The sequence below is a fragment of the Pseudoliparis swirei genome, chromosome 2, assembly GCF_029220125.1.
Source record: "Pseudoliparis swirei isolate HS2019 ecotype Mariana Trench chromosome 2, NWPU_hadal_v1, whole genome shotgun sequence".
Taxonomy (NCBI): Eukaryota; Metazoa; Chordata; class Actinopteri; order Perciformes; family Liparidae; genus Pseudoliparis; species Pseudoliparis swirei.
In genome coordinates, this window is record NC_079389.1 from 18,586,728 (window position 1) to 18,698,871 (window position 112,144).

The window sequence follows — 112,144 nt, forward strand, 5'->3', positions numbered from 1 at the left end:
ATTTCTCGCCGTTTTTTGGCGTTTTGGCGGTTAAGCGCCGGTCCGATCTCTTAGTGGAGACATTTTTGACCGATTCCAATCAGGCCGCACGTTTTGATGTATTTGGACGCGTTACGCTCTCGGACTAGATAGCATTAGAATTTTTTTTCCCATAGGCGTTTGCGAATTTTTCGAGACTCAAATGCACACGATTCCCTATGAGCCTGCTGCTTCGCAAGCCACACCGAATAACCAAAATGCAATTTTTTATGAACTGGTTTAGAGCGATTAAACTTGGCTTCAGCGTATATTTGGTCAGAAGTTGTCATTTTTGGGGCTGTAATCTGCTCGGTAACAGAGGAGAAGGCCCATCGCACGCAATTATACATAATTCTGTCATCCATTGAGCACGTAAATATCAATCAAGTGTAAAAATTTACTTTTTAAATTGCGGATGTTAAATACAGATTGTAAGGCCTAGAACAGCTTCTGTTTTAAGACCCCTTTGAAGGAATAGTTTGACATTTTGGGGAATTTGCTTTCTTGCCCAGAGAAAGATCAACACTTAAAATCACATCCGTCTGTTATTATTATCCATTCTCCAAACTGCTTATCCTTCTTTAGGGTCGCGGGGCGTTGGAGCCGATCCTAATTATCTTTATTTAAAGGGGACCATGTACAGTTAAAACATAAAGGTCACCATGTGATGCTCTGTACCAGAGTGTGTAGCTTCAGCTCACTTGCATCTGTAGTCCCCTGACAGACCTTACAGCATAAAACAAAAAACAATAACTAACAGTACAGGATAAATACACACAATGCACAGCTACAATACAGCACGTTAAATATGAAACCGTGAAATAAACAAACATGCCAGGCAAGCCGTCCGGTTACAGCTTATGACCCCTTAGATTTATTGTGCGACCCTTTAGGGGTCCTGGAGCCCCAGATTGGGACCCGCTGATCTGGGGCACTGTCGAACACGCGTCAGGCATTTTCCTTCTTAATACATCACAACAGCCCAGATTTAAAGCAATACATCAAATTAAAAACACAAACACGCGCGCACACACACACACACGCACACACACACACACACACCCGCAGCGCTGGCCGTCTGGCGGTGTGTATTATTCATCAGGAGCGTGTCGGTGCGCAGCGTTTGCGGCCTGGTGTGTAAACAGCTGTGTTGCTTGACTTGCTTTTGCACTCTGGGCTCAGCCGGGTCTGTTGGTACCGATCAGACCGGAGACGACAGGACCGCCTGCCAAACAACAACAACAACAACAACAACAACACAGCAGCCGCTGCCACGGGCCTGGCCCCGCCCCCAGCCATGTCCACTCTCACCCTCACACACTCATTCACCGTCGTCTTCTTCTTCTTCTTCTTCTTCATATTCTCCGTCTACATATTCTTCATTTTCTTCTTCTTCTTCTTCTTCTTCTTCATATTCTCCGTCTACATATTCTTCATATTCTTCTTCTCCTTCTTCTTCTTCTTCTTCTCCTTCTTCTCCTTCTTCTTCTTCATATTCTATACATATTCTTCATATTCTTCTTCTCCTTCTTCTCCATATTCTTCTTCTCCTTCTTCTTCTTCTTCTTCTTCTTCTTCTTCATATTCTCCGTCTACATATTCTTCATATTCTTCTTCTCCTTCTTCTCCTTCTCCTTCTTCTTCATATTCTTCTTCTCCTTCTTCTCCTTCTCCTTCTTCTTCATATTCTTCTTCTCCTTCTTCTCCTTCATATTCTCCGTCTACAAATTCTTCATATTCTTCTTCTCCTCCTTCTTTGCCTTCTCTTTCATCTTCTCCATCTTTGCCTTCTTCATCTTCTCCATCTCCTTCTTTATCTTCTTCTTCATCTTTGCCTTCTTCATCTTCTCCATCTCCTTCTTTATCTTCTTCTTCATCTTTGCCTTCTTCTTCATTTTCTCCATCTTTGACTTCATCCTCATCTTCTCCATCTTCTTCATCTTCTCCATCTTCTCTTTGTCTTGTATATTAATCTTTTCCATCTTCTTCTTCTTCTTCTTCTTCTTCTTCTTCTTCTTCTTCTTCTTCTTCTTCTCCTCCACCAGAGTGTCACCAGGCCTGTAGATGCCGTCATCCTTTCTGCCGAATAGAAACGTGCGGGTGGCAAACTTTCAGTCCATTTGCGCTACGTCTACCAAAGATTACCGCAATTAGGCCGAGCAGGCGATCAGCATGGACACCATCAAACAGCTAGGACCCCCAGGTGGGAGCGGCAGTAACCGGACCCGCCACATGGTTTGTTACACAGAGCCATCGGAGAAGCAGTCATTGGAAACGGGCGATTGGATGAACCGTCCGTCACTCAAACTCTGGAGAAGAGCGAAAACACATTTCCCATCGAGAAAAAGCCTTCAGTGCCGATCTCTGCTCTCCTCTCCACGAAGAAACTCAGAGCCGATACGACCGACGCTACCGCGGCTAGCTGCTGAAAAAAAAAAAGAGGAAGAAAAAGGGAAGTTAAATAGAGAAACATAGAGTTGAGGAGGAAACGGAGTGGAGAGGCAGTGTTTGGAAGGAACGGTTCAAATCGATGCGGCGGCTAATGTCTTCAATGCCTCCTCTGTTTACAGAGCAAGCAGCAGGCCTGATGATATCCAGACTTTTGGCCGCGATCGAATGAAAGCCTTCCACCGACTGCTTCCAATACTCGCGTCTGAGCCGTTTCGGGCTCTGCAGTCGTTTCAGGGCTGAAGCGGGAAACACTTTCGATGACCAGGTAGAAGCACGTTCGTAGATCGATGGAGGAGAATGCATGGCAGCCTCGACGTTGACTCATGTGATGCGTGTATCTAAATGATCAAACTGCAGTGAAAAGGGATGTTTGGCTAAAGAGCTTTGAGGTTGTTTGTGGAACCCCAAAAAAAGCTTTAGGAGGCTCAACGCTTTGGACCGAGGAGGAAAACAAAGACCTTTTAAAGTAACATTATGCAACAATTGTACCTTAAAATAACAGCTTGAAAAAAATGGTGCCGCTACAATGACTTTTAAGATGGCGATTTGCGGCTCCGCCATTTCCATCGGGGGTCTGTGGGGAAATAACTCCGCTATGTAGGATTCTGGAGCCGCCCGATCCGGGGCGGATGTACTTCGACCTGCTTTCTGGCAGTGATTACGCAATGTCATATAGTGCCAGTCCACGCTCACAGCTACAGTATAAGGGCGAAGCAAGCGAAGTCTCTTGTAATGAATTACACGTTCCAATGTAAATTATGAATATGTAGCTTTTTGGTGTCAACAATATTGTATCCGATCACACGTACTCCACATTCAAACATTTAGAAAACAACGTATAGAGGCTGAAAACGCGATCGGTATTTCATCTAAACTAAATGTTGTCATTCTTTTGGTTATGTTAGCATTCATCTCCGATATCACAATGAATAAAACTATGCAGTCATATTTATGTAAAATCTTTGAATATTCTTACCTTATCGGTTGACATCATTTCTTGGTTTCTGACTTTGTCTGGTCATCAATACAAGTGTATGCGAGGCTGCATCTATCGGAACTGGGTATTTACGACACTGAAGTCAACGTTAAATACATCCAAAACTGAAGGGGGCGCTAAAAGGGAAAAACTCCATTATGGGGCTTTAAAGTTAGCTACGTTTAGCTGCTGGTAGCAGAGCTTCTTAATCGTGGCGTCGCATCGAGAGACTCGGAGGAATAAAAAAGGAGAAAAGAGAGTCCGACAACTTCACTTTGCGAGAGTGACTCGAGGCAGAAGAGTTCCCTTTGCTTTCCGTTTGAACGGAAACGCAAACCTAAATGGAAGATTCTTTGAACCTCGTCTGTTGTGAAACACTCTTTCCTGTCACAGTAATACTTCACCCGTCCAAGAGCCCGTTTCAATATCAATAACTCACCCCGTGTTACTTTAAATGCTCTTTCATAAAACGTTGTTTTTCTCAGAGAACTGAATCCAAATGCGGTCCTGATTATTAACAGCAGAACTATATCGAAACATCTGTTCACGAACTCCCACGCAACTCACACTCACTCCTTCACTGCTACCAACGTAATTGATCATTATATGTCATGTGACTTCAAAAGGATGCTGCATTTTTTTTTAAGAAGTGCACTATTTCCTAAACAGGAAGTGATTCTTTGACACAGCTCTACATCTCCTCCATTGCTGTGTTCTGTCGGGAGTCTGCGGCGCGTTATCGATTATAAACGGGTAGAATAAGAACAATATCATTTAAAAAGGGAAAACTGAAGAAGAAGATATTAAAAGGAAAACAAAATCAAGTAAAGCAACATCCATTCAAAGGTGCGTCCACCATCTGAAGCCCAGTAATCCGAATGGATCCAGGAAGTACCTTTCAGCATCATTAGCTAATTGAATCAAGTATTGATTCCATATCAGTAATAAGTGATATATGGGGCTCATATTAGTTATATTACATTAAATAGGTAGCCATAAGGTCATGTGCATGAGACATTTTGGATTCAGCCATAAATTAATCCGCCATGTTTTATGAGAGTGGTGTGTAGCGGCGGCTGTGGGAACGTATTGAAAGCTCAGTGTGGTTGATGCAGTGCAGCAGGTAGTGAAGGCATTTTCATTTTTTTATTACTATAAATGGAGATATATTTTCAGTTGGTCTTTCTGATTTATGTTATAAATCCTTTTTTAAAAGAATATTTTTAAAGGCGGGAAACACACTTCTTTTGTTGTCTCACAGAACAACTAAAACTGTGCAAACAGGAAAAACCTAAAAAAAATATTAAAAAATGTCAATGTTTGGTCCAAATACAAAAATTGGAGGCATCACCTTGGACATTTTTCAACAGTTTATAGATTAATCAATTGATTGGCGAAATAATCAGATCGTTCTGTCTATTTATTATATATGTCGTGTGATTCGAGTTGTTTTGAAGAATCTGCCGAGGTCACGTTGTCCAATTTTTTTGAAGGAAATCTCATAAAGAATTAACGGGGCTGATACTCTTCTTGTAATTTCATCATTAAATTTTATTTTTTATAGCACGCCGAAGGTTTAGAGTCCGTAATAAGCTGCGCGGCGTTGTGTTTTCCACGGGTTTATGGCGGGCGAGTGTGATGTATTGGCAGACGACGTTGTAGTTCATGACAACGGCGTTTTACGAGAGGTGTCACTTTGACCCCTGGTGGTGCGACACATAAACCCCGGTGACATTGTGTGTGTGTGTGTGTGTGTGTGTGTACATGTGTGTGTATGCAAGTGAGAGCATGCACCAACCTACGACCGCGTGCTCTGCGGTGCCCGTAATGTTGGACGCCGCGCCTTAATCAACATTGCTCAATGTAATTTGACCATTTTGTAAGCATTACCGGATTAGTGTGCCCAATTATCTGCCATCCTCAACGCTGATATGAACAAATGCTGCATCCATAACCTGGACTTAATAGACCTACGTTAGGCCTGATGCATCACGCGGCTAATTCTCCTGATTACATTGTCAGTGACCAGACCTTTTCCTGTCCTGCTAATTGCAGCGGGTTAAGCAGCAAGCAAGGCAACGCGCATCTAGTGGGTCAAGTCCCGAACACGGAGGCCTGTTCTCTGTGTGTGTGTGTGTGTGTGCCGGTTCCCCATCAATCAATCCTCAGTGATGCACCTGTGTGTGTGTGTTTGCACATCCATCCCCTGTGAACTCTCGCCTCGTCCTATTGATGTCTCTCACATGACGGCCCTCTATAAAGCAGCATCTCCATTAAAATGAAATACAAATGTTCAGCAGGTTTTTTTTGGTTTTTTACAACTCCAGTAAAATAAAAGTGTTTTACAGCATTATTGTTTTCAGGCAGCGGGTAATGATAGAGATGAGCAGGTATTTTATGGGTATTTTATGGGGAGTCGTCTTTATGGAGAATCTGCTGGTTAGAGATATCATTTTTAAAAAGGGACTGATTCTCACGCTATCTCCTGACCTGATGCGACCCCGGGGTTAAAATGTGTTTATTAGACACATTTCATTGAATCTTGAGGACAAACTTAACTCAACCTGCGTCTCTAAACTGTTGATCAATCACATGAGAGAATATAAACCAGTTCGCTTAACCTTTTGTAACCATTCGTGTTCAGAAACAGGTAATAAGTTGAACTTTTCATGCTTCACTTCCCATTTCACAGGCGTCTATTAGAGAGAAATGAGCTCTATTTTCCCAATAACGTGTCAATAACTCAAGCGGCGGAGTGAGCCGTTTCAAAAGGAATGAAGGAACCTCTAATGCCTCCATTAATGCCCGTATGTTTACAAATAGCATACAGTATTTAAATAACCGTGGTACATGAGTGGCTCAGAATCTGCATGAATTAATGACAAGCAGCAACGATCAAAAGTCAAATTCAAAGGGAATTGCATTAATCGCTATAATTCATAGTCATTTAAAAAACCGATAGATGATTTAAGTGTCCATCATTAGCCGGGTGGGGTTTTTTCTGAGTGTGTCAGAGGACAAAATAAGATCTCCACATGGACAGTAACTGACCCGGCTCGCCTTTAAAACTGAAGACAACGGGACTTTATCGATATACTTTCTGCAACAGTCCATTCATCGATCAATACATCAGTCGTTGAGGCAGACAGCTGTTTCCCATTAGAGAGTCTGTTACACACACACACACACGCACACACACACACACACACACACACCTGTATCTTTGTTATCTCAACCGTCTCAATATGCACTTCCACCAATACATTCCTGGGACTTGTTCAAGGAGCAAAACGAATCCTCTCTCCGCTGCTTTGAGAAGTAGTGCCTCTCTGGGGGTGAAACATGTTCCAAAAAATGCAATGATTTCCTCAAAAGCTTCAAAAAATAGTTATTCTTTAAAGACATTATTCGAGGGAGGTGAGATTGTGTGGCTAACAGTTTCAGATTTCTTTGGATGCATTTAAATAAAAAAAAGAGTAAACATTTCAACCTATTTAAATCCCAGCGAATAATGCAGAAGCAGATCAGAGCTGTGCTTTGCCAAGACACACGAACATGTAATAATAGTTACTGTTCTTTTTCTCAATATGAGCACATGTTGCATCAGTTTGAGCCGTTTGACAAATGCAATATGACAAGTGATTAAATTATAGCAATAATTACTGTGTGTGTTTGAGCATATCAATGCTTTCCACTGAACAGAGTCAGCATCCAAACTAAATATAAAGCGGTTCTCAGTGCGGCCACCGTGTTGTTTTAGAGTTTTTCCAACCGGATCTGAGAGCGGTTGGGAATTTTCTCTTTTCTTTCGTCACGACGCTGAAGCTGAGGTTAAAATGTGAACACGATCAAGGTTGAAGATGTGAGGTTTTCACGGCACATTGGTAACCGTCGTGTTCTCGTGTAGCGGGGGACGTCTCACAGCTCGTTTCTGTGTGGGTGTGAGCACATGCCAAGCGGCCCTGTGGTTATACAGCCCCCCCCCCTTCCCTTCCCTTCCCCCCTCCCTTCTCACTTTCTGTTGTTGTCCGGTGTGTTTAAGGGCTGCAGCCGGCAAGAAAAGGGCCCTTTTGCCTGTGCCGGCCTGAAGGCGCCTATGTGGGTCCGCCACCACCACCACCCCCCTTCATCATCTTGACCACAGCCTCGAGCTCGGCCCAGACACAGACTGGCCTCGGGCTCAGGAGTCACCAGAGCCTGTTGAGGGCTAAAAGCCTGGGAAACAAACTGCATGGAAAGACAGCCGACGGTGGGACGGCCAGCAGGAGAGGAGGCTGCAGAGGTGGCAGAAGTGCAGGTGAAAGGAGAGGCCAGTTAAGTGGCCCACATATATATGTATATATATATATATATATATAAAGTTAGTCATTATTATTGTAGTGCCTTATAAGCCAAATGTTTACGTGTTGTACCACTGTCTCCCCAATATACATTCTGCCACTCTTCATCTGTCCAAATATGGCAACAAACAAAAAAAAACTTTTTAAAAAGTCGATAAAAACTCCAAAATCTAGATTTTTTGTTGATGATGATGGAAAACGGATAGAAGCAGAATATTTGAGAAGCCGGATCCGGATGATGTGTGGCCATTTCTGGTGATATACCAACTTAAAGTGTGGGGCGACCTCCAGCTCACCTGTTGAGAGTGCGCGCCCCATTTCCTGTCATTCTCCAGTTGCTCGAATAAAGACGATAAAAGCTCCAGAAACAAACAAAAACAAATAAATCAATAATTAAAGTCGATGTCAATGTTCTGTTTTATTTTCAGAACTAATGACATTATCGCAATGCAATCACAGAGAAAGTCAACAAAGAAGGCCGCGCCCCAATACATATTGCAGACTCTGTCAATTCATCATTCATAAAGATATTCCACTGCACCACCACCATGTGATGAAGACCCAAAGGAACCACCCGGCCACCGTGACATCCACTCACTCACACTCCTCAGCAGATAGCATCCCCCAGGACACATGTTCCAACACACACACACACACACACACACACACAAACACAGACACACACACACACACACTGGTTATCATGGAACATTTGGCGGAGCGGCGATCCTATACTTAGCAGAGTAAATGACTGGTGCCGTTTCCCTCGGACATGTATTGTGATTTAATGTCATCTGGAGGGATGTCTGCGGCTGCACATGGAAAACAACAGGAAAACAACACGCATGTACCCGGCACCACCACCCCACACACACCACCCCGCCACACCTCGAGGGTACTGGAGTGGTCAGGGGGAGAGAGAGTCTGGGCCACAAGCAGAGACCAGAGGGGAGGAGAGGATCACGTTTACCAGGCCTCTACTGCTCCCTGTTGGCCGCAGAGGAAACCTCCCGCCTCACGGCACCCCCACTCATATTTCGGAGTTTTTTTCTTCTTTTTTTTAATGCTCCACATTCATATTCACGCGCTCTCAAAAATGACTTCCAACTACAACCCTGCGGCGCGTTCTCTTCACAAAGCCTCCCTTCTCCCCTTCTCGTCCCTCCTTCCAGAGACAGAGACAGAGTTTATCTGATTGTCGGTCCAAATACGCGGTGTCACACTCCGGGATGACAGAGCCTGAAGAGCATCCCATGCTCCTGCATCGCAGAGCACGACCCGCCATGTGCATCCACACAAGCGGCTCCAGTTGCAGCCGCAACCTGTTATTCAAGCTGCTCTCCTGTAAACACACTTTCATCTCATCCTTCTTATTTCAGAGAGAGAGAGAGAGAGAGAGAGAGAGATGTTCGTCACTTCTAAAACACACACACACACACAGTCAGACTCTCTGTGGGGAGCTGTACAGACAGCATTAGCGAGCATATGTACACAAGATGGATGAACTATTTCTAGAAATCAGTGGGAACAAATAACATGCATTAACATTTTGTAGTTTGATTTTCCGAGAAAAGTTTCTATCTCTACATGAATATTAGTTTCTCCTGATCCGATGTGAGGTCCTGGGACCGGGATGTGTACAGATTGTAAAGCCCTCTGAGGCAAATTTGTATTTTGTGATAATGGGCTATACAAAATAAACTGAATTAAAAAATGTATGTGAACATTACACTTGAATCTGATGTTTCTCTGAAGAAAGACTCAAAGAGTTTATTTTAGATGTAACAATAATCCTCTTATGATTATATATAATTATAATAATAATAATACTAATGCAGATAATAATACTACTACATTTAGCTGATAATATACTGTTGTATTGAATGCAGGACTAACTGGAGTATTTTCTACATTGTGGGATTGACATATTTAATGAAAGCATCTGAATTCCACCACAATTTCTTACATTATACTTCTACAACATTTCAGGGCAAATTTGCTTGTTTTTTTACTCCTTTAATCTGGTCTCTTTACTTTTACTTGAATCTTATGATCCGTTATAAAATATAACGCATGTTATTTTATAAACTACCAAACAGTATCTAAAGTTAAACCTCATGCAACTTATAAATCACAATTTAATGTCCCCATCAAGTTAAAAGGGTGTTTGCAACTTTACTGTGTAAAGGTTCTGCGTTAAACATTTTAATTAAATGAAAGTATAATGAGTAAAATATCCAAAAGTATACTCACGACGCAGAATGGCCCGTCTCAGAATCCTATATATTAAATTATTGGATTATGATTGCTTATGCAATAATGTGTTTCCTCATTTTAAGGATGCAGCTGGTAAAGAAGAAGACGTTTTAAATCAGTTTATGTATATTCCCCAATTCACCCTTGATAATACATCATAATGTATCTGTTGATAACAAAAAAAAGTAATTAAAAGTAATTGAAGTACTTGAACGTTGTACTTGATATATATATATATATATATATATATATATATACGTACTGAATAATTCTTCATCGCTGCTTTTTAAATGATTTTCAATGATTTAAGATTATGTCTGGAGGATGGAGGGGTGGGGGGGATGACACACTGCCTGGCCCGCACGCAACAATATGGCGATTCCTAAAAATGTGTTGAATCCGATACATTGATTGATGTGCGCCGCTTGTTTGTGCGTCACGTGCTTTTTGTGTTCTCTCCGTTTACAAAATGGCTCAGACAGTGGTCAGAAAGAACATTAACAGGAGGATATCTTTTCAGAGAAAAACTTCAAAAAGGGAAAGAAAGAAGTTCAAAAGCATTGATGGTTTAAAGTTGTTGTTTTTAGATGGAGGGGAGAACAAGAGAGCACTGGAGGTGGAGAAGGAGAGAAAAAGACAGAGCTGGAGGAGAGAAGATGCCGAGTCAGAGCGAGGCGGCGACATGTGTTATTTATTTCCCCCCGTGTAAACACAGAGAAGGCAGACATAATCAATAGGAAACTCCAGATTGTAAATAGACGGCTCTAATAGCCTAAACACTGGCCGCTATAGTTACACTCACACACTCACACACACACACACACACACACACACAACCACGTATCAGCGGCACTTAGACTCCACACACAGCGACAAGGAGGGGGAGGAGGGACGGGTAGATGGAGGAACAGAAAGATGCAAGGGCATAAGGAGTGACAGAAAAAAGGGAGAGAGGGAGAAAAAGAGAGAGAGAGAGCGAGAGAGAGAGAGAGAAAAGGGGCCAGACTGGGCGGACCACCCTTATTTACCAATAAAGAGCCCTGATGAGAAGATAAACACACAGGAGACAGTCTGGGCAGGAGGCAGGAGGAGGGAGGAGGGAGGAGAGAGGAGAGAGAGGGAGGTGGGAGGGACAGAGGGGATTTGAGTTTTTATCCTCCACTTTGTTCCAGCAATAAATAAGCAGGAGTGAGAAGCCGAGGGTGAAAAGGTGTGAAGCTCTAAGGCCGGACATGTGGTCCATTCAGTTATTATGACTGTTCAACGTTCTCTTGTTGTTCTTTGTCTGCCCTCACGGAGGATTCACTCTCACCGCTCTTATCTGACATGTTTCACGACGCAGAAGCCGCTTGTTCCAGCGAGAGAAGAACAAAAAAAACTTTTAGTCAAACTACAGCTGAAAGGAAGAATGAATGTTGGGCTTCATTCGGCCGGTTGCCATTCACATTTTTTGGAAACGGTACATTTCTGCAGAACCATGTTACATTTTTACGTTTTTGCATTTGCTGCAGAGACTTAGTGACTTTGTAGGAGCTTATATCGAGAGTTATTGAAAGTTAATTGCAAGAAACGGGGTGTGGTGGTGGAGGGGTGAGACAAACACGGGACCTTCACCCAGGAGGCCGCTGTTCACGGGAAAGTAAAAGGCTTGACAACCGGCCGTGACGTCCTTATGCTCGTTGCGTTACATCAGAAGGTCCGCTGAGGGCGGTTGTTTTAATCCCTTTAACACAAACCATGCACATTTTGTTTTCTTTAACCTTAACCAAACCTCACCAATCGGTTCACAAAGTCGACCGTGCACGCGTCATGATGTACACGTCGTGGTTTGTGGAAACGTACTTTGCCAAAAGCTGTACAATGCGGTCATCATACGTCGATGCTGTGCTTACAGCCGGCTCGGCCAACGATATAAATGAATGCTGCTTTAAAATAATATGTATTCAGCCAGTCGCCGTTTATGCAACTAATTTGAAGGAAATGTTAAGCTGCAGAGATCCCATTGTCTATTCACGTATCTGGTAAGTCACACAATGTTAACAGATAATACAATAACAATACTAGAGCATTATTAAAGAGGTCAACGGTTATGTTTTTTTTGTTACTCTTTAGAAATGAGTTGGGGTAAAAATCTCAAGTTCCAACACAATAATATATCGATGTCATTTGTCCATTTAACACAATCAGTTTCATTTACATCAACTCACACAAAGCATCTTATATACACGACCGTTCAAAAGTTTGGGGTCACTTAGAAATGTCTTTATTTTTCAAAGAAAAGCACTGTTTTTTCAATAAAGGTAACATTAATCAAAAATACACTCTATACATTGTTAATGTGGTAAATGACTATTCTAGGTGGAAACGTCTGGTTTCTAATGAAATATCTCCAGAGGTGTATAGAGGCCCATTTCCATCAACTATCACTCCAGTGTTCTAATGGTACATTGTGTTTGCTAATCGCCTTAGAAGACTAATGTCTGATTAGAAAACCCTTGTGCAATTATGTTAGCACAGCTGAAAACAGTTATGCTGGTGATATAAGCTATACAACTGGCCTTCCTTTGAGCTTGAAGTTTGAAGAACAAAATTAATATTTCAAATATTAATCATTATTTCTAACCTTGTCAATGTCTTGACTATATTTTCTATTCAATTTTCAATTCATTTGATAAATAAAAGTGAGTTTTCATGGAAGACACGAAATTGTCTGGATGACCCCAAACTTTTGAACGGTAGTGTAAGTTTCGACTCTTCCCGACATTTAAATGAAAAGAATTAAAATAGTTTCTCTCTACAAAGAGCCACATTTCTCATCTTTAAGTACGGCTTGATTGTTCAGGAATGTTGGTGAACTTAGCAGGAAATGGACATCGACGTGCCATTTAGGAATTTCTAAATAAAGCTGCCTCCTAAGTTTCTTTTGCACTGATGATATTGGAGTGTTCCATAATTTAATCAATACATCGATCCTTATCGTTACTCCTCTAGTCTTTAGCTGAGTTGAGCAACTTTTCCCAAATCTTTCCATACTTCCTGAAGTTGGAAAGCAACTGTAACTGTTCATTTTGTCTGCCTCTCCGCTCTGTCACCAAGTATCAGACGTTTAGAAACGTCTGGAGCGCTGTTAAAAACATGCATTTCCCGTGATTACATTTCATTTTTAATTACAACTTGTCTGACACTGGTATCCCGAGACATAAACTACTGAGTAAAAGGAGACCCGTCTCTTTCAGAAGCCCAAATTACTGCTAATTTGGTGATATGATTAGAGAGCAAACTTCCCGTAAACATCAACCAGAGCCCTGAATCTCACCCAGAAATGGTTTGCAACAGACACTCAAAAATAGCTTCTTATCAATTCATATTTTGTGGAAACTTTCACAGGGTTTCGTTTCCCAATGTGACAATAATGGAGCTGCAATTTTACTTTAAATTGATACTTGTGCAAAAGCAGTTGCACTTGAGTTAATTGTATCAGCTCCGACCGTTGATGTGGATTGTGTGTGTGTGTGTGTGGGTGTGTGTGTGTGTGTGGTTTGGGTTGTTCATGCGGTGTCAGAAGTCATCAGGGTGAGGCTGAGCGGCGACCCCATGACCCCCATCAGAGATCAGAAGTGAAGCACTTAGCAGCCCCCCCCCCCCTTCCTTCCTCCATGATCCGCGCAGACAGCCTTCTCTGATTCCACCGCTGCTGCTAATAAAGGCAGCAGGAGACTAATTCAAGTCAACAGTTGAAGGGGAGTCCTTGAGAGGAGAGGAGAAGTTAAAGGCCGTGCTGTCACTCAGCGAAGCAGCTCTGCCTTCTTTAAACAACTGATATTATACTGAAAAGTGAAACAGGAAATCCATTCCAGCAGGACAAATGTGTAAAGAGAAGCCGTTGGATACCGAGGAGAGGGAGCAGGAGGGACTACTTGCATTTTTGAATTCTTCAAGAAGTCACATGGCATACAAAGAGAGCGGGAGGTCAAGTGCTCTGCAGTCTAATCAATTACCAGAACGTAACACATAACCCGACCCGCCAGACGGCATCTGAGAAGACGTCGTTTGGGAAAAAGAGCTGGCACTTACACAAAATAAAAATAAGATATGTGACAGGTGATTGGATGTCAAACTGATATTTTTGATTCTTCTTTCAATGACGAATTAATCTGTGAATTTGATGTCAGTGATGTCATTGCACACGCTGACCTCTTCAGGAGCCGCCGCCGTCGCCTCTCTGCGTCGACCCAAACGCACCTGAGCCCCCGAGCTCCTCCCAGCAGTGAAGCCTGATGAGTGCAAGGTGAACACCGACAGGTAACCGCTCTCCACACAGGAAGGTCTCACAACCGCCGTTCGCTCTGTGAGAACATCTGCAGTCGTGTTGTATTCATTTTGACAAATATTATGGGCCAAAAGAGGCTTTTCACTGATACGTATTTGCATTTATCTCTGCACTCAATTGTGTTATGTGCTATTTTAGACACTTTTAGTATAAAAAAAATATATTTAAGCTAATTAATGTTTTCTTTTTTTGTTGTATTTATAGCCATAATAGAAAAATTAAACTTTGTTGTTCATTTATTGTGTATGTTTATTGTTAATCTGGACAAATATTCACTCTTCAATAACTAGATTTGAGGGTTGATAGCTAGAATTGCTGTGCAAAAAAAAAACCAAACATATATAACAATATCTGTATCGGCCTTAAAAAAAAGTTTGATCTCTATTAATTTTTTTCCCCTGGTGCCTGTGATTGTTGTTGGTGAGCAAACAAAATATGGAGGATGAAGTTCAATTACAGTCACTTGGAGCCGACAGCATCACACATATGACAAATGAAACCTTTCTGCTTCCTTCAACTCCGCCGCATTGGAGCTGCTCCCTGAAAGACTTGCAAAGGGCCGACACTCGGCAGAAAGACGAGTGACCATAACATCGTGAGGATAAACCTGCAGGAAGTACATCCGCGTCTCCTTCCCCGAGGTGGTTGTCTGGAACCATTCATTGCTGTTGCTGCTGCTGCTGCTGTTGCTTCATTTCCCTTCCGTCACAATGCCCGCTTCATTAAAATCGTCCGAGGCCGGACGGTCTCTGAGTAGAAAAAGACGAGACGTTTCTCGGGGTAATAACAGGCCTCGGGGAGAAGCTATGTTTAAGAGGTTGCCGCAATGGCTCGCATGACCCCGGCTGCTGGGGACGGCACTGGCCAATTAGTGGTGCGTGTCCGTGTGTGTGTGTGTCTGCGTGTGTGTGTGGGTGGGTGGATGCTCGCATGCTTGGACGGATGGGGCACTGTGACTATGTGTGTGTGTGTGTGTAAAACCCACATTCCATCATCAGCGTTGCTGGGCGTGTACGGTCTGTCTCCGTGTCCATCATCTACCGTCAACGCGTCCCTGACTATGACGCTCGACCACAACGCCATCGATTGGCGTGACGCGTCGGATATAAAAAAAAAGATAAACGAGATGCATTTTGGGTGATTATATAACTGAGGAACATGAATATCAAAAACCCAGCACGTCCTCCACTTTTCAAGGACTTTTAGGTCTGGATGAAGAAGAAAAAGAAGAAACATTTCATGAATACTCATCATTGTGCATCATTGCCTCTAAATACATCCCCCCCCCCCCCCCCCCAGTCAGCCCCTCCGGCTCTTCTGTCGTTCTTTTCTTTCGGGTAACAGTTTGTAGGAAAAAGAACGAGAGCAGACATGGAGCCAAGTGTCTGCAACGGGGGTCTCATCTGGACAATTTGGCCCTGCAGGAGACTGAACAGCAGCCAGTGTGTGTGTGTGTGTGTGTGTGTGTGTGCACATTTTTTCTTTGCAATTTAACCAGAGATTAAGAAAAGGAATGTTAAAATAAAAGAGCTTTCTGTCTAGTCTGTGTATAATATTTCCAAAGGGCAATATAAAAGTATTTTTTAATAATCAGCTTTATCTACTGCTGTGATCTAATACTTTTATTTATTCTTGACTTGTTCCCTTTGCTTCCCATATCTATAAAACCTGAACTCGGCGTGGTGTATCTGCTTGCATCAATCATTATTTTTCCTTGACCAGTAAGATCTTTAAAATTAAATATTCTGTACACTGTACTTGCTAAAACATAGCGAGGTTAAGATAGATTGCAAAGAGATGTAAAGAGCTCCTGTTTCTCTGAGTTATGTTGTCTAGTGAGAATGAGAATGACAATAAGTTATTCTCATGTAATCTATTTCCCTCCCCGTTTATACTCTATTCTAGGGTTGCAAAATTCTAGGAGTATTCAGAAACTTTCTCTATAAAATGACGGAAATTAAAAAGGGAATAAAATGAAAAATAGAGGCTGTCTGCTCAGTGTGTATTTATCATGTCATGTGCAGATATAATATAACTGTTTACCATATTATTTGCAGACATGATCTATTAAATGTCAAATAGACCTTTTCATTTGTCTAAAACAATATGTTGAGTCGCTACCTATCAAGTTGAAGACTGAATAATGGAATAATGGACATTTGAGTCACAACTAATTTACTAACAATATTAATAATTTCTGAATAATTTTTCTGGTAATTAACTGCAGCACTTAACATCCCACCCATTGTTATGTGATTAGTTACAAAATTCAGCAATTATGAAAAATGACGAGAATGCAATAAAAGTGTTTTTTTAAAGTGCCCACGTGGCTCAGATGTGACTTTTCTTATATTCCTAATGCTTAACTTCTCTTGGAAAACTTTTCACCTTTGCAACCCTGATTCTACCTGTCCGGCCGTCTGTGGTCGTGGACGGTATTTATCCTTCCGTGTGCCGGCTCTCACCAACTCAACATCCCTCAGTCGTGAAATATGTACGGATCGCGTTATTCGCCAGCAGTTTGCATTCATGCGGAATTTCTAAAAAATAAGGCCTTCGCATTTCAGTTGCTCCGTGAACCGTGTCGAAGGCCTCTGGTTAGCCTCACTGGACCTGCTCGGGACCAACAGGCTCTCTGACACACACACACACACACACACACACACACACACACACACACACACACACACACACACACACACACACACACACACACACACACACACACACACACACACACACACACACACACACACACACACACACACACACACACACACACACATATTGGGGCTCTTCACATTGTCCAGACGGCCCAGTGTCAGGCAGCGAAATGAATGGCTGTTTATATTAGAAGGCTGGTTTAATGAATTAGACCCACAGCTCCTCTGTGTCAGCACCAGGCACATACAGACCAGACCCTCTCCTCCTCTCGCCCCTCCTTACACAAGGTAGGGGGAGAGACACCCTGATTGCGTCCTTCGGGACGGGCGAGTCAGGACGCCCGATGGCGCCCCTCGAAGGACTCCCTGCTTATTTACAAAGGGCATCTGGCCCTCACCATCCCCCCTCCCCACTGGCCTCACCCATGGCATCTCCCCCCGTGGTAGCCGAGGTGGGCAGAGGCCTGCCTGTTTATATACACGTGTGGGAGGGGAAACAGAGTCGGGAGGATTACTGCGCATGTTTGAACAAATATGTATACAACATGAGGTTTGCCACCCAGCCGTACGTATATACAGGCCTCCAGCGAGACCCACCTCTGGTTCGGCTCACTCTGTGTGAGAGAAGGAGGGAGAAAAGATGTCTGTCACCTCGCATCTTCATCAGCGAGCCGAGGAGACGAGCTTCTGACTTTGGTGCCTCGGGATAGACATGGACTAACAGATGGAGGAGAGGAGACGAGAGGAGGAAACAAGAGGGGAGAGAAGAGGAGAGAACGAGATGGGAGAGGAAGAACTAAGAGGGACGAGGAGAGGAGAGAACAGGAGGAAACAAGAAGGGAGAGGAGATAACAAGTGGGAGAGGAGAGGAGAAGAGAAGAGGAAACTAAATGGGAGAGTAGTGAACAAGTCAGGAGAGTAGAGTACATGAGAGAAAAAGATGGGAGTGGAAGAAACAAGAGGAACAAGGAGAGAAGAGGAAGAAACAAGAGGGACAAGGAGAGGAGATGAAGAAATAAGAGGGACAAGGAGAGGAGAGGAAGAAACAAGAGGGACAAGGAGAGAAGAGGAAGAAACAAGAGGGACAAGGAGAGGAGATGAAGAAATAAGAGGGACAAGGAGAGGAGAGGAAGAAACAAGAGGTACAAGGAGAGGAGATGAAGAAACAAGAGGGACGAGGAGAGGAGAGGAAGAAACAAGAGGGACAAGGAGAGGAGATGAAGAAACAAGAGGAACAAGGAGAGGAGAGGAAGAAACAAGAGGGACAAGGAGAGGAGATGAAGAAACAAGAGGGACAAGGAGAGGAGATGAAGAAACAAGAGGGACAAGGAGAGGAGATGAAGAAACAAGAGGGACAAGGAGAGGAGAGGAAGAAACAAGAGGGACAAGGAGAGGAGAGGAAGAAACAAGAGGGACAAGGAGAGGAGATGAAGAAACAAGAAGGACAAGGAGAGGAGAGGAAGAACCAAGAGGGACAAGGAGAGGAGATGAAGAAACAAGAGGGATGAGGAGAGGAGATGAAGAAACAAGAGGGACAAGGAGAGGAGATGAAGAAACAAGAGGGAAAAGGAGAGGAGATGAAGAAACAAGAGGGACAAGGAGAGGAGAGGAAGAAATAAGAGGGACAAGGAGAGGAGATGAAGAAACAAGAGGGACAAGGAGAGGAGATGAAGAAACAAGAAGGACAAGGAGAGGAGAGGAAGAAACAAGAGGGACAAGGAGAGAAGAGGAAGAAACAAGAGGGACAAGGAGAGGAGATGAAGAAACAAGAAGGACAAGGAGAGGAGAGGAAGAAACAAGAGGGACAAGGAGAGGAGATGAAGAAACAAGAGGGACAAGGAGAGGAGATGAAGAAACAAGAGGGACAAGGAGAGGAGATGAAGAAACAAGAGGGACAAGGAGAGGAGAGGAAGAAACAAGAGGGACAAGGAGAGGAGATGAAGAAACTAGAGGGCCGACAAGAGGCAATAAAAGGGTAGAGGAGGAAACTAAGGGGTGAGGAGAGGAAACAGGAGGGGAGGAATCTAGAAGGATGAGGAGCAACAACAAGAGAATGGGGGCGAGGAGGAAACTGGAGAGGAGAAAGGAGAGAGGAGAAAGGAGAGAGGAGAAAGGAGAGGGACAAGGAGAGGAGATGAAGAAACAAGAGGGACAAGGAGAGGAGAGGAAGAAACAAGAGGGGCAAGGAGAGGAGATGAAGAAACAAGAAGGACAAGGAGAGGAGAGGAAGAAACAAGAGGGACAAGGAGAGAAGAGGAAGAAACAAGAGGGACAAGGAGAGGAGATGAAGAAACAAGAAGGACAAGGAGAGGAGAGGAAGAAACAAGAGGGACAAGGAGAGGAGATGAAGAAACAAGAGGGACAAGGAGAGGAGATGAAGAAACAAGAGGGACAAGGAGAGGAGATGAAGAAACAAGAGGGACAAGGAGAGGAGAGGAAGAAACAAGAGGGGCAAGGAGAGGAGATGAAGAAACAAGAGGGACAAGGAGAGGAGATGAAGAAACAAGAGGGACGAGGAGAGGAGATGAAGAAACAAGAGGGACAAGGAGAGGAGATGAAGAAACAAGAGGGACAAGGAGAGGAGATGAAGAAACAAGAGGGACAAGGAGGAGGGGGGAAGGAGACAGAAGAGGAAACGAGAGGAGGCAACCAAAGATGAGAGGAGAGGAAACAAGAGAGAAGGAGGAAACTAAAGGGGGTGGAAGAGGAAACAAGAAGGCAGGGGAAGAAACTAGAGGGCCGACAAGAGGCAATAAAAGGGTAGGAAATAAAGGGGTGAGGAGAGGAAACAGGAGGGGAGGAATCTAGAAGGATGAGGAGCAACAACAAGAGAATGGGGGCGAGGAGGAAACTGGAGAGGAGAGAGGAGAAAGGAGAGAGGAGAAAGGAGGAGAAAGGACCATTGGAATGGAGGACGAGTGGAGCTTGTATAGTTTGATGAGGGAAAGTGAAAATATAGACTTAAAAAAGAACAAAACGCGACGAAGAACTTTTGAACGCTCTCTTGATGTCAAGACAAACATTTTATAATCATGATAAAGCTTCTTCTCCGCTTGAGCGTACACACACACACTCACACACACACACACACACACACACACACACACACACACACACACACACACACACACTTCAGGTGCAAATCACCCACTGTTCACAGACGGCCATGTGAGATGAAATGATTCCTTCTTCCCTTCATAAACTGGTAATCATTTTTTGCACTCATCCTCCGTCATTTTCTTTTGTTGTCTCCCTCGCCCAGTCTCTCTCTCCCTGGGCTCTAATTTACCCAGCATCCCGCGGTGCACAGGAGCCTCGCAAATTGCCTTTGTCCATTTGCGTGCAAGGCTGGGGACAGCGTGTGTGTGTGTGTGTGTGTGTGTGTGTGTGTGTGTGTGTGTGTGTGTGTGTGTGTGTGTGTGTGTGTGTGTGTGTGAGTCTTTAGCAGGGGGGTGGTGGGTTGAAATTGCTGTAATCACAGAGTGCTACCTGTTCATTAAACACACAGTGGGAACGCTGCTTACAGCGTTTAGGAACCAATTAAAGCAGCACAAGCTATTAACATTAGCAACATTAGCTAGAGGAGTGAGTGTGTGCATGTGTGTGTGTGTGAAGACAATTCAATATACACGTGTTTCAGTCATTTGCTAAAGTGACTTTGTGACTAACTGGCAAACTGCCGATTGAGGAGTGTCCATCGAGTGAGCAGAATAAATGAAAAGGAGAAGCGTGTCCGAGGACAATACCAGGAGGTGAAATTCAAACTTCGGGAAGTTTGTGAATGCCTGATTATAATACAATGTCTGGGAAAAGGCGGCGCGTGATTGCTCAGGTAGGAAGCGTGGGACTCCTCGGAGAGGCGCGACACCGATCGAGCGTAATTACGCACGCACACTCTCACAATAGGAGTGTGATTTTCATCGAGAGCGACGCGACCCCGAGCCGCCGCCGCGTCCCCGGGTTCAAGGAACTGATTGTCGAATCAGCCGATACGGTTCGCTGCCGGCCGTCTGTTGAGGGACAGAGAGCGGATTTGACTTGTGACAATCAATTGTCACTTGTCTCAGTTTTAAGATACAATTTTTTTTAAAAAGTTTGATTTCCGGGGTTTGACTTTCAGAAATAATGACCCGTATTTTCCAACATCCAGACACGTTTCCTTTGACCCCGCCTCCCGGCCCCTCGCTACGCCCTCATCCTCAGCTCCTTCACACGCAACGGAGACGGGAATCAATCAATTCTGTTGATCGGCTATTACTTTTAAGACCTCTTGGGGCTATTTGAGTGTTTGTACTGGGATATTATAATCCAGATTACAGATGTCTCTTTCCCAATGCACGTCAATGGGAATACAGATACCATTGCGCCACATTGCATCAATTCAATTCAATTCAATTCAGTTTATTTGTATAGCCCATTTTCACAAATTACACATTTGTCTCGGAGTGCTTTACAATCTGTACACATAGACATCCCTGCCCCAAAACCTCACATCGGACCAGGAAAAACTCCCAAATAACCCTTCAGGGGGAAAAAAAGGGAAGAAACCTGGAGGAGAGCAACAGAGGAGGATCCCTCTCCAGGATGGACAGATGCAATAGATGTAATGTGTACACACGCCAGACCCAGAGGATGTACATCTACCGATTGGCCACTTGAATGGCACTTACTGGTATTACTCATGGTATTACTTATTTTATTACTCATGGTATTACTTATGGTATTACTCATGGTATTACTAATGGTATTAATTATTGTATTACTCATGGTATTAATTAAGGTATTACTTATGGTATTACTCATGGTATTACTCATGGTATTCTACTAATAGTATTACTTAAGGTATTACTCATGGTATTACTTATTGTATTACTCATGGTATTACTCATGGTATTCTACTAATGGTATTACTTAAGGTATTACTTATGGTATTACTTATATTACTTATTGTATTCTACTAATGGTATTACTTATTGTATTACTTATATTACTTATTGTATTCTACTAATGGTATTACTTATGGTATTACTTATTGTATTCTACTAATGGTATTACTTATGGTATTACTCATGATATTACTTATGGTATTACTCATGGTATTACTTATTGTATTCTACTAATGGTATTACTAATGGTATTACTAATGGCATTACTAATGGTATTACTCATGGTATTACTTATGGTATTACTCATGGTAATTTTGTAGTTTGGCTTTCTTGAAGAAAAGTTACTTTCTTGATTCTTGTTGTTCTGAGTTTGTACTCTAAGTTGAATGCACTTATTGTAAGTCGCTTTGGATAAACGTGTCAGCTAAAAGACATGTGATGTTATGTAATGTAATGTTATGTAATATTATGAAGGGAGAGATGACATTTTGCGCTAACTCATTTGTTTGTTTCTTGGAGACATTCTACTCTAACACATAAAGGTTCCCTTTGTGGTGGCACTTGAGTCAGAGAATCAGCAAACACAATAAAAGGGGCCAGTTGGGTGTTTTGAAAAGTTGTATGAGAGATGTATCTATCCACAGTCTATGTATAAACTGCAGATGGCTGTTGGCCTTTCTTTTAGGCGGTTAAAATAAGTTTGCACCCGGCTGGTACCACCGGAAAAATATTATTTTAGTAATGTGCAGATACTTTGACCTTTGGGTAAGCGGAAAGTAAGGGGACCACCAAAGTCAGTCGGCTTCGTCCTGTGGGGAACATGAAAAGCTGAACCAGATTTCATGGCAATACATGTATTAGTTGTTATATTTGAGTCTGGACCAAAGCCAACTGACGACAGGCTGGATACAAAGTATGTGTAAAAAAAGAAGAAAAAAAGAGAGGTTTATTTACAATTGGACAGGTGGTTTTAGAGAACATACATCATTTCTAATCCATCCAAACTTCTGTCTCATCTCCTCTGTGAGATAACCTGAAGGACCACATTATGCCCGAAGTATAATTGTTCACCAGGAGAGGTGGAAACACGTAGCGCCATTGTCTGTCTGCCTTTTGTTGTTAGTTAAAAGGTGGATAAATAAGATGCAATTTAGAGACTTTTAAGAGATGATTTATTCCCCCTGCTGCCTTAATCACAGTGAAATTACCTCTGGGTGAGGGCTGTCATTAAAAAAAAAGAAGAGGCACTTGCTTCTCGGGCGCTCAAGGCGAGCACGAGGCGCTAATAGCACGGTGCCTCAATGGCGCTCAAAAAGTGTTAACGGGCCCGTATTATCCTGCTGAGTGTCTGCACCACCCACTCACAGAGGATGTCTCGCGATGGTCTATTCGTAATTCGAAGCGCACTATAACTGTGATAAATACACTGCGAAAGATGTCTTCCAGAGCCATGCAGTTATTTAAAAATGCGTTTCCCTGATGGATTATTATCTCCGCGTCCCCACTGGGTTCTACCTCTGGTATGTGCTGCCTCTCACTCGACATTAGCCTCAACACGAGATTGACTTTTCGCTTACTTCCACTCCGGCTCGGCGCGCACCATTATCGCTGCTGCCGCTTCCTGTCTAGGAGGCCCAGGTTCAGCCCTGGGTGTGTGTCCCTCAGGGTGGCTCTTGGCCCCGGGCTAGAGGACCCCCGCCGGCAGGCAAGAAGTGGCGTGGCCAACAACCTCCAGATGTTCGCCTGCATTAGGGCCCGACAGCTCGTCATGTCACCGCCTACACTACCACGCAGTTCCATCACCTCCCATCTGCTGCCCGACACCTCCTGAGGGAGAGGCAGGGGGGACCAGATACTGCAACTATAAGACTGCCCTATATAAAAGATAGCACATCCCAACATTAACAACAATATGCCATTGAGGCCAGGCTTGTTTCGTTCTTATTTGATGGTAAGATGCGTGGACACATACATTACAAACGAGACAACACGGTATGTCTGCATCTGCAGGCAACATGCGCATCTCCTAAAAATCCAGTGTGCATTAATCTTTTCTTAACCCTCCTGTTACCTTAGGGTCAATTTGACCCCATTCAATGTTTAACCCTCCTGTTACCTTTATATTTACTGACATATTTTACCCTTGGGGTCAATTTGACCCCAGCAATTAAAACCTCCAGAAAATTATTAGAATTAATATTGCTTTCCAAGTTTAAGTGTGAGGTACTTTATGTTTGTTTGTTGACTACCTAAATAGCCCTTTAAATATATAAAAAAGTTGATATTTCTTATATGTTTGACACAGTGAAAAACAGCCTGGGGTCAAATTGACCCGAAAGAACACCGACGTTAAACATTGAATGGGGTCAAATTGACCCTAAGGTAACAGGAGGGTTAAAGAAACAGATTTTTTCGATAACAGAACGTGCCTTCAAAACGTTTACAGCATTCAGCTCACAAGCATTTGTATCAACTATTAAGCAGAAACTAGAATCTATGAGGCAGAAACCAGACAGAAAATTGTTTAATTATCAATAAATAGTCATTTTTATTAAGTGAAAATGATTTTAAAAAATACTGTATGTTGGTTACAACTTCTCAGGATGTAAAGCTTCACTAATTTAAATGTAATCCATTTGTGTTTTTGAACAATGTTCAAATAAATATAATTGTATATTATATAACTAGCTGGTCAATTAAATAAGTGATTTGATGAAGTCAACATGGGCATCATCTATTTTACAATCAATTGAAAAATAATCAGAAAATAATCCTTAGTTATCGCCATAATATATAAACTGTTACGCAATATGAGCAACTTCATGAATGAGCATGTGATGATGTTAAACAGGACGTTTCAAGCATTCATTCATGATTCCACACGGCACTACACAAAACTACTTAAATTAGAATAAATTGAAAAATAAGGAGAGAAACATTGAGAAAATGCCTGTTTAACATTTTGCATCTTCAATATTAATTTAAACAAATGATTTGCACAGAACTACCTGGTCGACCTGTAAAATTATTTTGAGATTACCCCACAAGGAAATAGCTTGATGTTTTGGCTCCCCCTCGTGGAGATACAGAGTAACAGCATGTACAATATATTTCAGACCTTGCAGTCAGTCGTCACTGCTGCTCCAACTCAGCGTAACCATGGATGGATGGAATTACACCCACGACCATAACTAACTACTCCAATATAAACATTTGCCAGTAGCAGAATTGCCTCTCTTAATTTAAACACAGCATGTCCATTTAAAGAATGTACTTTTAGAATTAAATGGGACAAATCAAAGTTTTTTTAAATATGCTTATAAGGCACCAGCACCAGAACATTGTAGAATATTTCTGTGCTGCAGTTTATTGTTAATTATCAGCACAGCTTTGATAAACCAATATCAGCTCGTAATGCGCTATATAAATATATTATAGAAGATAAACAACAGGCTACAAAATGGCACTTACGATTGGAAATGAGTGAAGCAGCAGCAGATGATGCAGAGTTTCTCCACAGATTCAATATTACAGAATAATAATCATACAACCCACAAACACATCCGTACAAGCATGCGAGCGTCCACCAATCAGCAGAAGAGAAAGAACCCACAACGTACCTGCTAATACCAAGCATACACATACATACACACACACACATATATATATATATATATATATATACACACACACACACATATATATATATATATATACATACAAACATCTGATAAGCATGCTAAAGGAAGCGGTTATCTCCGAGGTAGTTTAATAATACATTGAAAAATGCACTTAGTTCCTAGTAGATCCTGCTAAATTAAAACAAGTTTATATAAATTAATTTGATTATTAATATTCATGCATTGACCATCAGAATGTTACTTCTGAAATGGAGCTATTATTTAAAACTATTTTGTATAAAATTGCAATTTCTCTTTTCATTTCTGATTAATCTGCTGATTATTTTCATCATTAAATCCATGGAATGCATTTGAATGTTTTGTGATATATGGTGTCACAATAATCCAGAAAGAAAAGTGATACACTCTTCATTTTATTTCAATTTGTTTTTTATGACCAACAGTTAAAATCTAAAAATGTTTAATAGTAAAATAAAAAATGATTAAAAGCAAGGACACCCTTTGAGAATCCGTAATCTTTAAAACATTTTGCATTAGTGGCTTAAAACGACACTCAAAATGGTTGCCAATTAATGTCATGTCATTGAATTAATCAACTATTATTCCAGCGATGCTTTCATATGTTTTGAGTATAAATTGAAATTGAATTTACATTTAAATTTGTGTAAAGCTGAAAAGTAAAGCTGTCAAAAAAATGTCGTGCTGTAAAAATTACATTGTTACCCTCTGAATTGTGTAGTGGATTAATGGCTGGAGATACAAATTTCAAGTAAAGTACCTCAAATGTGTACTTAGTACTTTGTTACATTTCCTCAGAAGCTAAAACTAATGCAGTCCAATACAACTGCAATAATTCCTTTCTTAAGATTATAATGTTTGGAAGAGGTGATTCAAGTTTGATCATTTTTGAGGATGTTTGTGATGCAGTTAAACTGTATTGTGTAATACCGAGAGGTGTTCAATTTTTTAAAAAGGTTTTGGTTTTTGGATTCAGATTCAATAAAACGCTATACCAACCTGTCCAACTAACATTAGAGAGGTCAAAGGTTGCATCAGATAAAGGTTGCCGCCAGAGGAGTATGTTGTGTGAGCGTAGCAGTACAACTGACCCTGAGGACAAATACATGTCCGGGAGAAAGACCAGCATAACGTCCTCAGAGAGGAATAAAGAACAGGGCCACAAGAGGATTTGCTCAGGAAAAAAAAATATCACTTTATTAAGTCTGGGATACATACTCTTGTTATATTAGATCACTTGTCAAATAGAAAACACAGTAGCTTTTCAAAATAAAGCAAGGTCCATTTAATTAATTATATGTATTTATGTCTCATAAAACACACTTCAATAAATATTTTTCTTCTTTTGGTCTTTTTTCTTCTTCTTTTCGTTCTTCTATTTTACCAAAAAATAAACATACATGAATGTAAGAACGGGGAACCACACTGGATTAAAAAGGTCAGCGGTGGAGACACGGGCCAGCACAGACACTGCAGACGCCACGGCACTAAAGAACCTAAAATACCTTTTACACACATCCCAGGTGTGTATACACAACTTTGTCCACATCACTATATGGCGGGTAATAACAGCTCGTCCGATTATTCAAATGAATGTAAAGCACTATTTGACCACTGGTCTGCAAAGACAGGTAGCATCACACACACACGCACGCACACACACACACACACACACACACACTGAAGAGCACAGAGAGAGCCGGGTTAATTAAGACACGCGGGGGGGGGGGGGGGGGGTTAGGGTGAAGCGACACATTAGTGGCATGTCTCCATTAAAACAACGAGCTGCCATTTCCTTGTTTATTTCATTCATCACATATTGCTCTTCACGCAGCAGCGCCGTCGTCGACGTCTACCAAAGATGTGCCCCACGAATTATTCTGAGAATGAGGTTTAACGAGCAGAGAGCGAATTACTGAAATCCAAACGCATCATTGATGCAGAGAGATCCACCTGGCAGGTAAGCAGATCCTAGAGAGAGTTCCTTGTGAAAATTATACACACACACACACACACACACACACATTGACACACACACACACACCCTCTGGGGAGTTGGAGATCCTGTGAAATGGCTCCTGAAGCTTTGGTGCATTTGACAGGAAACATGGCAAACGGCTTGGCGATGATTGTGTGTGTGTGTGTGTGTGTGTGTGTGAACCCGTTTGCACCATCAGGGTAGGAATTAGGGCTCCGTGGTATCCTGACAGACGTGAGCACACCAGCATATAGTCACACGTCCTCGAGGCCTCCAGTGAGTCGGAGTGATATAAATAGCCAGAAACAACAGGTGCCGTCACTCCGTCGACTGCTCACACGCAATTATGAAGCTCAGCAGGTGTGCCAACCACACACTCCAAAAGTGAATCCAACATCAGCTCCTCCTCCTCCTCCTCCCCCTCCGTCCTTCAACCAGTGCTCTCTTTTCACAATGTGTTGTCTACTTTTAGAAGATTCCCTCTGACACCCAAGAAAAAAGAAAAGAAGAAAAAAAGAAAAACCCACTCGCTTGGAAATGTTATGAGGTCGACCTCCACCCGCGGCTATGACTCACCCCCCCGGTGGAGCAGCAGCAACGGCATGGAGGGAGAAGGGTGGAGGCATGAAAGAGGTTAGTAGTATTTTTTAAAAGGAAAGGAATGTGTAGATAAGGAGGCCATTGAGAACACACAGTAGTCCCGCACAAGGGTTAGGGGTCATGTCTTAAGGGTCAGGGCTCATGTCTCAAGGCTTAGGAGTCATGTCTCAAGGGTCAGGGGTCATGTCTCAAGGGTCATGTCTCAAGGGTCAGGGCTCATTTCTCAAGGGTTAGGGGTCATGTCTTAAGGGTCAGGGCTCATGTCTCAAGGGTCATGTCTCAAGGGTTAGGAGTCATGTCTCAAGGGTCAGGTCTCAAGGGTTAGGGGTCATGTCTCAAGGGTTAGGGCTCATGTTTCAAGGGTCATGTCTCAAGGGTTAGGGCTCATGTCTCAAGGGTCAGGGCTCATGTCTCAAGGGTCAGGGCTCATGTCTCAAGGGTTAGGAGTCATGTCTCAAGGGTTAGGGGTCATGTCTCAAGGGTCATGTCTCAAGGGTCAGGGCTCATGTCTCAAGGCTTAGGAGTCATGTCTCAAGGGTCAGGGGTCATGTCTCAAGGGTCATGTCTCAAGGGTCAGGGCTCATTTCTCAAGGGTTAGGGGTCATGTCTTAAGGGTCAGGGCTCATGTCTCAAGGGTCATGTCTCAAGGGTTAGGAGTCATGTCTCAAGGGTCAGGTCTCAAGGGTTAGGGGTCATGTCTCAAGGGTTAGGGCTCATGTTTCAAGGGTCATGTCTCAAGGGTTAGGGCTCATGTCTCAAGGGTCAGGGCTCATGTCTCAAGGGTCAGGGCTCATGTCTCAAGGGTTAGGAGTCATGTCTCAAGGGTTAGGGGTCATGTCTCAAGGGTCATGTCTCAAGGGTCAGGGCTCATGTCTCAAGGGTTAGGAGTCATGTCTCAAGGGTCAGGGCTCATGTCTCAAGGGTCAGGGCTCATGTCTCAAGGGTCAGGGCTCATGTCTCAAGGGTCAGGGCTCATGTCTCAAGGGTCATGTCTCAAGGGTTAGGAGTCATGTTTCAAGGGTTAGGGGTCATGTCTCAAGGGTCAGGGCTCATGTCTCAAGGGTTAGGGGTCATGTCTCAAGGGTCAGGGCTCATTTCTCAAGGTCAGGGGCGTCTCAAGCGTTAGGGGTCATGTCTCAAGGGTCAGGGCTCATGTCTCAAGGGTTAGGGGTCATGTCTCAAGCGTTAGGGGTCATGTCTCAAGGGTCAGGGCTCATGTCTCAAGGGTCAGGGGTCATGTCTCAAGCGTTAGGGGTCATGTCTCAAGGGTTAGGGGTCATGTCTCAAGGGTCAGGGCTCATGTCTCAAGGGTTAGGGGTCATGTCTCAAGCGTTAGGGGTCATGTCTCAAGGGTTAGGGCTCATGTCTCAAGGGTTAGGGCTCATGTCTCAAGGGTTAGGGCTCATGTCTCAAGGGTTAGGGGTCATGTTTCAAGGGTTAGGGGTCATGTCTCAAGGGTCAGGGCTCATGTCTCAAGGGTCAAGGGTCATGTCTCAAGGGTCAGGGCTCATTTCTCAAGGGTCAGGGCTCATGTCTCAAGGGTCAGGGCTCATGTCTCAAGGGTCAGGGCTCATGTCTCAAGGGTCAGGGGTCATGTCTCAAGGGTTAGGGGTCATGTTATCAAGGGTCAGGGCTCATGGCTCAAGGGTTAGGGGTCATGTCTCAAGGGTCAGGGCTCATTTCTCAAGGGTTAGGTGTCATGTCTCAAGGGTCAGGGCTCATGTCTCAAGGGTTAGGGGTCATGTCTCAAGGGTCAGGGCTCATGTCTCAAGTGTCAGGGCTCATTTCTCAAGGGTTAGGGGTCATGTCTCAAGGGTCAGGGCTCATGTCTCAAGGGTTAGGGGTCATGTCTCAAGCGTTAGGGTCATGTTTCAAGGGTTAGGGGTCATGTCTCAAGGGTCAGGGCTCGTCTCAAGGGTTAGGGGTCATGTCTCAAGCATTAGGGGTCATGTCTCAAGGGTTAGGGCTCATGTCTCAAGGGTTAGGGTCATGTCTCAAGGGTCAGGCTTATTTCTCAAGGGTCAGGGTCATGTCTCAAGCGTTAGGGGTCATGTTTCAAGGGTTAGGTCATGTCTCAAGGGTCAGGGCTCATGTTTCAAGGTTAGTCATGTCTCAAGCTAGGGGTCATGTCTCAAGCGTTAGGTCATGTTTCAAGGGTTAGGGGTCATGTCTCAAGGGTCAGGGCTCATGTCTCAAGGGTCAGGGCTCATGTCTCAAGGGTTAGGGGTCATGTCTCAAGCGTTAGGGGTCATGTCTCAAGGGTTAGGGCTCATGTCTCAAGGGTCAGGGCTCATGTCTCAAGGGTTAGGGGTCATGTCTCAAGGGTCAGGGGTCATGTCTCAAGGGTCAGGGCTCATGTCTCAAGGGTCAGGGCTCATGTCTCAAGGGTCAGGGCTCATGTCTCAAGGGTCATGTCTCAAGGGTTAGGAGTCATGTTTCAAGGGTTAGGGGTCATGTCTCAAGGGTCAGGGCTCATGTCTCAAGGGTTAGGGGTCATGTCTCAAGGGTCAGGGCTCATTTCTCAAGGGTCAGGGGTCATGTCTCAAGCGTTAGGGGTCATGTCTCAAGGGTCAGGGCTCATGTCTCAAGGGTTAGGGGTCATGTCTCAAGCGTTAGGGGTCATGTTTCAAGGGTTAGGGGTCATGTCTCAAGTGTCAGGGCTCATGTCTCAAGGGTCATGTCTCAAGCGTTAGGGGTCATGTCTCAAGGGTTAGGGGTCATGTCTCAAGGGTCAGGGCTCATGTCTCAAGGGTTAGGGGTCATGTCTCAAGCGTTAGGGGTCATGTCTCAAGGGTTAGGGCTCATGTCTCAAGGGTTAGGGCTCATGTCTCAAGGGTTAGGGCTCATGTCTCAAGGGTTAGGGGTCATGTTATCAAGGGTCAGGGCTCATGGCTCAAGGGTTAGGGGTCATGTCTCAAGGGTCAGGGCTCATTTCTCAAGGGTTAGGTGTCATGTCTCAAGGGTCAGGGCTCATGTCTCAAGGGTTAGGGGTCATGTCTCAAGGGTCAGGGCTCATGTCTCAAGGGTTAGGGCTCATGTCTCAAGTGTCAGGGCTCATTTCTCAAGGGTTAGGGGTCATGTCTCAAGGGTCAGGGCTCATGTCTCAAGGGTTAGGGGTCATGTCTCAAGCGTTAGGGGTCATGTTTCAAGGGTTAGGGGTCATGTCTCAAGGGTCAGGGCTCGTCTCAAGGGTTAGGGGTCATGTCTCAAGCATTAGGGGTCATGTCTCAAGGGTTAGGGCTCATGTCTCAAGGGTTAGGGGTCATGTCTCAAGGGTCAGGGCTTATTTCTCAAGGGTCAGGGGTCATGTCTCAAGCATTAGGGGTCATGTTTCAAGGGTTAGGGGTCATGTCTCAAGGGTCAGGGCTCATGTCTCAAGGGTTAGGGGTCATGTCTCAAGCGTTAGGGGTCATGTCTCAAGCGTTAGGGGTCATGTTTCAAGGGTTAGGGGTCATGTCTCAAGGGTCAGGGCTCATGTCTCAAGGGTCAGGGGTCATGTCTCAAGCGTTAGGGGTCATGTCTCAAGGGTTAGGGGTCATGTCTCAAGGGTTAGGGCTCATGTCTCAAGGGTCAGGGCTCATGTCTCAAGGGTTAGGGGTCATGTCTCAAGGGTCAGGGCTCATGTCTCAAGGGTTAGGGCTCATGTCTCAAGGGTCAGGGGTCATGTCTCAAGGGTCAGGGCTCATGTCTCAAGGGTTAGGGGTCATGTCTCAAGGGTCAGGGCTCATTTCTCAAGGGTTAGGAGTCATGTCTCAAGGGTCAGGGCTCATGTCTCAAGGGTTAGGGGTCATGTCTCAAGGGTCAGGGCTCATGTCTCAAGGGTTAGGGCTCATGTCTCAAGGGTTAGGGGTCATGTCTCAAGGGTCATGGCTCATTTCTCAAGGGTTAGGGGTCATGTCTCAAGGCTCAGGGCTCATGTCTCAAGCGTTAGGGGTCATGTTTCAAGGGTTAGGGGTCATGTCTCAAGGGTCAGGGCTCATGTCTCAAGGGTTAGGGGTCATGTCTCAAGCGTTAGGGGTCATGTCTCAAGGGTTAGGGCTCATGTCTCAAGGGTTAGGGGTCATGTCTCAAGGGTCAGGGCTCATGTCTCAAGGGTCAGGTCTCAAGGGTTAGGGGTCATGTCTCAAGGGTCAGGGCTCATGTCTCAAGGGTTAGGGGTCATGTCTCAAGGGTCAGGGCTCATTTATCAAGGGTTAGGGGTCATGTCTCAAGGGTCAGGGCTCATGTCTCAAGCATTAGGGGTCATGTCTCAAGGGTCATGTCTCATGTCTCAAGGGTTAGGGGTCATGTCTCAAGGGTTAGGGCTCATGTCTCAAGGGTCAGGGCTCATGTCTCAAGGGTCATGTCTCAAGGGTCAGGGCTCATGTCTCAAGGTTTAGGGGTCATGTCTCAAGGGTTAGGGCTCATGTCTCAAGGGTCATGTCTCAAGGGTCAGGGCTCATGTCTCAAGGGTTAGGGGTCATGTCTCAAGGGTCAGGGCTCATGTCTCAAGGGTCAGGGCTCATGTCTCAAGGGTTAGGGCTCATGTCTCAGGGCTCATGTCTCAAGGGTTAGGGGTCATGTCTCAGTGCTCATGTCTCAAGGGTTAGGGGTCATGTCTCAAGGGTTAGGGCTCATGTCTCAAGGGTCAGGGCTCATGTCTCAAGGGTTAGGGGTCATGTCTCAAGGGTCAGGGCTCATGTCTCAAGGGTCAGGGCTCATGTCTCAAGGGTCAGGGCTCATGTCTACTGCCAAATGCCACCAGCTGGGGTCGATTGGCCGGGGCAGGGGTCGCGGTGTTTAGCTGTGATCCTCCGCCTTCCTGCCTCCATCACCTTTTTTATTTATTTATACATCTCCAGCATTTAAATTATTGTAAACCAAGAAGAAAATAAAAGCACAAAAAAAGAATTAAAAAATCATAAAGCCGGAAAATCACCAACATTGGATTTCAATTTTAATTCCCCAGAGAATAAATTATAATCTGTTAAACTTGGTCCTGTGTGTGTGTGCGAATCTCTTATGTCAAGTTTGGTTCTCAGGCAGCGTTACAAAATACAAGAATACAAGTACAAAAGCTGAATTATAAGAACAGGTATTTCCCTGCATTAATTAACAAACACTCTAAAGGCCAAAGAGGAACGCCGTCACTGGCAGGTATACGCACAACTATGAGCCGTAATAATCAGTAGCACCTGCTGGACACCTTTTTGTTGTCTTTTTCACACACATTTATAAGCATCACTGAGCTATAAAGTCAGTTATATTCTTTTCATCCTTCGGTCAGCACACATGGAGGTACACACCCTCGCTGACTCTCTTGTAACTTTCAATTAGAAACGTTGCTACATCGATACAGGGTTACGTCATCAATGCTGCAGGAATCTGTTACACACACACACACACACACACACACACACACACAAGGTTATGTGCAAGAGGTACTACAGTATCAACACGCATCCGCAGCTCCTCCGATTACAGCCTCTCGTCTCCGCTACACCCGTGTGTGAGTTCTGTTGCTGGTTGTTTACCCACAATGCATTGGTGGAGCAAAATGTTTGTGTACTGCGGAGTTGCGAGGGGATTTTAAATGTGTACGAAAGAAATCTTCAGATTCCGTTGTTGTTAATATTGTTGTTATTTAGCTCGTTAATCTTATCTGTTTTATTTTTAGTTTGCCTTGGGCCTCTTCTTTGGTTATGAGGCCTTGTTAATAAAAAGGTGCCATATGAGTAAATGTATTATTATTCTTATTATCCGTGTCGGTATTTCAGACCTTAAAACAAACGAGCTCAGCTCTTTTCAAGAGGTGCAAGTCTGCAAAGAACGGACGCAATTAGATAAATCAGTACACTTTCCACCTCTCTAAAACTCCCAACCCTCAATAATAACCGTTCATACTTTAGATAAGCTCTATTTTTCATCTGACACTTATTGAAAGACTCATTTTGAGGAATTTGACATCACCAGAAAAGCTGCCATTTTATTTTAAGTCAGAGAGCGTTAGGCTGATCGGGTACAGGAACAAGTTTCATCTCGATATCGAGAATGAGCTGAAGGTGAGACACGAGGCCACGCCCCCTCTCCTGCATGGGAGCAAGACACACAGACGTTATCGTTGCTTTGTGCCTCTTTGTAGTTGTTCTTTTGTGGTTATTTTTGTCTGTGGCTTTTGGACCTTTGTGGTTGTTTTGTGTCTCTTTGAAGTTTCTTTGTGTCTCTTTGTAATTGTTTCGTCTTTTTGTGCATCTTTCTTTACTGTCATTTTCGTTAAGCCCACATTCAAAGTCATTGGCAGTCTCTCTGTGGTCATTTTGGCCCCTTTTCATAGCAGCTGTGAGTCTCTTTGTGCATCTTTGCATCTCGTTGAAGTTGCTTTATGTGTCTTGGTGGTCATTTTGAGTCTTTTCCTGGTTGGCACGTGTCCCCTCGAGTGACATTTTGGAGGTTTCATTTTGTAATCCATACAAACTATCAATCTTACTTGATGTGACATCATCCATTTGATTAAACGCTTTGCGTTTTTTTGTTCATTTTCCCATAAAACCACTTTTTAAAAAGTAATATCATCCTATACTGAAAATGTAGGCTACTTGAATTAATTATATTCCACCTGTGTTTTAATTGTTGTGTGCGTCCCAATCCTGTGTATCAATGTCATATAGCTCATAACACACACACACAGACACACACACATACACGCACAAACACACAAACACACACACACACACACACACACAGTGTTGCCTTCCAAGAGGACGAGCTGAAACGCCGAGGCAGCTCTACGTCTCCTCCATTCCACCAACAGAACCAACATTTCCTCTCTAATGAGGAAAAACCTGCCGAGGAAAAACCTGACGACTAACGACGTTGAATCCCGCGGGGTTTTTATCCCAGAAAAATAAGAAAGAGCCTTTCAAAGTTGGAGAACCCGCGTGGAGAGTCTTTCATTGCTTTCTCTTTTCCCCGGTGGAGCTGCAGGCCGGCCCCTTCAGATGGTCCAGTCTGGAGTCTCTTTACTGTATAAAGGGATACGCTGCCAGACAGAAAGTCTCCTGTGGTGCTCGTTATACACCCCCCCCCCCTCTCTTTCTCGCTCTCATATCTCCTCATCTTCGTTATCGCCCCCCCCTCTTTCTCGCTCTCCCCCTCCCTCAAATGCGTCCGTTGCCGTGTGTGCTGGCTCGGCGGCGAGACAGAGAGTGGGTGGAGGACTGCAGCTCGGCGGTGGAGAAGGTGGAGGAGGAGGAGGAGGAGGAGGAGGAGGAGGTGAGTCCACAGGCTTCACAGGCCAGAGCCAGCTGCCTCAGCGCGTCCAGAGAATCCATCTTCGCGCCCCGTAACAGATCGCTCTGACCCTGCAGCACACAGGAAGACACACGTTGACCTCACGCGGGAAGCACGAGCACAGCAGGATGTGGGGTCGTTTCCCGGGATGTGACAGGAGACGTGTTCAGCGTTTGCATTGTGACCAGTCGCTGTCCTCCCAGCTCTGTGGTCAGCTGCTTGAGGCTCTGCTCACCAGAGACTTTCTCACTTGGTCTGTATGCTGCTCTGCGCTGCAAAGGCTCTCTAAAGAACCTTTACGCTCTATAAAGAACCTTTATGTTCTGTAAAGAACCTTTGCGTTCTGTAAAGAACCTTTATGTTCTGTAAAGAACCTTTGCGTTCTGTAAAGAACCTTTATGTTCTGTAAAGAACCTTTATGTTCTCTAAAGAACCTTTACGCTCTATAAAGAACCTTTATGTTCTGTAAAGAACCTTTGCGTTCTGTAAAGAACCTTTATGTTCTGTAAAGAACCTTTGCGTTCTGTAAAGAACCTTTATGTTCTGTAAAGAACCTTTATGTTCTCTAAAGAACCTTTACGCTCTATAAAGAACCTTTATGTTCTGTAAAGAACCTTTGTGTTCTCTAAAGAACTTTTACGCTCTATAAAGAAACTTTATGTTCTGTAAAGAACCTTTGTGTTCTGTAAAGAACCTTTATGTTCTCTAAAGAACCTTTACGCTCTCTAAAGAACCTTTATGCTCTATAAAGAACCTTTATGTTCTGTAAAGAACCTTTGAGTTCTCTAAAGAACCTTTACGCTCTATAAAGAACCTTTATGTTCTGTAAAGAACCTTTGAGTTCTCTAAAGAACCTTTACGCTCTATAAAGAACCTTTACGTTCTGTAAAGAACCTTTGTGTTCTGTAAAGAACCTTTACGCTCTATAAAGAACCTTTATGTTCTCTAAAGAACCTTTACGCTCTATAAAGAACCTTTGAGTTCTCTAAAGAACCTTTACGCTCTATAAAGAAACTTTATGTTCTGTAAATAACCTTTACGCTCTATAAAGAACCTTTATGTTTTGTAAAGAACCGTTGAGTTCTCTACAGAACGTTTACGCTCTATAAAGAACCTTTTAGTTCTCTAAAGAACCTTTGAGTTCTCTAAAGAACCTTTACGCTCTCTAAAGAATCTTTATGTTCTCTAAAGAACCTTTACATTGTGTAGAGAACCTTTACGTTCTGTAGAGAACCTCTCCCAGAGCAGATTTTCAGGCTGGTAAACCAAATCATTGAGAGCTGAGAGGAACTGCAAAGTCAGGTGGTTACTAATACTCGCACATGCTCATCCATTCATAATATACATAAATACATATTGATTTATCAATTATTTAACAATGTATTTAACAAAATCCCCAAAATCTAAAGTTTGTTTATTTTATATTTCTTTGCTATGGGGAAATACATATACATAGGGATTTGCAGGATAGTTTGTATCCGATTCAGGGCCTTCACAATTGTATTTGTTCTAGCAGGTCCAAATGTGTCGGTGTGAAGTTAATGTTCCTAAAGAGGCAGCTTTCATTTGTCTTTCTCTTTAAACCACAACCACAGCTCTGTCTCGAGTTAAAAGCAGTTAATGGGGAACAATCCGACAGTTTTGATTCATTGCAAAAAGCACTTCAGCCAGAGCGAACGTGATGATCCGGTGGCCGGTCGGGGGAGTAAAGTCAGTAACAAGAAGAAGGGCCTAATTTAGCAAGAAAGAGACTAATAACCATTTAGAAAGTGATCGTGATCCTCTTGATTGCATTTAACTTTGTATAACTGGAGTTGTGGAGTCACATGAACAGCGAGAAAGAAGTTAGGATAGAATACAAAAAGGTTTCACTCAAAATCCCCAAAATAAATCAGCTTCCCTGAGCCTCAGACTCGTTGCTCATTCAGCGTCCGCAGCTAGACCTTTGAAAATGATGCGAATCAAATCCATGAAATCATGCACCAGGAAGTATGAAGACCCCAAATAACCCACACAATGGGGGGAGGGAGGTGGGTGGGTCAAACAAACAAAAAACATCTGACAGACAGCATTGATTGGCCGACCAGACCACAATCCTTCCCGAAACTTAACCAATAAATTGTGTTCCTCTAAACCTAAATAAAGTGTTTCCTGCACAAGATAAGTTTGTTTTGAAGGGACTGTGTAGAAACTGAGACTTTGTTGCTGACCCTTTGTTGGAAATCTTTTTCGTGGGATATCATGAGGACCGTTGTGTGTAATATGATTTGTGAGAGTTTTAAACCTTTTAACTGCCTCATTCCAGAAATATAATCATCCTGGAAGTGCTTTTTTTCAATTCGGACCTGAAATATACACTACCGTTCAAAAGTTTGGGGTCATCCAGACAATTTTGTGTCTTCCATGAAAACTCACTTTTATTTATCAAATGAATTGAAAATTGAATAGAAGATATAGTCAAGACATTGACAAGGTTAGAAATAATGATTAATATTTGAAGAATTAATTTTGTTCTACAAACTTCAAGCTCAAAGGAAGGCCAGTTGTATAGCTTATATCACCAGCATAACTGTTTTCAGCTGTGCTAGCATAATTACACAAGGGTTTTCTAATCAGATATTAGTCTTCTAAGGCGATTAGCAAACACAATGTACCATTAGAACACTGGAGTGATCGTTGATGGAAATGGGCCTCTATACACCTATGGAGATATTTCATTAGAAACCAGATGTTTCCACCTAGAATAGTCATTTACCACATTAACAATGTACAGTGTGTATTTTTGATTAATGTTATCTTTATTGAAAAAACAGTGCTTTTCTTTGAAAAATAAAGACATTTCTAAGTGACCCCAAACTTTTGAACGGTAGTGTATATATTTTTTTCCGTGTGCCATCTTCATTTACTCTTACCCAGTAACATATATACTGATATGTACACATCTGAACAAAAGAAGAACATGTTTAAAAAGGTAAAAATGATTAAAATAGCCCTAGTGGTTGCAGAGATACAGCCTTTTTAGTTTGAGTATGCACTTTTCGGAGTAGAGGCCCAAAAAAACAGATACAAAAACACAAATAAAATAAAAAGACAATTATTGAATGAATCCGACCGATTCTGAGAGTTTCGGTGATGGTGCGTACCTTGAGCACAGTGATGTTCCAGGTGAAACTCTCCACAGCTTTGCTCTGCTTGCGGCCCTTCAGCCCCTCCCTCTCCCCGAGCCGAGCGAGTTCCTCATGGAAGTCCATTCCTGCAATTTGTTTTAACATATTTACACAAAAGCGAATTTTCATTCCTCGTGACATTGACATCGGCAGCAAAAGGGTTGGGAGTTATGCAAGACAATAACAGAGGTTTCCCTGCGTAGACCTTTACACTGTGACTGCTGCCATACGGATGCATTACAGCGCATGGAGATGTATTTATTACCTTCGCATTGAAAATGCGGAAGGTTATGTTTTGATCGCCGTGTATTTATTTATTTGTATGCGTGTTCCTCGCATAACAAAAAAAGTTTTAAACCGAATCGCATGAAATTTGGTGGGATGATTGGTTATTATCCGGGGACAATTTGATTAGACTTTGGGATCAAAGGTCAAGGTCAAGGAACGGTCAACATCTTCTTTTTACCATAGCACGGTCAATTTGTATCCAATTGGCATGCAACTAATGCCAACATGTTCATAATTCAATGCCCAATCTTGTGATATGCGAAGGCATGCACTCTACCGAGTGCCCGTTCTAGTTTATGACTGTTTTGGATTTATTTTAGGATTTGGGTGTATCGTGTACTGCAGGGTTTTTTTAAGTCACGAGTGCTCATCAAAAAACGCTTGCTCCGCGTTCCTCATAGTCATCCGTCGCTCACGGTTACCTTCTCTCTGCACCTGGTCGATGCGCTCCTGAACGGCGTCCGATTTCTCAATCAGCTGCTTCTGGGCGGCGATCATCTGCACAGACGGGAAGAAAGTTAGAGAGTTAATGAGGCTCGTTTTGACGCTTTGAGGGTTTTGAATAAAACAATAAGAGAAATGTGTGACTTCAGAGCTGAAACGATTAGTCAATTCATCAAACAGAGATTCATCAGCAGCTATTTGGATGAAGCTAAAGCAACTTTTCGAGCTTGTTTCAGCTTCCCAAATGTAGCGATTTAGAGAGAGAGAGAGAGAGAGCGGGGCGAGTGTGTGTGATGGCAAAAGCCTTTTCTGTGTGCACCCGGAGAGGCTGGAAGAGGTGTAATGTTCGACTGGAGATTGCACTGCGGCCTGCTGGGTTCACACACTCGAACATTACACACACACACACACACACACATCATTATCTCCGCTGACTTGCATGAGCACGACGCGGCAGGTACGGCGTGTAGGTGTAATAGTTGAGTGCCGAAAACAGGTGGGAGAGATTCCAAGAGGAGATGGAGTAGGAGGAGTCACAGCTGGCAGTGTGTGTACGTGTGTGTGTACATGTGTACGTGTGTGTGACTATTCCATGCATATCTTTCTGCATATTTATTGCCTCACGAGGTTGTGTGCAGGCTCCGTTTTTACCACAATTTACCACCAAAAAAACACAATTTTAGACTTTCTGATGGAATTCATTGAAGCAGACTTGAGGCAACAGAACTAAAGTAAACCAATACAGTCAACGTGTGAGTAAAGTTCGAAAAGTAATTTACATGCTGTGTCAATAAGCCACTTGTTTTATTTTTTTAAGCGAGCACGGGGCAATTTTGAATTCTGAGGATGGGTTTTTCACAATGTCGCCCCGACTTAAAAATATATTAAGAACTAGATGTACAGTATTGTATGAGTGTAAAGTCATAAATGGTGATTATGGCTTAATAGATATAAACGGCTTGTTCTATGATATAAAATAGGTCTGTAAATATGCACTTTGAAGCTTCATTGAGTAGGTGACTCACCGTGTCGTAGGCGGCGAGCAGTTTGCGTGTGGGCTCCGCGAGGTTGACCAGCGGCTCCAGACACGGGTAGCCCTCCTTCAGCACCATGGCGGCCCCCATGGGGCCCTCGGGGCTCTGCAGCCTGGTGGTCAGGCTCTGGATGCACTGCTTCAGTTTGGCCACCGCGGGGAGCCCACACTGCTCCTTGAAGCCGGCGGTGGCGCTCTGGAAGGAGGAGGAGGAGGAGGAGGAGGATGATATTAGATCAGTTGTGCATTTCCTGCTATAAAATAAATTGGGGTGACACAACACACACACACACACATAATCTTCCCATCACATCCCCTGTCATCTGCTGTCTCTCGTGTGATTTAAATCAATATGGCATCATTGCTGCTTTTAATCCAGTGAAATCGGTCTCAGCCTAAGCACATTTGGCAAAGAGAAAAAGACAATATGGCATGAATGTGGAACACAAAAATAACGTCGGCATGCAGAGTGTTTTTACAAACGTTTTCACATAAAAAAATTTAAAAAAAGTATGTGTCAATCTGCGTAAATTATATTTTGGATCATAATGAAGGTGAAAGATCCATTTCTGTATAAATACAAGCACGAGAATTAATGTGCCACCTGGCAGAGCCCCGACTGGACGAGACGATCACGCCCCACCTGTGTGTGTGTGAGTGTGTCACTGTGTGTGGGAGCGTGTAGCCCTGTGTGTGTGTGTGAGTGTGTGTGTGTGTGTGTGTGTGCATGTTTGACACATTGATTGGGAGGGATTGTCTCCGCTTTGGGTGATACATGAGCCGATGAAGGATGTATCTTCCGATGGAGGAGACGGAGGTGTTGCTTCACCGCTTGTGCCGAGGAGGCCACTCAACTGTTGCAAACGAACCAGCGAGGAGGAGGAGGAGGAGGAGTGTTTTATGGCGATATCGGAAATTGCATCAGCGTCATGAAATACCTTCATTTTTCAGATGACTGAATTCGCCAAAAACCGGAAATTCATTTTCCGTTATTTAATCCATAAATCCACACTGCGTGGTTTAAAACGACCGAACATAACCACGATGGGGAAAGAAATATCTCGACATTCAGGCAGCTGTGGAGGAAGTGTTTAGCTCAAACTCTTATTTACCTCCAGTTTCTTTCCTTCTGCCACCTCATTGAAAACAGATTTATACGCTGTTGTCTTTTGGCTTCAATTGAAACAATCTGAACGTGTCCGTGGACTCCGCTCCGGCCACATTTACCGTCTAATCGTATCTTTCTATTGACGCTTGGCGATAGCTGAAGTTGCCCAACGTCCTCCTGGATCCATATTCTTAGTCCTGGGACAGGGAACCCTCCTCTGTTGCTTCTCACGAGAGTTATGTTGTTTTTCTCCCTGTTTTTTGGTGAGTTGGGCGATTTTCTGAATTGAGGGTCTGAAGACAAGAGCGTGTCCGGGTTGTAAAAATCAATTGGAATAAGATAAAAAGATGCAGATGCAGCACCTTTAAAAATGACCCTTGCGTTATGTCTGAACACGAGAGCGTTGCATCGGAACCAAAACGTTGGGGATAGAAAGTTGCCACGGTTGTCGAAGGAGGTTATTAAAGTCTTATATCACGGCTCGATAGTGAGGAGTTTGAGGACGGGACAAATACATGACCCTGAAAATGTAAATTATTCTAGACGGCAGCGATGCAAATTAAAGACCGTCGTGACACAAGTTTTTAATCGATTCATTATGTAACACACAGACGATCTATTGAGCAGCGTCTGAGGTTAACTGCTGTACGGCCGAAGCTACCGTGATCTTTTTTATTCTGTTTCCTATTTGCAAAATTCCCTTTGAGTAGTCTGTTCTCAAGTGTATATGTGAAGAACAGAGGTAGCACGGATCTCGGCCTGGCTGTCTCTCAGTGGACGTCTGCACACCACATTAAAAAATCAACCCTGACAAAACTGAACTGCTTTTCCTTCCATGGAAAGGCTGTCCCACCCACGACCCGACTACCAAGTTCAACAACTCCGTGTTAGCCAGGGACCTCGGGGTGACACTCGACTCAGTCAACTCTCTGCACAACATCAGGAGAATACGTCCTCCTCTTGCTCAGAAGGCGGCACAGGCTCCGGTCCAGGCTCCGGTCCAGGCTCCGGTCCAGGCTCCGGTCCAGGCTCCGGTCCAGGCTCCGGTCATTTCACACCTAGACTACTGGAACTCCCTCCTGGCAGGTCTACCTACTTACTTGATTCTTGTTGTTCCGAGTTCATACTCGTGGTTGATGCACTTATTGTATTGTAATGCTTTTGCTTAAAAGCGTCATCTAAATAGATATGTAATGTCATGTAAAAGAGCTTTTATTGTGAAAGGTATGAAAGGAAGATGATCTGGTCTGCCTTTGTGAAGGTTAGTGTTGTTACACAATAGTGTGATAATTATATATTTTTATTTTTTTACCAGGTAATATTTGCATTATATGCGATGGCACAAAAAAAACAATGAGAGCTAAAAAAAAAAAAAAATGTATTGATGTATATATTAATTGGACAGAAAAGCAAATTCAATTTAGTAAAGTCTATCGAGTCTCCCTTTCCGCTCACCTGAGCCTCCTCCCGCAGGTCCGTGGCCTCCTTGAGGGGGGCGCCAGCCGGCTTGAAGGTCTCGTCCAGCACCTTGATGCCGGTGTGCCTCAGCGTGACGTACTCCCGGCCTCGCCTCCCCCCCCTCCTCACCGACAGACCTCGCCGCTGGGACTTCCCGCCTCCCGGCCGGTTGGTGATCGCCACGTGGACGAACAGGCTGGTGTGGGGCAAGGGGTCTCCCGCCATGCCCAGCAGGGGCACGTTGCGGTAGCCGGGCTGAAGGCACTCGAAGGCCACGCTGTGCTGGCCGATGAAGTCGTCTCCGATGTAGTCGTCGTCTAAAACCACGAAGCGCAGCAACGCCAGCTCCGGCATGTTGACCTGCAGACGAGAAGAAAAACAATAAACTTGAGTCAGAAATCGAACCACGGACACATTTCGACCTGCTCGCTGGTTTTCGTTTTTATCTAACGCATAATTTTTTTCAGAAAACGAATGCCGTCAAAATGAGAAAGTATTCGTCGTTCCTTTTCAGTTTAAAGTTGAGTTTACTGTATACACTTTATGCAAGTATATTTGCATGAGTTTAAATGATTATATAAGGAATTGAATATCATTTTATTTAATTATATTCTAATTTGTGTGTAGCGTAAAGGTCCTTTAAATTACATGTCATTGTGCGACCCTGTTGTAAAATGAAAAAATAATTAATTGACCCTGAGGGGCAATTAAAGAATGATAATAATATGAAATGGATTTAATTGACATTTTCTCAATCAATCTACTCTCGATAATTCTTAATGAAAAAAAGAGGGTTGTTTTGTTAATTAAAAATTAAAAACTGAAATCTGTTTAGTGAGCAGGTCCCTTAACCAACTACTTTAGAGAAGCCCCTTTGGCAGCAATTACAGCTTCTTACACACTTCTTACACACTTATTCCTGAAGTGTCTTCTAGTTTTGCACAACTGGATTTGGGAAGTTTATCTCATTCGTGTTGGATTTAGTAGCCGCTGTGAGGCTTTTTAAAATATACGTAAATATATATATATATATATATATACAATTTAGTTGAATATATCAATATATATAAACTGTATATATATATATATATTTAGATAACTATATATATATATATACATATAATGAATTCCTTGGATCATCAAACTTCTTATTTGCAGTAAATTGTATTCGCCAGAAGGACCAAACTCATTCGTTTGATTACCGAGGCTTTTAAAGGTTTCATGTTTTGTCCCCTGAGGAAAGAAGGTGTCTGGGGTTATCTGTACATTATACATGCTCTTAAATTAGATTCATCAAGTCGGCTCTTATTAGGGCGACCAGATGCACTCCATTGAATGTTTACAATGGCAAACGTGTGATTAAATAGTCACAGTATATAGCTGAAGAGTTTAAACAGCATTTTGTGTTATTAGGCATCACTCATGAAGCTGTTGAGGCGAAGCATTAAAGTTAATTACACGTGACAGTAAGCGGCACATCCTGCTGCTGCTGCAGAGGGGGAGAGGCTGGTGGAAATATATCACACCTCCAGGGGATATTAATGGCTAATAAGGCTGTAAACACTCGTACATGTGAGCACAGACACAGACACAAACACACACACACACACACACACACACACACACACACGCTCAATAAGTGGGAGGACAAATGATGCAGTGTGTCTCTGCATATTAATTCCGTGCAGAGGAACAGAGAGTAAACACATTTCATAATAAAACATCAGCTAATGGCTGTTTTTCTCTTCACAAATCTTGGGACAGTCCAACAAACACACACACACTGTGCATTTTCTACCTGTGAGGCGAGACTACTGACTACTTGGATCCTGCTAAGTATCTTCTTTAAACTAGTTTTATCTGCTAAAGTTACTGTTGTATTTGTTGTTTAAAGCTGCTAGATTGTTAGTCTGTCCTGTTTTAAGGAGTTGTTTTGGTAGAGAGGTGTGTCCTGTGTTCCGACACCTGAATCTTCACTGATTGGACGAGCGATCGTCACCTGGTTTCTATTGAGTGTCATTTGAATACCAAAAGCCAAGGGGCGGTGTCAACGCGGCTGGAGGTAATTGGCACTAACTTGGGCTCATAACCGGGTGGGGTTTTTCGCGTCAGCTGTAGCGTCAGCGTGACTCGGAGGACAAAGACTCGGAGGACAAAGACATAGGAGTCTTCCGTTGGAGTCTTCGGGGGTGGCTGAGTATTTCCCCATTTTTTTAAATATGTGTGTCTTTTCCATACCTGTGCGTATCTCTACTCGTAGTTACTATAGGACTCGCTCATTCATGTACCGGAACCCCTCCTCTGTTATCCTTCCTACCCGCACTACTCACAGCCAGCACCTGGTCACAGGAGGCCTCTGGAACTGTCAGTCAGCCAACCGCAAGGCCGACTTCATCTCTGGCTTTGCCTTGGAGCAGTCGTTGACTTCCTGGCTCTCACTGAGACCTGGATCACAGCAGACAACACGTCTACCCCGGCTGCTCTCTCCTCTGCCTTCTCCTTTAGCCACACACCCAGACCCTCTGGTCGGGTGGAGGTACAGGTTTACTCATCTCACCCACATGGTGTTTCTGTCCCTACCCGCTTCCACTCTTTATCCCACTGACTTTTGAGTTTCATGCGGTGACCGTTACTCATCCGGTTCAACTTCACATTGTTGTTCTCTACCGTCCCCTGGTTCTTTGGGAGATTTCTTGACGAGCTAGACGTCCTCCTATCGAACTTCATGGAACACGGCCCCCCGCTCATCCTTCTGGGTGACTTTAACATCCAGACAGAGAAGTCATGTGATCTCTTACTCTTACTGTCTTCCTTTAACCTCTCACTCAGTCCCTCCCCTCCTACTCACAAAGCCGGCAACCACCTTGACTACATTTTCACAAGAAACTGCTCTACCTCTAACCTCACTGTGACTCCTCTCCATGTCTCTGACCACTTCTTCATCTCTTACTCTCTCTCGCCTCTGGTACTGACAACCCACCCATATCTACAGACTCTGCACCTGTACGCCGCAACATTCGCACCCTCTGCCCCTCCTCTCTGGCCTCCTCTGTCCTATCTGCTCTCCCTCAACTGACTGCTTCTCACTCATGCATCCTAACTCTGCCGCAGACACTCTCCTCTCTTCCCTGTCTTCATCTCTTGATTCTCTTTGTCCTTTTAAGACACGACCGGTTCGGAAATCCTCTCCGGCTCCGTGGTTGTCGGACTCGGTGCGCCGAGAGAGCCACCCTGAGCGGCGGAAAGAAAATGGCGCAATCGAATCAAGCGGAAGACTTGCTCTTCTATCAATCTTTTGACTCATCGATCTCTTCCTCTATCTCTGCAGACAAAAGCACGTTCTATCTGACCAAAATTGAGTCTTCCTTCTCTAACCCCAAAAACTCTTCTCTATCTTTTCCAACCTCCTTGATCCCCCTGTCCCCTCCTCCTTCCACCCTTTTGCGAGCCACTTTGTCGACTACTTTACAAACAAGATAGACGACATACGCCCTCCTTTACAAATCCATCTTCTATCACCTCACCAACACTAACTTCTTCATCCCCTCTTTCCTCTTTCACCCCTTGTCTCCCAATCAAGTTCTTAGCTTGGTGACCTCCGCCCGACCGACCACCTGCGCCTTGACCCCGTCCGCCTCCCATTCTCCAGGCTATTGCTCCTGACCTTCTGACCTTCCTCACCCATCTTATTAACAGCTCCTCTCAACTGGCTGTTTCCTAACTCTCTGAAGGAGGCGAGAGTCAACCCTCTCCTGAAGAAACCCACGCTCAACCCGCCTGAAGTCAGCAACTACAGACCGGTCTCTCTTCTTCCTTTTCTCTCCAAAACTCTGGAGCGAGCTATCTTGAGCCAAGTGTCCTCCTATCTCCACAGTAACAACCTTCTTGACCTCACCAGTCTGGATTCAAGGCCGGCCACTCGACAGAGACGGCCCTCCTTGCTGTCTCTGAGCAGCTTCACACTGCTAGAGCAGCCTCTCTCCTCTGTCCTTATCCTTCTCGACCTTTCTGCAGCATTTGACACCGTGAACCACCAGATCCTGATCTCTTCTCTTCAGGACCTGGGGATCTCAGGCACTGCACTCGCTCTTTCTCTTCCTACCTTAAAGACCGCACCTACCGGTAACTTGGAGAGGATCTGTGTCTGATCCTTGTCCTCTCACTACTGGGGTTCCTCAAGGCTCCGTCCTGGGTCCCTCCTCTTCTCTCTGTACACAAATTCTCTCGGCTCTGTCATTCGCTCGCATGGCTTCTCCTACCATAGCTATGCTGATGACACCCAACTGATCTTCTCGCTTCCACCGTCCGAAACACAGGTGGCGGCACGAATCTCTGCCTGTCTGACTGACATCTCTCAGTGGATGTCTGCTCACCACCTGAAGATCAACCCTGACAAGACTGAGCTACTATTCCTTCCAGGAAAGGCTCCCCACCCACGACCTGACTATCACCTTCAACAGCTCTGTGTTGGCCCCTACCCGACTGCCAGGAACCTCGGGTGACACTCGACAGTCAACTCTCCTGACGGCCAACATCGCTGCGACGACGCTGCCCTGTAGGTACATGCTGCACAACATCAGGAGAATACGCCTCTTCTTACTCAGAAGGCGGCGCAGGTTCTGATCCAGGCTCTGGTCATTTCACGCCCGACTACTGCAACTCCCTCCTGGCTGGTCTACCTGCTAAGGCCATCCGACCCCTGCAGCTCATCCAGAATGCAGCAGCTCGACTGGTCTTCAGCCTCCCGAAATTCACCCACACCACTCCGCCTCCGCCTTCCACTGGTTACCGTGGCTGCTCGCATCCGCTTCAAAACACTGGTCCTGGCGTATCGTGCTCTAGACGGATCGGGCCCCGCCTACATCCGGGATATGGTCACACCGTACACCCGCACGTTCGCTCCGCTCTGCAACAGCCAATCGACTTGTGACTCCTGCACCTCGAGCTAATCACTCAAATCCAGACTGTTTGCTGTCCTGGCTCCTCAGTGGTGGAACGAGCTCCCCACTGACATCAGGACAGCAGAAAGTCTCTACATCTTCCGTCGGAGACTGAAAACACACCTTTTCCGACTATATCTGGATTAAAACACAGATTAGCACTTCAGTGGCACTTAGATAGCACTTACTTATGGTACTTTTGTAGTTCGACTATGTTGAGGAAATGTTACTTCCTGTATTCTTGTTGTTCTTAGTTTGTACTCTAGGTTGAAATGCACTTATTGTAAGTCGCTTTGGATAAAAGCGTCTGCTAAATGACATGTAATGTAATGTAATGTAACACACACACACACACACACAAACACACACACATACGATGTTGGTGTTGTGTCTATAACAAAAAGCAGTAAAAATCTATCCCACAGAGAATGAAACTAAACTTGCCCCAAGCCTGTGTTAGTGTGTGTGTGTGTGTGTGTGTGTGTGCGTGCGTGCGTGCGTGCATCCACAACAATAAAACCATATGAAGTCTTCAGGCTCGGAAGGAAATACACTCAAGCAGCAGAGTTGAGGCATCGATTCCCTCGAGAATATCCAGATTATAGTTTGTATGTCTCTGAATGTGTGGGTCACATCTGCTTAATATAAAAGCCTGTTGTTACAAATGTTCTGAATCACAGCTGTAGAAATGCTCCTTTGTTCCACTTGGAGGTAAAAGCGCACTTTGGGATAACAGTTGGGCTGCGATTTAATATTCATATTCTAGTCAATAGTCATGTTCAAGTTCAGGGGAGAGCAGAAGGTCTGCAGTGATGAGGAGATACAGACACGCATGCAGAGTCTGCAGACACACATGCAGACACACATGCAGACACACATGCAGACACACACAGATGCATGCGGGGACTGTGTTCATCATAATGTTATGCACATAGGGGAGTGTGTTCTGACGGGAACGCTGGTGGAGACGGATGAGGGAGCGGAGAACATGTCCCACTGTCTGAATGAGGGCTGGCGGCCCCCCGAGGCTGCACGATCAAAAAGTATACATCCCTGTGTGTGTGTGTGTGTGTGTGTGTGTCGCTGTACTCCCATAAGCTGTGAGTGAGGGCTGTGTGGTGGGGAGAGAAACTGAAGATCCACACAAACAATGACTTAAATCCAATTCTCAATCTTTCTACAACAAGCCCTCGGCTGAGCAGAACATCTCTGTGACAATCAATTTAGAAGCAATAGTTTCTCTGAAAAGACGGAAACAAGGCTCTGAACAATGATCCAGACCATTTCATTGAACCCAGACTCTCTCTCAATGAACCCAGACTCTCTCTCTCAATGAACTCAGACTCTCTCTCTCAATGAATTCAGAGTCTCTCAATGAATCCAGACTCTCTCAATGAAACCAGACTCTCTCTCAATGAACTCAGACTCTCTCTCAATGAATCCAGACTCTCTCTCTCAATGAATCCAGACTCTCTCTTCTCAATGAATCCAGACTCTCTCTCAATGCTCTCAATGAAACCAGACTCTCTCTCAATGAATCCAGACTCTCTCTCAATGAACTCAGACTCTCTCAATGAATCCAGACTCTCTCTCAATGAAACCAGACTCTCTCTCAATGAATCCAGACTCTCTCTCTCAATGAATCCAGACTCTCTCTCTCAATGAACTCAGACTCTCTCTCAATGAATCCAGACTCTCTCTCTCAATGAATCCAGACTCTCTCTCTCAATGAATCCAGACTCTCTCTCTCAATGAACTCAGACTCTCTCTCAATGAATCCAGACTCTCTCTCAATGAAACCAGACTCTCTCTCTCAATGAATCCAGACTCTCTCTCTCAATGAACTCAGACTCTCTCTCTCAATGAATTCAGAGTCTCTCAATGAATCCAGACTCTCTCAATGAAACCAGACTCTCTCTCTCAATGAATCCAGACTCTCTCTCTCAATGAACTCAGACTCTCTCTCAATGAATCCAGACTCTCTCTCTCAATGAATCCAGACTCTCTCTCAATGAAACCAGACTCTCTCTCAATGAATCCAGACTCTCTCTCTCAATGAATCCAGACTCTCTCTCTCAATGAATCCAGACTCTCTCTCAATGAATCCAGACTCTCTCAATGAATCCAGACTCTATAAATAAAATGAGTTTGTTAACAGGCAGCAGTCGAGCACAGTGACAGTTTAAAATGTTAATGTATTGTAATTTAAGTGCACCGTCTGACATTTAGAAAAGTACTCTGACAATTTATCATTGCACTCCTGTAACATTATCAGTCTTTTTTTTTGATTATTTTACTCAGTTTAACTACCTAATGTGCCCAGATTTGATTTCTTTTGCACTTGCTCTTCAGTGATTATTTTACTATCAACATCTATTGGAAAAGTAATTAGATCAAACTTAATTGAACCATCAATCATGGACAGTGTAAAGATAAATGTGTAAGATTAATGCAGCAGAACCTTCATCAGCCTTTGCATTTCACATATTATTCTTTTCCTTGTCAAAGCATTGCGCCTACATTACCCACAATGCAACATGTCTGCCACTAGTTTGGTCCAGACTGCAAACCTCAGATTCTGAAATGTGAAGCCAATGTGCCTTAAACTTGCATGCTTTCTCTAATGGCCAGCAGGGGGCGACTCCTTTGGTTGTATAGAAGTCTATGAGAAAATGGCTCTTCTTCTCACTTGAATAATTACCCCAGTGAACATTGTAAACACGAGTTTATGGTCTCATATATATGGTTTTCACATATGCAAACAAACGGATGTGTAAAATTGGTGGGTTCGCCTTTAATTGACTCTATTCAGGTGACTCCTAAGAATTAGTTCATCCATTATGATCCAATTTTCAGAACCCTGATGCACATCATCACATTTTTTGATACGCTGTCACGCCCATATCACACACACATAATCTGTGTTTTATGAGTGCAGACAGCTGAGACAGTGGCTTAGGGTGATAGCTCCTGTCACTGTATGTGTGTGTGTGTGTGTGTGTGTGTTCAGGGAGTGAGTACAATGTTTACTAAGTGATTAAATCCCAACTCATTTGCTCATAGATTAATATACAACCAAAGTAGTCCATCCCTGGTGGTCAGTAGAGATAATGCACATTTTGAGACACCTGAGGCTGCTGAAGGGTTTTAAGACTTTGGCAATTAATTAATTCAGCCGAATGAGACTATTTGGGGCTAAAAACCTTTTTATTTACCCTTTATCGTTAATAACACCCAAGTGGGCAACAAGGTAACAGGCGTCGCTTTGACACCGGGGCAGTTTAGGGTCTGAGGGTGACGTCACATATGATCCATTGGAGCTTCAAATGTGTATTCAGATTCCACTTTACGGCCGTTTTATGCCCTTTTGGAATTACGGGTATTACACAACTCGTTTGCGGCCTCTATCAGTTGTGGCAGCTTGTCGTTGTCGTCTGATTCAGGTTAAAAAAAGCCAAATCAGCAACAGCCGCCATAAAATCCTGTCTCCTGAAATGAATTCAATGCAGACATAAGTGGATTCATGGAAGCACCTAATTAAAATCGTGATGGTCGTGACCCCCCCTTCAATTAAGTACTCAGGTTTCTATTTCCGTCCAGGTGAAAAGATGAGATTAGATAGACTTTATTCATCCCCAGGGGAAAATGTCTTTGTATGAGCGGCAAACATGTTTACGACTGCAGACGAGGACACAGACATAACCCTGGCCAAACATCACATCAGCCTCTTTTATGCTGTTGACATTCTCTTCTTTCGCTTTCCTCAACATCTTTAATCTAGTCCACTTTGAAATGCACATTTAAAATGAAATGTTATGCAATAAAAGCAGCAGAAGTCTGTCCTGGGTAGGATGAATGGATGAAACGCCATCCGCAAAACACTTCACAGACACCGCCAACTTTTGTGTTTCTTTTTCAGTGCATCCTGGGACATTGATTATTATTATTTGTTTTTAACCCTCCTGTTACCTTAGGGTCAATTTGACCCCATTCAATGTTTAACCCTCCTGTTACCTTTATATTTACTGACATATTTTACCCATGGGGTCAATTTGACCCCAGCAATTAAAACCTCCAGAAAATTATTAGAATTAATATTGTTTTCCAAGTTTAAGTGTGAGGTACTTTATGTTTGTTTGTTGACTACCTAAATAGCACTTTAAATATATAAAAAAGTTGATATTTCTTATATGTTTGACACAGTGAAAAACAGCCTGGGGTCAAATTGACCCGAAAGAACACCGACACTAAACATTGAATGGGGTCAAATTGACCCTAAAGGTAACAGGAGGGTTAAAGAATAACAAAATTAGAAAATTTCCATTAGAAAATTAAAATGATATTTTTGCTCCTGTAAACAGGATTATTATGAAGGGCTGTCATGCTGTTACGTAAATGGCTTCAACGTGGCTCTTGCTTTCCCCAGAATTTGCTGTATGGACGTTATTGTGTGCATGTTAACACCTCAAATATAAGTTAAAAGAGGAAAACTCCCTTTTTTTAAATTTCTATACATACATTTGGTTATTTGGAGTAGTTACAAACCGACAACAACAACGAGCGTGAGCATTTGACGCGTTTCAAAATGTAAAAAAATGACTGATTCAGTGAAAATCAAAATCAAACTCGCAGACAAACAAACAGTCCAGCATGGGTTGTGCCGTCCACAAACTCAGGCCGGCGTGTCGGTGCCGCCGCAGGCCTTACCCGAAACTCAAAGGTCTCATCAAACAGCGGGTCGTCCTGGTTCTGAGCGGCGGTGCGTGTCCGCTGCTCGGCGCAGTCGGCCGGTACGCCGTGCAGCTCCAGCACCACGTACGGGTCAATGACCTCTCCCTTTGCCCCTGATCCCTGAGGCTTGGGCAGGTTGTGGGCACTGATCACCTGCACAGTAGAACACAAACAAGAAACAAGAAACAAACAAAGAACATTTGAGGGAATACTCACACTCAAATGTGAGAAGAAAAAAAAAAGGAACTGAACGTCACAGAAAACGAGAACGTCGCCGTAACGTCGTCACCTTGATCCGTAGGGTTTGCGCTGGCACTCCTGGCACGCGGCCCTGCGTGTGAGCGCTGAAATACGACACCTCGTCCCTCATCACGGCCGGTCGGAGGACGTAACCGCACCCTCCGTTCTGAGAGAAGCGACCCCTGTGAAGGTCCAGCATGGCGCCGGGCGTCTGCTGGTTCAAGGCCACGAGCTGGACGCCTCCCTTCCAGTACCCTTGTGGGTTGGGGTTACTGGAGTCGAGACGCACTGAGCTGGGTCGCACCCGAGTCAGGGTGCGCTTGGTGAACATCACGAGGTCCTCCGGGCTCTCCGCGGTGAGGCGGCCGCCCTCGCCCTCGCCCAGGGAGCACAGCGTCCAATGAGGCGACTCGGAAGGCGGCGGCGTGCAGGGGGAGGAGGGGCTGCTGGGCTGGGACTGGCGGTGACCGGCCCTCTGGGCGTAGAAGCTGCGGCTGCCCGTGCGAGCGATTGCCACCAGGTCCGACAGCTCCTTGTGGAGGCGCAGCTTCCTGGGCTGAGAAGGCGGAGGCACCACCAAGACCACGCCCAGTTCCTCCTCGCCGGGGATGGTCATTCGCCGTCCCGCCAGGGGCCCCCCTCCTCCAATCTCCTCATCCTCCTCGGACACCTCCCCGTCGGAGCCGTCCTGCTCCGGAGGGAGCTTCTTCCCCACGATCAGGATGCGTCCCTTCAGTTGCTCGGGGGAGGGCAAGGCCGTGGCCCGCCCCCCCAGGCCGACGGGCACGGCCTCCGGCGTGTAAAGACGGGAGCCGAACACTTTCTTCAAGTGCTGAGCCATGGTGCGCTGCTGGCCGGGGGAACAGCGCTGGCACAGGTACACCAGGAGCGGGTACGGAGAGGTCAGGAAGGCGTACTCGTTGACCACCTCCAGAGCGGAGCGGAGAGTGATGGGCGCGTGATGGTGGTGGTGGTGGTGGTGGTGGTTGTGACGGGCGTTATCCGGGCCATAGTCGACGCCGAGGAGAGGCTCCCCCTCCGGGCCGTCGGTCACTCCCAGCTCCATGCATCGGCAGCCGAACTGCAGGGCCTTGATCAAGCCCCCGAGGTCCGCTCTGCCGTGGAGCTGGTCGTCCAGCAGGTAGGAGCGGTACGAGGTGCTGAGGGACGAGATGGACTTTTACAGTATGAACGACATGCAGTGACTTCTGAAAATATCTTGTGACATTTTGGACAAAAATATACTGACACCATATAAACAATCACAGATGATTACCTGTCTAACAACATTTAAAAGGCCCATTTCAACATTGTCCACATGTTGATCGGCAGTGTCGTCGTTCACAATCTCTTAAAAATACCTAGAATGTATATATAATTAAATACTGGCACAATATTACGGAGGACTTAAAATGTCTTGTATTTGTCCTGTATTTATTTATGTATTTATACATTTATATAAGCATTTACTTATTTATTCCTGTATTTATTTGTTTACTTATACATTTATTTAAGCATTTACTTATTTAATCCTGTATTTATTTGTTTATTTATACATTTCTTTAAGCATTTACTTATTTATTCCTGTATTTATTTGTTTACTTATACATTTATTTAAGCATTTACTTATTTAATCCTGTATTTATTTCTTTATACATTTCTTTAAGCATTTATTTATTTATTCCTGTATTTATTTGTTTATTTATACTTTTATTTAAGCATTTACTTATTTAATCCTGTATTTATTTGTTTATTCCTATATTTATTTATTTATTCCTGTATTTAGTCATGCATTTATTTAATAATTCAAACTCCAAACTTATATAGCGCTTTTCTAAATACACGAAGACGCTTATTTCTTTATTTCTTTATTTCTACTTAAGACATTTTACGTCCTCCATACAATATGTGCATATTTTTCCTCAAAGGTTTGTTTTGACGGCATGCCGAGCACAGCACGTAAACAGAACCATCTGGCACCGCTGAGTAGAAAGATAGATAAATAGATAGATAGATATATACTTTATTAATCCCCAAGGGGACATTTGTCATCACAGTAGCATCAACAATAAACTAAACACACGAGAATAAAATATAAAATATAAAAAACAGGGAAAGAAAAGGAAAAGAAAAAGAGAGGAAAAGTGGAAAAAAAGACAATAAAATAAAAAGCATATGGGCAGCTACTGCGACAGGCAGCCGTTGGCACGGCGCCATCTTAGTGTACTTAGAGTAAATTAATTCAGAGGTAGTCAGCTGCGTTTTGAAGTTTTTTTTTAACTGTACGAGCTCCGATTGGGAAACGGACCTGATGTAGTAGTGGGCCAGAGGCATGTTCATGTCCTGACAAACCCCCAGGTGCTCCGGGTCGAGCAGCTGGCACTCCGGAGACTGCAGGTAGCGGGCGAACCCGTCCAGACCCAGCAGCCCCCTCTCCTTGCCCTGGGCCGAGGGCTCCCAGCGCCGCAGGAGCTCCCAGCAGCTCTCCGTGGTCACCAGAGACAAGCCCTGCTCCGTCTCCAAGAAGAGGCGGAGGTCCTGAGGGTCCAGGCACTCCCGGTCCTTCGACAGCTGCACCAACAGGAAGTAGACGTCCGGCCGGGTGCACAGCTCGCAGAAGGCCTCGTGGAACTCCTCGCGGGTCACGTGGGAGGTGAGCTTCTCCTTGCTGCGCTGGATCTCCTTGAAACGCAGACGCACCTGTGGAGGAGGAGGAGGAGGAGGAGGAGGAGGAGGAGAAAAGGGTTTACGAGTTAATTAGTCGGCCAACTTTCTGCCTCACCCATTCACCCGAAGCTTAATTACACTTTAGTTATCTTGTTTCAATGAGGATATTAAATGAAACGACCCATTAGACAACGCATTTATATTAATAATCACTTCTCTGTCCTCTCCTTCTTTCGCCTCTTCTCTCTATCGGTTCATCATAGGGAGAGGTACCTCTGTCTGACTCAATGCAGCTTATTTATAATTCATTTCCAATAAATGTATGTTGCACATCTGAGTCTAAACAATAGATGTTGACTGAATTTAGTCAAATTATCTCTGTTTGTTACAGCTCAGTGTTAAACTCACAGATGTACGTCTTATATTTGCATTGCAATATTTTTAGGTAAAGAACATAAATCAATATATTTGCCGATTTCTCCCCCTTTTTATCTTTACATGATGTACACACACGTACCATGCACTGCCCACAGGCTTAACGTATTTCGTTTTTTTAATTCGCTTAAAGAACAGATACAGAAATACTTTTGGAGACATGTCGGCAAACCAATAAACGACTGTAATGTCAGAACTATTATGTATTTTAAAATGACGTGAAATACATTTTCTATGGCGCATTTTAACCTTCGCATTGAAAATGCGGAAGGTAATGTTTTGATCGCCGTGTATTTATTTATTTGTATGAGTGTTATTCGCATAAGTAAAAAAGTATTAAACCGAATCGCATGAAATTTGGTGGGATGATTGGTTATTATCCGGGGACCATTTGATTAGATTTTGGGATAGATCGGGTCAAAGGTCAAAGGTCAAGGTCATGAAAAGGTCAACATCTTCTTTTTACCATAGCGCGGTCAATTTATATCCAATGCCAAAATGTTCATAATTCAATGCCCAATCTTGTGATATGCGAAGGTATGCGCTCTACCGAGTACCCATTCTAGTTTATTGTTTGATTACACACATGTTCTTGCTGTGTAACTGATTGATAACTACTCATTCACGGCAGTTTGACCCGTGAGTCCCAATATTCTTCTAATTCAATCCAGAAAAGTTGACTGCACTTCAGCTATCCGGACCGATAAAAGCAGAACCGACCACCGGTCTCATGGCGCATATGCGTGGAGGTGTGGGATAACGCGTGACCCTCTTCTTCACCTTCGCCTCCTTGATCCCGGGGCACAGCTTGCAGATGGTGGCGACGGCCACGTCCTCCTTCACGATGCCGTAGCCGTCTTCGTCCACCTGGGCGAACTCCGCCGCCAGCCACTCGCTCCTCATCCTCCCCCCCGGGCTGCCGTCCCCCGCCAGGCCTCCTCCTTCGCCCAGCCCCCCGACTCCTCCGCCGGCACCCCCGATGACCGAGGGGTGGGCCAACAGGTAGCGAAGGCCCGTCACCCAGATGTTGGCCACATCGGCCGACAACGCGACCAAGTCCAGAGACTGCGAGGAGGGACGGATGAGGACGTTACTTCGGGAGCACCGTGAGGCGAGACGATTACCGTCGAGGATGCGACGTACCTGGTAATCGTCCCCGTGGATGACCGAGAAGGCCGCTTCCTCGGCCAGGTGCTCGGCGAGAGGGCCGTTGTGGCGGAACGTCTCGGTGCTCTTCCCGGTGCGAACCTCTCGGATGCTGGAGACGTCCAGCCGAGCCCGCTCGACGTCCTTCTTGGACGGCTCCCAGCGCAGGCAGCTGAGGTCGCCGTCCAGCGTGAAGAAGCGGCAGTAAACCCTGGAGTTGGGCCGGATCTTCTTCAGCTCGCAGCCGCCCTGCATGAACGCCAAGCAGTCGGCGGCGCTGCTCACCTGGAGAGAGAGACAATCGAAACCCCAACTTCCTGATATATTTGCATCGCATTTTGGGAATTATTTGCTCATCGGTGTAAATCTCTGCCGCTAATCTACCTTCTTCTCAGAGGCCATGCTACTGAAGGACACCGTCTTCTTCCTTCCTCCGCCAACCTTCTGCATGAAGGGATCCTGGGAAGAGACAAAGACAGATGGCCGAGAAGTCAAAAACAGTCACAGGCAAACGCCTCCTTTAGCGTGTACAGTTCAAACAAGATCACCCGAAAGTTGGATGAAATATATTTCTTTATTCCGACAACATATTTGTATTTGTCCTTTGTCAGAATCATATTATTTATATATAAATATACAGTATTCAGGAATATTTCAGAGGGACAAACGTGGAAAAACAACAGTTTCATGTATAATGTAGACAGAGGCAAGTGGTGTACATGAATGACTTTTGTCTTTTTTTTTAGACCAATAAATGGATTGAACGATGTAGGCGCGGACGCTATATTTGGAGCATATTCGAGAGGGCGAGAGAGAGAGCGAGAGAGAGGGAGAGAGAGAGAGTGAGAGAGAGAGTCACTATGTGGTGGGAGGCTTTAAATCCGATGCCTGTGAAATATTCTACAAAAACAGAGTAAAAAGCTGTCAAAGAAAGCTTTAAAGCAAATGAACTCAGAATAAGAGCAGTTCATTCACCTTAACGAGCAGGAGCGCATTGTCTTAACGAGATTTGTGTTCTTGCGTTACACATTTTCGTTTTGAAAAATAATCTTCAAAAATCTAATATTCCCTGAAGGAAACCCTGGGGATGTGTTAAACCCGTCTGTGTGTGTGTCTGTGTGTGTGTGTGTGTGTGTGTGTGTGAGTCGTCATGGATGGCTGTTTATAATACGCATCGATTTAATTATTGATATTTCTTAAAGTCTCAATGCCCATCGAAGGGACTGGTGTTGGAAATTAGACACACACACACAGCTTCTGAATTAGCTAATGGTTCCCTGGACTCTTTCAAATAAACAAATGAGCGGGGGGCATAACAAGCCACCGTTATCGGTAAAGTGACTGGTGTCAGACTGAATTTTGAATCCCACCCTATCTTAAGCACTGTTGTTTTTCACACACACACACACACACACACAGTGTGTGACTGTGCACCACAAAGCTGCTTCCCTTCAAGACGTGAGATGGCCAGTAGTTATAAAATGAACATTTAATTACTTACTAAATAATATTTGTACGTTTGACGGTTCAACGCGCTCAGACTCACGTGACGACCTCGTGTCGCTCACAGCTGATCGGTTGCCCCCCCCCCCCCCGGAACATGAATAATGAATAACCCAGCTCCGGTCTGTCCTGCAGTGTGTTCAGTGGTTCCCATGAACGTAGCGTGAGGTCCAGTGTTGAGCTGGTCACGAGGGAGCGACACGTCAGGCTTTAAATGTTGGCCCCTGAAATGCATCATGGGACCAGCGCCGTTGCATGGGAACATTATTCGATTATTTTCTAAAAAATATCTCAAGATGAAAGTCTTGAAAAGACTATCTGTAGCGCAAATATATATATATATGTATGTATAATATATATATATATATATACACATACATACATATATATGTATATATATTTATATTATATATATATATGTATATTTAATATACACATATATATGTATGTATAATATATATATATATATACATATATATAAACACATATTATATATACTGTATGTTTATGTATATATATATATATATTATATATATGTATATGTTGTTTGTGGATGTAGATTTAACATACGTTCTTCCTGAGAAGTCTGTCTTTAACTTGTGTACATGTGTTCTTGTGAGTGCCTCTCGTGGGACCCTAAAGGGACTTTATTCCGAAAATAATAACGTACAGATACTTTAAATTACACCATCAATTGACTCTAATCCCAGAGTGGAAATGTACTTGTAGGATGCTTTTCTCGTCTTCCGGCCACTCAAAGCGCCGTAACACTGCACGTCATCCTTCACCCAATCACACACTGATGGGAGGGGCTACCACCATTCATCCGGGGTTAACCCCGGGTTAAGTGTGTCTCCCGAGGACACATCGGCATGGACTCGCGGAGCCGTGGATCGAAACCGCAGATCCTCTGACTGAGCCACATCCGCCCCCGAGCGTTACATTACAACAGGAGTCATTTAGTTTATTTCCCCATGAGTGCGTCACTTTTAGAAAAAGAAGAAAAAAAAGAGGGATGTTAAGCTGCTGTTTGAGGTTAGAAATCATCTGCAGAGGAAGAGATGTGCATTAAAGATTTTGAAAGCGACATCTTGTGTTGAGAATATTTTTACACCCGCAGGTGAGTTCAAATCCGGACACTGAAGACTCAAAAATGTTCACGGTATCTTTTGGCCAAAGAAATGATTAACTTGCACGAATCCCCCGAGAAAGAGGGGTTGGGAGGGAGGTGAAAATTATCGCTTCTTTCTGTCCGCTACACAACCACGTATTGATTTCCAATTCCAATATTCCCACACCTCCCAGCACACAGATTGGACACCGAGTCGCCATCAAAGGACCGTTGTGCTTGTTTGTCTTTGTCCACACATTCCCTCCCAACAAACACCAAATATTCGGTATTAAGTTGGTCAGCGAGGAGGCCGGACAGCCGGGCTTAGAGAAAGCAGGTCAGCGGGTATTTAGGTGGACAGAGCGGCGGCCGCTCGCGTGTCCGTCTCTCTGGTTTGCGGTCGGATCAGTCTCAATAAATCGCAAATGCACACAGAGAGACTCACAAATGCAAACAAACAGATTCACAAATGCGCACAGATTTCCACGGATCCGACCCCGTACTCTGGCGCCGGCGCTTCGGGGCGCCGTGGACATTTAGAGGATGTCGATGTTGGCCGTCTTGGTTAATCCAGTGCATATGTACACTACTGTTCAAAAGTTTGGGGTCACTTAGAAATGTCTTTATTTTTCAAAGAAAAGCACTGTTTTTTCCATAAAGATAACATTAATCAAAAATACACACTATACATTGTTAATGTGGTAAATGACTATTCTAGGTGGAAACGTCTGGTTTCTAATGAAATATCTCCATTGGTGTATAGAGGCCCATTTCCATCAACTATCACTCCAGTGTTCTAATGGTACATTGTGTTTGCTAATCGCCTTAGAAGACTAATGTCTGATTAGAAAACCCGTGCAATTATGTTAGCACAGCTGAAAACAGTTATGCTGGTGATATAAGCTATACAACTGGCCTTCCTTTGAGCTTGAAGTTTGAAGAACAAAATTAATACTTCAAATAGTAATCATTATTTCTAACCTTGTCAATGTCTTGACTACATTTTCAATTCATTTGATAAATAAAAGTGTGATTTTTCATGGAAGACACGAAATTGTCTGGGTGACCCCAAACTTTTGTACGGTAGTGTAGGTTTATATTCGTGGCCACTTTGACACACGATGACATCCAGGAAAACTATGGCCACGTCCATTTAAATCTCTCTCTCTCTCTCAGATGTGATCATTCTCTCCGTCACTGCCGCGGGAAATAAATAAATAAATAAAAATATCGCAGCACAGATGGAGAGATGCTAAAGAGAAATGGGAGCAAAAGGCTGGAGGGAATAAAAGGTCAGACGAGACGAAATAAAAAGGATGTTCTAGAGCGCAAAGCAGAGAAAATGGTTTGATAATTGGCACACAGAAAAATATGTTCTTTTCTGTTGTTGTTATGCAGTGCACATTGAATAAAAGAATAGATGAGAGGTGAATAGAAGATGGAGACGCAACAAGTGGGGACACGGGGAGCAGAAGTAGAACAGATAACAATAGGTCATTGTGTTCACAGCTGCTCGCTCTTCGCTCGGTTAGCCTCTAAAGCCCGACTGGGTCACGTGTGTCAGGGGGCACAGAATATCATTCTGGGATAAATATGGTGGAGGAAGTTGTCTTACATCAGGGGCTCGTGAACCTGAAGGGGAGCTGGAGAACTGAGGTTAAGTAACGTTAAAACACAACAGCTGTTGGGTTTGTCCCTTCTGGGCTGCTGTAGAAACATGGCAGACGTGTGGATTTGTTCTGGGTTGACAGAGAACGAAGTCCACAAAGCAAATATTGCATATGTAGAAGAATTATTTGCCAACAAATCCAAAACATATGAAACCCTAGGGCTGCAATACAAGGAACATACAGGACTGTCTCAGAAAATTAGAATATTGTGATGAAGTTCTTTATTTTCTGTAATGAAATTAAAAAAACAAAAATGTCATGCATTCTGGATTCATTACAAATCAACTGAAATATTGCAAGCCTTTTATTCTTTTAATATTGCTGATTATGGCTTACAGCTTAAGAAAACTCTAAAATCCTATCTCATAAAATTTTAATATTTCCTCAGACCAAGTTAAAAAAAAGATTTATAACAGCTGAGTGTTTGTCAAGGCTCAGGAAACCCTTGCAGGTGTTTCGAGTTAATTAGACAATTCAAGTGATTTGTTTAATACCCTACTAGTATACTTTTTCATGATATTCTAATATTTAGAGATAGGATATTTGAGTTTTCTTAAGCTGTAAGCCATAATCAGCAATATTAAAAGAATAAAAGGCTTGCAATATTTCAGTTGATTTGTAATGAATCCAGAATGCATGACATTTTTGTTTTTTTAATTGCATTGCAGAAAATAAAGAACTTCATCACAATATTCTAATTTTCTGAGACAGTCCTGTATGCTTTGAGGTTGTTGAACATTGCAATAACAATATAACTTGATATTGAAATGTACTTTCTCTCTGCTGCTTTCGGAAACTAATTATTTGTAGGGTAAAAAAAAATACATTGAATATTGTACTGAAAATAAAAGGCATGAGTAAAAATTTAAAAAAGACACGTTACATTTTAAAGTGCATTTTTCTACCGATACCCTCTTTCCCTCAGTGGTTATCGCAACATTGCAATGACAGTAAATAAACTCGTTTTACTTTGGAGAAATACTAAATAAAGTTGTATACCCTAAAATACAAATGATCTCAGAAAGAGACATCACTTTGCTAAACTAATCAGGGAGCCATTAGGACGTTTTACGATGTCTTAAAAAACACTTTTTAGTCCAAATACTCGTACTTTCTTCATTTATCCTTCATAGATTTGTAATAAACAACTTTTGCATTTAGGCCACCACTTTAATGTGAGGATGCACGTACTGTAAAAAAAAACACCCTCTGTCCTCCAACAGCTGCACACCGAAAAGCCCGATGGAACATAAAATGAAAATCAATGGACAACAACACCCTCCCGTACACATCCGTACATTCATCAATCTCTATACTGTGCTCAATGTTTCCATCCATTGACCAAAACCTTCATACAACTTGTTAACCTTGTGCATAACAACACACACACACACACCTACACACACACCTGGCAGTTGCATGAATCCAGTCCCAATCTGATCCCCATGATCTGGCTAATATTCCCTCAGTACATTTGCAGAAGATTAGCACAATAGATTACTGCGCTGCTGGTAATCCACAGCAGAGGACGGGTCGCTGAGTATCACTGTGGATTTTTATGAACTAGGACAATGATTTATTAATGTATTTCCTTATAGAATTAAATATATACACTACCGTTCAAAAGTTTGGGGTCATCGAGACAATTTCGTGTCTTCCATAAAAACTCACTTTTATTTATCAAATGAATTGAAAATTGAATAGAAAATATAGTCAAGACATTGACAAGGTTAGAAATAATGATTAATATTTGAAGTATTAATTTTGTTCTTCAAACTTCAAGCTCAAAGGAAGGCCAGTTGTATAGCTTATATCACCAGCATAACTGTTTTCAGCTGTGCTAACATAATTGCACAAGGGTTTTCTAATCAGATATTAGTCTTCTAAGGCGATTAGCAAACACAATGTACCATTAGAACACTGGAGTGATCGTTGATGGAAATGGGCCTCTATACACCTATGGAGATATTTCATTAGAAACCAGACACTTCCACCTTGAATAGTCATTTACCACATTAACAATGTATAGTGTGTATTTTTGATTAATGTTATCTTTATTGAAAAAACAGTGCTTTTCTTTGATAAAATAAAGACATTTCTAAGTGACCCCAAACTTTTGAATGGTAGTGTATACAGTATATGTAAAAAGACTTCTTTCACAACACCGATTTACTTTCGTCAGCACCAGTGGCACTAATACCGGTCACCATGGCTCTGTTCAGTGCGTCTGTAAGTTATGACAGCGAGCCAACGTGAGCATAACGCCTTGATAATATTAGTTGTTATGAGAATATCTGCTATGAGAATGTCTTGAGGTCTGGAGACACTGGTATTGTTCCTATTATTTTAATGGTAAATTACTCTTTTAAACCAAGTACAAATACATGAGTTTATTCAGAGTGCAAAGTGTCTCAGTACGTTTACCGTGAGGAACGAGCTTTCGGAAAGCTGAGGGATGAGTTGTGCTGATCAGAGCTTCATTTTGGATTCTTATTTCGGAAACCTCCGATGAGGATATCAGCGCGAGTGACAGGTTAAAGGGGTCAAAAGACATGCTTTGTTTCCCGCCAAATCAACTGCGGTGAATATAAATCCTTTCGAAATAACTTTGCTGAGAGAATCTGAAAATATGATCAAAAGTTAGCAAGGAAGTTAGCGAGGAAAACAGAAAGTTCACAAAGCTCTCCGATGCTGAACTTGACGTGAAATATTTGGCGAGTGACCCGGGTTGTTAAATAATGAGAAACCAGGGAGAGTTTGCTGGATTTTGAAAATGATCCAACCACCAGCAAATGTGTTGCCAGGTCTGGTATTAATTAGGCAGCTCCAAAAGGCACGTGTGGCAGCGGGGTGTGGTTGGGGTCAGCTGTGGAGGTGTGTGGGGGAGTGGCTCGGGGACAGGTGCCGGGAATCGGCCTAATTGGCCCCAGATGTGAGGGATCCGGTTCATTGTCCCTCAGTTATATAAGCTGGAGGGGCGATGGAGCGAGGGTTCGGCAGAGCAGAGGCACAGTCTGCTGAAATAAAGTATATTCCCGGCACCTGTCCCCAAGCCACTCCCCCACACACCTCCACAGCGGACCCCAACCACACCCCGCTGCCACAGTGCTGAATCCAGCAAGAAAAGATGCCAAGTCAGCAACACTGACAACCCCGTCCCCCTTCAGGTCTCCCTCCAAAGCCACGCCCCCATAATGATCAATATAAACATAAGCAACACGCGTGGCTATTTTTAGCCCTCACAACTGTTGAGCTAGTAGCTCGCGAAAGACTTTGGTGACGCACGACGAGAACACGCAGGTAGCTCGTCGAGTCATTCCAGGTCGAATGAGGTTATTGGACGACGGCCACAGACGCGGGAATGTTTCTATCTTTTGTCAGAGCATTTGATCCATCGATTGATGTCGGGACGACGTAGAAAAAAGATATGAAAACGATGATTTACAACCCTTCATTTAACTCATGAAAACTAGTGACCGTGCAGATTTACCAGCTCTGGATGCAGACACTGAGCACAGACGAGCGTGCCGAGAGTCTGCGTGAAGAAGAAGACGAAGAAGAAGAAGGCGAAGAAGAAGGAGGCAAAGAAGAAGAAGAAGGCGAAGAAGAAGGAGGCAAAGAAGAAGTAGACGAGGAAGAAGACGAGGAAGAAGAAGAAGAAGACCTCACTAACACTTCGAGGAAGTCGTGAGCAAACCAGAGTGATTCATTGATAACCAAGACTAGAAGTGTGTGTGTGCGTGTGTGTGTGTCTGTGGGCGGGAGCTCGTGCAGATATTTTCTGTGCGTGCCCACTGATCGTATTTTGGTTCGAGCCATCCAATCAAAAGCTGTTATAACTGAGCGGCTTTGTTGGTCGCTTCCTGCACAGCGTGTGGATTCTGCACCGCGGTTTGGAATCAATAGATGAAGTGTGATTCTGATCGATAAGCTACAGCAGGGGTCGGGAGCCTATGGCTCGCGAGCCATATATGGCTCTTCCGGTGACGGCATATGGCTACCAGACAATCTCCGCCCGCCACCCTGTCGTTTTCTCTATCGCGCCAGATTACAGCAGAAGTAATTTATGGTCCCTTTTTTTAAAGAGCACGTCTTTGTTCTTTTATTAAACAGCCGTCTGTTATTGATCGTCTCTAACCAACAGCATGTCACGTTAAAAATACTATTTGGCTCTCAATGAAATATATTTGGAAATATTTGGCTTTTATGGCTCTCCCAGTTCAAAAAAGGTTCCTGACCCCTGAGCTTCAGGGTCATCACAATCAGCACCGCAGTGACCGCAACCTTGTGTGTGTGTGTGTGAGTAACTCTAGAACATTTATTTTTATTGTTCTGCCGCTGCCTAATATGAGAAGTGACGGTGAGTTCTTGAAGTCTTTGAAGAAAGAAGAAAAAGAAAACCAGAATGATCTTATTTCAGCTTATTTTTATCGCCGACATTCGTCTCGAGGATTTAGCGTCTAGACGGCCCGAGTGGTCCAAGCCGTCAGAGATCTCAGCCGATCCTATCTTTCCGTTGCAGATGAAAACGACCGTTGATGCCAAGATAAGATCGCTGGTCCAGAGACAAAATAATGTAATTACTAGCTTTTTTTGGAAGTAATAACCAGGTTATAAAGTTGGAAAACAACGTGTGGTCACGTTGGGGGTTTTCAGTTTTCCGTGGAGGACGGAGCATGAAAAAAAACTTCAAATCTCCTTTTTCTTTCGCTTCTTTTTCGTTTGACGAACTAAAAATCTGCATCACAGCCGGCCGAACAAATCTATTTGTTCTTGTTGCACCGGACGACGTAAACACAGGCTAAGCACAGCATGCATGTGCACAACTGTGAATTTCATAACAATATGTTCCGGCTCAGATGTTATTATTATTGTCTGACAACATTATTGAAAGAGGAAGAGAAATAGAAAAATAATTTTGTAGATTATTGTGTTGAATGATTTGAGCCTGGAATAAATGTATGGGCTCAAATTAAAAATCAATTCGGAAATTAGAGAGGATGACGTCACTGTCACAAAAAATGACATAAAACATGACAAAAGAAATGGCGACAAATGCAATAGTAATAATAATAATAATCGAATAAAATATCTTATTTCGAACATTTTGACATGAAATGTCTATGATGTCTAAAATTATATAATGTACACAAACAATTCATATGATTATCTGTTTCATAAAGATTATTTTTATTCTTTATTAACATGGAACATTTTGGGGTTTCCATCTCAAACTAAGCAGGATGTTTCCTGCAGTAACCTGGATTCTGGTTGAAGCTTTGAGAGCAGAGCTCATGGGGACATTTCAATCAAAGCCCTTTGCACCACGGACAGACAGACACACACACACACACACACACACACACACAATGCTCCCATCTGCCCTCACAAAATGAAGAGAATCTTTGATGGATTTCAACATGGTTTTGCCTGACACATAAATAAGCTCTTTTTTACAAACACAAACACAAACACACACACACACACACACACACACACAACGATGTGGAGCGTGAATGGATGTAATCACCGAGCTGTGGCCTCATCTATCAGACAAAAGGTCTGTTTTACATTAATGTACCTTCAACCAGACAGACTTTACACCTGGGGCTCGATCTTCAATCCGTTTTTTCCTCTTCCTGTTTCTGTCGGATCCTTTTCAGTCCACAATTAGTACGCGGCCATCCTGTTTGAATAATCTTTATTGGGTAATGTCAATGAACAAAACTGAGTGTTTTCGTGCGTATACTTCAGCGCCAGCGTAACAAACGTTGCATTGAGACGATTCCTCGCCGTGATCTCAGGAGGAGAACACATGCGTTTATTCTCTCTCTCTGTGCATGTTTTAGCACGACTCCCTCCTGATGGTCCCCCCCCCCCCTCTGACCCTCGAAATGTTGCACCTCCTGGTTGTCGGACTTTTACCCCCCCTGTCCTTCTTCATTGCCCTTCTCCATCGCTTCCATTTCCTCTCAATTGTTTTGCCCTTTATCTACACACCATCCTTTTCTCCTCCTCCGTCCCTCCATTTCAGCATTAGTGCTATCAAGGGAGGTCGAGAGGAGGGTGTGTTTGGGGGGGGGGGGGGGGGGGTCCTTTTAGGCAGTGACCGAAAAAGGAACCCTTATCCAAAGTAATGACACACTTCCAAGTCAAGAGGAGATCTGTTACGCAACAGCGTAAAGCTTCCCGGCTCCTCTGGTGGGCCTGTGACTCGGCCGTTATCTGCACATGTCCACGGATAAACGCAAACAGACAAACACACGAGGGAGAGGAGAATACGCTTGTAGTGAGATCAGGAGGAGGGAGAGAAAGTGGGTGAGGCGACCGAGTGGAGAAGAAAAGAGACGGCAGAGGAGAAGGGAAGAGGCGAGAGAGGGGAGAATTTAAAAATATGATTTTAAAGACTGTTGCTGAAGGAAACTGGGAGAGAAGCTTGTGTCGAGCCTTGTAGGGATACACATAAATGAATGGAGGGAGAGGAAAACAAGAAGAGAGAGAAGCGGGAGCAAAGGGAGGTCAAGAAGGTATCTCTAAAAACACAGAGACCAGATCGGCCTCGACAAATAATAAGAAAATAATGATAGCGGGCTGACATTTGAGTTCTCTATTCCTGCTCCTCTCACCGTGGGAAGGAGACATGAAAACATGGAGGGAGGGAGGGAGGGAGGGAGGGGAGACAGTTGGATTGCAGCCTTGTGCGCTTCTGAAAGAGAGATGTTTAGTAAATGGCTTGATAAATCTTTCAGAGCAGGAGGAGAAGAACGAAGAAGAAAAGTAGGAGGAGGAGGAGGAGGAGGAGGAGGACACTCATTTTGAATAATTGACAATAAAAGGCAATTAAACGCAGAGAGTAGATCTCAATTTGAACAAGCACATGATGAGAGTATGCCTGCATGTGTGTGTGTGTGTGTGTGTGCGCATGTGTGTTGGATGATCTTTGTAAAGCAAGCAGAAATGTCTCCAGTTCGGGTCCTTCAGGCGAGAGCCGGCTCCGGCCGAGACGGCAGTTATGAAACACCCCCTCCAAAAAATACAATGCACCCACAAAGATATGTCAGAGCAGGGACTGGGCTGCACACACACACACACACACACACACTGGAGATGCACACCATTGCTATTGCTGTTCCATCTTTAGTCTGATTGCAGCCGTTGCCTAGCAACCGCAGGTGAAGGACACTAGGTGCGATATTGAACATGTAATAGTGTCAATCAGATTTTTCTTTGTAATCCTGAACAAACATAAAGAGAGGAGGAAACACGTGTTTGTGTGTATATGCATGTGTGTGTGTGTGTGTCGATTGTACAATGCAGCATCACACCCATTTCCTATGTGTGTGTGTGTGTGTGTGTGTGCCTGAGAGGATTTCAGCAACAAACGTGTATTTGACCTCCACTAATTTGTGCAGAAAAACATTAGTAGTTGTATCCTGCAGCGTGAGAGACTAAAATAACAAGATATTTAAATATTACAATTAGAGTGAGATAAAGCTACAGAACAGGTGGCACGAAAGGAGGAAACAAAGCCGCCTGTTTACAGTCGAGAGATCAGAGAGACTCAGTCATCATCTCTTCTGTGAATTCATTTTTCATTATTCGTGAACTTTTTCAGAATGTTCTTCTACTTCTTGGCAATAAAAGAGAGGAAAAAACTATTTTGGAGGTTGTTTTCATTTATAGTTGATCGTGAAATCATTTACTGCTGCGGCCCACTCGAGATGAAATTGGACTGCATGCGGCTCATGAACTAAAATAAGTGTGACACTCCTGGGTTTGAAGATGGAGAGCGAAAGAATGAGAGAACGAGAGCGCCGGAGAGAAAAAGAGAAGAGAGGTATAAAGTCAGAAAAGCTATTAAAGGACCGGAGTTATCAGAAACAAAGAGCATCTGCATTTTATAAACACCTTGTGATGTACAGATACATATTGAGAGAGAGAGAGAGAGAGAGAGAGAGAGAGAGAGAGAGAGAGAGAAAACAGCCTGCAGGAACAGCTGCACTGATAAATAGAGGAGCAGTTGTGGAACGAAGGAAAACAAAGTAACGTCCAACCGATGTGTCAGCCTTTAAAGATGTGTTTGAACGTCGGTACGGAGACGAGATGAGGAAAGATGTTCACGTGTTCTTTTAGGGACGTTAATAGTGCTCTCGAGTTAAATGTTCAAAGTGATGTGCGATCGGTGAAAAGCATCTGAGATTTTAGTTTAAAGATTGAATGGATACCTCTCCCCACAAAATTCACATTTCAATTACTTTCTCAATTACTCGAGATATTCTAATATTCTTGCCTCGACTCATCGAGGCTTTTCACCGCTTTTTTTTTTAGGATTACCGATCACCGCGGAGAGGAAAACACATCTTTCTATAACATTCGAGGTGAGGTCGTCAATGCAAACACTGGAAGCAGACGAAATGTCAACCTCGTGTCTAAATAAATAAATCTCTCTCTTCCGTCTCCGCCTCGGCGAGTCAGAAGGACCGGATAAAACAAAAAGGGGGTGAACGTTACTTCAGACTTCTCGATTGACACTCTCCAAAACCATCTGACAATTATTTAGCGCTTGCAAATGTCACAAAAATAGAGAAAATGTTCCGTCTGTGTAACAGTTTAGCTCCACACCTTCCTTCTTCTATTAGTTGTTTTCATCCTGTCTCACTAACTAGCATGTCATTCCAGATCCTGCTTCCCATCACGTCAGTCCAACTCCCTTCACCTGCCTCTGATCACCTCGTTAGTCCCTCATTACCTTCACCTGGTCCTCATGCCTGTCTCACCTGTTGCCCATTCCCTCGTTAGTCCCTGTCTACTCAGGTTCCCTCACTTCCACTTGTCCTCTGCCAGATTGTCTTGTGTTTTCCGACCGAGCCCTCGAGCGTTCCACAGTGTGTTTGATTATTCTGTCTGTTCCTTTCCTGACAACGCTCTCAGTAAAGGATCTTTATCAGCATTATTGTCTCCTGAGTCGTGCATTTGGGTCCACCCTAATCCCACTGTGACAGTCTATCTTCACTCCTTTTTGTGGACTTAATTGCCCTTTGGACAAATCTGATTCAGTACCCCCCCCCCCCACCCCCCACCCACAAATTGCTACTGGGTATTTCGCACACTGCTCGCAGCCCTCATGGACGCGTCAAGCTTTAAATGCGGCTTCGCGCCCACAGTCTACACCCCGTGAATCAGCCCAGCTGAAGTGTAAAGAGATGTTCTGCTGTGTAAATGGCGGCGGAGGTGTCGGCGGTTATGTAAGGCTTGTCGGCGATACTTTATTGTACATTCACGTAGATTCATTAAGGTCAAACCCGCCGTGCTTGTGCAGAAACTCGGAATCTGACGAATCGCACTCCCACCATCCTTCGCACTCCTACGCGTCAACGCTCCACTATAAGAATATATAATTAGTTCCACTAGAAATCCAGTTTCTAGAACAATCATGTTAAAACACCAGTCAAAATGTTTACCGATTTCCACCTCTTCACTTTGTTTTCTGTTTCAGGGGAACATTCATAAAAAGGCAATACAGATATTAACAATGTGTGTTGTGTTTAACTTAATATGACATTGTAAAAAGGACTATGGGGCTTGGTGGAAGGACATTTTATAACAAAACAATTAAAACCGTGCGTGCACTCTCAAAAAAATGTCCAGCGATTCAACATTTTATTAAACCTTTGAGATCTGTAAGGATTTTTTGTTCAATATTCTATTCTATTTTGTTTATGTAGCCCAATATCAGAAATTACGAATTTGCCTCAGTGAGTTTTACATGTGTACACATACGACGATGCGTTGAGAGCTACTGACACCATGTTTACACCCTGAAATCAGTGCGTCTTCCCCCCCTTTTAATTCAGTTCACGTTGCAGAGGTGAGATCAGCTCCAGGTGGGTACCTATTAACCGCACAGAAATACAGAAATTAAAGATTGTTATCCGAACCGACGAAGAAAAGAGTATACGGCCCTTCAGTGAAACAAGTTTAATAGGGACAAAAAGTCGAAGGTTGATATCCAATAGGCAACATTTATTCATGCTTGGAAAGCCAAAGAGAACTCAGTGAACCTCAGACTCACTCCAGTCCAGACTGTTGCTCATGTTTGTATTTCTCTGGAGAGGTCTTCATCAGCATAACCGGCCTGAGAAGGGAACGCTCAATCAACAGTGCCAACGGAAAAACACACCTGTATAAATAAGCCCCGTAATCAATGAGTGTGGCTTTTGTTTCCGTAAATACATTGAGGTCCTCCCAAAAGTACTTTGAGGAAGTGCTCTACGTTCCTCCGCCTCACTCGTCTCTCAACACGGCTGCCGACGCGTGGACATCGGGAGGAATCTCTGTGTTTACTTTGAATGCAACTAAACAAACCGTTAGAACGGTGTTTGGCGGTGAAGTCAAAGCTCCTGTTCTGGGACTTGAAGCACGACGGGGCAAAATTGGTGCTCCACTGGATTTCACAGTTGCTAATCAAATATATTGGAGATAATCATTTTTTCAGTCAATCTCCCCGGGTAGCGGTCGCAGGGATCGGCGCGTCAACAGCCTCCCCAACAGAGTCTGACAAGTGAAGGGGTCAAGCTGACGCACGGATTGACGGATGGACAGATGGATGGACGGATGAGAAAGAGGGCAGAGAGGAGTGTGGAGACGGGGGGGGGGGGGGGGAATAGATAGGTCGCAAAAAACGAGACATGAGGGGGAGGAAGAGAAACCGTGAGCCAAAAAGTGATTATGATAAATGTCATTCCATTATTGCCTGAATAGAATTTAGGACAGCAGCAGGAGGAGGAGGAGGAGGAGGAGGAGGAGGGCTGGAGGTTAGCAGAGTGGCGAGACTATGGGGAAAAAGATGCTGCGGCGTCTCTGCAAGAGTCACGAGAACTGCACCCGTTGTTGTCATGTAAATAAGATCCTAATGTTCGCGTTGCGGTGGCCCCGATGCAAACACAAGAGACACGGGATCATCTTTGATCCGGAGCTCGGCAAAGTTCCCTCACAGCGAGAACCGAGACGTACGAAACACCTGCCTCCGAGAAGCTGATGAGCAGAACCACAGGAGGAGGGATTCTCTGGCATTTTCATTATGCGGGTGAAATAATCGTGTTACCCGTGGATGGCGGGAACAGCTCTCCGGCCAGCAGCACAAATGTATTCACTGCTTTATGATTAGATGCGGCATGTTTTCCGGACAGGGATCCGAGTAGGTTTTCTTTCTGGGGAAAAAAAAGTTAACAAAATAACAATTTCCATTTATTTATTTTTAAGTCTGACCTTCGTTTTTTTACTTTCCAAGAAATGTAATAAAGAGCAAGCCTTTTTCTTTCTATTTTTTTTTCTTCTACCACCGTCCCGGAACCACCCGGAAAAATGAGTTCAACTTCCCAAAGTCAGTGTAAATTGTTAAAAAGTAAAAAATGTCCTCTTATTTTGTTGCACCGTTCAAATGATGAGGAAATATATCATTGTTTTTTATTTAAACGGGATTGAAAAGAGGAAGTATGGATGTTGATACCAGGATTTAAGTGTGTGTGTGTGTGTGTGTGTGAGAGAGTAATAGTGTGATAAAAAAGACAAACAAAAATGAAAGTAAGAATTATAAATACAGAAGTAAAGTCCAGCTGTGAGCGCCTCATGCTGCTCCCAGCAGGGAAGAGGAAGCACTGGGACACCAACAGACAAACGGGGGTTGGAGGTGGATGCCGGGGAGCCGATGCTACACCAACAAACACACACACACACACACACACACACAAGAAACGCCTCGGGCTGTTTGGTCTCTTCGAAAAAAACACAATTTAATTTCCTTATGTAACGGTCACTACAAATAGAAACACATATGTCCACACACACACACGCACAAACCCAGGACACTGGGTCACACCCATGTAAAAGCAAATGTAAGCACACAAACACACACAATGAACTGCCACTCTGCTACATTTTGTGTGACACACACATTAACTTTACCCTTTATCATTCATTCATGTGATTTACGCAATAAGCACCACACACGCACGCACACACACACACACACGCGCAGTGTTGTGACCCCATTAGCTCAGCGTCAGCCCACCGGATGTCTGTGTGTTTGTGTGCCTTGGAGAGCAACATGGGAACATCGTAAACACACAAACTATAGGAGGTAATTAATGCCTTAAAATTAAGTATTTGGTGAGAATATAACACGTCGAACTAATCAAGAAACCAATTCTTCCGTTTTTGTGTAAATCTTTTGACTCGAGCGTTCTCTCGAGGAGTTTCGGAGGATATTCTTTTTACAAATCAAGAACTTGAGGCATCATTTGAAAACAATTGCTGTGTTGGACGACTGAAGAAGAGGGTCATATTTAGAATTTACTTCATGAACATCACGCTGCATTAAAGAGGACTTGACATTAGAGATTGAGACCATAAACACATGTTTATAATATTTACTGAGGGAATAAATCAAGAGGGAAATAGTCATTTTCTATAGACGTCTATAAAGTCAGAGGAGTCGCCCCCTAGTGGTCAGGAGAGAGCAGTTTTTTAGACTTCCACATCGGCTTCACTTGTCAAAACCGGACGTTGCTGCCTGGTCGGTACGATATTTTTGCGTGTATTTTCCAGTGTGGAAAGTTTTGCTCTCAGACCTAAACATGTGCATCCGTCAACACACTCGCACACGCACACACACACACACAAACACACACCCTTGTAAACAACATTATTCTAAGAGGCAGACTGCATGTGAGCCTTTCCCACATCAGTGCTATTTGTCTCTGCAACGACCTCCCATCACCCTCCAGCTCATTAGCAGCACGTAGCACATAGTGGGTCTCACACACATTTGCTACCATCTACAGGAAACAACATTTTATTTTATTTTCTACTGACATTTTGCTCAACACACGCACATACACACACAAACACACTCACAGATAATGCTATATATAGTTATTAATGTCCAACTCCTTGAACACAGCTGTATCACAAGAATCCTATACAGCGTTCCTCCATCACACGTGTGTTGACTCTATATTTGTCATATAACAAAAACGTGTTAGCATAGACACACACACACCCACACGCATATTTATAGAGAAAGCCTTCCTGATAAGCTGCCTTAATGTCAGGATGGTAGATCAGCATCACTGCCAGGTGTCATTATCTAACAGCATGTATCCTTCACTGTACAACACACGTGTGTGTGTGTGTGTGTGTGTGTGTGTGCACAGAATCACTATCAACCATGCAGACGGTTAAAACAAGGGACGTAATCAGAAATGCCGCCATCCTCGAATCGGAGCAGCATTCAACAGGTGGCGCCTCGAGTGCAGAAGAGTTCTGTGCAACACTTATTTCGGTTTCTCCTCCCGGTCATGGCGATCGGACCGTAGAGACGGAATACAGCGAGCAGTCATGCGCAGCGTGCTAATTTCGATACCACTCAAGAAGAAGAATTGATTCCACCAGACAGATTTGTCAATGAAGGCGAACGGTTTGGGTGCATTCAGGATTTAACAATCTCCGGGGGGCAAAATGCACCTTTTAGAGGTGATATTGTCACACTGTTGGACTACAGGGTTGATGAGCACGAAAAACAGGAGGGCTTTGGATTTTATGGGGGTTTTTTCAGCCCAATTCAATATGAAGCGAATGGCCGTTCAGTTGCTGTAACATGGGATAAAAACAGTGAGATATAAAGCAGAGTTATTTGTTGGATTGGTTTCGATACACATTTTGTCATAGCCTGTGACCCAACTAGAAAAACATGCAATCAAAAATTATTTAAAACTTGTATATCTTGAATTACACTGCCAATACCATAGTTGTCATGTTCAGTCTTTTTTTCTCTCGTCATTTATTTCGTTTTTTTTAAGCATTCGCGTATACCTTTTAAATTAAATATATTATTAAATATCATGTATTTATAATAAATATAAATGTATTACGATTAGTAACATTATCATCATTAGTTTAAATTTTTTTAAAATCAATCAATAAAGTGTCGCTTTAAGAGTCTGTTCCGTCCTCCTTCGCCCGTCATTCATCTCTCCGCATCAATCCGTCTGCTGTCCTTTCATCACGGTGTCCACCATCGTGGACATCGTCTCTGCAGCCAGTTCCCAACCACTTGTCACCTCTCCAACCTTTTCTTTTATTCCCTTGTGCTCCACTTTTTTGCTGTTTTTGTTTGTTTGTTGCCTCTCTCTATCTGGTCCTCCCTCCCCCTTCTTTCTCCCTCCCACCCCTCCATTTCACAGCTGGATAGGACACACAGAGGGCAGTAATGAGAGCACACAATGATGTCTGCAGGAGGCACGCATTCAGAGGCCATCCTGGATCACTGTAACCATGGAAATAAGTGCCACTGCGGTGACACACAGACACACAGACAGAGGGACGTGGCGTGCTTGACTCATCTAATTTGAGATGCATTCATTCTGAAAAATCTTTACTCTGAACAACTTGTCACCGCCTCACTCCTGAGGGGCCCCTCGGGAGCACGCTAATGCCTCAGGGGACAGAAAAAGTCTAAGTTGAACAGAAAAAATACAAATCTGTGGTCTATTAGAAATCAAGTCTAAGTACACAAGAAAAAAAGTCTAAATACGCAGAGACCAAGTCTAAGTACACCAGAAAAGAAGTTGAAAAAAAGCAAAGCCACACCATCCGTGCTACATATACAATCTAAAATAAAACGTTGCTCATCAGAACCCAAACGTGGTGCTCTGGCTCGTATTAACAGGGCACCTGCTTTGGTGCTATATGGCACCAGTCTTTAAAAAGGTGCTATATAGCACCTTGTGCGTTGACATTTAGCTAAATGAAATGATGAATTATTTAGTATATGTATGTTTCTTTTGTTGATCCAAGTGAAACTGAAGACCAGAGGAAATATGTAATGTTTTACACTCAGTGATTCCAAGGGCTTGTCGACTCCCTTAAAATCGCCCGTAAAGGGATGAACTCCACAGCCGTGAAGGTGCGAGGGCAAAGTTGAGCTCAGTTAGAGGAGGCGGAACGGAGGGGAGAAATAAACCGACGGCGACATCCATTTAGCAGTTTGATTGAAAGTAGGAGTTCCCATTGGTCCGAGGTGAACCGCAGTCAATGGAGAGAATACGAGCGTTTAAACATCTCTCTTGTTCTGCCTGTTTTGTGATATACATGCCTAAAAGGTGCCTAATATTTCTAGACTGAAATAATATCGGCATTATAATTATTATAACTATGAGGATTTTTTTTAGTTGCCTATTTTGTGGAGCCCCCTCAGGACTTGGTGCCCTACGCGCAGCGCGTAGTGCGCGTCATGGGAGCGGCGGCGCTGGTCACAAGTTCCCGTTTTCAAATTACATCTGGTGGGAACACACAAACACCCGGACTATCCGCCTCATGCGGCTCTCCGATGTGCAATGGGAGTATTTGCGTTGGCCCCGGTGACATGCTCAAGACTAAAGTGGCGGCGCCCAGGAGATGAGACCCGACATCTCGAGATGAAAAGGCGGCTCCGAAAGAAACCAGGGACAAAAAAGTCAAACGTATATTCAAAAATCAACACAGCTTGGGAAGCTTGTGAGGAAGAAAAACATGCACCTCAAGCTCTGTTACACAATCTCTACACAACAAATAAAGAGAAATTGACGTGATTCTCCCGGTCGCTGGTAATTGACTTTAATAAGACGTCCTCCAGCAAGAGAGAGCGATAGAGAGACATGTAATGAACAGGAGAAGCACAGGAGAGAGAGAGAGCAGATAATTCAGCAGGAGAAGAGAGCAATAAGGAGGAGAGGGTTGGATATTGTTTGGACTTGTGATTCCTCCTCCACGCCTCCTCGTGTGAGTCGTGGTTCAGATTCTTGGCATATTTATTGAGCAAAAAGGAAAAAGCACTGAAAGTGTTTTAAAAAAAAAAAACTTTATTTTTAGACAGAATTACCAAATCATGTGAAATCGTTTGGTTTCTTCTTGTCATTCGTCTTCCCGACCGAAACTTTTCCAGCCACAGGATCGTTATCCGATGTCATCAATTAAGCGATTTAGCAGGCGGGTTGTCGCATATTAAAAAAGAAAGTTCGAAAAAAATCCGAAGAAACACAAACTTCCCTCGATTGACTTCAAACGCCATCTAAAGATTATTGAATGTCTCCTCACACTGGCGTCCATCACCCGACGCATTCTTCTGCAACACACTCATGTTCGATGTTCACACACCTGCTTCATGTCACAGCTCGGCTTTCACTCGCAAATACATTAGTTTTTTTCTTTTGCATAAACTGCATTTTCAACAAAATGTCACCAAAATTTAAATCTCGGCCGACGTGCCCTCATCCCCACTCGTCATAGCTTGCCTCTTAGACCCAAAATATGATGAAAACATGAAATACTTGTGCAGCGATTAGAGGAAACTGGAACTTTTCTCAATTAAATACACAAAGCAAACATTAAATGCCACATTGTTATCATGTTTTAAAAGAAGATTCACACCCTTTGGGATGTGACCGGCGCTCTTTTGGTTACATTACGGCGAGTCCTTCAGGGAGCACCACGTGTTTATACTCCTAATATTTGCACAACAGTAGTGGATGGAAACATGTTTTCACCCCAAAAACCCTGAATGCTTGAAATAACGCCTCCCACGTGTCTCCTTATTCTCCAACTCTTCCTCCCGCCTTGGCTCCTCCAAGCGAGGACACGAGAGAGAGAGAGATATGAGAATTAGAAATAGAAATGTGGGGACTGATGAACCTGAGCTGGCCAACGAGAAATCCTTGCTGAAAACCGCTTGATTAAAGTCCTCCGCCTAGGAAACACCTTTGCTTTCTTGCTCGTCACCTTCTCAAGGTGCATTTAAGGGATTAGAAGCTGATAGTGTTGTCACGTGAGGAAAGAGGACGCAAGGAAACCTAAGTAAACTTGAACTGACAGTGTGAGCATCATATGTATGGTCAACCATCCATCCCTCTGGAATGATGGGCCGGGTTGAGAGAGGCGGAGTTAAACCTCTGATGAGATAAAGGAGGCTGAGGCTAAAAGAGGAAAGGTGGCACACAATGGAGAAGAGCTGAAGTGAAGACGCGGGTGACAGTCAACTGTGTGTGTGTGTGTGTGTGTGTGTGTGTCAGGCAGAGAGGACAGCTTTGTGCGCAGGCAGACACGGAGCAGTGCTGTCGAGGTGGTGCCCAGCGAATAATGTGGGCTACGTAGACAACTGGAAGACTTTCTGGGGAAAACCTGATCTGATGAGGAGAGACGGCATTCATCCCACGTTGGACGGAGCGCGTCTCATTTCTGCGAATATGACCAAGTTGATCACCGGACTTAATCTATGACAACCCAGGGTTCAGATCAGGAACCGGGAGCAGAGTTGTAGTTTAACACCCTTCTCTGCTCTTCCATTCGAGCAGTTACCCACCCTTGACTTTAGAGTAGAGACTGTCTGTCCCACGGCCACTTCAATTAAATAAATCAAAAGTAAGCAGAAGAGGAGTCGTACACAATAACCTTATACAAGTTAACACAATTATTTCAGCAGTGCAACAAAATAGGTCTATTAAATGTGGTCTCCTAAATATTCGATCTCTGTCATCTAAAGCTGTGTTACTGAATGATTTAATATCAGATAATCACATTGATTTATGTTGCCTAACTGAAACCTGGCTGAGCCATGAAGAATATGTCTGCCTGAATGAATCGACTCCTCCAAGTCATATTAATACTCACATTCCTCGAGGCACCGGTCGAGGAGGTGGAGTAGCAGCCATCTTTGAATCGAGCCTATTAATTAATCCTCAACCAAAATTACACTACACCTCATTTGAAAGCCTTGTTCTTAGTCTTTCACATCCAACCTGGAAAACACTACAGCCAATTCAATTTGTGATTCTGTACCAGCCACCAGGTCCATATTCAGAGTTTATATCTGAATTCTCAGAATTTATATCAAGTTTGGTTCTTAAAACCGATAAAGTTATTATTGTTGGAGATTTTAATATCCATGTGGATGTTGATAATGATTGCCTTAGTGCTGCATTCATCTCCTTGTTGGACTCGATTGGCTTCTGTCAGAGAGTACAGAAACCCACTCACAGCTTTGGCCACACGCTTGATCTTGTTCTTACTTATGGCGTTGACATTGAGCATTTGAACGCCTTCCCACAGAATCCTCTTCTGTCAGACCACAACCTCATAACTTTTGAATTTATACTGTACTCCGTTAGTCAAAAGTTTCTACACTAGATGTCTAACTGATAGTGCTGTAGCTAAATTTAAAAAGCGATTCCTTCTGTATTTGATTCGATACCACGCCTCAATATAACAGAGGACTCCTGGTCTAACTTTAGTCCGTCCCAGATTGATCATCTTGTTGACAGTGCCATAGGCTCTCTGAGAATGACACTGGACTCGATAGCCCTCTGAAGAAGAAGACAGTGAGGAAGAGGAGGTTTGCTCCTGGTATAACCCTCAGACCCGCAAACTGAAGCAACGTCACGAAAGCTTGAACGCATATGGCGTTCAACTAATCTCAAGAATCCCGCTTAGTTTGGCGAGATAGTCTTAAAACATATAAGAAGGCCCTCCGTAATGCCAGAGCAGCCTATTACTCATCAATAATAGAAAATTAAAACAACCCCAGGTTTCTCTTCAGCACTGTAGCCAGGCTGACAGAGAGTCACAGCTCTGTGGAGCCGAGCATTCCTATAAACCTTAGTGGTAATGACTTTATGAACTTCTTTAATGAAAAGATTTTAACTATTAGGGACAAGATTAATAATCTCTTGCCCATAACCAGTGCCAATCTGTCCTTAAGTGGAATGGCCTTGGAAACCGCTGTATGCCCTGGTGTATATTTGGAGGGTTTTTCTCCTATCAACCGTGACCAATTATTTTCAACGGTTTCTACTTCAACACGTCTACCTGTCTCTTGGACCCCATCCCGACGAGGCTGCTTAAAGACGTTTGCCTTTAATTGGCGGCTCTCTATTAGATATTATCAATGTGTCTCTGCTAACAGGCCACGTACCACACTCCTTCAAGGTGGCTGTTATTAAACCTCTCCTGAAGAAGCCCACTCTGGATCCAGAGGTATTGGCTAACTACAGACCGATCTCTAACCTCCTTCCTCTCCAAGATCCTTGAGAAAGTGGTCGCAAATCAGTTGTGCGACTTTCTACATCATAATAGTTTATTTGAGAAATTTCAATCAGGATTTAGAAAACACCACAGCACCGAGACGGCACTGGTGAAAATTACAAATGACCTCTTAATGGCAGCAGATAAAGGACTCCTCTCTGTCCTGGTCTTGTTAGACCTTAGTGCTGCATTCGACACCATTGACCATGACATCCTGTTACAGAGACTGGAGCAGTCGATTGGCATTTCAGGCACGGCACTAATTTGGTTTAAATCCTATTTATCAGATCGATCTCAGTTTGTATTTGTAAACGATGACGCCTCGATAACCACTAACGTTAATCACGGAGTTCCACAAGGTTCTGTGCTTGGACCAATTTTATTTACCTTATACATGCTTCCTTTGGGCAATATTATCAGGAAACACTCCATAAACTTTCATTGTTATGCAGATGACACTCAACTATATTTATCGATAAAACCAGAGGAGAGCAACCAACTCTGTAAAATTCAAGCATGTCTTAAAGACATAAAAACATGGATGACCTGCAACTTCTTGATGTTAAACTCAGACAAAACCGAAGTAATTTTAATCGGCCCTGAGCACCTCAGAGATCAATTATCTGGTGATGTGGATTCTGTAGACGGCATTGCCCTGGCATCCAACACCACTGTAAAGAATCTTGGCGTTATCTTTGATCGGGACTTGTCCTTTAACTCCCACGTAAAGCAAATCTCAAGGACTGCATTCTTTCATCTACGTAATATTTCAAAAATCAGGCACATCTTGTCTCAAAAAGATGCAGAAAATTGGTTCACGCGTTCGTTACTTCGAGACTGGATTACTGTAACTCCTTATTAGCAGGCTGCTCTAATAAATCTCTTAGGTCCCTCCAGTTGATCCAGAATGCTGCAGCTCGTGTTCTCACTAAAACTAAGAAAAGAGATCACATCACTCCTGCACTAGCTGCTCTGCACTGGCTCCCAGTAAAATCAAGAATCACTTTTAAAATTCTTCTCTTAACCTACAAAGCCTTGATTAGTGATGCTCCATCATATCTTAAGGAGCTTGTCGTACCATATTGCCCCACTAGAGAGCTACGCTCACTAAATGCGGGACTACTTGTAGTTCCTAGAGTCTTAAAAGTAGAATGGGAGCCAGAGCCTTTAGTTATCAAGCTCCTCTTTTATGGAACCAGCTTCCAATTTCAGTCCGGGAGGCAGACACAGTCACCTCGTTTAAGAGTAGACTTAAGACCTTCCTCTTTGACAGAGCTTATAGTTAGGGCTGAATCAGGTTTGCCCTGGTCCAGCCCTTGATATGCTGCTATAGGCTTATAGCTGCCGGGGACGTTAGGATGCACTGAGTACCTATCTCCTCTTTTTCTCTCCTTAAGGATGAATTTTCATCTCTCAATCACACGTTACTAACTCTGCTTTCTTCCCGGAAGTCCTTTTGACTTTACGTCTCATGGGGTCATCGGACCCTATGAGACGGCATAGATCCTATCTGCCTGATGGATCGTCTGGGTCGTGGAATTCCTGCTCATGACTACCACTGTCCTGTTGAGACTCCTCCTCCCCACCGCCATCTGCCTGATGGATCGTGGAGGTCTCCATCGTGGAATATGCCTACTATGAACTATTCATACACTCTGTCATATTCATTGAATGTATTTTAACTCTAAATCTGTCCTTCTGTACACATTACATCTATTGCATCTGTCCATCCTAGGAGAGGGATCCTCCTCTGTTGCTCTCCTCCAGGTTTCTTCCTTTTTTCCCCTGAAGGGTTATTTGGGAGTTTTTCCTGGTCCGATGTGAGGTTTTGGGGCAGGGATGTCTATGTGTACAGATTGTAAAGCACTCCGAGACAAATTTGTAATTTGTGAAATTGGGCTATACAAATAAACTGAATTGAATTGAATTGAATTAAATAAATCAGACGGCAGCATAATGGAGTGAGAGAGTGAGGGTGAGAGACAGAGAGAGAGAGAGAGAGAGGGGGGAAGCCCGTCTGCCTTTCATCCGAGAAACAGAAAAAAGAAATTACCAAAATACAAAATAAGAGGAAGGTGTCAGTGGATCAGACAAAGAAGGAGCCGTCTGACTGGGTTGAGTGCTTATTAAAACACCCACACCTATTATTTTCTTTTCAAGGCGAGACGTCCCGTGATGATGCGTGTGCTCCAGGATAGGCCACTGACCTTTGACCCCTGCATGCAGAAATCTGACTTAAATGTCAGTATAATTAATGACTGATTACGGCCGTCGACACATTAGTTTGTTAGGCAACCGATGATGGAAATCATATTTAGAATACGGAGGAGTGACGTGGAGAGACGGCGTATACGTCTCTGGTAGCGCCTGTCAATCACCGCGTATAAAGCATCCTCGGCTTTATGGCCTATTTGACTCTCAAAGCACCATCAATTACTAAATGAACATCATGCTGTATTGAAGACTTGAAACTAGAGATTGAGACCATAAACTCATGTTTACTGAGGAAATAAATCAAGATCTATAGACTTCTACACAACCAGAGGAGTCGCCCCCTGGTGGTCAGTCGAGAGAATGCAGCTTTGAAGCACTTCAGCGTCGGCTTCACTTATCGGACCCGTCTGACGGGTCGTCTCCATCCAAATGAACGAGAGAGCATCCTCCTGACACAGAGCTGACTCGGCTTCTTTTTGGTTGAGGGAACTAACCCCTGAAATGTTCCTTTTTAAATCAAGAGAGAAGTAGTGTCATTTTCTCATAGACTTCTATACAACCAGAGGAGACAACCATCACGCTGTTTTCTTATATACATTTATTACCTTCACATTGAAAATGCGGAAGGTTATGTTTTGATCGCTGTGTATTTGTATGCGTGCGTGCGTGCGTGTTATTCGCATAAGTCAAAAAGTATTGAACCGAATTGTATGAAATTTGGTGGGATGATTGGTTATTATCCGGGGACCATTTGATTAGATTTTGGGATTGATCGGGTCAAAGGTCAAGGTCATGAAAAGGTCAAAAGCTTATTTTGACCATACACTCAAAGAAATGACTCATTGGATGAACTCAATTAAAGTGTTGGCAGGTTTTCCATTCAATAATTATATGAAACTCCAACTCAAATTTAGCACATCAGTGCAATACAATGAAATTAAGTTAGTCCAACTCATTTGTATCAAATACATCTAAAAAAAAAAAAACGATATTCATTAAATTAAATTAATTTGTGTTTGTCCAACTCATAATATAAACTAACTAACTAAAAAAATATGCAAACTCCACACAGAAGGAACTGGGAATTGAACCCACGGCCCTCTGGCTGTGAGGCGACAGTGCTAGCCACTACACCACCATACAGCCCTGAAAATGTCTTCACCTCATGCAAACAACTGATTTTCAGAAGGCGCATGTGCAAAGGGTAGTCCCCAATGAAACACATTTATTTTGAGTTGATATGCACACCATCTAACCTAAATAAATCTAATAAATGAAAGTATTCATACATTTTGTGTTACACCCATTAAATATAAATATCTATTTTTTTAATTGATTTATTAAAATGTATCAAACAATATTTAAATGTGTCACCTCGAAGAAGGGCTTGAATCGTTTTTGTGAGTGTAACCTAAATAAATCTAATAAATGAAAGTATTCCTACATTTTGTGTTACACCCATTCAATATAAATATCTTCGTTTTGAAATTGATTTATTTAAATGTATCAAACAATATTTAAATGTGTCACCTCTAAGAAGGGCGTGAATCGGTTTTTTGAGTGTAGCAGGTACATTTTTATCCAATTGGCATGCAACTAATGCCAACATGTTCATAATTCAATGCCCAATCTTGTGATATGCGAAGGTATGCGCTCTACCGAGTGCCCATTCTAGTTTTGTCTGTATTCATTTTTATTAAAAAAAAATCTGCTTTCAAAGTTAAGTTAAGTAGCCATATGGGTGACGAGTGACACGATATGATGCCACATGAGTATGAAGGCCTTCAGCGTGAAGGTGGAACAGTCACCCAGGAGCCGGCTGGTTTATTACCACTAATTGGTGACATTATGTCGGCAGCAGTAGTGTTTAATCTATGATTAGTGACCTTCGCTCTGCGTGTCATCGACGTTTGAATTTATCCCAATTAGTGTCTTGTGTCCCCAATCAGTAAAAGATGCAAAGAATGAAGAGGATCCTTGAATCTTGAGCCTGGAATAAATAACGCCGGGGAAATTATGAATGAGCTTTACTTATTTAATTCACTCAATTATTTATTTGTTTCTGTTTTGCGATGTGTTCTTGTCGCTGAAAAATGAAGCCGCTGAACTGAATAGTTTCAGAATTTTGAAGATTGCTTTAACACACTGAGACACTGAAACACGATAAATAGCGTGGGCTTTGAACACGTTTATTTTGACATATCTTTGGTTCGTGGACTCTTCAAATTAAGTATCGTCTACTGGGAGCAGTTTGTTTCAATTCAAGGATTTTATATATTTTTTGCCCTGAAGAGTTCAGGTATGCAATTTACAGTATGCAAGTGAAGACCGATAAAAGCTGAACAGGAGAGAAAATGGTATAATTGTATCAATAAATGTATACAACTATTACCAGAGTACTTCAAAACTAATGAAAACTTAAAAAGTAGTTCTAGGGTTCTAGATTATGTAATCCTCGGCTTTCTCAGCGTATGTATGGGTCTTTATTCGACAGCCATCCAAGATCACGATATCTTCGGAAAGTGAAAATCACACTCAATCTATAAATGTGTGCATCGTGTCTGTGCATTTAGATTTGCTGAAGTAATGATGCAGAAGAGAAGATTGATTTGACTTAAATTGCTCAAGGATTTAAAAGTAGCTTTAATATCTTCATGAAACACAGTCAGTAAACCTCAGCCTGAGGTGAAGTGGGTTTTTTTGTTAACTTTCTGGGCATATTAAATCCAGTTTTATTCTGAATATATCGAGAAAATACAAATTAATTACTCATTATTTTTCCGTAAACCGCAAAAAGGACTTTGTTAACTCTCACCTGCCGCCAAAAAGTATAAATAATAGTCGTTACCTGTTGGACCGCTCACCTTTTACCTAATGTAAGCTTTCCCCCCGATTAGCGAGGCCTCCCGGAGGCAGGCATACGAATTGAGGGGATGAACGACTGAACCCGATGTTCATCTGATCCTGTCAGAGTCAACTGACACTGGGACCTGAGGAGCAGTGAGCGCTTCAATGTGGATTCATGGGATTATGGAGTCACAGACTTGTTTAGCATCGGGTCGCACAGGAAGACCGGCGGAGCAGAACCGCTCACTCACAGCCGACGACACTGAAAGACTCGATGATGCAGGAGGAACGGATCTACAGGTTTTACTGTTGAATGAATCCTTACAGCCATCTGTCACATAAACACACACACATATATGTATATATACACATATGTATATCAATATAAAAATATACATATTTTTATTTATTTATACATATATATTTTAATTATATATATATATATCCACACACACTTATAGAAATATTTATATATAAATATCTATATACACATATTTATATATAAATATCTATATATCCACATATATATACATATGTATATATAAATGTAAATATATATAAATAAATGTCATTAAATACATTAAAATATATACTAGCCAGTGAGGTTACATAATTTAAGTTTGATTTAAATGAAGCTTATTCTTGGACTGGACTGCAAATCCAGTTTTCAGATTTGTAAGACAAAGGTGAGAGAAATTATCTTAAGGGCGATGTAGCAATTATGACTCAATGGGTGACATGAAAAGCTGGCAGATGAGCGAAAGAAAGAAAGAAAGAGATGTTCATACAGAGAGAAGAGATGATTATTACTGGGATTAAATAGCCTGCTAATGATGCCTCCATTCCTGTAGCAATAAGGAGGAAACAAGAGGGCGAGAACATCTCTTCATGCTAGACAAGCTGTAATCATTTTAATTAGCCCTTGTTTGAATCAGAGTAGAGGCCCAACGCTGGAGTAGCAGCACAGAGGTGTGTTCATCATATTGTATTATAAGTATTTTTGTATTGCCTCGTCGTCTGTGTACCAGCCGGGTTCCCCATCTCCCTGCCTGCTCTCTAACAAACACACCTGCTCGTCAGCTTCTCGGTCAATCACTGAAAAATTAAAAAAAAATTAAAAATGCCACAAAGCGAATCCGTTAAAAGTGAGAGAATGGTATCCAAAGAGCGAGAGCAGCCGCGAGCAGCTCTGTGTGGTTATGGATTAGCAGCTTCAGCTTGAACAAACCAAGTTAAGTCTTCATCCAACTGTGTGGCACGGCAAATAAGCAGCAGGAAACCTAAACGCATGTGCAATTTAAATGTGAATATTCGGAGTCGAGCTCATGAACAGTTTCAGTGATGAACGGGTGGTGGAAACATCGTGGCCGGTATTATTTAAAGCCGCTTTAAAGAGGGGTCGGTCGCCTTTAGTCAGGAGTTTTATGCAAATGTTACTGTTCGTTTTTTATGTGGGTTTTTTACACATTTCATTGCAGAGGTTTGTGGATTTGAGCCATCGAGGGATCCTGGGCTATAAATGCTCTTTTATGCATCATATCTCCTACAAAATGACATTCCCGTGCAGCTAAATTCTCAAATACTGTGTTTGTTTGACCCGCCGCTCCACCTCGACCTCCGCCCTGTGCGGACGTCTGCGGACAGTGATTAAAGAAAATGTTAAAAATAATCTGTGTCCCTTGAAACACAACTTTTTTTAGAAGATCAGGCTGACAATATACTGCCCCCTCCACACATACACCAGTGAATAAATGGAGGGAGAAACACACATTGCAGCCTCAGCCTCCTGCTGCAGTTGAAACCCTCCAAAAATCTGCTCAGAGAAAAAATGTAATGGGTGTGTGAATGAAAAAGAGAGGCAGATGGAGAAGTCAGAGGAGTTACCCCTCCCCCCACCCCCCCTCTCTCTCTCTCTCTCTCTCTCTCAGTAGCCAAGGAAACCAACCAAAGTTGTCCTCATTTGAGGTCGGAGGTCATGGGTGACGTGCAGGAAACGGCTGCTGGAGGACAGAGAGCCTGATGGAGGGAGAGATTTGATTTGAGCGGTTGAGCTCAACGTGAGTGTGGCGGAGACAACGAGGAGAGCCCGAAGAGGAGGGTTTTATGGCTTCTGGTGAGCCGGGTCCACTCCGACTCACATGTCTGGGAGAACGATTACCTCACTGCCCGAATCCACTGAGTGGTGTGTGAACCAGTGAGCGACACCAGTCTGAACTGGTCATGTTGTTCAGACTAATGAGTCTGTTTTAGATCCAGATCAACTGGAAAGAGACCAACCACCACTCCAAAAGGGAGGGAGGGACACACACACACACAACTTAAAATCATACATCAATTAACTGAAAATGTGTCTTTAATTATTCAGTCATTTATAAAGCACAAACGGATCTCTCTGCTTCTCTGTATATCATAATAAGCTGGAAATCCTTTGGGGTTTAGGGTAAAGACATTTTAGATTCCTTATGCGCGTGTTCTTGTTTTGTGCCATTTGATTTGTTTAATTTGTTCGTTACTATAATTTCTTTAGGGTCGTGTGCTTCGAGGTCCTTGAATGTCAGTGTTTTTGTGCATTTAAAACATCAAATATATTTTTTATGTACATTTAAAGGATGTCAAATTGAGGAAATAACCAACAGTAAGATTCTAAGAAATTTAAAAAACCTCAACAGCAAAGTCCTCCTTCCCGCATGCAACATCCCATAGTTACCTCGCTGTGGATCCTTCTCATTCAAACTATTTCCTGCTCAGGATGTGGATTGTCCTGAGCGACGGAGGCGTTCATGCTCGGCATGACGGGCTATTCCCATTATTCTCTGCCGCCCTCTCCATTTACATCTTTATTTTGGGATTCAGCGTTAGTCTGAAATCGTACGTTCTCTGGAACTTCTTCTTTTAAAAAGTTTGTTTCAATTCCTCCCAACCTTCTAAATCACTCAGAGACAAATTTGTAATTTGTGAAATTGGGCTATACAAATGAACTGAATAAATGAAAGATCCTGGAAACCGCTCGGTATACATGTGTCGAGGGCGCGGTATAAATAGACATGCCTGGCATCAGATGGATCCCGCTCTGTGACCTCTGACCTGCTCACTCTGCCGGCAGCTATCCAGCACGAAGCTCCTGCAGTAAACAGACAATTGGAACAGATTTCTCTTATATTTGGCACGTCAACATGCAACAGGGTTTGTTGTTGTTGTTGTTGAAGAAAAGAAGCAGGTGGGAACTTGACGTGTTCAGTCATGCCGTGCTCCATCAGGATGGACGTTTACTCTCTTCAGACCTTCGAGTATCAGGCAACGAGACGTTTCAGACGTTTCAGAATGAAGAGGACCTGCTCTTCGCTGATTGCGTTTCAACTTTCACGATGAAAAACTCAGGAATTTCATCCACTTTTGCCACAACGTCCCGCATGGCTTCTGTTCACACGACCCTTACGCAGGAGCAGAGGCATTCTGGGTATAAAAAAAAATTTAAAAAAAAGTGTTTGACTCGAGATGCAGAAGCTAGCCTCCTCACGTCGTGTCTGAGCAGAGCTGTGTGTGACCTTCCACATACTGTACATGATGATGTCACCTGGCTGCATGCCATGCTGAGATATATAAAGAATTTAGTGGAGGTTTTTATTTTTTTATTTTTATAGTAATAATAAATCATGCAACGCAACATAAGCGTTTGCCGGAAATGGCGAATTCTTGTACGGGATGTCATGAGTGGTGGATTAAAGATGACAGCGGAGCTCAAGTTCAGCTCGTTACTCTTATGAGACCTTATCTGGCAAATCTACAGAACCTCGAAGACCCAAAAGGTTTTATTGTTTTCTGGAGAACAAATGCCCCTTTTTTTTGTGTTCATGCCCTCTGAAACCTGATCACACTTACAATCTTAGGACACAAAGCTTAACTTTAGGCTTAAAGGATCAAACTGGAGTGGTTCTGTGTTTTTCTGATTGTCAATCCCATAATAAGACCAAAACCAGCAGTTCATTTATCTGTCTGTGACACTCTAATATTTTTGTTCCAACTGAAGACGTGAATCTTTAACAAATAAAGTCAGTCATTCCCTTAAACAGTAGCTTTTAAACACACTGTAAACAAGCAGGAGTAAAATATGCATTAGTTGTAACTATTTTCAGTGGTGGAGAAATTATGTATTGCATTGTGGCGGGTTTACAATTTAAAGAGTAAAAAGCAGCACACACACACAAAAATCCTTCTTGAAGTGTTAATCCAGGTTTATTTTCCATGCCAATACTGTCTACGAATTAAGTACGCAACACAGATGTGTTGTGCTTGTGTCCTTTACTGTACTTTAGCACTTCATTCAACCCGATGACACCTGAAGTGTCAAACAACCAAAGTTCAACAGGTGAACGCACCCATTGTTTGTTAAACAGGAAGCATTTGGGCAATAAGGATGTTGACTCAAGTGTATTTCAGCCGAGTAATAATCAGGAACTATACACCTGGCACTCCATTGAATGGACATGGAAACTGGCCTTTATATTTATTCATGTATCCTCCATGCCAGGATCAGTGTGTGTGCGTCTGTCGGTTAGGATTCGCTAAAATTCTAAGATACAAGATTAATAAATACCCATTTGTGTTATGTTCGCCACCGTCTTGACCAGGGGTCCCCAAACTTTTTCCTGTGAGGGCCACATAACGTTTGCCTTGTCTGATGGAGGGCCAGCCGGGGGGGGGGGTGCTAGTGAGAAGTGAGAGTGTGCTCACCTGTGCGCGCGCATCACTCACGCTCTTTTAATGTAGTACTAAAAATATGGGGGGGGGGGGGGATTACATTGTGGCGGGTGGAGATTTCACCCTGTTATAATAGGGATAACACTGGAGTTGATAAGCGTGTCTTCTTGTCTGATCAATACGCAACTGCAGGGCTCTCAAGTCTCACGCATTGAGCGTGAGACTCACGCATTTCGGTCTTATCTCACGCACTCCCGCCACACATCGAATTCCTCACGCTGAAAAAACCTCTCGGCTATTTAATGCTTGAATGCAGGGGTGCTCAATACGCCGATCGATTGTTCCGCTGCAGAGCTCCGACGCCGGTCTGCGCGCATTGGGATGGAGCAAAAAAATAGTCACAAGCACCCCCCCCCCCCCGTCAACAACTCTTTTCGGCTCGATGCCGGCGCGCGCAACGGTCAGCTGTATCGGGTGCTGATGGAAATCTCACGCTTGCCTGTCTTCAAAACTTGAGAGCCCTGCAACTGTGAGGTGCGCGAATGGACCGAGAGGCCAGCTGCTGATCACTCACTCAACAGCCCGACTCGGACGGGCAGACGGTGCGCGCAACATTTTTTTTTGAGAGCACCGAAGACTCATTTTGACCCAGGAAAAATCCTGGATGCGCGCGCCACTCGCTGTGAGTGCATGCACGTGCAGACAGCATTTAACGGAGCGAAGCAGCGCGTGCGCTCTGATCGCTCTTTTAATGAAGTATCGATTCTAAAAATATGCTAAATCACATCGTTTTTAACGTACGGGTACTTTGTTAGTATCGCTACACCGTGCAGGGTGACGGCAGCAGATGTAGTGGGCTAACATCCAAGCTAACCTAACTTCCCAAACGCTGTGGACATCTGAACGCTGATTGGCCGAGACGCGACACGTCCCATCAAAGATGTTCTATTGCGAAGAGCAACACTCCACATTTTCTCCGCGTCTCACTGCAATCTCAACGGCAGCGGGCCAGGTGAAAAAAATAATAAATCGGAACGCGTCTCTGGTATTGTTCAGGGGGCCGGTCCAAATGGGGAGGCGGGCCGGAGGCGGGCCGGATCCGGCCCGCGGGCCGTAGTTTGGGGACCACTGGTCTTGACTGTAAGGGAGTTGAGAGAGGAAATTAAATGAGATTCAACTCTTCTTTGTCCGGGCGATCTGCACTTAGCGCATGTGTCTAGTTGTTTTCTTGTATTAATTGCATTAGTACAAGTGTCTCCCTGCTTCCTCTGGCAGCGGACAAATTAATGTTAGACAAAAACTAATTTTTTTTTTAAGTGATCGGTTAGTGTTGCGTTTATGGTTGTTTCTGCTGCCTTCAAGTGGCCACAAAGAAAATTGGATACGAGTGCAACGAGTGAATTACAGTCCTGAATAAAAGGATGTTTTCCCATGGGTTGAGAAACACACACACACACACACACGCACACTTAATCACATGGGATTAATTTCCACAGGATTGTTACTGCCGTTCCCAAATTTGAGAAGTAATTCAGAAATATGTACATACGCATGCGCGCACAGACACACACACACAAACACTTTTTGGGGCGTGGAAGGCAGGAAACTGCGTTGGGATTAGAGGGGCAGTTTGTCATGGGTCCTGTGTGTGGTTGCCATGGTAACAGGTGTGTGCGGTACCAGGGATCTCCGCTGGTCCCAGTGAAGTTACAGCAGCCGACTCTGGCAGCCGCACAGCATTCCTCCCCTCTAAAAAGAGTTGAAACATGCCCTTCAAACACACACACACACACACACAAACACACACGTGACATTATTGACTCAGCAGAAGAAGCCCACTCAAAAAAAAAAAACTTACAGAACCTACCTTAAAAGTGTTGATTGAAATAGACTACAACAATAAACACTCTTTACCTGCATGAGGTACACACACACACACACACACACATAAGCCCAACTGTCTGGTAGATTGGGACACACCTATTGGCATCGAAACCAGCAAGTCAGCTGGAATAAGGACTGAAATAATTAAACGCAGCTGCTGCAGGACGACATTCTGAGAACGGTAAGACTGAGATTTGCATGAAAAGTTCTTTGAACACTTTCCAAAAAGAAAACACACCTACCTTAAACCGAGGAGAAACAAACAAAACCCGAAATACTTCACATCGTGATAACGATAACATCGTAAGGGACATTCCTGCAGCGTCGACAAAATAAAACAAGGGAGATAAAATTCCTCGACGAGATAGAGCACATCTTTTACCTGGCGGGATCATCGAACACTCCTCGGGTGTTTTGTTTGTGTTCACTTCTTCGGGGGATCGCATCACCCTCTGCACTTTTATTCCAAAGGCCGAGTCAAGACGGCGTTTTTAAAATGTCAATTTATTTTAGAGCTGCGACGATTGTATCCGGGCAAACAAACAAACAAACAAAGTCATATTGGTTGGACAAAACTTTGACACCCGAGACTCGCACCGTCGACCTCATGGGAGCCGCCGGCGTCTTGACGAAGCCGACCTTTCTGAAGAGGAAAATGGAAGTCCGAAATGGAGAAAGCCAACAAGCCACATTTTATTTAAAAGAAGAAGAAGAAGAAGAGCCACGGTTTGGTGAAAGAATGGATTTAGGGCGATGCCAACATTTTTAAGATGTGACGTGACTCGTTTTTCTACCGTGCCACAGGTACCCGGGATCTGTGTGTGTGTGTGTGTGTGTGTTGCCCTCTAGGCTGAACCCCTTTAAAAAAGCAAAACAACTCGACATGCAGTCTCTCGAGTTTCCTCCCAATCTATCCACCCTGAGATTAACACCACGCACTGCTGAGCTTTCACACACACACACACAGATATAAAATGTCCTCGACCACTGTCGCCCTGGCAGCCGCTTTTTAAACTAGTTTGTGTTTTGCACTTATTCAAATGTGAAATCCTCTTCTGTGCTCGGCCGTTTCTATTCCCCTGGAACCCTCGCCGCCCGGCGAGTGAAGGTCACCGTTTAAATCCCACATCAGTCGCATTAACTCTAATGACGGACACGAACACCGGCTCACGTATATTAAGTCCGTCTCTCTCGCTCGCTCTGTTATTCTACCTCTCACGCTAATTTTCAACACACACACACACTAAAAAAACCACGCTGGTCATCTAGTGAAACTGTTCAAATCACACATGTCTTCTATATGCAACAGCGTCCTGTACAATGTGTAGATTATGCAATATTTTTTTGTTTTCATGAAGCTTTTAGCCGTTTCTCTTTGAATGAAGTCAGTCGAATAATTTCCAATTATCAACTAGAAGCGATGACATCATCAGGACATCAAAAGCAGGTTCATTTGCTTTGTTGTCTTTGTTGCATTATAAAAACAAAGGTTTTGCAAAAGTCAAGAATCATACAGTATAAATAAAAATGGATATCGGACTTAGTCAATATTATAAAGTATGTCTTCTAAATGGTGTTTTTTTTAATAAATCCGCTGCTGATGAAACGTGGTCGGCCCTCAGCGTGTATCGTTGGTGCGAGACTTCTTTCTCACTGGAGCTGTCAATCAAACACCATCCAAAAGACCGCCGACTCTTTGAGGCTCAAAGAAAACATTCCTGATCGCGTCTCCAACATCACCGACTTTCCTTCCAATCGCGAAAAGAAACAATCACAACACGTTTGGCGTTTGTCACTTCAGGTGGACGTATAAAAAATACAAAAAAAGGAAAAAGAGGAGAGAACTTTTCGCTTTAAATATCACAAAATCCAAATTATGTGCGCGGATCGATTTGAGAAATCTGCCCAAAAGTCCAACACAGTTCTTTTTCCACACTCAGCTGAGGTCCGGCCAGAATCAATAAATGGAATAAGTGGATACTGATAATCCTCCTCTCAGCGAGTGGATACCAGGTGATACGTGTAATCAGTTACTCACCGTGCAAAGGCTTCACACGCGGGGCTCAGCGGAGGCCCCCCCGCCGGTTGCGTAACGGCCTTTTGAACTAACCTGAACTCCAGGGCGTGAATGTCACTCGCATGCATCTGAAGAACTTTTGTTGCCGCGGGGTTGCCTCTCGCGTGATGAAGGAAAAGAAAATAATTTCACGAGGGATTATCGCGATTGTTCTCAAATAACCGGTTGTACCCGAGAACACAATGCGGCGGAGTGCGGTGCGCGCCGCCGCAGAGTTTCCTTTTGTTCTCATCGACGCTCGATTGATTTTCATCATGACATTACTTACATTTACATCACACGCTCAGTGACACCAGGGTTGCCAGGTCTGTGTGACAAAATCAGCCCAATGGCCAATCAAAACCAGCCCAAAAACCAGCCCAATATCAGAACTCAAAATATGCCCGTGCCAAACAATATACACTGCTTTTAAAGTCCATGTGTGTACGTGCTGATCTGGAGTCAGTTTGGTAGGATTTGGGTATAAATAAATTATTTCATTTAAAATATGGATTTTTATTTAAAGATATTCATGTAATTTGCATGCAAAATAGGTCTACCCGAACCAGCGGACACACAATTCAACCCGCGGCAACACTTCAAAAGTAGCCCAATTCCGCGGGAAAACCGCGGACCTGGCAACACAGTGACACCGAAGGAGACCAGGAACGCCTTACAGTCGATGCGGAGGGGAAACGTAACCCACGCTGCCTTTGTAAGGCTTTCCTGTGCTCTCTGAGAAGTGCAGATTTGCTTTGTGTGGCTGCATTTTGTGTTTTTTGTTGTGTGCGTTTCTTTTCTCGCAATGAATTGTGTGATATTTTGACGGAACTACGTGTGCTTTGGTCACACACATTTAACTCCTGACCAGCAGCTGCGATGAGGTGGTGTGTGTGTGTTCCCGGAGAGATGTGGCGCCAGTGGCCGAATGATACCGGGAGACAGAGGGCTCTCAGAGGCCCCCCCCCCCCGATTGCTCTGCATGCACACACACACACACACACACACAGAGCGCATTGTCATTCCTCTTGACGGGTTTCCAGGAGTACGCTGCTGCGATAACAAATCATTGTCATCACAGCAGCAGGACGGACAATTAGAGCGAACGCAACAAAACAGTGAGAACTAGAATGGGCACTCGGTAGAGCGCATACCTTCGCATATCACAAGATTGGGCATTGAATTATAAACATTTTGGCATTATTTGCATGCCAATTGGACAAAAATGTATGGTGCTATCGTAAAAAAAAAGATGTTGACCTTTCCATGACCTTGACCTTTGACCCGATTGATCCCAAAATCTAATCAAATGGTCCCCGGATAATAACCAATCATCCCACCAAATTTCATGCGATTCGGTTCAATACTTTTTGAGTTTTGCGAATAACACGCCAATTGGATATAAATTGACCGTGCTATGGTAAAAAGAAGATGTTGACCGTTCCATGACCTTGACCTTTGATCCCAAAATCTAATCAAATTGTCCCCGGATAATAACCAATCATCCCACCAAATTTCATGCGATTCGGTTTTAAACTTTGTTTTTTATGCGAGGAACACGCATACAAATAAATTAATAAATAAATAGCTATCAAAACATAACCTTCCGCATTTTCAATGCAAAGGTAAAAATAACGCTGAAGAAATCAAGCGAGAACATCAAAAGGACGAATGAATGAAAGAGGGGGGGGGGGGGGGAACAAATATAAATTGGACAAGACAACGCAGAGCTTCAAAGCAAAGGGGTGCAGATGGGAGGAGAAGGAAGGCAGAGTGGGATTGGAAGCCCACATGGCTCTGAGAATATGAGTTTATTTTTGTCCCACTTGATGTGAAATTCCATGACATTTCCATGACTTTCCTCAACCGAGCGGAGGCACATCTGTGCACTTTGGATTTGTTTTCACTTTCATGGCCTGTGATGTTGATCTTCAGCTCACGATGATTTGAAAAAAGAAGAGATAACCGACCGGTTGAAAACCAGTTGGTCGGGCTGTTGACCCTTTTCTTCAGGCTGAAATACCTCCACAACTGTTTGTTGGATTTCAACGACGTGTGTGTGTGGTCCCCAGAGGATGCACCACCAGCATCACTCACTCATTGAAATGTCTCAGCGTTACTTGGATGGGCAGCACATTTTTTTAAACTCCAATTCGAGCTCCAGAGACCTTTTAGAAAACCCTTTGTTTAACTGCAGCAGGGTCCGAGAGTCTCGCCCAACATGGGATCTGGTTGTTTCTCCCGTGGCTCCCTTCCCGTCAGCTGGCCCCGCGATAACACGGCGATATACTGTAGAAATCTTCCTTCTGACGGTCTGGTTTAGTTTTCCATGTCATATGGATGCATCAGTATGACATCGAGATCAGTTCCTCACAGTAACTTCGATATAAAATGTGAATTGCATGCATACAGGTGTGCAAAATGAATGAAATTCTGAGTTAAGAAGATCTATTGCACTGAAGATGTAGTCCAGTCAGACCTCAGGATCGCGCCATCTAATGTCCACAAGATTAGATCATCCGGGATTACCTCTCCGAAATCTTTAATATTCAGGGAACTCGGTGGCGACTGGAAACCCTCTAGTAATACGAAACACGGTGAAACATTGACTCTCCAAACACACACATGAGAGAGAGAGAGAGAGAGAGACCAGGTTGCACATCGGCATGTCAGAGAGACATCCAACGATGCCTCCCTCTGAGCCCCATCCTGAAAAATGTGTGTGTGTGTGTGTGTGTTCATTCGTATGTTAATCCGGGGGGGGCAGGGGGGCGGCAATTAATAAAAACAGCCCGAGCACTAATGTGTTTAAATTGATTGAGATTAACGTCCCTTTAAAACGCGCTCCTCCAGGCTGTGAATAACAATGCATGAAAGAGTGAAACTCAGAAGAGGAATTTTCAAACCGAAGTTTCATTTAGTTTCGGATATTTCGGGGGAGAAATGCTCTCAAACAGCACATTTCTCTATTAAAACGATATTCCAGGTTTCACCCGATTTCCCAACTCAATTTGCATTAGCGAGAGAGAAAATGATCATTTGGAGTTTTGCTTCATCGCTCGCCCGGCTCAACCTCCTGGAGCACCAGACTCTCCTCTAAAGCCAGCCAAGCACATGTAATTACTTTCTTATTAACACCAGAGAAGAAGAGAGGGTTATTTCTGGCATCGGGGGTCAAGAGGTGACCGGCCGTCGGAGCTTTGCGAGCGTGAAACTCTCCCGGGTGATTCATCAGAACGAGAGATGAGCAACAATCTGGTTCTTTGATTAAAAAAAGAACATTTTAAAGGTTATAAAATGATGGGTTTCGGGGGAGATAACGCATTTACAAAACGTTTTCGGTCTTTGTCGCCATGCCGTCTCTCTCCGTCTGCGTCCTTCTACTTTATCAACCGTACAATAGTGTACAAAGACTCTTTTTAAGCTCCTTTATAATGTATTCATCAAAGACTCCAATTGATTTTAAGATGGGCCATTTAGCCCACGAAGTATTTCTGAGAATTTTCTCAGCACATATTCCACATCACCAACTCGGGCTGCAACTAATCTATCAATAAACTTATTAAATTATTCAATAAGTCTCTGAAAGCATCACAGAAATTATGAACGGACCACATTTACAATTTCTTTCCAAGGCCACCGTTAAGTCTTCTGTTTGTTTGCTTTGTTTATTTGCCGCTCTAAAACCTTTAAAATGTTCAGTTTGCTGTCATGTATGACAAAGAAACAAATTTACACACATCGGACTACTTTGTTGATGAGTATGCATGGTTGATTATTTAAAAATTGCTAAATGTTGAGACTGTTCATCCGATGTCACAATGTAAGTACAATTATACTTGTAATGGTAATGGGGTGAGCTGAACAAACAGGGGTGTGTGTGTGTGTGTGTGTGTGTGTGTATACAGACGGTAACATGGCATGTGTGGGAGTCTCAGACACACGCAGACCTGTTCCTTCATTTCTCCTGGTTACCTCAGTTAAAGTCCCTTTAAGTAAGCGAGAGTGAGAGAATACATACAAATTAACTCCTGACTTTGTCCTCGAGCTCCGATCCATCTCTGAAATTAAAATGACTTTTTACCAAGAAATCAGTATGCACTTGGTTGGCGGTTTCATTTGTACCTTTGAACTTGCTTTTGGTGATTTCTCTAATTCCTGGTACACAATAACCCATGTGGGACACCCATGAATTAGAGTACCTTTCCAGCTGTGTGTGTGTGTGTGTGTGTGTGTGTGTCCTTTAGGCTAAAATATGTCCAAAAACAAGTTATATATATATATATATTTAGAATATTTCCCTGCACAAAAAGTGAGACTATTCCATTTTCAGATTGAATTTAAACAATTTCACCATCTGTTAATCTGAGGATTGTTTTCTCAATCAATCGAAGACATTTCGTCTTCAAAATTGGAAATAAATGTGAAAAATGTAATGAATAAAAAAAAAAAAATTAAAATCAGAGCTCAAACCGTTTCCTTTACCCGAGCCTCAAACCCAAATATTTAGTCACGATCATAGAAAACTGAATATAATCAAGTTTTTTTAAATTCTTCTTAAAAATGACAAACGATTACTCATTCCTCAAAACTGTTAACTAATCTTACTTCAACTAAAACTCTGTCCAAGGAGCTGACTGTCATTAATAATCGGACACATCACGGGGATCCCGAGAGGTATCGATACCCGGCGCCGGCTGTCACGGAGGACAGCGCCTGTCACTGACATCACTCCACTCATCCGTCCATCCTTTCATCCACTTCCTCCCCTGCAGCAGTCAAAGGGACTCTCTGTTCAGCTCGGCCCTCCAGATGGGGCTCGCCGGGCGGTCCGTGCAGTGCGGACGAGGGGCTGGAGAAAAGAATAATCGACACCTCCCCCGCCGACGTGAAATATGGAGCGTGATATCAGCGGCATGTGTGAGACGACGATGAAAGAGTCAATCTATTTCCTTCGATCGACTGACACCTGAGTTGGAGCGGAGGTGTTCAGACATCTCACCAACAAAGGTAACGCTCCCTTGTTGGATTCAATCTGTTGTCGTTGCACAGAGTACAGGTAACGAAATGTATTTTCTGCATTTAACCCATCCTTAGTTATTAAGGAGCAGTGGGGTTCAGTGCCTTGCTCATGGACACTTCGACTTGCAACCAATGGGGAGGAGGGCGGGGATCGAACCGACGACCTTGGGGTTGCAGGACGCCCCCCCCTTACCCCACTGAGCTACCGAAAACAACGTGTGATGTATTGTGTATAAATACAACAATAAGGGTCTGAGACGTGCAGAATCACTTCTCAAAACACTATTTGATATCTTTTAGCACAGGGTCTTATTTCCTGTGCTTGCCTGCTGTCATTTGCTTAAAGTCCTGAACTGTTTTAAATCGTGGTTAAAGTAAAGCGCTTTATGACTTCTCCGATGTCCCATGTAAACGCCTCAGCTGAGGCCCAGAGGGTTTAAAGTAACCATTACTTTCCAAATAACAGCGTAAATAAATATATATGTTTGGTTTTTCTTCTCTCCGCTCCCATTAATCATGTCTTGACCCCTCCGATTTATCTGGTGACCCTTTGGGGAGGGGCCCCGACTCTTTGACTTGAGAACCACTGAACCAACATACCGAAACAGCATAATTAAATCTGGCTCCATGCTGCTGACACACTGATGCATTAGCAATGTAATAGTCATATATGACCTCATACATCAGTCACACAGGACATCTTATGTCCAGAACAAGTACCCTAAATACATCTAGCTGATTATACATGTGCACTTTTACTTAAAAGATGTTAAAGGCATGACTTTTACTCGTATGGGAAGTATTATCATACTGCTGTACTGGTACTTCTACTCAAGTAAAGGATCTGCGCAAGTAATATTTTGATTAAGTTCATCCGCAGTGTGTCTCACACATTCCAACAGAACCATCGTTTCTGCACCCTCTCGGTATGTAATCCGTAAAGATCAATCTAATAAGGGGGGGGGGGGGGGACATAATCCATAAGGATCTTTTTTTTAGCGAATGTGTTATGAATCCCCTTCCAGCAACAGAAGCATTTTACTGTCACACGGAAGAAGAAGAAGAAAAGAAAAGAAAAAAAGGCCCAGGAGTCCAAGAGTTGGGTTTCACTTGGATCGGCTGAGCCATCATCCAAGAATGTGGTTTGGCTGCTTGGGAACCTGCAGCTGATTGGTGGACGCGCACGGGCCACAAGATAAACTGCTGTCGTGTGAGAGGCGTAGTACTTGTTGAATGCTTTGACACCGTTGCCAAGAATACGGTGTCCCCTGAGATGCTATTTAACACCATTAGTTGGCCATCTTGAACCAAAAGTGATCCACTTGAGGGAAAAACTCACGGATGAAATGCAAAGGGCACTTGGGGGTGGGCGGCACCATCACGTCAGGTCTTCTTACCTTAATGATGCTGCTCCGGCGAGGTGCTGCCTTCACGGAATCCAGCAGGACGGCGTCGGTGTCCTGGCCGCCACCGGGGAGGATGACACCGCTGCGCTGGCCGCGGGACACTCTCGGCGGGATGAAGTCCGGCGCGCCGTCGCCGCTCAGCCCGTCTCCGTTTCCATCGCGCTCAGACATGTCCGCGAGAGGCGGAGGACTCGATGGAAGAAACACCGGGAGAGGAAAAAAACAAATCAATCAAGTCTCCGGTTCTGACTCGAATAAAGTTTGCCTCGGCTGCGCGTGGATGCCATTTAGAGCAGAACTGGGTTTGTTTGGGTTCCTCCGCAGCAGCTCTGACAGACAGGAGGAAACTAATCGCCCCAATTTAATTAATTATGAACAGATTCTCATAGTCAGTGAGCACCGAGCCGCGCTGACTTCAGGCTGTCGGTCTGCCCTGGTCTCCACAGGTCATTATTCACCGCTGCACTCGCCGCTGAAATCAGAGCATCACGCGCAGGTTTTACAGGAGACGTGAATGAGAAACTGGACTCGTGCGCTCCCCAGATGCGCGCAACAAGTCTCCACCGTGCCCAGTCTCGCGTGCTGTCTTCGAGGCGGTGAAGCCACAGTTTGTGGATCCCCCCCGACTCCCCCAAAAAAGAAAGAAACACCTAACGCCGCTGATGGGGAGAACAGAAGTGTTTCCAAACAACCCAGCGTTTGGCTACAAGTCGATACCCGAAATATTACTCCTCTTCTCCTCCAAAGCACATCGATGCCAAAGTGCCCCAAAAAAAAAAAAAGGAGAGCGAACTTGCGCTGCGGTTCCGCGTGACGCGGGGAGGAGATGCGGCCGTGTGTCAGCGCGCGGCGCGTCGCTCTGACTGAGCTCGGCTCCCGCGGTCGTCTCGGTTTGTACTCAACAGCAACAACGGGCGACATTTGACGAGAATAGGGAACCAAATTGACAGTCGCACCGCCTCCAAAAGCCGCCAGCCCTCCCTTCACCCTTCGGACCCAGCTCCTCCCACACGCCGCCCGGAATCTTGACAGACGCGCATGGGCGGCCAATGCGCTCCTCCGCTGGGACGTTTGGAGGCAGTCGGGGGCGCTGATTGGAGGAGGGCCCGATCCAAGGGTTTGGGAGAGGATCACTTTTTAAGACAATGGAGCGGACACCGGGAGCACCGGGAGCTCTGGAGAGGGCTGCAGGTTCGGAGGAAACCCCAAGGGAACGTCCATGAGCACGACATGGATTTGTTTTGTTTTTGTGCTCTTTTTATTTTTATTGTCTTGAGAAGGATAATAAACTACGAACTTTATCATCCACCTCAGGGAAAGTTTGACTTTTGCTGTGCACGACGAAAGTGCACAAAGTGCACGTGACACAACACACCGTTAAAAAAACAGATAAATATAATAACGCAAATAATAAAGCAGACACTATTTTGATAATCACATAAGTTTGTTTTGAAGCCGAAAGGCCAAACGTGTTGGTGGTTAAGGCTTCTGGAATATTAAGACGTGTCGCTTTTTATTGTCTTGCGTCATAACAATCTTAAAATCTTCATGTTGTTGTCTGTCGTGCTTGAAAATGTCCCCTCTGAAAATGTTTTATCGATTATAATCTGTCGTTGAATCGATGATAACATGAAAAAAAAACAGCCAAAGTCATATCTTTGAAACATAAGCCAAGACAAAGCCCATTGTCTCGCTTGTGGTACATCGCCTGTACGTTATGTAAGAAGCACATCGAGCCTCACAACAGATCCTCAACAGTCTCGTTCACTGATGCTGGTTGTTGGTCATTTAAAGGCATCAGTTTCACAACAAGTTCCTCACTGTAACCTCAACCGTCCTCTCCGGTTTCCAGCGTATTGCACCTGTAACCACACCCAGCGGTGATGTCACCGGGTCTTGGAGCCACACCTGTGCCTCCCTGCAGCCAGGTGAGACGGTAAATCACTGGACGTCGACCAAGGACCAGATTTTCAGATCACGAAGAAAAAAAAACACAGAGCCCAAATTCTTTGTTGTGAGGCTGGCTGATGAAACTAGACGTCTGAGGTGCCCGCCTGACCTTTGACCTCTTCTTATTGGTGTTGGTTGAGAGTGACAGGCAGAGCGGTAGAGTTTGGTAGGCAATGAGGAGCTATAATAAACGATAATCTATTCAGCAGCGTGGCTGTTTTTTAATCTCTCTGGCCTCTCCCAGTGAGGTCAGAGGTCAGGGTCAGGGAGGCAGCCGAGCCGCCTGAGGCTGGCAGGGAGTTAGTGTCTTGCTCAGGGACACATCAGCAGGGCACAGAAACTTGAACTCTGGTTGTCTTGGGAACGCAAAGGCTCGACAGTACAACTCCCAGTAAGCGGTTGTGGAGAAGCTCAGCTATTGATCAAATATATAAATATACACCAATTAATGTCTTTAGAAGGTTTACAAATTAGTGCAAGGCTAAGTGGGAGAAGTATTCAAATCCTTTCCTGAAGTGAAAGTATTAATACCACACTCTCCTTCTCATGGGAAGTCCGGCGATCACAACATTTCCGTGTGTCATTCTTTGCATTTTAGACTTTTCACGTGTCATTTTATTCAACTTTGTTACCGTAGAATGTTTATGTTTTATATTAAACCGCTAAACCACTTCGTTAGGTTTAGGGAAAACATCGAGGTAGGGCTTAAAATAAGTAGGCTAAGTGGATTAAGTAAAAGATTACGGAAACGAAACATAAGAGAAAAACATTTCTCACAACCGCCACTGACCGTACTGAAGTGAAAGTATGCAATCATCCAGAGTGCATGATTTGCAGTAATTTACTAAAAAACACCCCAAATAAATCTGGGCACAAGAAAACACCATGCATAACAAGTCCCAGAAAAGAAAAAAAGAAATTCCTCTTATTTGAAATAATGGACTTTTATCCCGCAGGGCCGAGATGAAGGCGCCCGCGTGTCCTAAAGAAACACACGCCCTAAATCCAGAACGAACTCTGAGCCTTTTTTCATTTGCTGGAAACACTTTGAAGGTAGTTGAGACTTAAACTCTCTGAATCCCCTGAATTTTTTTTTTTTAAGGTGTGTGTGTGTGTGTGTGTGTGTGTATATGGACCTTGAGCCACACAGTTGTGGAATGTGGTCAGCTGGTGAGGGCTATTAGTGCATGAGGCTCGCCAGTCGCACCTCTCTGCTAGTGTTCGGGGAGCAGGAGTTCATTTTCGCGGAAAGAGAGAATTTGCCGTGTTTGTATCGTCTCATCACGACGAAGACGCCAGGAATAGAAACGATGGAAGATTCTGCTGCCACTTGTTGCATGAAACACACACAGTTAATACATTTATTTGATTATAGGTATATATATATTGTCCTCACACCACAATACCGTAACATGCTCACAATGACATACTACATGACATATATTAGATACTTTATGTTGCTTGACTTGTTGTTATTTAGATAGATAGATAGATGTATACTTTATTGATCCCGCAAGTGGGAAATTACAGGCAGATACTGGAAGATTACAGCATAATTTGTCATCAGCAGTGGTGCAAAGTACTATTTAGGTACGATTGTGAAGTATTTCACTTTCACTATTAGAGCATTTAATTAAAAGAAAATCCACTCGGAAGAAGTATTAACGTATTGCAAGTACAATTTACTCACGTACTGTACTTGAGTACACATTTCAGGTCCTTGGATGTATTTCTTTCCATAAAAACACAGATGAGATTTAGATCCATTGGGGGAAAGTACATGTATTCAAGTGCATGAGTACAAATGTGAAGGTACTTGAGAATTTATGCTACTTTATATTTTATACTATACTTTATATTTCCTTTCACCCCACTATAGTTTTAGATTCTGGTTACTTTGCAGGTTCAGATTCATACTCCAAAATATAATTAATCAATGATTTATGATGTTTTATAATAGATTTAAAGTGGTACTTTTATGTGAATCTTAGAAGACTTTCTTTGGTCCAGGAAAGCCCACGTTGTTAAAGTGATGAACAGATTAATGGACAATCATTATAATCCAATAATATAATATACATTATCCTCAAATGCCCCTTTCTGCACAATGACTACTTTTACTTTAGATAGGTTATTGAGTATACCTCAACGCTAATACAAAAAATAAAGTATGAAACTTTAGAAAGTAGTATTTCTAAGCTTCTATTTCTTCTTGTACTTGAATATAAAATCTGGAAAAAAATCTTTTATTCGTGAAGCAGTGGGGAAATGTACTGGATTACAACAGCAAAGGAAAAAAAGTGCACACAAGAGACAAAATAAAATAAAAAAGTCTTATAAAAAAGCAATAAAAAAAGAGTAAAGAATCCACAATGAATGAAATATTATGTATGCAGACATAATAACTTATAACTATTACGGTAACTGAAATGAAATATGATTCATAGGATTGTCAGAGAATTTAGATGACATGATGTTTTTTTTTTTTTTTTGAAACAAAAACAATTCAAAACATATTCTGATTCAATTAAATACAGTTTATATTATTATTTTTTATTTTTATAGCTTGCTTATTAAGAAAACTCAAATATCCTCAAATAAAACATCTCATCTATAAAAGATATAAATAAAAGTATTAAAAAAATCACTGAATTGTTCAATTAACACTCAAACACCTGCAAGGGTTAACCTAAATTGTTAAAGTTTCTTGACAAACAAAAACTTTTTTTAATTATTTTTTTTTTATTAAAATTTTTGAATAAGATAAAATTTTTTGAGATATTGTAAGTTTTAATCAGCAATGTTAAAACAATCAAAAATATTAAAAAAAAATAGTTTTTTATTTTTTAGTTTTTTTGTGAATTTATGATTTTTTTTTTTTTTTTAATTGCATTACAGAAAATAAACTTAAAATAAACTTCTACAGTCCTGTATATACAGGCAGAATACTAGAAAATAATAATGATCTGAACACTGCTGCCCAAGTCTCCCTCGGAAAGAGGATGACGTTGCTTCTAATCAAAATGGAGATGCTTTCAGCTTCCTGGTTATTTTCCAGAGTCTCTGACATTTAAATGCCATTTCTCTTGACCTCGCTTGCAAAATGACAACCAAAAAGGTTTATTGAGGTGAAGAGAAAGCTCAGTGAGACTCGGACGAAATAAGAGACATTTTTATTTTTATCGTATTCCCGAGGGAGAAGAATCAGCAAAGGGTGAAAGAGGAATGTGACTCCATCTTCAAATGTCCCTCTGCTGCTGAAATTCGGGCCTTCATGCTACGCTGCCACCATGGTGTGAGAAAGTCTTTCGCAGGTCCAACCTGTGTGTGTGTGTGTGTGTGTCTCTGTGTGTGTGTGTGTGTGTGTGTGTGTGAAATGTCTAAAGTGTTCGGTGTGGCCAGGTGCACGCTGCTCTCTGCTGGGTTTGTTTGCTCGTCCTCGACCTTGAAGAAAAACAGCTAAATAAGAGGACATCGTATTCCACAAACTCCGTCTCACGTAAACATGATCTTTAGATACATTTATACTCTCTCTCTCTCTCTCTCTCTCCTGTTGATCTGCACTTCACTCATTTCATTTGTTTGCACTACACACATACACACACACTTCATTTGCACTGCACACATACACACACTTTGCATTTTGCACACTGTCTATATTTAATATTTTTGTATTTGATTTGATTTGTCATTGGTGTTGTGTGTTGTGTATGCATGTGTGTTGTATATGTACATATATATTTTGTTTTGTATTTTACTTTGTATACTTCTATATCTTTCATCCCTGTTTTTATATTTTGTGTTTTGTTTTTTATTCTTGTGTGTTTGGTTTATTGGTGCTGCTACTTGTAACGACAAATTTCCCCTTGGGGATTAATAAAGTATATATCTATCTATCTATCTATCCTCCGTTTACTCCTCTGTTCATTGGCCCACATTAAACGTATTAGTTGTCACTATAGTGTCCCCTGAGGTTACGTTACCGTGACTCACGTAGACGGCCTTATAAAACATGTAGCCGTAAAGCAGGCCGCGGTAATCCGCCACCCGGGGGGCTGATCAAGCGTTCATCCCTTTGTTTTCCACACACTTACAGCAGCTCAGTGGCCGTTGAGCCACACAATCGTTACCGTGTTAGAGTTCATAAATCAGCAGGCGAGAGATTATCAACAACGTCCATGGGTTTGTTTCTCCAGAGCAAATTATTGTGTCAGCTTCCTCTTAAATTCTCCCCTAACATGGGGATGTTTGTCTCATAGGCAGATCACTTCACTCACATCGCGTGTGTGTGTGTCTGTGTGTGTGTGTGTGTGTGTGGCAGGTGTGTCTGGGAGTGAGTATCTGCATGTCAAAGTACTCAGGGTGCTCCATATTTGCATGTAAGTGGAAGAAAACAAAGTGATTCATATGTTTATTCACACAAATAAAAATGTGTCCCAAACTAACATGTTAGTCATATTTATGAATATATTATTACATATTGATATATATCGATGAAAAGGATTGAGAAGTCAACCGGCAGGTAAACCGAGAGAAATAAGGACAGACCTGGGATCTGCTTCAGCTTGGTGAACACAAACACTTACATGTGCACCTCCCCGTCAGAAATGAGGGACTTCAGATGGAGAGAGCGTCTTTGTGTGTGTGTTTTTGTGGTGTGTGTGTGTGTGTGTGTGCGTGCTCAGGATGTGCCATGTTTTGCATGTGGAATATTTGCATCCCTCTCACAGCTGCCCTCTAAAGCATCACAGGAAGAACAACTCCTTCACTGCTTATTGCAGACAATATTCGATTATTGATTTTATTGCCTGGAATCAATGAGGACATGCAGTGGTCAGAAAGGTGATCGCTTCCATCTCATATATACATTTTATACAGATAAAAGAGGATTTATTGGAGGAAAAACTAAAACTTTCCAACACTGTTTTTGCAGGAAAAAAGGACAGAGAAAACTATTTCTTTATTTATTATTATTAGTTATTTTTTCAGTTCCTGGGGAGTTAGTACTCAGTTGTATCGTAATCAATACATTTTTCAACAAAAATGATGATTCATAGCAATTGACAGGACAAAAAGATATCAGTCTGGCAGATTAAAAGACCAACAAAAAAAATGTGTTCACAGAGACTAAAATTGAGTTTATTTGAAGTTTTCTTTGCAGTTTTTCTCGATTGCTAAGACACATTTCTTGAAACGCTCTTCCATTTTCTCAAAACTGTAAACACAAAGCCTTATCTTCAAGCACTATTTACAAAACCTCTGAATCCTCTTGCAAAATGAAACTTTCGCTTCAAAACAGTTTTACCTGTGCTCAAAATCAAACACTGCTCTCAAATCATTAACAAAGTGATCAAAATAATATACACCATCAAACAGTCAGCAAACAATACACCAATAAATAGAAAACACATCGTTCAAAACGTATAGTTCTCAGGGAGAAGTAGATTTTTAATCTCAAAACAAATTTCATATATGAACGAAAACATGTTCTTTTACATTAGCTAAAAATGTATCAGAAATTACTTCTGGGCTTTGCTCTTTGCAATTTTATTTTCTTCTTGCTCCTCCTTGTACCCTATTGTTACAGTACGGTACCCTGCATCTCACAAACGTTTCCTTTGTCCTTATGATACTGTCATTCTTCTGCAAAGAGGAGGTGGACTCAGTTTATCATTTATTGTATCTTTAATATACTTTTTTGAGTCAAATTTACTAATTCAATGATAATGATTCATTTGAAGGCTCTCGATCAAGGGAATATTGTTTCCTTTGAGAATCTGAGTGAATTTGAACTAATACTGATACAACTTGATGGCTCAGTCTGGACTATGGTGAGTAGCAGTATTACATAAATTAAGAAATGCAAGTTATTATTCATTTTTTACCATTTTATCAAAGTGACAAAAACAAAGCATTGAAACTGAGCATTTTCAGCTTGATTGGACACCTCCTCCTCCTCCTCCTCCTCCTCAATAACAGCGGCTAACACTAGGTGGCGCCACCACAACATTAATCAAGGTAGACAGGTGAGCTCTCCTCCCTTCTTCAACGAGGATGCTTTATTGAATAATCTCCACATCGGGGTTCTTCACTGCAGACATTTGGACCTTTACACAAGTATATAAATATGTTAAAATGTGAACATTAATACACGTAATAATTCTATGTATATGCAGCATATTAATAAACTGTAGACACATTTTAAAGAAAGATGAATAAAAGATGTTAAACATCTCCATGAACATCTGAGTGAGTCATCACGCGCTTCTAATGCACTGCTCTATAAACTGATCACTTCCTTTCCCCGGGACTGCTGTGTAGTGAAGGAGGCCCCGGGTTTCCTTCCCGGCGCGCCTTGGACGGGTGGAGCTCCTGAATTATAGTGGTTTCCTGCTGGAGGCCCGGTTTGTGGAGTTATTTTAGCAAGCCTTATTATTATGTGTGTATTACGTGTGTGTGTGTGTGTGTGTGTGTGTGTGTGTGTGTGTGTGTGTGTGTGTGTGTGTGTGTGTGTGTGGCTTGCTTGTCTGTTTTCTTCTGCTGTTCCGTGCATCGTGCTGCAGCTCGTACATTTGGGGATAATTCTAATGAACTAAACTTATTTCACAATGTTGTGGAGTAGAAGTAGGATAACAAGTAAAAAGTAAAGTATACAAGTACCTTCAAAAGTACAATACATTAAATAACTTTGCTTTGTTAATCTCGACCCCATAGAAATGTTGCATACTGTAAGATATTTGTTCGTTGTTGTTTTTTATTTACTTTAGTCCCCTAATTAGGATTTCTAAGCACTAAACAAACACATAACACATTGCTTACACACGAAAGTTGTAGCTTTTAGGACATTTTAAGTCTTTATACCAGTACCACATTTGCGATTTAAAGACATATTTTATATTGTTGCAACTGCATTTTATCATCTTGTCATTCCTTATTTGTGTTTGTAGAAGCCTCCACTTCTGGAAACAATAATAAAGACAAACATCTGCTTCCAATACCATCTGTTACATGTTTATATGCTGCTTATAAATGCTAATTAGGGGGCTTACAGAGTTGGGTCAAACAGACCTGCAGCTGTTTGAGCTGAACATAACAAAGAGAAATGTACTGTTTATTCACAGTTAATATTTTTAGGATCTCCACTTCTGTCCTCTTTTCCTCTAATAATGCGTCTCATCCACCAGCTGCGTCCTCTCCTCCTCTCCTCCTCTCCTTCCTGTCGTTCATTCAGACAAAAGAAAAGTTGATGGGGCTGAAACTGCCGGACAGGATATCGTACATTAATCAAAGAATAATACTGAGCCTAACCGAAGCCTTCTGTTATGTTTCATTATCTACATGAATTAATATATTGTGTATAAAATCATGAGGTTTTAAGGTGTGTTGTTTTCTCTGATTCAGTGAAACGAACCGCTATGAACAAATATCTGTCTAATGTCCTCAACAATAAGACCAGCTGAGCAATTAGTGAAGAGCTGAAATGGATATAAGTGTGTGTGTGTGTGTGTGTGTGTGTGTGTGTGTGTGTGTGTGTGTGTGTGTGTGTGTGTCTTTGTGTGGGTATGCAGCTGGCGTTACTGGCTCACAGCCTCAGCTGAAACTCCACTCTGACTTTAGTGCTATCAAAAATGTATGTGTGTGTGTGTGTGTGTGTGTGTGTGTGTGTGTGTGTGTGTGTGTGTGTGTGTGTGTTTGTGTTTGTGTGAGTGTGTGAAGAAGAAAAAAAAAGTGACCTCCATACTTAGGTTACTAGTAACTTAGTTATTAAAACCCAAACCACAATCTTTTCTCATCATAGGAACTATTGTCCGAGGATTTGTTGTGAAGGCCCGTCTGAGGATTCAGGTCAGAATTGATCCTTCGCTAAGCCCCGCCCCGCCGCTGCTCCTCCCTCAAGCTGTCAGAGTGGCACGTTACCGTGGAGCCCAAACTGTCACTTACCGCACTCCTGAATAAATATGATGTCATATTTGGAAAAACACCCAAAAGTAATTTTAGAGAGAAGCAGAAAGACAAGTCTACGATATGTGTTGAGGGGTTACATTCAGGACGTCTCACTCATTCCTCAGAGAAAACAGATAGATAGATAGATAGATAGATATATACTTTATTAATCCCCAAGGGGAAATTTGTCGAGTCAGTAGCAGCAACACACAAGAATAAAATAAAAAACCAAAACACAAAATATAAGAAGGGTTAGGGTGATCTGGCAAGAGGTGAACTGTTGTAGAGCCTCATAGCCGTCGGCAGGAATGTTCTCCTGTATCTCTCCTTGTGGCAGCGGAGCGTGAGGAGACGTCTGGAGAAAGTACTCCTCTGTCCCTGTAGGAGGTGGTGGAGAGGGTGGTCCGGGTTGTCCAATATGGACACCAGTTTCTTCAACGTCCTCCTCTCCACCACCTGTTCCAGGTGCTCCAGCTGGCAGCCGATAATGGAGCCAGCCTTCCTAACCAGTTTGTTAAGACGGCTGGTGTCACCGGCTCCGATGCTGCTCCCCTAGCAGACAATGGCAAAGTGCAGCACACTGGCCACAACCGACTGGTAGAATAACTCCAGCATCTTGCTGCACACGTTGAAGGATCGAAGCTTTCTCAGGAAAAGAGTCGACTCATCCCTTCTTGTACACAGCGTTGATGTTGGCCTTCCAGTTCAGTCGGCTGTCGATGGAGACGCCCAGGTACTTGTACTCCTCCACCATGTCCACGTCCACTCCCAGGACACTCAGAGGTGGAGGAGCTGTCGCCTCCTCCTGAAGTCCACCACCATCTCTCTGGTCTTGGCCACGTTCAGCCGCAGGTGGTTCTCATCGCCCACTTTACAAAGTCACTCACCACTGCCCTGTACTCCTCCTCCCGTCCATCCCTAATACACCCGACCACTGCAGAGTCATCAGAGTACTTCTGCAGATGGCATGACTCCGTGTTGTACTGGAAGTCACTGGTGTACAGGGTGAAGAGGAAGGGAGACAGAACAGTTCCCTGTGGGGCTCCAACATCACTGACCACCGTTCCAGACAGCACACGGCCCATTCTGACAAACTGTGGTCTGCCTGTGAGGTAGTCAGTGATCCAGGAGATGGTGGACGCTGAAGCAGAAAGACAAGTCTACGATATGTGTTGAGGGGTTACATTCAGGACGTCTCACTCATTCCTCAGAGAAAACAGGTTAAAAAAAGATAAAGATAGAAGCTAAAGCTGCTGTCAAGCCTCTTATTTCAATTGAACTCTTCCTACGTCTGTGTTTACGTCTGTGTTTACGTCCTTTTGCCTCATTTATTTTGTGAAACACTTTGTTGTGTTTTACTCTTGAAAACGGATATATAAGTGACCTACATAGAGTTATTCTCACAGATAGAAATGTGTCATATTTAGAGCATGAAACAAAGACTCAAACGTTTTTTTGGGAAATAAAAACGATTGAGACGTAAGCCGGCAGGTATAAAGAGATATTGGTGTTGTGACAGACCTGGGATCTGCTTCAGCCGGTAAACACATGGCGCGTGTGTGTGTGTTCGTGCGTGTGTGCTCGACCGCCTGCTGTGCATCTGTCTACAACTCCGTGCTTTAAATGTTCTTAAGTGGAAATCA

General features: G+C 43.3%; 1 protein-coding gene across 1 annotated transcript; it reads right to left on the reverse strand.

The window, feature by feature from the left end:
* Positions 1–35,293: 35,293 nt before the first annotated feature.
* plcl1 (phospholipase C like 1) lies at positions 35,294–101,491 on the reverse strand. The gene is made up of 12 exons (XM_056436020.1): positions 100,599–101,491; positions 57,468–57,542; positions 57,081–57,368; positions 56,718–57,002; positions 55,144–55,535; positions 52,885–53,995; positions 52,572–52,748; positions 42,922–43,284; positions 40,351–40,554; positions 39,304–39,379; positions 38,570–38,679; positions 35,294–35,497 (listed from the first exon to the last, which is right to left on the reverse strand). The coding sequence occupies exons 1-12, from the start codon at positions 100,776–100,778 to the stop codon at positions 35,294–35,296; spliced, it is 3,465 nt and encodes a 1,154-aa protein (XP_056291995.1). The 5' UTR covers positions 100,779–101,491.
* Positions 101,492–112,144: the final 10,653 nt, after the last annotated feature.

What these genes read in the sequence shown, in the direction of transcription:
- plcl1 (XM_056436020.1), bottom strand. Translation starts at nt 100,778, where the DNA reads ATGTCTGAGCGCGATGGAAACGGAGACGGGCTGAGCGGCGACGGCGCG. An exon ending in ATGAGACCTTTGAGTTTCGG is followed by an intron (nt 43,285 to 52,571) that starts GTAAGGCCTGCG and finishes TCTCGTCTGCAG; the next exon opens with GTCAACATGCCGGAGCTGGC. An exon ending in CGACCAGGTGCAGAGAGAAG is followed by an intron (nt 38,680 to 39,303) that starts GTAACCGTGAGC and finishes AACAAATTGCAG; the next exon opens with GAATGGACTTCCATGAGGAA.